The sequence below is a fragment of the Salmo salar genome, chromosome 13 (genome assembly GCF_965601325.2).
Source record: "Salmo salar chromosome 13, fSalSal1, whole genome shotgun sequence".
In the NCBI taxonomy this organism is placed as follows: domain Eukaryota; kingdom Metazoa; phylum Chordata; class Actinopteri; order Salmoniformes; family Salmonidae; genus Salmo; species Salmo salar.
This window is the reverse complement of record NC_138303.1, coordinates 15,562,316-15,706,494: the sequence shown is the minus strand read 5'-3', so window position 1 is coordinate 15,706,494 and position 144,179 is coordinate 15,562,316. Positions and strand designations below refer to the sequence as shown.

Below are 144,179 nucleotides of genomic sequence, written 5' to 3'. Positions count from 1 at the left end.
TGGAAAGTTGCATGAGAAAATTCATCACCAATATTATTTTTGTGTGACAGAGCAATACCTTACCTGAACAACCTGGCAGTGAAATCATCCACTGTGATAGTGCTATGAAGATAGAAGCACATCCTTACATTGTGCAGAGATCAAGCACCTTCAGTAATCTGCAGATTTCAATGTGACTTTACAGTACTAGAATCTTTGGTTCACATTAACCAACTGCTTGGTCATACAGCTCTGTCTGTATTACCTGGCTTGAGTCCTGGCTCATCTTGTCCACCAGTCGGTTGTAATGTGTCTGTACTGCTGGAACCTGGTGGTAGGTAGCTTTAGCCAAGTCACTGGTGAGGGGAAGAGTCTGAACGGTGTGTAGGTCACCATCTGCAACCAGACACGTGTAAAGTAGCTCTAACACTCTACGTCCTGACATGGCTGCTGAACAATGGCTGACCTGCTCATTCTCATCGCGCAGTTGTTGATACTCTGAACTAAATCCCCTAAGCACACCATCTCAAGGGTCTAACCATCTTATAGTAGAGGATTCCATAGTAATACCATATATCAAGTAATACGGTGTTATAAGCAAGTTTTCTATGGTATTGAGGGGTGGATGAGGACTCATTTCAGTGACTGTAGAACATTCTAGTAGTCTTTTACCCCCAGATATATGTTTTTTAATTAAAGTTACTAGCTATAGCGTTTAGTCATTGGTCAATGACTGGCAGTTGCTGCCATGCTATGTCGTCCTCTTACTTATGTCGTCTTTATGTAGTGTTGTGTTGTCTCCTTTGTCATGATGTGTGTTTTGTCCTATATTTTTATTTAATATATTTTTGTTTTTATTCCCAGCCCCCATCCCAGCATGAGGCCTTTTGCCTTTTGGTAGGCCGTTAATTGTAAATAAGAATTTGTTCTTAACTGACTTGCCTAGTTAAATAAAGGTTAAATAAAATAAAACTTAAAAATACAGTTGCTGGAGATCTCTTAGTTTATGCATAAGCATGGTCAATAATCTACTATCTACCTGTGAGCTGAATAATAGACAGGTTTACCTCGGATGAGGTGGGGGTTTCTTTAGTACATATCTTTAGTCCGTATCAGAAGGGCAAATATCTTTAGCTTCTAAATATCTTTAGCTTCTTCCACTAAATTCTTTATAAGTTCAGTGTTCAACACCTCCTCTGGAACCCCACTGGGACTGCTAGCCATTGCAGTTCACCTATGTTCAAGTTTTCAAAGTTCAAGAAAAACGCGTTCTCTTTCACAAACTTTTAGGGCCGGTTTCCAGGACCCAGAATAATCATATTAAGTGTACATTCTACCTTTATTATAATAAAATAATGTATCATGTACGATACCACAGGTATTGATTTCTGGCCCGGTTCAGCAGGAGCTTAACAGTTTAATTGACTTTCTCTGCTGGCTTCACTGTCTCACTTCATATACAAGAGATGGGAAAAAAATTATGAAATGTATGCATTAACTACTGTAAGTCGCTCTGGATAAGAGCGTCTGCTAAATGACTAAAATGTAAAATGTAAATGGAAGTTTACCTAATTTGGCATGGTTGTCTGTGTTACAAGTGTACGAGCTTGTGAAAAATAATTTCCCTCAGAGGAGAATTCTTTTCTGGAGTATTATCGGTGACATTTGCTCTTGTTCTAAGTATCCCCTCTTGAACTAATTTGAACATTTTCTTTAAAAGGGAAATCTGCAATTCAAACAACAGAAAGCTGTTTTGGTAAAAAATCTCATAGGGGTTGGGGCTAGAGAAATGTAACCACTCTCAAATGAATAGACAGCGCTATGGGTGCAAGGACTGATAATCCATGATGTAAAAGTATAGTTTTAACCATGTTTTGGAGCGATACAGTTTTCTTACAATTGCATTGTTTACAAACAATGGAATAAACAAGCTTATATTTTTGGTTCTGATGCGACAGTTGAACGACAGTTGAACTAAGTTCACTAATCTCACGCTTTTATAAGTTATATACTTCAAGAATCAATGAGTATACACTGAGTGAACAAAACATTAAGAACACCTGCTCTTTCCATGACATAGTGACCAGGTGAATCCAGGTGAAAGTTAGGATCCTGTCACACCCTAATCTGTTCCACCTGTCCTTGTGCTTGTCTCCACCCCCTCCAGGTGTCGCCCATCTTCCCCACTTATCCTCTGGGTATTTATACCTGTGTTTTCTGTCTGTCTGGGCCAGTTCATCTTGTTTGTCAAGCTTACCAGCGTTTGTCCTGTCAGCTCCTGTCTTTTCCCAGCCTCTCTTTTTCTCATCTTCCTGGTTTTTGACCCTTGCCTGTCCTGAACCTGCCTGCCCAACCACTCTCCCTGCCCTTGACCCTGCCTGCCGTCCTGTACCTTTGCCCCATCTGGATTTCCGACCTCTGCCTAACCCGACCGCTGTCCTGTACCTTTGCCTCTGTTGCTGTATTAAACATTGTTACTTCGACACATTCTGCATCTGGGTCTTACCTTATCCTGATAGATCCCTTATTAAATCCACTTCAATCAGTAGATGAAGGGGAGACAGGTTAAAGAAGGATTTTGAAGCCTCGAGACTGTCGAGACATGGATCGTGTGTGAATGGGCAAGACAAAAGATTTAAGTTTCTTTGAATGAGGTATGGTAGTAGGTGCAAGGCGCACTGGTTTGCATCAAGAACTGAAAACACTGCTGTGTTTCCCTTGTGTATCAAGAATGGTCCACCACCCAAAGGACATCCAGCCAACTTGACAGAACTTTGGGAAGCATAGGAGTCAACATGGGCCAGCATCCCTGTGGAAAGCTTTCAACACCTTGTACAGTCCATTCCCCAATGACCTGAAGCTGTTCTGAGGGAAAGGTTGGGGGTGCGCAACTCAAAATTAGGAAGATGTTCTTAATGTTTTGTACACTGTATATCATGTTTCATTTTAAAGTCTAAAAATGGATTTACCGATCGCAGATTGCACCTTTAAAAAAAGATTTAAGAAAAAACACAGATTAAAAGTAAAATTGACGTACAGGAGGTATAATGTGCAGGCAACACATGAAAAGCAATCCCTCTAACCCCTAGTAAAGATACCCTCTTAAAGGTCCAATGCAAACGTTTCTCTCAATAGCAAATCATTTCTGGGTAACAATTAAGTACCTTACTGTGATTGTTTCCAATTAAACGGTCAAAAATAGCGAAGGGCAATTTCTCAAGCAACATTTTTTTTTAGGACTTTCTGGGAGTGGTCTGAGTCAGGAGGGGAAAACAGAAAATTAGCCATTATTGGCAGAGAGGTTTGCAATGTTTTCTTACTGGTCTGTTAACTAATTTATCAAATGGGGATGTCACCTTTTGGTCTGAAATAATCATAGTTCTGTACATTACATTTTTCTGTCACTTTTTAAGTCTACCGAGCAGTGATGCAAATGTATTGCGGCAATAAGACTTCAGTGTCCATACACAGCTTTCCTCCCTCCGCCAATGACTCTAGCAGGCTTGTAACTGCGCATGCATGTCGCACGTGGCTTGTCGAACACCAAACTCGTCATTATGACAATGCCGCTGCTCATACACTTCATTCAAGATAGATGTACTTAGCCCTGATCTTAACAAGCTGTAAGAGCACACATTTGATTTTACAGTGAAAACCAAGTAAAACTATTAAAGAAAAAATAATAAGGGAGCAGCAATTTTCTCTGTGGTCAAAGAAGGACACTTGTGTGTTTAACTTTTCTTATTACAGTTCCACTAGTAATGTGACAGAGGGCAGTATAGGTCAGACGAGGAGTGGGTTGTCTAGCAATGCCACTCCAGCAGCCACACCTCCATCAGTGTGGTCATCATTATTGGTCCTCAGATGTCCAGCACCATGTCTTGGTCCTGCCTGTGTGGAAGCATAAATCATAAAGTGAGGACACACACACACAATCATTCAGATTGGAGAAAAAGGACATCATTCATCTGCAGAAGTACATTGTGATCACCACATCTTCACTTAATGGAAAAATGTATACTACAGTATACTTCATTTAAACTCAACTTACAGATACAATTTCTGTGAAGTTGTATAGTAATTTCTGTAAAGCTGTAAAGGAATGTGTACAGATGGGTCTGTGACTGTACATGACGTAGACCCCAAATACACCCAGGTCACTTAGACAGGTCCTGAGTTGAAGTGGCATCCTCAGCCTCAGGAGGTAGTTGTGTACAGGGCAGGGCTGAACCTTGTCCATCAGGATATAAGCCATCCTCTCAGTGCTCTGCTTCACTCCCTCAAGTACCTGACAGCTCTCGGCTCCATAGATGTGTAGAATTCCTATCCTGTAGGCAACAATGTCAGCAGACAAACCAGAGCATGACAAGGTCAGGGTCATGAGAGAAGTGAAGTAAAGAGCCGAGGTCCTCTAACCTTCCCTCTGTGGCTTCAGGACAAACTGGTCTGGTTTTACCAAAGCCATAACCATGGTCGTGTCACCTTCTGGTCCCTGTTAGGAATATTGAATAAGAAAGTTGGGGGAAAGTGCACTGCTTTGAAAGGCATTGTAAAGAAAGGAGGTCATATCTGTAAACATTGTTGAGTTTAGAATAAGGCTGTAACGTATCAAAATGTGGAAAAAGGGAAGGGGTCTGAATACTTTCCAAATGCACTGTATGTGGAAATATATGGCCAATTACATGCTTCCTAATCATTGTTATGGGAAATAGAGTGACTCGTGAATGGCACAGTGGACTAAGGCACTGCATCTCAGTGCCAGAGGCGTCACTAAAGACCCTGGTTTGATTCCAGGCTGTATCACAACCAGCCGTGATTGGGTGTCCCAAAGGGCAGCACACAATTGGCCCAGCATTGTCCTGGTTAGGGTTTGGCCGGGGTAGGGTTTGGCCGGGGTAGGCCTTCATTCTAAATAAGAATTTATTCTTAATTGACTTGTCTAGTTACATTATGTATTTTTTTAAAAGGATCCAATGAATTCACAGTTTTGTAGCTGATGAATGAGCTTTTCGCCAACAAGCTGCTAAGCGTCTGACCAGACAGTGACAGGGGAGCTGGAGCAAATGGCAGGGGTTTTACCAAGACCAGGGAGCACATGTCAGGATTCTATTGCTACAGTGCTGTCATGCCCATCATAACAACAGCCTGCTATGCCCCCCTGGCCCAACTCACACAAGCTCTTGTAAGGCTTTTACGCATTCGGGACAGCAAAGGGAAGGAAGAAAGGAAACAGAATTATGTTTCAGATCTTCTCAGACACAGCCTCTGTCTGTTGTTTTGACAACACTTCCATTTGCACATATTCTACATGTCTACCATACCATCACATATTCTACATGTCTACCATACCATCACATATTCTACATGTCTACCATACCATCACATATTCTACATGTCTACCATACCATCACATATTCGATGTCTACCATACCATCACATATTCTACATTTTTACCACACCATCACGTATTCTACATGTCTACCACACCATCACATATTCTACATGTCTCCCACACCATCACATATTCTACATGTCTCCCACACCATCACATATTCTACATGTCTACCACACCATCACATATTCTACATGTTTACCACACCATCACATATTCTACATGTTTACCACACCATCACATATTCTACATGTCTACCACACCATCACATATTCTACTTGTCTACCACACCATCACATATTCTACATGTCGACCACACCATCACATATTCGATGTCTACCACACCATCACATATTCTACATGTCTACCACACCATCACATATTCTACATGTCTACCACACCATCACATATTCTACATGTCGACCACACCATCACATATTCTATGTCTACCACACCATCACATATTCTACATGTCTACCACACCATCACATATTCTACATGTCTACCACACCATCACATATTCTACATGTCGACCACACCATCACATATTCTATATGTCTACCACACCATCACATATTCTACATGTCGACCACACCATCACATATTCTACATGTCTACCACACCATCACATATTCTACATGTCGACCACACCATCACATATTCTACATGTCTACCACACCATCACATATTCTACATGTCTACCACACCATCACATATTCTACATGTCGACCACACCATCACATATTCTATATGTCTACCACACCATCACATATTCTACATGTCTACCACACCATCACATAATCTACATGTCGACCACACCATCACATATTCTATATGTCTACCACACCATCACATATTCTACATGTCTACCACACCATCACATATTCTATATGTCTACCACACCATCACATATTCTACATGTCTCCCACACCATCACATATTCTACATGTCTACCACACCATCACATATTCTACATGTCTACCACACCATCACATATTCTACATGTCGACCACACCATCACATATTCTACATGTCTACCACACCATCACATATTCTACATGTCGACCACACCATCACATATTCTATATGTCTACCACACCATCACATATTCTACATGTCTACCACACCATCACATATTCTACATGTCTACCACACCATCACATATTCTACATGTCGACCACACCATCACATATTCTACATGTCTACCACACCATCACATATTCTACATGTTTACCACACCATCACATATTCTACATGTCGACCACACCATCATGATGCTGAACTATGAGGAAGTATTTGACATCTAGCTGTATTAGTTTCTACTTTCAACATGTTTCCAATGCCAGCCTCTTGGTGACCCCATCATGTTTCCTGCTTCTTGGTGACCCCATCATGTTTCCAATGCCAGCCTCTTGGTGACCCCATCATGTTTCCTGCTTCTTGGTGACCCTATCATGTTTCCTGCTTCTTGGTGCCCCATCATGTTTCCTGCTTCTTGGTGACCCTATCATGTTTCCTGCTTCTTGGTGACCCCATCATGTTTCCAATGCCAGCCTCTTGGTGACCCCATCATGTTTCCTGCTTCTTGGTGACCCCATCATGTTTCCAATGCCAGCCTCTTGGTGGCCCTATCATGTTTCCTGCTTATTGGTGACCCCATCATGTTTCCTGCTTCTTGGTGACCCTATCATGTTTCCTGCTTCTTGGTGACCCCATCATGTTTCCTGCTTCTTGGTGACCCTATCATGTTTCCTGCTTCTTGGTGACCCCATCATGTTTCCAATGCCAGCCTCTTGGTGACCCCATCATGTTTCCTGCTTCTTGGTGACCCCATCATGTTTCCTGCTTCTTGGTGACACCATCATGTTTCCTGTTTATTGGTGACCCTATCATGTTTCCTGCTTCTTGGTGACCCCATCATGTTTCCAATGCCAGCCTCTTGGTGACCATGTCATGTTTCCTGCTTCTTGGTGACCCCATCATGTTTGCAATGCCAGCCTCTTGGTGACCATGTCATGTTTCCTGCTTCTTGGTGACCCCATCATGTTTGCAATGCCAGCCTCTTGGTGACCCCATCATGTTTCCAATGCCAGCCTCTTGGTGACCATGTCATGTTTCCTGCTTCTTGGTGACCCCATCATGTTTCCAATGCCAGCCTCTTGGTGACCATGTCATGTTTCCTGCTTCTTGGTGACCCCATCATGTTTGCAATGCCAGCCTCTTGGTGACCCCATCATGTTTCCTGCTTCTTGGTGACCCCATCATGTTTCCTGCTTCTTGGTGGCCCCATCATGTTTCCAATGCCAGCCTCTTGGTGACCCTATCATGTTTCCTGCTTCTTGGTGACCCCATCATGTTTCCAATGCCAGCCCCTTGATGACCCCATCCTGGGCTTGATGCCCAAAACATGACAAAATAAAACTGTGTTGTTCCAAGTTTTTTGTGGGATTTAGTGTGTATCCATCTGTGCATTTCACAGATTTAAATGTTAGTGTTTAATATACAGTACCAGTCAAAAGTTTGGACTCGCCTACTCATTCAAGTGTTTTTCTTTATTTTTTCTATTTTCTACATTGTAGAATAATAGTGAAGACATCAAAACTATGAAATAACACATATGGAATCATGTAGTAACCAAAAAATCTTAAACAAATCAAAGTATATTTTATATTTGAGATTCTTCAAAGTAGCCACCCTTTTTCTTGATGACAGCTTTGCACACTCTTGGCATTCTCTCAACCGGCTTCATCAGGTAGTCACCTGGAATGCATTTAAATTAAAAGGTGTGTCTTGTTAAAAGTTCATTTGTGGAATTTCATTCCTTCTTAATGCGTTTGAGCCAATCAGTTATGTTGTGACAAGGTAGGGCTGGTATACATAAGATATCCCTATTTGGTAAAAGACCAAGTCCATATAATGGCAAGAAAAGCTCAAATGAGCAAAGAAAAAAGACAGTCTGTCATTACTTTAAATTTGAGGTTTTTGTTTCCAAGCGTCGTGTCTTTGTGAGATGCAGAGTAGGTAAACGGATGATCTCCACAGGTGTGGTTCCCACCATGAAGCATGGAGGAGGAGGTGTGATGATGTGGGGGTGCTTTGCTGGTGACACTGTCAGTGATTTATTTAGAATTCAAGGCACACTTAACCAGCATAGCTACCACAGCATTCTGCAGCGCAAAGCCATCCCATCTGGATTGCGCTCAGTGGGACTATCATTTGTTTTTCAACAGGACAATGACCAAACACATCTCCAGGCTGTGTAAGGGCTATTTGACCAAGAAGGAGAGTAATGGAGTGCTGCATCAGATGACCTGGCCTTCACAATCACCTGACCTCAACCCAATTGAGATGGTTTGGGATGAGTTGGACCGCAGAGTGAAGGAAAAGCAGCCAACAAGTGCTCAGCATATGTGGGGAATCCTTCAAGACTGTTGGAAAAGCGTTCCAAGTGAAGCTGGTTGAGAAAAGGGCAAGATTGTGCAAAGCTGTCATCAAGGCAAAGGGTGACTACTTTAAAGAATCTCAAATATAAAATATATTTTGATTTGTTTAACACTTTTTTGGTTACTACATGATTCCATATGTGTTATTTCATAGTGTTGATGTCTTCACTACTATTCTACAATGTAGAAAATAGTAAAAATAAAAACCCTTGAATGAGTCGGCGAGTCCAAACTTTTGACTGGTAATGTATGTGTATGTGTGTATTGGTGTGTGTGCGTCAATCTGCATTTTTATGAGTGTGTGTGTGTGTGTGTGTGTGTGTGTGTGTGTGTGTGTGTGTGTGTGTGTGTGTGTGTGTGTGTGTGTGCACATGTGACAACTGCCCTGATAAACAGGTGCTAGTCTATCTTGTTGGGTCTTGATAGACAGGTGATAGTCAGTCTATCTTTTGGGGTCTTGATAGACAGGTGCTAGTCTATCTTTTGGGGTCTTGATAGACAGAAGCTAGTCTATCTTTTGGGGGTCTTGATAGACTGGTGCTAGTCTATCTTGTTGGGTCTTGATAGACAGGTGATAGTCAGTCTATCTTTTGGGGTCTTGATAGACTGGTGCTAGTCTATCTTTTGGGGTCTTGATAGACTGGTGCTAGTCTATTTTGTGGGGTCTTGATAGACAGGTGCTAGTCTATCTTGTTGGGTCTTGATAGACTGGTGCTAGTCTATTTTGTGGGGTCTTGATAGACTGGTGCTAGTCTATCTTGTTGGGTCTTGATAGACAGGAGCTAGTCTATTTTGTGGGGTCTTGATAGACTGGTGCTAGTCTATTTTGTGGGGTCTTGATAGACTGGTGCTAGTCTATCTTGTTGGGTCTTGATAGACAGGAGCTAGTCTATCTTGTGGGGTCTTGATAGGCAGGAGCTAGTCTATTTTGTTGGGTCTTGATAGACTGGTGCTAGTCTATTTTGTGGGGTCTTGATAGACTGGTGCTAGTCTATTTTGTGGAGTCTTGATGGACTGGTGCTAGTCTATTTTGTGGAGTCTTGATGGACTGGTGCTAGTCTATTTTGTGGAGTCTTGATGGACAGGTGCTAGTCTATTTTGTGGGGATTGATAGACTGGTGCTAGTCTATTTTGTGGAGTCTTGATGGACTGGTGCTAGTCTATTTTGTGGGGTCTTGATAGACAGGAGCTAGTCTATCTTTTGGGGTCTTGTGTATGAGCTGCGGAAATGCTATCACACACTGGTGCTTTAATGTGGAGCTGGAATGCTGTTTATTGTTAACAGAGATTTCAAATGTAAAGATCGGAGGGAGGCACACTGCCATGGTTAGCCACACAGAGCCACTCTGTTCCATGTCTCTTATCCTCACAGCCTATAAGCATGCTCCCTGTGGCCATCGGCAGGATTTAGATAAGATGACACATTTTCTGTTCATTATGGAACTCTTCATTGAAAGAGGTGAACAAATATCATGTACATTATCACAGTGCTTTGTACATGGGCAATTCCACTGTAATGGAATTGCACTGAGATATGTCACTTAAAATGTATGCCAATAAAACCCCCATTGATTTCAAAGTTTAACAAACCATCCTTTATGCACAAGGACTATTTTTAACAATTTACACTGAACATTTTTATAAAAACACATTTACTGTAAGAACTGCAGATGCAAAGTTTGGTAACAGAATTTCGGTAAAATCTCCCTCAGTTCTCTCTGTGACTATGTTTTCCAAAAACGGTTAAATGTCTGCTCTGAATTAACATTCAAAGATGTCTGCAGAAAGAATGGGGTGTCAGCTATGACATGACACCTCTATTTTGATTATTGAACAACCATAAGAGAAGTGGATTTACACACAGTAATGGAATTTCAGTATGGGTCCCTGATCTGTACTACACAGAAATACATAATTATCCTAAATATGTACACTCTCAAAAGTACAGCACAGTAGAGCACAGAGCAGAACAGTTCAGTAGAGTATAGTCAAGTCGAGTATAGTCAAGTAGAGTATAGTTAAGTAGAGTATAGTCAAGTAGAGTATAGTTAAGTAGAGTATAGTCAAGTAGAGTATAGTTAAGTAGAGTATAGTTAAGTAGAGTATAGTCAAGTAGAGTATCTTTAAGATATTTAAATTTCTGGTAACGGAATTTCAAGGCACAAGGCAATGTTTGTTAAACTTACAGAAGGCAGAACAAATTATCCTAAACTAAATATAAGTGTTGTTTATTAGTCTGCAGGGGGCTTTACATAAACATTGTTGTGTTTGGATGTATTTCCAAGACGTTTGCTGATAAATGTTTTTTAAGACCCATTTTCCATCTGTTTGACAAGAAATGAAAGCCTTTGCTTATTCCTCATATATACCTTCATTTCTCAAAAATATACTCTTAGTTTTCATTTGACACCTAATTTGACATGCTTCTATGAACTTCTCATGTTGGTGCTTATGGGTCCTTTTACATGTCGGTGCTCATGGGTCCTTTTACATGTCGGTGCTCATGGGTCCTTTTACATGTCGGTGCTCATGGATCCTTTTACATGTCGGTGCTCATGGGTCCTTTTACATGTTGGTGCTCATGGATCCTTTTACGTGTCGGTGCTCATGGATCCTTTTTTACATGTCGGTGCTCATGGATCCTTTTTTACATGTCGGTGCTCATGGATCCTTTTTTACATGTCGGTGCTCATGGATCCTTTTACGTGTCGGTGCTCATGGATCCTTTTACATGTCGGTGCTCATGGATCCTTTTTTACATGTCGGTGCTCATGGATCCTTTTATGTGTCGGTGCTCATGGATCCTTTTACGTGTTGGTGCTCATGGGTCCTTTTACGTGTCGGTGCTCATGGATCCTTTTACATGTCGGTGCTCATGGATCCTTTTACATGTCGGTGCTCATGGATCCTTTTACATGTCGGTGCTCATGGATCCTTTTTTACATGTCGGTGCTCATGGATCCTTTTTTACATGTCGGTGCTCATGGATCCTTTTACGTGTCGGTGCTCATAGATCCTTTTACATGTTGGTGCTCATGGATCCTTTTTTACGTGTCGGTGCTCATGGATCCTTTTATGTGTCGGTGCTCATGGATCCTTTTACGTGTCAGTACTCATGGATCCTTTTACGTGTCGGTGCTCATGGGTCCTTTTACATGTCGGTGCTCATGGATCCTTCTACATGTCGGTGCTCATGGATCCTTTTACATGTCGGTGCTCATGGATCCTTTTTTACATGTCGGTGCTCATGGATCCTTTTTTACATGTCGGTGCTCATGGATCCTTTTACATGTCGGTGCTCATGGATCCTTTTACATGTCGGTGCTCATGGATCCTTTTTTACATGTCGGTGCTCATGGGTCCGTTTACGTGTCGGTGTTCATGGATCCTTTTACATGTCGGTGCTCATGGATCCTTTTTTACATGTCGGTGCTCATGGATCCTTTTTTACATGTCGGTGTTCATGGATCCTTTTTTACATGTCGGTGTTTATGGATCCTTTTACGTGTCGGTGCTCATGGATCCTTTTACATGTCAGTGTTCATGGATCCTTTTTTACATGTCGGTGCTCATGGATCCTTTTACGTGTCGGTGTTGATGGATCCTTTTACATGTCGGTGCTCATGGATCCTTTTTTACATGTAGGTGCTCATGGATCCTTTTTTACATGTCGGTGTTCATGGATCCTTTTTTACATGTCGGTGTTCATGGATCCTTTTACGTGTCGGTGCTCATGGATCCTTTTACATGTCAGTGTTCATGGATCCTTTTTTACATGTCGGTGTTCATGGATCCTTTTACGTGTCGGTGCTCATGGATCCTTTTACATGTCAGTGTTCATGGATCCTTTTTTACGTCGGTGCTCATGGATCCTTTTACATGTCGGTGTTCATGGATCCTTTTACATGTCGGTGTTCATGGATCCTTTTACATGTCGGTGTTCATGGATCTTTGCCTACATCACTAAGGAATTAACATGGTCCACACACACCCAAACAGTTGTGAAGAAGGCACGGTAGCACTTCTTCCCCTTCAGGAGGCCCTCAGATCCTCAAAAAGTTATACAACTGCACCATTAAGAGCATCTTGACTGGCTGCTTCACTGCTTGGTATGGCAACTGCTTGGCATCTGACCGCAAGGCGCTACAGATGGTAGTGCGAACAGCCCAGTACATCACTGGAGCTGAGTTTCCTGCTATCCAGGATCTCTATACCAGAAGGTGTCAGAGAAAGACCCTAAAAATTGTCAAAGACTTTAGCCGCCCAAGTCATACCATGGCCTGTTCCAAGTATCAGCACTGTAGCTAAGCAAATAGGTATGTGCTGAATATTGGTTGGCGGGAAGTCAGGCGCAGGAGAGCAGAGATGGGTGATAACAGGAGAACTTTAATATACACCCTGGCCCAAAGGCACAGGCGAGGCAGCACAAAGCACAACCACGGTAACATGAACCGGATTAAACAAAACAAACAAACCTAGGTTTGAAACAAACCTAGCGCAAGCCAGCCTGTAGCGTAACACCCTACACAAAGAACAATTCCACACACAGACATGGGGGAAACAGAGGGTAATATACATTTAGTCTGATGAGGGAATGTGAACCAGGTGTGTGGGAAAACAAGACAAAACAAATGGAAAATGAAAGGTGGAGCGGCGATGGCTAGAAGACCGGTGACGTCGACCGCCGAACGCCGCCCGAACAAGGAGAGGGACCGACTTTGGCGGAAGTCGTGACAATGTGATAGGTAACTTATTATAAAACGGTCACTATGGGAATCAAATCTTACAATTGGTGGGAACGGAGGGTTAATTTGACTTTATCATCTATTATGATGGAATAATCAATCAACATGTATTTAATGGTTGACCTCCATTTTATTTCTACAGTAGTTTTGTTTTGACTTCACAGCAGCAGCTGCAGACTGAGCTGCAGACTGAGCGTCTCTCCGCTCGGAATGTGGGATATTGGGAACAGGAGTTGTATTCTGCTCTATTTGGGGAAGCTGTACTCTGGCCTGTGCACACAATGACATTTATCTCTCCTCTTTTTGTTCTCAAGGTGGTGGACGGGCTTATCCACATAGCTTAAAATCACCCTCTGGCCTAAATAATGCAAAACACAATCAAACCCAACTGCCTTTATATGGAAAGAGATATAATACACAGTAGCATTACATTTGAGCAGTCATGGCTGAATATTGTGTTCTGTGATTAAGTCATGGTTTATTTAGTAGCTAATTACTTAATTAGTAGTGGAACAGGAACAGGTCTCCTAGATATTGAAATGGATTCATTTCTGTCTAGGGGATGCCCTGTTGGTATTGTTTAAAGTGTACATGTACTGTATAAGAGTACTGCTAGTTAACCACATCCAGACCAATGGGACCATAAAGAAATACTCTCTTCAAAGAGTTTATGTCATTACAACATGTTGTCTCTTTAAACCCTGCTTTCACTTTGGAAAAGGTTTAAAACGATTGTTTAAAAATAAACATATTTTCTGTTTTGGGGGGCTGGTATGCACACAGAGATCGGAAGTCCACAGAAGAACCGTTCACTTAGAATTTGATAGTGGAGTGTAAAGCAAATAACAAGTTCCTTAAGTGCTGATATGTTCGGAAGCACTCCAACCAACCATGTCCCCACCCCACAGACTCCCACTGGCCCAGTTCTGCACCATCTATTTTCACAAGCCTACCGTCCAACATTTGAGTCATCCCCACCTTAAATTGACATACAGCCTTGTCTGATTTTAATGTAAGCCACTTGAATGTATGCCACTTGTAGTCCGGGCAATTACTGTAATGACTTGGTGGTAAACTTTAATATGTAACATGGAACTTGGACGGGCTGTATTGCCACAACAGTCATATAGCTTATGTTTCATAGCCTGGTCCCAGATCTGTTTCATAGCCTGGTCCCAGATCTGTTTCATAGCCTGGTCCCAGATCTGTTTGCGCTTTAGCCTACTCCATTGTCATTGAGAAGGCAAAACATGTGTTGTTTTTTTTACCCCTTTTTCATGGTATTCAATTGGTAGTTACAGTCTTGTCCCATCGCTGCAAATCCCGTACGGACTCGGGAGAGAGAGAGGCGAAGGCCGAGAGCCGCGCGTCCTCCAAAACACAACCCAGCCAAGCCGCACTGCTTCTTGACACAAAACCCGCTTAACCCGTAAGCCAGCCGCACCAATGTGCCGGAGAAGAGTCGCTAGTGCGCGATGGGACAAGAACATCCCTGCCTGCCAAAACCTCCCCTAACCCGGATGACGCCGCCCCAAGGATCTCCCGGTCGCGGCCGGCTGCGACCTGGACTCGAGCCAGGATCTCTTGTGGCACAGCTAGCACTGTGATGCAGTGCCTTAGACCACCGCGCCACTCGGGAGGCTGGCGAAACACGTTTTACATGACAATTCCACAAGGAGTTGGCAAGAGAGTAGAAACAGACTGGCACCCAGACTACAACAATCACACTCACAGTCAACTTCTGAAGATCCTACCAAATGCATTGTGCAGTGCTCCAGGGACAAACTCCATGACCTTATGCACTTTCAGATTCAAGTCTGTTCCTCCATACACTAGATCCTTATGTTTTTATGGCATGGGCAGAAAATAACACTGCTGTTCCATTTGAGTTGAGTAACAACTCATTTATTTACAGTTTCATCAGGCACATCCTTTTAAATGACTATGTGCAGTTTATTAATGACAGAAAAAATGTCAGACATTGATGTAATATTCTGTAAAACAATGCCGTTTAAAAATATATACATATATATATATATATATATATATATATATATAGGTTTGGGTTAAGTTAAAAATTCAGATTGCCTTTTGTGACGCTCCATGCACAAGGTCCGAGCCAATAGGCTGTCGAGGAAGGGAACACATGGGGATGTCTGACGTAGCTCCCCTAACCCTGACCTTGAGGAGGACAATAAAAGGGACACTTTCGCACACCCGTCAAACTTTTACAGTGCGCTCAAAGGTTAGTACACCGGATGCATGCGCGTTCCATTCATTCTACAATTTATGCGTAATTACGCGATTATAACAAATTAACGCAACTCTTTACACATTGCATGCGTTGGAGTAACTTGTTGAAGGAGAACACCACATGTACCATGTTTACAAATATTAGTGAGTGATTAATAATGTAAATGATCGAACATGAATTTATGTCATCAGCTAACCATAATTTCATAAGAATAGGCGTAGTCACAGATCATGAGCATGTCTTCAACAATGTTTCCGTTACTGCGCTGTAGGTGCGCTGGTGCTTGATCTTCATCCCGAGTTGGCAACATGTTCAACTTTAATTAAATGAAAGAGTTCGGAAGGCAACTTCGTTCTCTCTCACCAGCCTCACCAAGGACAACTATGCATTTGATGGCACTGTCAGATTCAACACCAGAAATGCAACAATTTTATTTTTCAAATTCCATACATCACTTTCTATGGACTGTATCGAAGCTGACCAAGAGAATATTGACAGTTTTGCAATGTTTTTTTTTGCCACTCAGTTGTTGTATTCTAAATGCCCATTCACTCAGGTACAATACAAGTGCTAATCCCGGGTGAGAAAGAGGCTTACATCGAGGTGAAGTTTAAACAACTGGATGGTGACAAAGCCACTGTGGAGACCAAAGATGTAAGGGTTGGTAGGCTATTTGTTGCAGTTGAATACAACATAATGATGTTCATTTCTTTATTTTTACTATTTTATACATTGTAGGATAACAGTGAAGACAACACTATGAAATAACACATATGGAATCATGAAGTAAGCAAAAAAGTGTTAAACAAATCAAAATATATTTTATATTTGAGATTCTTCAAAGTAGCCACCCTTTTTCTTGATGACAGCTTTGCACACTCTTGGCATTCTCTCAACCAGCTTCAGGAGGCAGTCACCTGGAATGCATTTCAATTAACAGGTGTGCCTAGTTAATTTGTGGAATGTCTTCCCTTCTTAATGTGTTTGAGCCAATCTGTTATGTTGTGACAAGGTAAGGGTGGTATACAGAACATAGCCCTATTTGGTAAAAGACCAAGTCCATATTATGGCAAGAACAGCTCAAATAAGCAAAGAGAAATGACAGTCCATCATTACTTTAAGACATGAAGGTCAGTCAATACGGAACATTTCAAGAACTTTTAGAGTAAAAACCATCAAGCGCTATGATGAAACTTGCTCTCATGAGGACTGCCACAGGAAAGGAAGACCCAAAGTAACCTCTGCTGCAGAGGATACGTTCATTAGAGTTACCAGCCTCAGAAATTGCAGCCCAAATAAAAGCTTCACAGAGTTCAAGTAACAGACACATTTCAACATCAACTGTTCAGAGGAGACTGCGTGAATCAGGCCTTCGTGGGCGAATTGCTGCAGTAAGAAGAAGATACTTGCTTGGGCCAATAAACACAAGCAATGGAAATTAGACTGGTGGAAATCTGGCCTTTGGTATGATGACTCCAAATTTGAGATTTTTGGTTCCAACCACGTGTCTTTGTGAGATGCAGAGTAGGTGAACGGATGATCTCCGCATGTGTAGTTCCCATGTGAAGCATGGAGGTGGAGGTGTGATGGTGCTTTGCTGGTGACACTGTCAATGATATATTTAGAATTCAAGGTACACTTCACCAGCATGGCTAGCACAGCATTCTGCAGCAATATGCCATCTCATCTGGTTTGTGCTTAGTGGGATTATCATTTGTTTTTCAACAGGACAATTATCCAACACTCCTCCAGGCTGTGTAATGGCTATTTGACCAAGAAGGAGAGTGATGGAGTGCTGCATCAGATGACCAGGCCTCCACAATCACCCGACCTCAACCCAATTGAGATGGTTTGGGATGAGTTGGACCGCAGAGTGAAGGAAAAGCAGCCAACAAGTGCTCAGCATATGTGGTAACTCCTTCAAGACTGTTGGAAAAGCATACCAGGTGAAGCTGGTTGAGAGAATGCCAAGAGTGTGCAAAGCTGTCATCAAGGCAAAAGCTGGCTGCTTTGAAGAATCTCAAATTTATTTTGATTTGTTTAACACTTTTTTGGTTACTACATGATTCCATATGTGTTATTTCATAGTTTTGATGTCTTCACTATTATTCTACAATGTAGAAAATAGTAAAAATAAAGAAAAACCCTTGAATGAGTAGGTGTAGGTAATTCAGTCCAAAATAACTTTACTTTGTTCTGAAGTGCACTGTTGTCACATTTGTGACAATAGTTTGTGTTTTTTTTTATTAAAAAGATTTGCAGATCTAATAGAATCTATGTGAAATATTATCACCAAAAGTTGAAAATGCTGTGGTGCAGGAGTCCTTCGAATGAAGTGATAGATCATCCGCTACCTACTGTATTTACATTTACATTTACGTCATTTAGCAGACGCTCTTATCCAGAGCGACTTACAAATTGGTGCATTCACCTTAAGGTATCCAGTGGAACAACCACTTTACAATAGTACATAGTACATAATAGTATGAATTGACTACAGACTTGCCCAACTCTCCCTAACACTTTGGTTGTGAAGGACGATGACAATGATGAACCCTCTGAAGTATAGACATGATTTAGGACATGGTCACACTGACCACCCTCAATGAAGCCTCTGTGCTCTTCAACCTCACCAGGCGCTACAGTATGTGGATGATCTATGTGAGTCACAGTTCTGTACATAATGCCATAGACTCCTCTAGGGAGGATGAACAGGTTATTCTGAACCAGAGACTCTCCCTCTATGTGGGCGATATTCTGTTTCACAACCAAGCGCTCTCTCTCTCAACAAAGGCAAGAGGCACACGATCGTTGACAATGCCTACATTGACATGCTGTGCAGTAAGTCTACAACAATACAACCAATTCTATATAAAGATAGAAGCTGTGTCATGTTGGAATTATTTAATCTACATTTAAAGCCTAAAAATATAAATACATTCTGGTAACTGGGCCATATGTTTTCTCAATACATCGTGAGAATCAATCCATGCTTTTGGGTTAGAGTTTTATCTGTTCCGAGTTCTCCAAGTTTCCAAGCTTTTGACAGGGTTTCTCGTTGATCTTCCATACATGTTGTTGATGTCCACCAATCCCTTCGACTACCACTTTTGCTCCCAGGGTGTGACAACAGTGGAGAACGTGAATGACGAGGAGGACCACAGATGACTGCCTTTTTCTACCAATGCTCTTTCCTCCACTCTGTTTACTATGTGAAGTTTTCTCTCCTTACTCTCTGGCCTCTGACCTCTCTCTCTCTCTCTGCCTGACCCCTCCTCCGTATGCAATGGACAGTCTGGGCTTCACTCCTGAGGAGAAGTACAGTTGCTATAAAATAATGGGGTCCATCATGCACTTTGGCAACACGAAGTTCAAGAAGGTTCGGAGAGAGGAGCAAGCAGTCAGTCCGACTTCAAGTTTGATTTAACAGACTTTAGTGCATTGTTTACTCTATAATGTTAACATCCCGAGTGTCAACCTGAGCATTCCTATTCTTTAAACTGGAAAACCATACCGTTATGATAGTGTTTTTGTAAAACTATTTTGCAAACACAATGTCAATATGAAAAACCACCCAATCAGTGAAGGCTGATGGGAGGGAGCTATAGGAGGACGGGCTCATTGTAATGGCTGGAATGGAATAAATGGAACGGGGTCAAACGTGGTTTCCAAGTTGATGCATTTCATACCGTTCCATTTATTCCATTACAGCCATTACAATGAGCCCGTCCTCCTATAGATCCTCCCACCAGCCTCCTCTGCACCCTATACATATAGTTTATGCATGTGCTTTGGTCTTCAGGTGCGGATAGGCCTCCTACCTGATGGGGATCAATTCAGGTGACCTCACCAAAGGTCTGCTGCACCCTCGGGTCAAAGTGTGTAACGAGTACATCGTCAAGGGCCAGACTGTTTGCAGGGTTTAAGATCTTCGAGGTAGGCCTACACATTGCCTCTGACCAAATTCTGCATTTTATATTGTCTTTTTCCTGACTGTTTCAGCTCATAAACCTCTCCTTCTTTTCAACCCTCCTCTCTATCTCTCCATGCTCCACTCAGGTTCAACAACTTTGAGTAGCTGTGCATAAACTTCCCCAATGAGAAACTACAACAGTATTTCAACCACCACATGTTCATCCTGGAGCTGGATGAGTATAAGAGGGAGGGTATTGAGTGTACCTTCATCAACTTTGGCTTGGATCTACAAACCTGTATCAAACTCATTGAGAAGGTATGTGTCTGTTGTTTCAGCCATTCAAATAAGGGGCTAGAGCAGAGGAACTGGTACATTTTGCCTGTGAAGAGTGGTTTGATTTCTGTGTGATTTACTCTCGTTTGTTTCCTGCAGTCCATGGGCACAAAGTATACTGCCCATCCTAAAACTTTATTTATTTCTAAAACAGGAAACACTTATCTCCCTCACTAGCTTTAAGCACCAGCTGTCAGAGCAGCTCACAGATTACTGCACGTGTACATAGCCCATCTATAATTTAGCCCAAACAACTACCTCTTCTCCTACTGTATTTATTTATTTTGCTCCTTTTCACCCCATTATTTCTATTTCTACTTTGCACTTTCTTCCACTGCAAATCTACCATTCCAGTGTTTTACTTGCTATATTGTATTTACTTTGCCACCATGGCCTTTTATGCCTTTACCTCCCTTATCTCACCTCATTTGCTCACTTTGTATAAAGACTTATTTTTCTACAATATTATTGACTGTATGTTTGTTTTACTCCATGTGTAACTCTGTGTTGTTGTATGTGTCAAACTGCTTGCTTTACCTTGGCCAGGTCGCAATTATAAATGATTGTCAACTTCTCAACTTGCCTACCTGGTTAAATAAAGGTGAAATAAATAAATAAATACAAATCCTGGAGGAAGAATGCATGTTTGAAAAGGCCACTGCTGTCAGCTTTAAGACCAAGCTGTATGACAACCATGTGGGCAAGTCTCCCAACTTCATCAAGCCAAGAAACGACAAGAAACGTAAATACGAGACCCACTTTGAGCTGATGCACTACGCTGGAGTGGTAAGTGCTCCGGTCTGTTTATTTGAAACATTTGCTCCTTTTTTAACAGTTAAAACATGTAGTCTTCATGACACTTGATATTAATCAATGTTAAAGGTATTATTTCTCACCATTGACCCATCCTCTCCCGTCACCCATCTCCAGGTACCGTACAACATCAGAGGGTGGCTGGACAAAAACAGAGACCCCTTAGATGAGACAAAAGTCATCTGCTTACAGGGATCATCTAATAAACTGTGAGCATGCCTTTTAGAGAACTTAATCAGTAGCGATGCAGGTGTTGACAGTGACACAACTTTACATTTTCATATTTTAAAGTGAAACTACACTAAATAGGGAAATTAAGTCATCGTGATCTACAGTTTGACTGTTCAGCTGCTGATTCAAAAGAGTCCACAGAGAAGAGGAAGAATGGGGCCTCCTTCCAGACCGTGTCACAGCTTCACAAGGTGTGGAAGAGTGAGGTACAGCCAGGCTGGCATTACCAGAGTGTCTCTAGGTGTCAGAGATGTGTGGTTTAGTTGAGATCAGAAGGGGAGCATTTAGAGGTGCTCGTGTTTTTTTTTCCTGAGTCACGATGACCTGCCTTGAGTTGAGAGGGAAGTAGTTAAGACTTGCAGTGATGTTTAGGTAACTCAGCTCATGAACATCACTTTAAGTCTGTGCTACCTCCACTCTTTCATGCCTCTGACTGAGGACGAGGATGATGAAAGATTGACTCATTCAGTCATCTTTGTCCCAGGAGGAATGGACCCATTCCAGGTCCCTCAGCAGTTGTGGTGTAATGGAGTACTGGAGGGAATTCCGTATTTGCAGGAAGGGCTTCCCCAACCGGAAACCTCAATGCAGAGTTCAAACTACGATGGGCATAGCACCTCTGTAACACATACAGTATTCATGTAGAACTTGGAAAACACAGAGACAAAAACACGTGTACCATCTTATTATAAAAATGGCAATAATGTGAAGAATCAAGGGCTTACTTATGTGTTCCCTGCTGTGTGTGCTATCCTGTGCAGGTATCGTATCCTGAACCCCATGGCTATCCCTGAGGAATCCTTTGTGGACAGCAGGAAGGCTGTGGAGAAGCTGCTGAGATCACTGGACATTGACCACACCCAGTACAAGTTTGGAATGAATCACCAAGGTGGGTACTGTATGACTGGTACTGGTGCACCTGAATGAGTTTGGAATGAATCACCACGGTGGGTACTGTATGACTGGTACTGGTGCACCTGAATGAGTTTGGAATGAATCACCACGGTGGGTACTGTATGACTGGTACTGGTGCACCTGAATGAGTTTGGAATGAATCACCACGGTGGGTACTGTATGACTGGTACTGGTGCACCTGAATGAGTTTGGAGCTGAAGCTTAAAGCATATGGTCACTCCTCATCGGTTGTCGTAATGTTTGGGACAGACTTACTTGTCAGTATGTGTTGGGTGTCCCAACCTGCTCTCAGAGCATTTCGTATTATTCTGCACGTAGATCCAGAACAGTCCATTTAGTTATGTTACATTTATGTTACATTATGTTACATTTCGTATGGTATGTATTAATTTGTGTCCATCACCCATTTCGTATGATATGTTACGAATTACAATTCATATTACAGTGAGGGAAAAAAGTATTTCATCCCCTGCTAATTTTGTACGTTTGCCCACTGACAAAGAAATGATCAGTCTATAATTTTAATGGTAGGTTTATTTGAACAGTGAGAGACAGAATAACAACTAAAAAATCCAGAAAAACGCATGTCAAACATTTTATAAATTCATTTGCATTTTAATGAGGGAAATAAGTATTTGACCCCCTCTCAATCAGAAAGATTTCTGGCTCCCAGGTGTCTTTTATACAGGTAACGAGCTGAGATTAGGAGCACACTCTTAAAGGGAGTGTGGAATGGAAGAAACACAAAAGAACTGTCAATCTCCCTCAGCCTGGGGCTCCATGCAAGAGCTCACCTCGTGGAGTTGCAATGATCATGAGAACGGTGAGGAATCAGCCCAGAACTACATGGGAGGATCTTGTCAATGATCTCAAGGCAGCTGGGACCATAGTCACCAAGAAAACAATTGGTAACACACTACGCCGTGAAGGACTGAAATCCTGCAGCGCCCGCAAGGTCCCCCTGCTCAAGAAAGCACATATACATGCCCGTCTGAAGTTTGCCAATGACATCTGAATGATTCAGAGGACAAGTGTTGTTGTCAGATGAGACCAAAATGGAGCTCTTTGGCATCAACTCAACTCGCCGTGTTTGGAGGGGGAGGAATGCTGCCTATGACCCCAAGAACACCATCCCCACCGTCAAACATAGAGGTGGAAACATTTTGTTTTGGGGGTGTTTTTCTGCTAAGGGGACAGGACAACTTCACCGCATCAAAGGGACGATGGACGGGGCCATGTACCATCAAATCTTAGGTGAGAACATCCTTCCCTCAGCCAGAGTATTGAAAATGGGTCGTGGATGGGTATTCCAGCATGACAATGACCCAAAACACACGGCCAAGGCAACAAAGGAGTGGCTCAAGAAGAAGCACATTAAGGTCCTGGAGTGGCCTAGCCAGTCTCCAGACCTTAATCCCATAGAAAATCTGTGGAGGGAGCTGAAGGTTCGAGTTGCCAAACGTCAGCCTCGAAACCTTAACTTGGAGAAGATCTGCAAAGAGAAGTGGGACAAAATCCCTCCTGAGATGTGTGCAAACCTGGTGGCCAACTACAAAAAACATCTGACCTCTGTGATTGCCAACAAGGGTTTTGCCACCAAGTACTAAGTCATGTTTTGCAGAGGGGTCAAATACTTATTTCCCTCATTAAAATGCAAATCAATTTATAACATTTTTGACATGCGTTTTTCTGGATATTTTTGTTGTTATTCTGTCTCTCACTGTTCAAATAAACCTACCATTAAAATGATAGACTGATCATTTCTTTGTCAGTGGGCAAACGTACAAAATCAGCAGGGGATCAAATACTTTTTTCCCTCATTGTATATGTAACGAATTTGCAAAACGTACAATATGTTATGAACATTCCCACGGGGGACCAGTACGGATTTAAAAAGCATGTATGAAATGTATGCATTCACTACTGTAAGTCGCTCTGGATAAGAGCGTCTGCTAAATGACTAAAATGTAAATGTATCGCAAAACGTACGATATGTTACAAATTCTTTTTAGGTGAGGAAATAATGAAACATATGCCTGATTGATTGGGGATAATGTGTGTATCAGTAGATCTTTTTGGAAATGTGCTGTAAAGCAGTAGACTATAAAAGGTAGCTAGAATGCTTTGTCCTATGGCTTTCCACCCTTACATGTCCCTGTCATGTGTCCAATGAACTGGTCAGTCAACGGGTGGGCGTGGTCTAGATCCCTCCCGCCCCTCTTTGTTCTAAATTAGATCTGTGTGTGCCCTGCTTACCAAATATGGCTTGGCGGGCACAGGCCATTGTCTCATTTGCTTGACAATAGTGGGTGCTGGGAGAAAGCAAGCATGCTAGCCGGGGGAAGTAAATCAATAGTGAATCACTGGCAAGGCAAGGCAGGAGACACACTGTGGGTCAGGTAGAGGGCATTTTATAATGTGAAACTCCAGCCCTCTGTGAAACCAGAGGACTTAATCCCTTATTACCTGGCCAGTTATTCCAGCTATGTGGAGGCTCTGAACTCCAGGCTCCATGGACAAAGGGGGCCGGGGAGAATGGGTTATTATTAATATGGGGCTGGAGGACATGACAGGTGCTGTTGCTGCTCTTTAAGGGCCATGTGTCAACCCCTCCTGTTTTTGTAAGCGCCAGTTAGCCTGTTATAACCTCCGGGCGCTATTTCCACCAGGACCACACACACACACACAATGTAAAGCAAGCAAGTGCTGACACGCTCGCCACACACATACTTCACGCATGCCATGTACATACCGACAAACCTGGTGGCAAATACACACACTAACACACAATTTGCATATCAAACACTACTAAAAACATTTTGGGTTGGGCCTGAAATCTCAAAATACAGAGCCGTCCCAGTGGAACCGCTTCACTTGTGATCTTAATTTCTCCTCCAACATCTTGCGTCTCTCCAGACTCGTGAGTTGGCCCTGCTGCATGGCGAGGATCTCAGACAGCCTCTCATCTCTCATGGGGTGTCAGGTAGCCTAGTGGTTAGAGTGTTGGGCCAGTAACCAGCAGGTAGCCTAGTGGTTAGAGTGTTGGGCCAGTAACCAGCAGGTAGCCTAGTGGTTAGAGCGTTGGGCCAGTAACCAGCAGGTAGCCTAGTGGTTAGAGCGTTGGGCCAGTAACCAGCAGGTAGCCTAGTGGTTAGAGCGTTGGGCCAGTAACCAGCAGGTAGCCTAGTGGTTAGAGCGTTGGGCCAGTAACCAGCAGGTAGCCTAGTGGTTAGAGCGTTGGGCCAGTAACCAGCAGGTAGTCTAGTGGTTAGAGCGTTGGGCCAGTAACCAGCAGGTAGTCTAGTGGTTAGAGCGTTGGGCCAGTAACCAGCAGGTAGTCTAGTGGTTAGAGCGTTGGGCCAGTAACCAGCAGGTAGCCTAGTGGTTAGAGCGTTGGGCCAGTGACCAGCAGGTAGCCTAGTGGTTAGAGCGTTGGGCCAGTAACCAGCAGGTAGCCTAGTGGTTAAAGCGTTGGGCCAGTCACCAGCAGGTAGCCTAGTGGTTAAAGCGTTGGGCCAGTCACCAGCAGGTAGCCTAGTGGTTAGAGCGTTGGGCCTGTAACCAGCAGGTAGCCTAGTGGTTAGAGCGTTGGGCCAGTAACCAGCAGGTAGCCTAGTGGTTAGAGCGTTGGGCCAGTAACCAGCAGGTAGCCTAGTGGTTAGAGCGTTGGGCCAGTAACTGAAAGGTTTCTGGATCGAACAAGCTGACAAGGTAAAAATCTGTCATTCTGCCCCTGAACAAGGCAGTTTACCCTAGGCCGTCATTGTAAATAAGAATTGGTTCTTAACTACCTTGCCTAGTTAAATAAAATAAAAATGTTCCCTAACAGCTCTGCCCAGGAGGACACCCAACCTGGTTTCAGAGCATTTAGTTTTATTCTGTACGGAAATCCAAGTCACTCCTTTTAGTATGATATATTATGTTTGGTATGGTTACATAAGATAGATGGTTAATTAAGGCAAAAACGTGACCGTTCAATCCCAAATGTCATTCCTTTTTAAATTCAGACCTTAGTGCACACAAAACCATTCCCCTCTCTTCACCCATGTAATCTTTAATAGAGAATAATCCAGTAACACATCTGGGCGTTTACAGTGGTGAAGAGCTGGTCCTGCTTTTCTTCAAGCTCAGGCCTCTCCTGAGGAGCACCACGGCAGAGAAGGAGCTGGCCGCACTCAAGGAGGAGTTTGCTAAATTGAAGAACGTGTTTGACAAGTCAGAGGCAAAGCACAAGGGGGTGCAGGAGAGACAGGTGGCCCTGATCCAGGAGAAGAATGACCTGGCCCTACAGCTGCAACAGAATAACATCAAGGTATTACACTGTACAACAGAATAACATCAAGATATTACACTGTACAACAGGATACTGTCAAGATAAGGATCAATGAGACAAGATAAAGTAAACATGTAGAAATATGATCAGACAAGATAAATGTAGACCTAATCAGAATTGACCAGAAACAATTAGGCAATAAATCAAGATAAGAGATGCTAAGAAGATGTCTATCTCTGTGTGACCCCTGACCCCCAGGAGCAGGACAACCTGATGGATGCAGAGGACTGCTGTGACCTGCTGATCAAGGCCTGCTGTGACCTGCTGATTAAGGCCAAGGTCATAGAGCTGAAGGAAAGACTTGAGGATGAGGAGATGAACGCCGGCCTGAACGCCAAGAAACACAAGCTGGAGGACGTGTGTGCAGAGCTGAAGACAGATCTGGAGATCACCATGGTCAAGGTGGAGAAGAAGAGATGCCACAGAGAACAAGGTGAGCAGGGAGGGATTAGTCTGGGTACCAGTCTGTTTAACTACCGTTCTACTCCTTGCCCCTCCTTGTAATGCTAAACATTTTTGGCCAATGACATGGAGTGGAATGTTAGTGAAACGGACTGGTACCCAAGCTAGGGGGGGGAGGGATATATGGGTGGCTCAATGCCCGCAGATATACTTTTCAGCAGTATAGTGTAAACCTCTGATCAGTCAATTTACTGTGCTGTATATATCAGATACACTACATGGCCAAAGGTATGTGGACACGTGCTCGTTGAACATCTCATTCCAAAATCATGGGCATTAATAGAGTTGGTCCCCCTTTTGCTGTTATAACAGCCTCCACTCTTCTGGGAAGGCTTTCCACTAGATGTTGGAACATTGATGCGAGGACTTGGTTCCATTCAGCCACAAGAGAATTAGTGAGGTCACTGATGTTGGCCGATTAGACCTGGCTCACAGTCGGCGTTCCAATTCATCCCAAAGGTGTTCGATGAGGTTGAGGTCAGGGCTCTGTGCAGGCCAGTCAAGTTCTTCCACAACGATCTCAACAAATCATTTCTGTATGGACCTCGCTTTGTGCACAGGGGCATTGTCATGCTGAAACAGGAAAGGGCCTTCCCCAAACTGTTGCCATAAAGTTGGAAGCACAGAATTGTCTACAATGTAATTGTATGCTGTAGCGTTAAGATTGCCCTTCCCTGGAACTAAGGGGCGTAGCCCAAACCATGATAAACAGCCCCAGACCATTATTCCTCCTGCGCCAAACTTTACAGTTGGCACTATACAGTTGGGCAGGTAGTGTTCTCCTGGCATCTGTGAAACCCAGATTCATCCATCAGACTGTCAGATGGTGAATGTGATTCATCACTCCAGAGAACGCGTTTCCGCTGCTCCAGAGTCCAATGACTGCAAGCTTTCATATTTATACCACATTGTTTGTTCCCCCTTTCTGTCCTCAGGTGAAGAACCGGATGGAGGAGATAGACTCACCCAGAACACCTATGCTGAGCCTGACCAAGGAGAAGACGGCCCTGCAGGAGGCCCACCAGCAGCCCGAGTCCATCTTGTGTCTGACCAAGGAGAAGACGGCTCTGCAGGAGGCCCACCAGCAGCCCGAGTCCATCTTGTGTCTGACCAAGGAGAAGGCGGCTCTGCAGGAGGCCCACCAGCAGCCCGAGTCCATCTTGTGTCTGACCAAGGAGAAGACGGCTCTGCAGGAGGCCCACCAGCAGCCCGAGTCCATCTTGTGTCTGACCAAGGAGAAGACGGCCCTGCAGGAGGCCCACCAGCAGCCCGAGTCCATCTTGTGTCTGACCAAGGAGAAGGCGGCTCTGCAGGAGGCCCACCAGCAGCCCGAGTCCATCTTGTGTCTGACCAAGGAGAAGACGGCTCTGCAGGAGGCCCACCAGCAGCCCGAGTCCATCTTGTGTCTGACCAAGGAGAAGGCGGCTCTGCAGGAGGCGCACCAGCAGCCCGAGTCCATCTTGTGTCTGACCAAGGAGAAGACGGCTCTGCAGGAGGCCCACCAGCAGCCCGAGTCCATCTTGTGTCTGACCAAGGAGAAGACGGCTCTGCAGGAGGCCCACCAGCAGGCCATGACTAACCTGTTGGTCGGGGAGGATATGGTCAATATGCTGAGCAAGGCCAAGGTCAAGCTGGAGCAGCAAGTGGACGATGTTAGTAAAGGGACATGAAAAACACACTTCACCACATACAGTAGCCTAACTAGCTCCTTAGTTAAACACATAGCGTCTATCAATCATTCAAATTAAGGGTCACATGGGACAGCATGACTTTTAAGTTATTAATTTGTCAGAAAGTTAGCGGACCTCGAGAAACTAACCAAACTCACCTTTCTCTGCTTCTTGCTCTGTGTAGCAGAGTATAATTGTAGGCTAGAGGAACCAGAAGCTATGGTACCAAGATCTCCTTCAGCCAGAACACTGAAGAAACAGCTGTAGGAGAACAAGGTCAGAGGTCACACTTGGGCTAATTAAGTGGTCACCTGTATACAGTGCTTTCGTAAAGTATTCAAACCCCTTGACTTTTTCAACATTTTGTTAAGTTACAGCCCTATTCTAAAATGTATTAAATTGTCCCCCCCCCCCTCATCAATCTACACACAACACCCCATAACGACAAAGCAAAAACAATGTTTTGCTAATTTATTAAAAATATAAAACTGAAAATGTCACATTTACATAAGTATTCAGACCCTTTACTCAGTACTTTGTTGAAGCACCTTTGGCAGTGATTACATCCTAAAGTTTTCTGGGGTTTGACGCTACAAGCTTGGCACACCAGTATTTGAGGAGTTTCTACAATTTTTTTCTGCAGATCGTCTCAATCCATGTCAGGTTGGATGGGGAGCGTTGCTGCACAGCTATTTTCAGGTCTCTCCAGAGATGTTCGATCAGGTTCAACTCCTGGCTCTGGCTTGGCCACTCAAGGACATTCAGAGAGTTATCCTGAAGCCACTCCTGCATCATCTAGGCTGTGTGCTTAGGGTCATTGTCCTGTTGGAAGGTGAACCTTCAACCTAGTCTTAGGTCCTGAGCGCTCTGGAGCAGGTTTTCATCAAGGATCTCTCTGTACTTTGCTTCATTCATCTTTCACTCGATCCTGACTTGTCTCCATGTTCCAGACACTGAAAAACATCACCACAGCATGATGCTGTCACCACCATGCTTCACCGTAGGGATAGTGCAGGTTTCCTCCAAACGTGACGCTTGCTATTCAGGCCAAAGAGTTCAATCTTGGTTTCATCGGACCAGAGAATCTTGTTTCTCATGGTCTCAGAGAATTTAGGTGCCTTTTGGCAAATTCCAAGTGGGCTGTTTTGTGCCTTTTACTGAGGAGTGGCTTCTGCCTGGCCACCATCATAAAGGCCTGATTGGTGGAGTGCTGCAGAGATGGTTGTCCTTCTGGAAGGTGTTTCCATCTCCACAGAGGAACTCTAGAGCTCTGTCAGAGTGACCATCGGGTTCTCAGTCACCTCTCTGACCAAGGCCCTTCTCCCCCGATTGCTCAGTTTGGCCAGGCAGCCAGCTCTAGAAAGAGTCTTATTGGTTCCAAACTTCTTCCATTTAAGAATGATGGAGGCCACTGTGTTCTTGGGGACTTCCAATGCTGCATACATTTTTTTGGTACCCTTTCCCAGATTTGTGCCAACACAATCCTGTCTCAGAGCTCTACAGACAATTCCTTCGACCTCATGGCTTGGTTTTTACTCTGACATGCACTGTCAACTGTGGGACCTTATATAGACAGGTATGTGCCTTTCCAAATCATGTCCAATCAATTGAATTTACCAGAAGTCCATTCAAGTTCTAGAAACATCTCAAGGATGATCAATGGTAACAGGATACACCTGAGCTCAATTTCGAGTCTCATAGCAAAGGGTCTGAATACTTATGTCAATAAGGTATGTTTTCTTTGTTATAAATTTGCTAAATTGTATTAAAACCTGTTTTTGCTTTGTCGTTATGGGGTATTGTCTGTAGATTGATGAGGAAAATGTGTTTTCTTCTCAATTTTAGAATACGGCTGTAACGTAACGAAATGTAGAAAAAGTCAAGTGGTCTGAATACTTTCTGAATACACTGTATATCCAGCATTTTTGTCAAAATTGCTCAGGCTCAGTAAATTTGGTTCGGGTTCATTGATAGACAGCGATATTTAAATCTTGTTTTAAGCGGATTTAAGTCAGGACTGAGACTAAACCGCTCAACACCTCTTGGAAAGCCATTCTGGTATGTCTTTTGTATAAACATGTGTGTAATTGTCCCACAGAAAAATAAAACCTATCCCAGGGTTAGGTTTTAAGACTGAGGTGGGCTTTGCTCCTTTCATATTTATTTTCATCCTAACTCCCCAGTCCCTGCTGATGACAAGCATACCCATAACGTGATGCTGCCACCACAATACTTTAACATACAAAAATGGATCAACAACATTGCATTCACTCCATATTACTGGCCTGTATGAAAAAGTGAAAAGAAAGAAGCCTGTGTTAAAAAATTACATTGTTTGTAACAAGGCTGTTAAACACTGCAAATAAATGAACTTTTTGGCCTAAAATAAAAATGACAGGGTTGGGTCAAGTCCAGCACAACAGAGTGAAACTCTATTTACAAACATGGTGGTGGCAGCATCATGTTATGAGTAGGCTTGTCATCGGCAGGGACTGGTAAGTTTGTTAGTATCAAAATAAATATGAAAGTAACAAAGCAAGAGGAAAACCCACCTGTCTTCTGAAATGGCTTTCCAAGAAGTGTGGAGTGTTCTTGAGTGGTCTAGTCTCAGGCCTGACTTAAATCTGCATGCAGAATGAAGTGGAGACCTGCTTGTACTCCTGGATTAAACTCTGTGCTTTCAGATGACTGCAATGGGTGATAAGTGTTTGACGTGTGTTCAAATAGCAATGATTTATGATAGACTAACACAAACCAACGCCATGCTGTTAAATACTTAAAATCGCCGTTGACAGGACTGTCCATTGTCAACAATAGATTGTATAACCCACTTTACATCCATGTGTTGTAGTGAATTAAAGCACTTAAAGAGACATGAAAGATCCAAAGTTGTGTTGTTATTTATCTCATTCGCTTTACAAAGTGAAGTTACAGATACTTACCTGTGTATTAGATGACTACACGCATTCTCACACTCACTGTCTGAGAAGAGCTCAGACATAAGCCCAGTGTCACATACACATTCTGAAACAGGGACAGTCTCATATCCTCATGCCATAAGTTAAGCATCTTTCCTAACGTTACCAGTCAGGACTCCTCTGTGTTGTCGAACCCGAGACATTCATTCTTCTGGCGAGTCCATGTTCCAGAGCCTTGTGTCGACCTTGTCCTTCACCTAAATACTTTATCATTTACATGGATCATTTCTTTAAATATAGAGTCCCTTTTTAGACCACCAAAATAAAACAATTGCTTGTCCCTTAAATATCAATGTTTTGGTCCCAACTTGTATTAAATGTCCCTAAAACATTTTGACATAGTAATTACATGCCGTTAGATACAGAGTAATGTTCTTTTTCCAGTTGGTGTACTTACACATTGCGTTGACTGCACAACAAAATGTATTTAACATGCTTTATATCTGCAAACAAATTCAAATTGATTGCGTTAAAACATCTCCTTCGTGTTTGACTATTACACTAACATCAAAACAGGCATACCAGTTGTAAGTACTAACCCTGTATATGTACCCACTATATCTGCCAGTGTAATTACCATGTAAATGCAGAGTTTTGGCACCACTCAATATGAAGTTGGACCGTCGTTTTTTTTGCCAGAGTGTAGGAGGGTTTCCACTAGTTACCACAGCCACAAAGACTAAATGGGCTATATCGTAATAATTAATATAAACAAAAATGAGCATTTTAGTGCTAATTTAAGATTAGACATAAGGTTAGCAGTGTGGTTAAGGTCCGGTTTGAAATCACATTTTAAGAATAGAAATGAGAGAAATAGGTAGGGGTTATGACTTTGTGGCTGTGGTAACTAGTGACAACCGGGTACGAGAAATCATCTCCCTTCTGTTAGTGAAAGGCTGCTGATTGGCTGACTGTTTTCCCCCACAGATAAAACAGAATGGAAACTCCAGCATGTGACACACCCCAACACAGCTATACACTAGAGGAGGCTGGTGGGAGGAGCTATAGGAGGACAGGCTCATTGTAATGGCTGGATGGAATACATGGAACGGTATCAAACATATGGAAACCACGTTTGACCCAACCCATTTATTCCATTCCAGCCATTACAATGAGCTCTTCCTCCTATAGCTCCTCTCACCAGCCTCCACTGGTAGAGACGCACGCGACACAAGCATACGCATCCACTCCTACAGCCAATACTCACACACCCACTAAAGCATATCCACACACACACACAAACGCAAAAATACATACACATGCCCAAAACTGTGCACACAGTCATTCTGTACACCGATGGATCCCTGAATAACAGCTATGTGAAGAAGTGAGCGCTCAGATCTGTTCAGTCTTCAGGTGATTGAGACATTGCCTCTCCTCCTCTTTTTTCCAGGGACTAAACTTCCAGAAAGTCTCTTCCCAGATCCATGTAGGCCTCGTCGATGTAGCTGGCTATGGCACATAGTGAAGTTCGGTCTGAGTCCAACAGAACCGACACCGTCTCCTTCCAATAGGTGAAGAGGATACAGGAGCTCTGTTGCAGATAGGAGAGAGAGAGAATGGTACGAGGGGAGAGAATGGTAGGAGAGAGAGAGAGAGAATGGTACGAGGGGAGAGAATGGTAGGAGAGAGAGAGAGAATGGTACGAGGGGAGAAAATGGTAGGAGAGAGAGAGAGAATGGTACGAGGGGAGAGAATGGTAGGAGAGAGAGAGAGAATGGTACGAGGGGAGAGAATGGTAGGAGAGAGAGAGAGAATGGTACGAGGGGAGAGAATGGTAGGAGAGAGAGAGAGAATGGTACGAGGGGAGAGAATGGTAGGAGAGAGAGAGAGAATGGTACGAGGGGAGAGAATGGTAGGAGAGAGAGAGAGAATGGTACGAGGGGAGAGAATGGTAGGAGAGAGAGAGAATGGTACGAGGGGAGAGAATGGTAGGAGAGAGAGAGAATGGTACGAGGGGAGAGAATGGTAGGAGAGAGAGAGAGAGAATGATTGGAGAGTGATAGGAGAGAATGATATAGATAGGGAAAAGGGATATCTAGTCAGTTGCACAACTGAATGCATTCAACAGAAATGTGTTCTCTCATACAACAGTAAGTCAGTCAACCACAATAGGACAGAGCATGGTTTAGTGTACAGGTAACCTAATACAGAATTACCACCATAGAGTAGGCAGCATTCAAGTAATAACGGTGTGTGTGTGTGAGCGCATTGGGGAGGACACTCACGTTCTCCAGACAGGTGCTATCCTTGTCCTTGTTGAGGTAGTGGCGCTGCCAAAAGCGCAGCAGGTTGTGGAAGTTGTTGAGCAGGCAGCCGGGGTATTTCTCAGTGTACTCCTTCTCTCTCAGGGCGTTGAGGTAGAAGGACAGCTTGCCCCGTCTCCTGGCCAGCATCAATACCACCAGGCTGGTGTTCAGACAGCTCACATTCTCCTAACATTGGTAGGGCCCAGCCACCATCAAACAGAAGGGAAAGGATCACAGTCCGTTAACATGTAGATGATCCAGACAAGTGTATGTCTCAATATGAGAAACAAGAAATAGGGGAATGTAAAGTCTATGATAGATAGGATGCAATGCCATTAGTATTACAGTAAACCTGACAACAGACGATGGGATAGGGGCTTTCCTTGCCTGCGTGAGCGTCTGCACGTTGATGATGTTGACGAGTCTGAAGAGGATGGTTAGTCTGTTCTCCACGCGGACCATGTAGGACAACAGACTGCACTCTGACAGCACCTCCACAACTACAGGGCAGACACAGACAGAGACAGACAGACAGACAGTGATAGAGACAGTGACAGAGAGAGAGACAGTGACAGAGAGAGAGACAGTGACAGTGACAGAGAGAGAGACAGTGACACAGAGAGAGAGAGAGACAGTGACACAGAGAGAGAGAGACAGTGACACACAGAGAGAGAGACAGTGACACAGAGAGAGAGAGACAGTGACAGACAGAGAGAGAGAGACAGTGACAGACAGAGAGAGACAGTGACAGAGAGTTATTTAGCTATTGGATTTAGAATTATTTAATAAAATATACATTTTGGCCTTTAGAAACACATTGAATAACACATTCATAAGATGGCAACAGTCCAAAAATAAAATCATAAGTAACAAGGTCTTGACTTGTCTGTCCTATATCTAGGAGATCAGGATATATACTGCTCAAAAACATAAAGCGAACACTTAAACAACACAATGTAACTCCAAGTCAATCACACTTCTGTGAAATCAAACTGTCCACTTAGGAAGCAACACTGATTGACCATACATTTCACATGCTGTAGTGCAAATGGAATAGACAACAGGTGGAAATTATAGGCAATAAGCAAGACACCCCCAATAAAGGAGTGATTCTGCAGGTGGAGACCACAGACCACTTCTCAGTTCCTATGCTTCCTGGCTGATGTTTTGGTCACTTTTGAATGCTGGCGGTGCTTTCACTCTAGTGGTAGCATGAGATGGAGTCTACAACCCACACAAGTGGCTCAGGTAGTGCAGCTCATCCAGGATGGCACATCATTGCGAGCTGTGGCAAGAAGGTTTGCTGTGTCTGTCAGCGTAGTGTCCAGAGCATGGAGGCGCTACCAGGAGACAGGCCAGTTCATCAGGAGACGTGGAGGAGGCCGTAGGAGGGAAACAACCCAGCAGCAGGACCGCTACCTCCGCCTTTGTGCAAGGAGGAGCAGGAGGAGCACTGCCAGAGCCCTGCAAAATGACCTCCAGCAGGCCACAAATGTGCATGTGTCTGCTCAAACGGTCAGAAACAGACTCCATGAGGGTGGTATGAGGGCCCGACGTCCACAGGTGGGGGTTGTGCTTACAGCCCAACACCGTGCAGGATGTTTGGCATTTGCCAGAGAACACCAAGATTGGCAAATTCGCCACTGGCGCCCTGTGCTCTTCACAGATGAAAGCAGGTTCACACTGAGCACGTGACAGACGTGACAGAGTCTGGAGACGCCGTGGAGAATGTTCTGCTGCCTGCAACAGCCTCCAGCATGACCGGTTTGGCAGTGGGTCAGTCATGGTGCTCTCCATGTGCTCGCCAGAGGTAGCCTGACTGCCATTAGGTACCGAGATGAGATCCTCAGACCCCTTGTGAGACCATATGCTGGTGCGGTTGGCCCTGGGTTCCTCCTAATGCAAGACAATGCTAGACCTCATGTGGCTGGAGTGTGTCAGCAGTTCCTGCAAGAGGAAGGTATTGATGCTATGGACTGGCCTGCCCGTTCCCCAGACCTGAATCCAATTGAGCACATCTGGGACATCATGTCTCGCTCCATCCACCAACGCCACGTTGCACCACAGACTGTCCAGGAGTTGACGGATGCTTTAGTCCAGGTCTGGAAGGAGATCCCTCAGGAGACCATCCGCCACCTCATCAGGAGCATGCCCAGGCATTGTAGGGAGGTCATACAGGCACGTGGAGGCCACACACACTACTGAGCCACATTTTGACTTGTTTTAAGGACATTACATCAAAGTTGGATCAGCCTGTAGTGTGGTTTTCCACTTTAATTTTGAGTGTGACTCCAAATCCAGACCTCCATGGGTTGATAAATTGGATTTCCATTGATTATTTTTGTGTGATTTTGTTGTCAGCACATTCAACTACGTAAAGAAAAAAGTATTTAATAAGATTATTTCTTTCATTCAGATCTAGGATGTGTTAAGTGTTCCCTTTATTTTTTTGAGCAGTGTATATCCTGAGCATTTTTATTTTCAGCAACAAAAAAATTGCTAACATTTATAAACCTGTTTTCGCTTTGTCATTGTGGGGTATTGTGTGTAGATTGATGAGGATATAATTTTTTTTTAATCCATTTTAGAATAAGGCAGTAACGTAACAAAATGTGGAATATATTATATATATTTTCCACATTATTACGTTACTGCCTTATTCTAAAATTGATTTAAATATATATATAAAAAACTGAAAAAAACCCCCAGAAATATCTTATTTACATAAGTATTCAGACCCTTCGCAATGAGTCTCGAAATGGAGCTCAGGTGCATCCTGTTTCCATTGATCATCCTTGAGATGTTTCTACAACTTGATTGTGCAAAATCTAATTGATGGGCATGATTTGGAAAGTCACACACCTGTCTATATAAAAAGGTCCCACAGCTTACAGTACATGTCAGAGCAAAAACTAAGCCATGAGGTCGAAGGAATTGTCCGTAGAGGTCCGGGACAGAATTGTGTCGAGGCACAGATCTGGGGAAGGGTAGCAAAACTATTCTGCAGCATTGAAGGTCCCCAAGAACAGTGGCCTCCATCATTCTTAAATGGAAGAAGTTTGGAACCACCAAGACTCTTCCTAGAGCTGACCGCCCAGCCAAACTGAACAATCGGGGGAGAAGGGAGATGACCAAGAACCCAATGGTCACTATGACAGAGCTCTACAGTTCCTCTGTGGAGATGGGAGAACCTTCCAGAAGGACAACCATCTCTGGAGCACTCCACCAATCAGGCCTTTATGGTAGAGTCGCCAGAGGGAAGCCACTCCCCCATGAAAAGGCACATGACAGCCCTCTTGGAGTTTGCCAAAAGTCAGCTAAGATTCTATGGTCTGATGAAACCAAGATTGAACTATTTGAACTAAGCACACAGCCAAGACAATGCAGGAGTGGCTTCGGGACAAGTCTCTGAATGTCCTTGAGTGGCCCAGCCAGAGCCCGGACATCAACCCAATCGAACAGCTCTGGAGAGGCCTAAAAATAACTGTGCAGTGACGCTCCCCATCCAACCTGACATAGCTTGAGACTAGAGGTCGACCGATTAATCGGAATGGCCAATTAATTAGGGCCGATTTCAAGTTTTCATAACAATCAGAAATCGGTATTTTTTACCTTTATTTAACTAGGCAAGTCAGTTAAAAACACATTCTTATTTTCAATGACGGCCTAGAAACGGTGGGTTAACTGCCTTGTTCAGGGGCAGAACGACAGATTTTACCTTGTCAGCTCAGGGATTCAATCTTGCAACCTTACGGTTAACTAGTCCAACGCTCTAACCACCTTCTTTACATTGCACACCACGAGGAGCCTGCCGGTTACGCGAATGCAGTAAGAAGCCAAGGTAAGTTGCTAGCTAGCATTAAACTTATAAAAAACAATCAATCATAATCACTAGTTAACTACACATGGCTGATGATATTACTAGTTTATCTAGCCTGTCCTGCGTTGCATATAATCGCTTAGGTACACGTTGCTCCAACCATAAACATCAATGCCTTTCTTAAAATCAATACACAAGTATATATTTTTAAACCTACATATTTAGTTAATATTGCCTGCTAACATGAATTTCTTTTAACTAGGGAAAATGTGTCAATTCTCTTGCAAACAGAGTCAGGGTATATGCAGCAGTTTGGGCCGCCTGGCTCGTTGCGAACTGTGAAGACTATTTCTTCCTAACAAAGACAGCCGACTTCGCCAAACGGGAGATGATTTAACAAAAGCGTATTTGCGAAAAAAGCACAATCGTTGCACGACTGTAGCTAACCATCAATGCCTTTCTTAAAATCAATACACAGAAGTATATATTTTTAAACCTGCATATTTAGCTAAAAGAAATCCAGGTTAGCAGGCAATATTAACCAGGTGAAATTGTGTCATTTTGCGTTCATTGCACGCAGTCAGGGTACTTGCAACAGTTTGGGCCGCCTGGCTCGTTGCAAACTAATTTGCCAGAATTTTACGTAATTATGACATAACATTGAAGGTTGTGCAATGTAACAGGAATATTTAGACTTAGGGATGCCACCCGTTAGATAAAATACGGAACGGTTCCGTATTTCACTGACAGGAAAAACGTTTTGTTTTCGAGATGATAGTTTCCAGATTCAACCATATTAATGACCTAAGGCTCGTATTTCTGTGTGTTATTATGTTAGAATTAAGTCTATGATTTGATAGAGCAGTCTGACAGAGCGATGGTAGGCAGCAGCAGGCTCGTAAGCATTCATTCAAACAGCCCTTCGCAATGCATTGCGCTGTTTATGACTTCAAGCCTGTCAACTCCCAAGATTACGCTGTTGTAACCGATGTCAAATGGCTAGCTAGTTAGCCGGGTGCGCGAGGAGAGGGACGGAAGCTATACTGTTACACTGGCAATACTAAAGTGCCTATAAGAACATCCAATAGTCAAAGGTATATGAAATACAAATCGTATAGAGAGAAATAGTCCTATAATTCCTATAATAACTACAACCTAAAACATCTTGCCTGGGAATATTGAAGACTCATGTTAAAAGGAACCACCAGCTTTCATATGTTCTCATGTTCTGAGCAAGGAACTTAAACGTTAGCTTTTTACATGGCACATATTGCACTTTTACTTTCTTCTCATTTTACATTTACATTTTAGTCATTTAGCAGACGCTCTTATCCAGAGCGACTTACAGTAGTGAATGCATACATTTTTTCCCCCGTACTGGTCCCCCGTGGGAATCGAACCCACAACCCTGGCGTTGCAAACACCATGCTCTACCAACTGAGCCACACGGGACCAACACTTTGCTTTTGTATTATTTAAACCAAATTGAACATGTTTCATTATTTATTTGAGGCTAAATAGATTTTATTGATGTATTATATTAAGTTAAAATAAGTGTTCATTCAGTATTGTTGTAATTGTCATTATTACAAAATAAAAAATAATAAAAAAATAAAAATAAAAAATTCGGACGATTAATTGGTATCGGTTTTTTGGGTCCTCCAATAATCGGTATCGGTGTTGAAAAATCATAATCGGTCGACCTCTACTTGAGATGATCTGCAGAGAAAAATGGGAGAAACTCCCCAAATACAGGTGTGCCAAGTTTGTAGTGTCATACCCAAGAAGATGCTGTAATCGCTGCCATAGTTGCTTCAATAAAGTACTGAGTAAAGGGTCTGAAAACTTATGCAAATGTAATTTTTTTATTTATTTTATATATCAATTAGCAAACATTTCTAAAAAACAGTTTGTCAAGAGTGTGCAAAGCTGTCATCAAGGCAAAGGGTGGCTACTTTGAAGAATCTCAAATATAAAATATATTTTGATTTGTTTAACACCTTATTGGTTACTACATGATTCCATTGGTTATTTCAGTTTGTCTTCACTATTATTCTACAATGTAGAAAATAGTAAAAAAATATATAAAAAACATTTAATGAGTAGGTGTGTCCAAACTTTAGTCGTTTTTTGGGGTCTGTACTTTAACCATTTATATTTTTTACTTTTACTTCACTACATTCCTAAAGAAAATAATGTACTTTTTACTCCATACATTTTCTCTGACACCCAAAAGTACTTGTTACATTTTGAATGCTTGGCAGGACAGGAAAATTGTCAAATTCACATACTTGTCAAGAGAACATCCCTGGTCATCCCTACTGCCTCTGATCTGGCAGACTCACTAAACACAAATGCTTTGTTTGTAAATAATGTCAGAGTGTGCCCTATCTATCCGTAAACTTAAAAACAAGAAAATATAAGGAATGTGAAATGATTTATACTTTTGATACTTAAGGATCAAAAGTAAATGTAATTGCTAAAATATACTTAAGTATGTTTAAAACCTTTTACTCAAGTATCATTTTCTATTAGGTTATCTTTACTCAAGTATGACAATTAGGTACTTTTCCCACCACTCTGTGTGTGTATGTATGTATGTATGTATGTATGTATGTATGTATGTATGTATGTATTAAAAAAAAAACATATTTAACTCCTTTTTTAGGTTGCCACAAAACGACCTTCATACTTCCATCAACTTTTTTAAACTAGTACTGGTAACCTTCAGACAAGTCCCGTGACACTTGTGGGGGGATTGTAGAGCAAAACGGAGAACACCATAATGTTTTGAGTTAGTTTGTAACCCAAACGGTTCGGACGCTACAAACAGAAGTTGGCACATCGATGGTACCGACTTCAGATGAATCCCGACACTTGTGGGGGTCGTAGAGCAAAACGGAGACCACCACTTAGATTGACGCACCGGTGTGTGAATCGACTCTAGAGGGTTAACCCGTTTCTATAGCCACAAACGTGTTCACCGGTAGGCCTAAGACTATTTTCCATGGACATACCTCTCACATCGTCAGTCTGGCTCTCGAAGCGGTCCAGGGACAGAATTATACAGCGCACCAGCATGTTGGAGTCCACTAGAGAGCTGTTGATCTGGGTCATGAACGTCTGGAACTAACACAGGAAGCAGAAATGAAACATGTATTAAGGAAGTGAACTCTAGGGTTAAGCTAGAAAATGGTCCGCACTCCCTTTCCGTCGGTCTGATCCTCATTCAGTGCCTCTCCCATGGGCAGTGTCCTACCTTCTCCTCTGTGTTGACGTATTTGTTGAACCTCTTGAAGGAGTCGATGTTGAACTTCATGAGTTCCCCCAGCAGGTCAAAGTAACTCTGCAGCACATCCCGGGACTTACAGCCGCTGTCTATGATGCAGAACAGGATGTGCTGGAAGGACAGAGGAGAGGAATTTAATGGGAGGTTTTAAATGAAGACTTGAAGGCGATTCTATCATAGGTGTGTGTGGCTTCACTGGCTTGGCAACAGCCTCCGTACCTCCAGCAGGCCTCTCTTGAGCAGGAACACCTGGTCAGCGTAGGAGGTGGATCCTCTCAGGAAGCTCTCCACCGCCCTCGCCTGCCAGAACCTACAGACAGACGGGTTTAACACTCGTCTTCCTCTTTCTATACCTGACGACGTTTCACTCATTAACTCCTGGAGTCAACACACACACACCTGAATGAGGATTCGGCCGGTTCTTTCTTCATGACTGAAAGTAGCCGTGTCAGGAGGCCCTTTTTACCATCACAGATTAGATTTCTATATAGAAGAGAGAAAATATCCAACGCAATGGAGGATTTGTCAAATTCAGAAACACAAAATGTCCTCCATCCCTATCCCCTGCCTAACTAAGAGCCCTACCTGTCCGTGTTGACGAGAGCCTCCACCTCAGGGATGTTGGCCTTCAGAGAGATGGCACTGAGCTCATTCAGCTCCTGAGCATTCAAGAGGAGATACTTGTTCCTGAGAGAGAGGAGGAAAGACCAGACAAATGACAGAGTCACTGAACATGATGGTATCAAACTCAGTACCAGATTATATGTCTAATTCCACAGAAATACAGTTTAAATCATACTGTCTGTACTGAACTCACTCATGATGGTCGCTGAAACTCTGAAGTAGTCGTAGAAACTGGATTTTAAAGGAGATCTCCTGTGTGAGTGAGATCGAGAGAGGAAGACCAGTGAGTGCTGCAATAGAGGTGCTTAGTGTTACAGCGCCATTGAGCCCATTCCCAGAGCAGAGAGGTCTTCTTACCGGGCTGCAGTCACAGTTCTGGTTCTGGCCGTGGAGGACGTGGGTGGACGTCTGCTTTCTCCAGATCAGCTTGTCAAACAGGTTGTTGAGTCCTGGAATCAGTTTGAACTCTGCAAGCATTCTGTGAACCTGTTTACAAGGCACCATATATTTACAATCAAATGGATTCTATAACGCCCAGACCGTATACCACAAGTATGTCAAAACAGGTTTTTTTAATTGGTCTAATTTCGTTGGTAACCAGTTTATAATAGCAATAAGACACCTCAGGGTTTGTGGTATATGGCCAATATACCACGGCTAAATGCTGTATCCAGGCACTACACGTTGCATCTCATCTAAGAACAGCCCTTAGCTGTGGTATATTGGCCATATACCACCCCCACCTCAGGACTTACTGCTTAACTTTACATCAGCAGTTGTCTCAAAGTACTTAACAGACAACCAACCTAAAACCACAAAAGGCAAGGAATGCCGAGGCAGACGCACAGTGGAAAAACTTTACAATCTCAGTTACTGATTGAAGCCATTTCCTGTTGTAAACTAAAGTCCAGCTATCTGTCTTACCTGGTTCCTCTGGCGGCCTATGAGGAGCACACAGAGCACATAGAGAACCTCCACCTTGTACATGATCTCATGGACGATCTTCATGGACTGGGGCAGACTGTGCCTGAGAGGACTGGTGACCAGAGAGCTCTCGTCTGGCGACTCTGAGAAAGAAACAGCAGAGTGTATGGAAATACATTAACATTCAAGGATGCTAACTGATGAGGGGCCCAAAAAGGTGACCAAAAAAAATTGTTAAATCCAATGTACCTTGTTATTAGTTAGCTATCCAGGTAACATGACTAAACAAGGTTGTTTGAGTAGCCCTCGAGTAGTTTAGAAATATAAAATGTGTGACAATTCGAGGTAGAAAAGGGAAGAGGGTAGTTCCGGAGGTTTGGGCTAGAAACTGGTAGTTTTCAGTGATGTAAAGGCACAAGAATGACTGTCTCTGTGCTCTGGTTTTCCTCTATGGCACTCAGCCTAGTCAGACTGGCCTGCTTGTTCTTACAGAAGCTATTAAAAGATATGTATTCACTACGCTCGCTCTGTGAGCCACTCCAATAATTAAACAAATGTAACAGAAACCCCGTCACTGTCTGCACAACCCCAGCCCACCATCATGGCTAAATAACATTTTAAAACTGATGGGAGATGCACAGAAAGAACGGATGGAGAGAAGCAGCTGAGTAAACTAATGGCTGGTTAGGGGATGATGCCGTCTGCCCACAGCTGAGTAGGCTAATGGCTGGTTAGGGGATGATGCCGTCTGCCCACAGCTGAGTAAACTAATGGCTGGTTAGGGGATGATGCCGTCTACCCACAGCTGAGTAGGCTAATGGCTGGTTAGGGGATGATGCCGTCTGCCCACAGCTGAGTAGGCTAATGGCTGGTTAGGGGATGATGCCGTCTGCCCACAGCTGAGTAGGCTAATGGCTGGTTAGGGGATGATGCCGTCTGCCCACAGCTGAGTAAACTAATGGCTGGTTAGGGGATGATGCCGTCTGCCCACAGCTGAGTAAACTAATGGCTGGTTAGGGGATGATGCCGTCTGCCCACAGCTGAGTAGGCTAATGGCTGGTTAGGGGATGATGCCGTCTGCCCACAGCTGAGTAAACTAATGGCTGGTTAGGGGATGATGCCGTCTGCCCACAGCTGAGTAGGCTAATGGCTGGTTAGGGGATGATGCCGTCTGCCCACAGCTGAGTAGGCTAATGGCTGGTTAGGGGATGATGCCGTCTGCCCACAGCTGAGTAGGCTAATGGCTGGTTAGGGGATGATGCCGTCTGCCCACAGCTGAGTAAACTAATGGCTGGTTAGGGGATGATGCCGTCTGCCCACAGCTGAGTAGGCTAATGGCTGGTTAGGGGATGATGCCGTCTGCCCACAGCTGAGTAAACTAATGGCTGGTTAGGGGATGATGCCGTCTGCCCACAGCTGAGTAGGCTAATGGCTGGTTAGGGGATGATGCCGTCTGCCCACAGCTGAGTAGGCTAATGGCTGGTTAGGGGATGATGCCGTCTGCCCACAGCTGAGTAGGCTAATGGCTGGTTAGGGGATGATGCCGTCTGCCCACAGCTGAGTAAACTAATGGCTGGTTAGGGGATGATGCCGTCTGCCCACAGCTGAGTAGGCTAATGGCTGGTTAGGGGATGATGCCGTCTACCCACAGCTGAGTAGGCTAATGGCTGGTTAGGGGATGATGCCGTCTGCCCACAGCTGAGTAGGCTAATGGCTGGTTAGGGGATGATGCCGTCTGCCCACAGCTGAGTAGGCTAATGGCTGGTTAGGGGATGATGCCGTCTGCCCACAGCTGAGTAGGCTAATGGCTGGTTAGGGGATGATGCCGTCTGCCCACAGCTGAGTAGGCTAATGGCTGGTTAGGGGATGATGCCGTCTGCCCACAGCTGAGTAGGCTAATGGCTGGTTAGGGGATGTGGCTGGCTGCTCAAACATTGGATGATGAAGCACTCATTCTGATATGACATATCTGACATCACTCTGAACTCTGATCATCTATTTGTAGAACGCGTAGGGATGTATTCTGTTACATTTATCTCTTATTCTTATCTGTATTTTTTTTTAAACTGCACTGTTGGTTAGGGGCTCGTAAGTAAGCATTTCACTGTAAGCATTTCACCTGTTGTATTCGGCGCATGTGACTAATAAAATTAGATTTTGATTTGATTTTTGCTCAGCCATTCATTTCGATATGAGAAACATATCAAATCAAATGTTTTGTTGTCACATGCGCAGAGTACAACAGGTGTAGACATTACAGTGAAATGCTTAGTTACAAGCACTTAACCAACAATGTAGTTCAAGAAATAGATTTAGAAAATATTTACTAAATAAACTAAAGTAAAAAAAATACAAAATAACAATAACGAGGCTATATATAGGGGTACAGGGGTACCGGTACAGAGTCAACGTGTGGGGTACAGGTTAGTCGAGGTAATTTATACATGTAGGTAGAAGTGAAGTGACTATGCATAGATAATAAACAGTAAACAATAAACAGAGTAGCAGCAGTGTAAAAACAAATGGGGGGGGGGGGGGGGGTCAATGTAAATAGTCCGGTGGCCACTTGATTAATTGTTCAGCAGTCTTATGGATTGGGGGTAGAAGCTGTTGAGGAGCCTTTTGGTCCTAGACGTGGCGCTCCGATACCACTTGCCGTGCGGTATCAGAGAGAACAGTCTATGACACCATTATTATACACCGGTTAGTGATCACACAGGAGATCTGTTTGTGCCTTTCTTTTATAGCCCAATGGGTGATACACTCTGCACTTTGTCAGATTATTATTTTTTATTTTTTTACAGATCTACACATTCACTTTGAAATCAAAACGGCCAAAAGTGACACGTTTACATCCCTGAAGATTATGACATCACGTGACTGTAAAGTGGGTCACATTCTGAACCGTATTACTGATGTAAGAAAACAGTGAACAACGGTCCGTTATACCGTCAGTATATCTCAGATGACTGGAGCATGGCATGTGTGTGAAGGAGAGTGCATGTATTATCTACTGGTCTGACCTGTGCTGCTCTGCTCGGCATCCTCTGTGGCCATTTGCATAAGAGCGTCCAGCACCAGGGCGTTGTCCAGCAAGGTGTACCAGTCTTGAAGCTCCAGTAGCAGGCTGGATGCCCCCGAGGCCTCAGACACCTTCCTGGTAGCCAGCTTACACAGCCGCTCAATGAAGCCCGGGATGTTCAGCAGGGCCACTGATGCACACAGGGGTTAAATCAAAAAAGAATCCCATGAATGACTGACAATTAAGTCCATCTCAGCTCGCGTGCCACATCAGGATTTCCAAACTCAACAGAGGACATCGCAGATTGTTTTTAGGACTGATTTGTTTGTCAAAACAAAGGGCAGTTATTTGAAACTATATATGTCCATCTAGTTGTAGACGTTCAAGTGTGGTCTTCAGTGTTCCTTTAAGACAAAATAATAATTCCCCCCCAAAAAACGTGACTGAGAACTTTAACCCCTGAGCACAGAGAGAGAACAGATTTTGAATTTGAATGAATTTACTGTTTCCCATTAAAGTGGCAATCAGCAGTCAAAACAATAACAAAGCGTACTCCCCCGTCACTGTTTCACTAAAAAGCTGCAGCATGGGGCTGGAGAAATGCAACCACTCTAAAATTCATCAACAGAGCTATGGATGCAAGGACTGGCCATCCTTGATATCAAAATTATACTTAGTTTACAAACATTGGAGTAAAACAATCTTATATTTTGGGTTCTGATGGGGTACGAAGTTGAACTAAGCTTATGAGGCATTTATAAGTTATATTCTCAAATAATCAATAGGTATATATCATTAATCATTAAGTCCAAAAATGGATGTAGCTACTGCAGATTGCCCCTTTGAGTCCTAAGGAAACATTGAGAAGTACAAATCCATCATTTTTTTTATCTCATTCATCGCTGAGCAATAGAGGGACAAGTAATTTGCAAGGATTTCTTCATTAAATACTAGTCATATGAAGCATCATTCTATGTGACAACACCTTCCATTCTCTCTCCCTGGTCTGATGGTGAGAGCTGTCTTACCCTGGTTGACTTCAGAGTGGGAAGGGCAGATGTTGGTCTTCTGCTGGGCGTTTTTAGCCAGCAGTGTGTGCTTGTCATCGTTGCCCAGGTCCGGCTCAGTGATGGTGACTGACAGGATGCGGCAGAAGTTGGCCAGCTGCTGCTGGTTGAAGCTCTGGACCAGACTGGGCAGGTTGGGGATGCCCTCCAGCTGGATCATCTCCTGGAGCATAAAGATGAAGGTACACGTACGTTATTGGAGTCATTCCACTTCAAACTGGCAGAGGAAAAATTATTCTGGAATGCTTCTTATCTGTTTCTAACTACAGAAACCATTTCATCCAAAATGGTGGGTGTCATGGCTTGCTGAAATGACATGGGACAACTCATTAACATTTTGGTGAATCTTTTGGCCATTTAGGTTCAGTTTGATTTGATCAAAGTTCAGCAAATTTGAATGACCTGTAGTAACTGCAAATTTGTAAGGACTGACATAGTGATAGTATGCATTTTGAAGCCATCCTTACCTTCCTGACCCCAAGAATGTCCTCAATCAATGTGGCTGTTTGCAAAAATGTCTTCTTGTTTGACATGAGCGTAAACAAAAACATGACAAAGTCATCTCGTGATGCCAGGCTTTTAGTGACTCCTTCCATCTGAAAGTGAGGGAAAGCTCATGATTAACCTTCCCTGACTAAAAGAAAGGAAACAGGGTGGACATCATCCTCTGTGAGACAGTGTGAAAGGAAAACTCCACCCAAAAACAATTTTTTGGTATTTGTTTCATTAATCCATTGTTGACATAGTCCCAAAATGTTTTGCTTGTCAGCAATCAAGTTTTCAAGATATGTAAGTTTCCTATGATGCAGCGTTTGGCATCATATGATGCAAAGTGCATCATACGGGGAGGATTTCTGTATTTCTGATTTTCTTACATGCATTCAAACACTTTATCTAAGGCATTGATACTTACACATATACAACAATTGTACAGAACACTTAAACAATCCTTGACGAGGTCATCACTCACTGTAATGAGAACATATGTTAGAATATATATTGAAGGAATGAAAAAATTGGTTCCTCACATTTGCAAAACTATGACATAGGAATGTAATATGGCTTACTTTTAGGGAAATTGGTCTGCGTGGTGAGGGTGGGTCTCATCAGAATCTCCACTAGTAACTGAGGACAAAGGAGAAATTAAAACCCTGACACAGCAAATATGGTCACTGACAAGACCGTTGGCTCTATATGCCTCTGTTTCAACATGTTGGAGACTCACATCAACGCCGCCAAAGAGGTCAAAGGTGTATGTGTTGGGAGAGGTGGACTCCTGTGCTGTTCTCCTGTCCTCTGTCACAAACGACATTGCCTCCATGGAGAGACAAGATGCCACTTCCTACCACACCATAGAGAGAACACAAACACGTCATGAACAACATCGGTCAGCTCAGCAACAATTACCATCACAGCAACCACGAGGAAAACAAGCATGAAACAGTCGCCTGTAAAGAGGGGCTTTACAGCGCCAACGAGGTCAGGGAAGAGTAATTATTGCACCTTGATAATGGAGTGGATCTGGGAGAGATCACTGTTGAGGTGACTGCTGTCATACAGTCTCTGCAGCATCACTGGAATCCCATGCCACTTGGCCTGTTGGTCCCTCTCTTGAAGAAGGGCCTCAGACATCTGAGGACAAGGAGGGAACACCATAGGAACAAGAAAATGTCAAGGATAGGGAAAATGCAGCACATAAATAAGCGATACCCCTCTGAGTGTATATTAGACAGACAAGATATACACACACGAGTCATTGCCCTAATTTGAGGGGCTATACCAGTTGATGTTTAAAATGTGATGGCTGTAGCCAGGAGGGTTTGCTGTGACACCTTTTCCAGTGATCAGTAAGGAAGCTAGCGGACATGGTGAAGGAAGTTTATTTTACTTCATTCACCATGGAGTGGAGTTCAGTCCGCTACAAGGAAGCCAGCCATCTTAGTGAACTAGATAACGTAGTAGCTAGCATATTAACGAGTTAGCTAGCTAATAAAATGACTACCTACATACACTTCCACTACATCAGCTAGCCGTTTGCACAGCACACCGAGTATACGTAACTAGCTATCAACCTAGCTAGCTAGGTTTTCTCCGTCCCAAACCCTCATAATTTCAGCTTTTAGAAAGGATTTCTAAACGTGTATTTTTACCTCTGTGCCTCGACTAAGTCCACCGCCACTGATTTGTCCATGTCTGATCCTTGTAAGTATGTTTTTATTACTATTTCTTCGGGTCCGAGAGGGCCCGAGTCGCTCTGTTGTCGCCATACTTCTTCCTCTTTTGCTTGTCTAAACAGGAAGTTATGGCCCGTCGACGGCAGAGTTCGCACAGACCACCTAATGGTGTGCTATAGCAACTACAATTATCTAACGACAAATCCTAATTATTCCAGAAAAATGTTGTGGGTGCCGTATTTTTATGGTAGGTGGAAGAAGTTGAAACTTTTAAATTGTTAGTCTAGTGTTGAAAAATTTAGATTACTGTGGTAGTACAAGTACTAGTGACTATTATTTGTTGTAGTGGATAGTAGCCGTTAGTGGAAAAGTTACAGTGGAAGTAAATAGTGAATGCAGTGATAGTGAAATAGCCAAATGACTGTAGCCCAGTGGTAGTATAGTATTAGTAGTAGCTAGTTATTGCAATATTTATTGTTATAAGTACACCTATAGTGAAGTAATAATTTGGGTTAGCTTATGATGTGTGGGTGTGGGATTGTTATACTGGGTTAGTTTAGTGAGTGTGGGATTGTTATACTGGGTTAGTTTAGTGAGTGTGGGATTGTTATACTGGGTTAGTTTAGTGAGTGTGGGATTGTTATACTGGGTTAGTTTAGTGAGTGTGGGATTGTTATACTGGGTTAGTTTAGTGAGTGTGGGATTGTTATACTGGGTTAGTTTAGTGAGTGTGGGATTGTTATACTGGGTTAGTTTAGTGAGTATGGGATTTATTTTAGAACGCATTTAATGTTTTGAAAGATAATGACCCACCGAAGCAGGGCGGGTGGGCAGTGAACGCTTTGTTACATCAAATCAAATGTATTTATATAGCCCTTCTTACATCAGCTGATATCTCAAAGTGCTGTACAGAAACCCAGCCTAAAACCCCAAACAGCAAGCAATGCAGGTGTAGAAGCACAGTGGCTAGGAAAAACTCCCTAGAAAGGCCAAAACCTAGGAAGAAACCTAGAGAGGATCCAGGCTATGAGGGGTGGCCAGTCCTCTTCTGGCTGTGCCGGGTGGAGATTATAACAGCACATGGCCAAGATGTTCAAATGTTCATAAATGACCAGCATGGTCAAATAATAATAATCATAGTCGTTGTCGAGGCTGCAACAAGTCAGTAACACAAGAGTAAGTGTCAGTTGGCTTTTTCATAGCCGATCTTTGAGAGTATCTCTATCGCTCCTGCTGTCTCCAGAGAGTTGAAAACAGCAGGTCTGGGACAGGTAGCACGTCCGGTGAACAGGTCAGGGTTCCAGCAGGTCTGGTACAGCAGGTCTGGGACAGGTAGCACGTCTGGTGAACAGGTCAGGGTTCCATAGCCGCAGGCAGAACAGTTGGAACTGGAGCAGCAGCATGGCCAGGTGGACTGGGGACAGCAAGGAGTCATCAAGCCAGGTAGTCCTGAGGCATGGTCCTAGGGCTCAGGTCCTCCGAGAGAGAGAAAGAAAGAGAGAATTAGAGAGAGCATATTTAAATTCACACAGGACACCGGAAAAGACAAGAGAAATACTCCAGATGTGACAGACTGACCCTAGCCCCCCGACACATAAACTACTGCAGCATAAATACTGGAGGCTGAGACAGGAGGGGTCAGGAGACACTGTGGCCCCATCCGATGAAACCCCCGGACAGGGCCAAACAGGTGGGATATAACCCCACCCACTTTTCCAAAGCACAGCCCCCACACCACTGGAGGGATATCTCCAACCACCAACTTACCATCCCGAGACAAGGCCGAGTATAGCCCACAAAGATCTCCGCCACGGCACAAACCAAGGGGGGGCGCCAACCCAGACAGGAAGACCACGTCAGTGACTCAATCCACTCAAGTGACGCACCCCTCCCAGGGACGGCATGGAAGAACACCAGTAAGCCAGTGACTCAGCCCCTGTAATAGGGGTAGAGGCAGAGAATCCCAGACATGAAAATGTCTCTATGTTTGCGGTTTATCCCTGACTACAGTCTCACAAAACAATACAAATGTTGTCATTATAATAATTTCTTCAAGCACATAAGTGTAGTTGCCGATGTTGAAAGAGAGGGAGGGTGTTGGTAAGCTGTTAAATGGTACGCTGTTGAAAAGTGACACTTTATGTGGTAGCATTGCCTTAAAATTGTTTAACTTGGGTAAAACGTTACGGGTAGTCTTCCACAAGTTATTTGTTTCTGGCCATTTTGAGCCTGTGATCAAACCCACAAATGCTGATGCTCCAGATACTCAACTAGTCTAAATAATCAATTAGACTTTTAAAATGATAAACTTGGATTAGCTAACACAACATGCCATTGGAACACAGGAGTGATGGTTGCTGATAATGGGCCTCTGTACGCCTATGTAGATATCCCATTACAAATGTGTGTTCCCTGGAGCCCACAGCTTTCCATCATCATCGCGGCGTAATGGCCTGAAACCATAAGATTTGTCTAATCTGGTCCTTGGGCAGTTGGTAAAACTTAATTTGGTGGTCTTTTCTCCTACTATTGTTCAAACAAAACGGTATGCAGCAGCTTTTCAGCATCTTAAAAGAAGGATTAGTTAGCTAGTTGAAGAAAAGGCCGTTGGAATCATCTCTTTGGCTGATAATAGTAATTTACACACACACTTTTGCTATGTCATGACTTACCTGGACCACCTATTGAGATGTGCCTTTTGTTAAGTAAATCTGCTGTTAATTGAGGTGAAAATCAGACTGATATGCCACTTTAAAGCCAAACTTTTCAGGAATGGAGGAAGCATGGTGATGGCATGCTGAAGTTGGCAAGCCAGTAGGGTTTGTGGAGCTTGTGATGAGCCATACTCCTTAGTTTGTGAATACCATCAAAGACAGGGCCACCAACAAAACATGTTGACAATGGAGCAAATGAATCCTGTGACATTTTCACATGCAAACAGCACTTGATTTATGTGATCCATGTGTAGTTGTTAAGTGATGACTCAGTCAGCACACTGATTGGTGTGTGCACATATAACAGTGTAGGTTCCGTCCCAACCTGGGCTCGAACCAGGGACCCTTGCATACATCAACAACTGACACCCACGAAGCATCGTTACCCATCGCGCCACAAAAGCCACGGCCTTTGCAACGCAAGGGGAAACCCTACTTCAAGTCTCAGAGCGAGTGACGTCGGTGATTGAAACGCTATTAGCGCGCACCACCGCTAACTAACTAGCCATTTCACATCGGTTACACACACCCACACTATAATTTTTTAACAACAGAGGCACTGAACAATTAGGCCCAACATCAGGCCCAGAAAAATCCATGCAAGATGGAAAGGGGTTAACAACTTTCATGTTCTGAAAGATGAGGAAACAGAGGTAGATTACTAATATACACTGGCTTTCAGAAAGGATTCACACCTCTTGACTTTTTACACATATTGTGTTACAGCCTGAATTTAAAATTGATCAAATTTAGATTTTGTCACTGGCCTACAAACAATACCCCATAATGTCAAAATGGAATTATGTTTTTAGAAATGTTTGCACATTTATTGAAAATTAAATACAGAAATATCTGATTTACATAATTATTCACACCCTGAGTCAATGCATGTTAGAATCACCTTTTGCAGCGATTACAGCTGTGAGTCTCTCTGGGTAAGTCTCTAAGAGCTTTGCACACCTGGATTGTACAATATTTGCACATTATTCTTAAAATAATTCTTCATGCTCTGTCAAGTTGGTTGTTGATCATTGCTAGACAGCCATTTTCAAGCTTTGCCATAGATTTACAAGCTGATTTAAGTCAAAACTGTAACTAAGCCACTCAAGAACATTTAATGCCGTCTTGGTAAGCAACTCCAGTGTATATTTGGACTCCAGTATACATTTGATGGTTTTAATGTCCTGTTGAAAGGTGAATTTGTCTCCCAGTGTCTGTTGGAAAGCAGACTAAACCAGATTTTCCTCTAGGATTTTGCCTATGCTTAGCTCTAGTCCGTTTCTTTTTATCGTCCAACGTATGCACGGAATTGTATGCATAGATTGGCTTGAACGAAATGGTAGCAGAAGGTGAATGTTGAACTTTTTGTTCCACAGATTTTGCGCGAATATACTGTAGGTGTGATGAAGGCATTATTTTACTTAATAAAATGTTTACTCCTTTACTTATTTAGGCTTTCCATAACAAAGGGCTTTAATACTTATTGTCTCAAGACATTTCAGTTTTTCATATGTAATTAATTTGTAAAAATGTCTAAACATAATTCCACTTTGACATTATGGGGTATTGTGTGCAGGCCAGTGACACAAAATCTCAATGTAATAAATGTTAAATTCAGGCTGTAACAACCAAATGTGGAAAGTCAAGCGGTGTGAAAACTTTCTGAAGGCACCTGTAGCGTACCATCTCCAGCTCTGTAAAACTGTTGTCCTTTGTACATTGTTGATCAATGTAAAGACATGAATTACGCACAGCAACCTAAGCATTAAGAACCGATGTATTTGATAACAGCTAAATACACTGATTCAATTATTAACAAATGCAACAACAACACACAAAACGGATAATGTGGAAGTAAATTGAATAGGCACGGCGCGTGTGTAGAGTGTGTCACTGACGTCTCCGCCAACCTGCTGACCTACGCATTTCCCCCAGCAGGTGGCGATACAAGACAAGATACAGTAGTAAATAAAGGTACGCCAAATACTTACCACTTCATGTGTGAAATGTATTTGGTTGTTTATGCGTTTGGTTATTCATTCTCTGATTTGTGAAAAATCAACACATCAACAAAATAGTTTCCCCATATTTTACTGAATGCAACATTTTAATGTAGAATAGTTAAACAAAATAAAAAATACATTTCCACCCACCCAAAAACATCAGGAAACTCGATATTAACATTATATATACTACAGTGCATTGTTTCAGCTGATGAAACCTCATAAGATAATATTTTACATAACTTTGAGATGCTCTTTACCACTACCTCAACTTTCTGCTGTCTCTGCCACACCATCGTGCTTTCCACTGCACCTTGACCATTTCCTGTGCCAAAGTCAAGACTGTGATGCGGAGGAGAACAAGCAACAGCTAAAAGGTGTTAATGTTCAGGACAGGAAACGCATAAATCAAACAGACTAATTCTTATACCTCACAGTTCCTTAATTGTTTTCAAGGTAGCGTACTTCAACAAAACCAACCAAACAGTCTGTTTATTGATGATACGGGATCACTTTCATAAGGCTGTATATCTCACTTTCAAACTACTTTCTGTTAAGTCTAGCAAAGTCTGCCTCCAGGATCTAAATATTTATTCTGGTCATGAATCCAAGCAAAGATTGGCCTCAGCTGCTTGGCAATGTAATGTTGAGCACTCTACAACCATAGCTTTGAGAAACATGGTTCTCTGCAGTGGTTGAGTTGTGATTTCCAGTTCCCCTAACAACATTCCTTTAATGAGATCCATTGGGTTCATGGCCAGAATGTCTGGTCCTCAGGATTGCCTCAGCTTTAATGAGCAGCTTGATGTGAAGCTCTCCATCTTATGGTCTGTTTTAGTCTGAGTATCTCCCTGTCGTTATGATGCCAGATCCATGCTCAGCTGTCCCATTTGTGGCTGGAGCCTTTGCAGTCCTCTGTCATGAAGCGGTAGGATTTGATGGCCTCCTTCAATCCCTCGCTCACCAGGGAATCCTCATTGTCCTTGCCAAAAATCATGGAGCTGCAGACAGACAGAGAAACCCCATTAATGAGGAAATGCTGACAAAGAATATGTACTAAACAAAAATATAAACGCAACATGTAAAGTGTTGGGTCCATGTTTCATGAGCTGAAATATAATATCTCAGAAATGTTCCATACGCACAAAAAGCTTTTTTCTTAAAAATGTTGAGCACAAATTTGTTTACATCCCTGTTAGTGAGCATTTCTCATTTGCCAAGATAATATATCCACCTGACAGGTGTGGCATATCAAGAAGCTGAATAAACAGCATGATCATTACACTAAAATGTGCAGATTTATCACACAGCACAATGCCGCAGATGTCTCAAGTTTTAAGGGAATGTGCAATTGACATGCGGACTGCAGACATTTCCACCAGAGCTGTTGCCAGATAATTGAATGTTAATTTCTCTACCATAAGCCGCCTCCAACATAATTTTAGAGAATTTGGCAGTATGTCCAATCGGCCTCACAACCGCAGACCACGTGTAAACACGCCAGCCCAGGACCTCCACACCCGAGTTATTCACCTGCGGGATTGTCTGAGACCAGCCAACTGAGGAGTATTTCTGTCTGTAATAAAGCTCTTGTATGGGGAAAAACACATTCTGATTGGCTGAGCCTGGCTCCCAAATGGCTGTGCTCTTGCCCACTCATGTGAAATCCATAGATTATGGCCTAATAAATTGATTTCAATTGACTGATTTCCTTATATGAACTGTAACTCAGTAAAATCATTGAAATTGTCACATGTTGCGTTTATATTTTTGTTCAGTATAAGATTTGACAGACATGGATACACAGAGACTGGCAACATATTACTGTACCACAACAGTAAATGACCTCACCTGTCCATATCTTTCCAGTTGAGGGTGGGCTTCCTGACAGCCATGGGGAGTGGGCCAGTAACCACAGGAACGTTGTTGGACCCCTGGATGAAGCAGGGCTCCCCTAGCAGGCAGCATAGCCCATCACGGACCTCTGGAAGGAGATATCAATCAGTCTGTTACAACTCAGCCTTAACATGAATACTACAATTTAATGACTGAAGATGCTTTAAGTGTCCCCAGCTTTAACCAACTGCCACTTGTGCAAAAGGTTCAAATGCGTGGGTTGGACACAAAGGGGCTTGAAAAGATGTTACTACAGCTTTCAGTATTTTCTACACCACTGTAAATGCTTTAAAGCACCTGACCTGAGTAGTGGTCCACCAGAGCTCTGAGGTTGGGGAAGGTGAGGCAGGGGGAGATGTAGAGCCAGCCATTCTCCAGTTGTTGGATCCGGTAGTGTTTGACTGAGAGACGATCCTGGTCACTGCTCTTACGCACTGACAGGGAGGTGGCACCTAGAGCGGACAGTGTAGGACCATACTTCAGTCACAACCTTTTATCACTTCAGGTTGATCAATGACATTTTTAAGATTGTTTCCCTGTTCTTGTTAGCGTTTGATAATGTGTAGCCTGGAGTGTGAACTGAACTGACCAGGGTGGGTCTCACTCTCCCGGACCAGAAAAGAGCCAGCCTGGTTGTAGGGCAGAAACAGGAGCTCCTCAGCCTTCTCTCGGCTGAGACCCTCATACTGCCACCTAGACCAAGAGCATAGAGATAGTCAGTCAGAAATAGACAGAGCCATGTAAATAGAGATTCCAAAGGGGAATAGAGTCAGACGGATCAGCGGACTCACCTGTGGTACACCTTGGCTGTGTAGTTGCTGGGGATGTAGCTCTCATTGCCTGTGGCAGAGGATCTCACCTTCCACCACTCCCCCTCGCTATATAGACATGCACATTCACAGAAACACAAGAGATACACAAGTTATTACAGGAAAAACACACATCACAGTAGTAGTAATTATGGTAGTTGTATGTAGAGGCTATGGTTTCTTACTCTGAAAGCACGTTGAGTCTCTCTCCAGCTTTGATGCGGCAGTGTGCTGAGTGACCAGTGGGATAGTTATACAGGGCCACTACCATATACTTGCTGCTCTCTGTAGACAGAACAGATACATGAAAGATTAGTGTCAGTCTACTATGAGAACCTCAAACCATGACAATGCAGTATTTTCATGCTGAGAAAAAAGCAGAAAAAGCAACAACAAAAAAAGCATGCATACGATAAAATCTCTTTGTACTTGTATGTTTGTACTTCACACTTTGAACGTGAGTAGTCACGGTTAGGGAAGACACTTCCAAGTGAAGAAAATTAGATGATCATCAGTCTTTCTGAGCTAAATTATTGATGTGATCTTCATCAACTAACATCTTGAGGAATTCAATGTCACCTGGTTCACACCATTTCTAGAGGGTGACTAGAGGGAGTCCAGCCACAGATAGAACAATGAGATAGATATTTCACCGGATGTATAAATGTGAAGTGTGTTTCCACTCATTACCAAATGTGGTAGTGAGAGGAAGCCATGTGGCCGGCAGTGGGAGAAGAAGGAAACGAGATGGACTTTGGCCGACATTCGGTACATTTTCCCACCGATGAAACATTTGATCTCAATACAGTTCTGTTCCCAAATCTAAAACCTGTTACGAACAGAGTGGACTACGTTTGTAGACTTTACACTTTACCAAAGTAAAAAAAAAAGTGTGTTGTTTAGAAGGAGTGCAAAGGCAAATTGAGTTATTGCACAAGCTCATTTCTCTCCTCTGGTGGTTCAACAGAAGACCAGGACTGTTTTTTTCCCCTCTTTCTTGCACACCAACTATGGTCATATTTAACAAAGAGGCATCTAAACATCTGGGGCATCACCACACCATGGATGCATAGGAACGGCATCACCACACCATGGATACATAGGAACGGCATCACCACACCATGGATGCATGGGAACAGCATCACCACACCATGGATACATAGCAACAGCATCACCACACCATGGATACATAGGAACAGCATCACCACACCATGGATGCATAGGAACAGCATCACCACACCATGGATGCATAGGAACGGCATCACTACACCATGGATGCATAGCAACAGCATCACCACACCATGGATGCATGGGAACAGCATCACCACACCATGGATGCATAGGAACAGCATCGCCACACCATGGATGCATGGAAACAGCATCACCACACCATGGATGCATAGGAACAGCATCACCACACCATGGATGCATGGGAACAGCATCACCACACCATGGATGCATGGAAACAGCATCACCACACCATGGATGCATAGGAACAGCATCGCCACACCATGGATGCATGGAAACAGCATCACCACACCATGGATGCATAGGAACGGCATCACCACACCATGGATGCATAGGAACAGCATCACCACACCATGGATGCATGGGAACAGCATCACCACACCATGGATGCATAGGAACGGCATCACCACACCATGGATGCATAGGAACAGCATCACCACACCATGGATGCATAGCAACAGCATCACCACACCATGGATGCATGGGAACAGCATCACCACACCATGGATGCATGGGAACAGCATCACCACACCATGGATGCAGGAACATTAACAAAAACAATTCCGCATTATGTTGGTCACATTGATTTGATCTGAATGTTGAAATCAAATCGTATTTGTCACTTGTGCTGAATACAACAGGTGTAGACCTTACAGTGAAATGCTTACTTACAAGCCCTTAACCAACAATGCATTTTTAAGAAGAAATAAGTTAAGTAAAAATGCAGATTATCCAATGATTGTCCTTAAACATAAATAGACCTGGCTGTTGTGCACTCTTCCAATTCCCTATAGGTTTCAGTCAAAACAATCCCAGGACGATTGACATCTGAGGACATTGCCCATCAGAGAGAGGCTAGTACTGGCCTGTTTCCCAGAGTTCTGTGCTGTGCTCAGACCGAGATGGGAGGGCAGGCCTTACCCAGTATGACTGACTCAGCGGGCTCTTCCTGGCCCAGCAAGGCTGCCTGAGTGGTGGATCCCCGACGCTCTTTACTGGGCCCACTGCCCATGGCGATGTGGAGCTCTTATGGGTCACCAGAGGACTCTGTGGGTTAGAGGGAATCACAGCTATTAATTAATAGCCAATTATTTCCAAAATGCTATATCCACCAATTTCTCACTTGTTTTTTTTATCAGAAATGTTTGCATGTGTGTGTAAAATAGTACTCTTCTCAGATTTTTTTATTAATAGATACTAGATGTGTTTTTTGTTGTTGCAATACACTATATATCCATTGTTAAGCTAGAATGGAATGTTTGTATCCTGTATATTTGACTGTGATATGTGGATGCCTCACCTAGCTATCTTAAGTTGAATGCACTTACTGTAAGTCGCTCTGACTAACAGCATCTGCTGAATGACTAGAATGTCAAATGTAAATGTTTTATATATAGATCTCATATTACTGTATTGAATTTTTTTTTTTAAATGACGTCACAGATGTATTTTGTGAAGTTTTTTTCAAAAAAAATAAACTTTAGTTATTTGTTACATTTGACTGTGTAAAACCTGGCAGTAATACTTATTGCTCTGATAATGAGGTGGATATATAGCATTTTGCAAAAAAAACATGATTGTCTCTCTGAAATTAAGCCATCAAGTGATAGATTTTAAACAAATATGTTTGTCATTGAACAACTCTGTGCCATGATTAGAAAAAAAACAAAAATCTTTTTCATAACTTCTTTCAAACATTTAAACCTAATTTACTAACATTTCTGATATACAGAGCATTCGGAAAGTATTCAGATCCCTTGACTATTTCCACATTTAGTTACATGACAGCCTTATTCTAATACAGATGTAATCATTTTTTCCCCCTCATCAATCTGGGTGGGGTTATATCCTGCCTGTTTGGCCCTGTCCGGGGGTTTCATCGGATGGGGCCACAGTGTCTCCTGACCCCTCCTGTCTCAGCCTCCAGTATTTATGCTGCAGTAGTTTATGTGTCGGGGGGCTAGGGTCACTCTGTTACATCTGGAGTATTTCTCTTGTCTTATCCGGTGTCCTGTGTGAATTTAAATATGCTCTCTCTAATTCTCTCTTTCTTTCTTTCTCTCGGAGGACCTGAGCCCTAGGACCATGCCTCAGGACTACCTGGCATGATGACTCCTTGCTGTCCCCAGTCCACCTGGCCGTGCTGCTGCTCCAGTTTCAACTGTTCTGCCTGCGGCTATGGAATCCTGACCTGTTCACCGGACGTGCTTGTTGCACCCTCGACAACTACTATGATTATTATTATTTGACCATGCTGGTCATTTATTTAACATTTTAACATCTTGACCATGTTCTGTTATAATATCCACCCGGCACAGCCAGAAGAGGACTGGCCACCCCTCATAGCCTGATTCCTCTCTAGGTTTCTTCCTAGGTTTTTGGCCTTTCTAGGGAGTTTTTCCTAGGGAGTTTTTCCTAGCCACCGTGCTTCTTTCACATGCATTGCTTGCTGTTTGGGGTTTTAGGCTGGGTTTCTGTACAGCACTTTGAGATATCAGCTGATGTACGAAGGGCTATATAAATACATTTGATTTGATTTTGATTTGATTTGAATCTACAGACAATACCCCATAATGATGAAGCATAAACAGTTTTTGGGAATTTTTTTCAAATGTTTAACGAAACAAAAAAACTGAAATATCACATTTACATAAGTATTCAGACCCTTTAATCAGTACTTTGTTGAAGCACCTTTGGCAGTGATTACATCCTCAAGTCTTCTTGGGTATGAGGCTACAAGCTTGGCACACCTGTATTTGGGGAGCTTTTCCCATTCTTCTCTGCAGATCCTCTCAAGCTCTGTCAGGTCGGACGGGGAGCGTCGCTGCACAGCTATTTTCAGGTTTCTCCAGAGATATTCGATAGGGTTCAAGTCCAGTCTCTGGCTGAACCACTCAAGGACATTCAGAGATTTGTCCCAAAGCCACTCATGCGTTGTCTTGGCTGTGTGCTTAGAGTCGTTGTCCTGTTGGAAGGTGAACCTTCACCCCAGTTTGAGGTCCTGAACACTCTGGAGCAGGTTTTCATCATCTGTACTTTGCTCCGTTCATCTTTCCCTCGATCCTGACTTGTCTCCCAGTCCCTGCTGCTGAAAAACATCCCCATAGCATGATGCTGCCACCACCATGCTTCACCATAGGGATGGTGCAAGGGTTCCTCCAGATGTGGCGTTTGGCATTCAGGCCAAAGAGTTCAATCTTGGTTTCATCAGACAAGAGCATCTTGTTTCTCATGGTCTGAATCCTTTAGGTGCCTTTTGACAAACTCCAAGCGGGCTGTCACGTGCCTTTTACTGAGGAGTGGCTTCCGTCTGGCCACTCTACCAGAAATGCTTGATTGGTGGAGTGCTCCAGAGATGGTTGTCCTTCTGGAAGATTTTCTCATATCCACAGAGGAACTCAGGAGCTCTGTCAGAGTGACCATCGGGTTCTTGCTCAACTCCCTGCCCAAGGCCCTTCTCACCTGATTGCTCAGTTTGGCCAGGCAGACAGCTCTAAGAAGAGTATTGGTGGTTCCAAACTTCTTCTATTTAAGAATGATGGAGCCCACTGTGTTCTTGGGGACCTTCAATGCTCCGGAAATGTTTTGGTACCCTTCCCCAGATCTGTGCCTCGACGCAATCCTGTCTCGGAGCTCTACGGACAATTCCTTCGACCTCATGGCTTGGTTTTTGCTCTGATATGCACTGTCAACTCTGGGACCTTATATAGACAGGTGTGTGCCTTTCCAAATCATGTCCAATCAACTGAATTTACCACAGGTTGTAGAAACATCTCAAGGATGATCAATGGAAACCTGAGCTCAGTTTTATGTCTCATAGCAAAGGGTCTGAATACTTAAGTAAATAAGGTATTTATGTTTTAAATTTTTAATACATTTGCGAACATTTCTAAAAGCCTGTTTTCGCTTTGTCATTATGGGGTATTGTGTGAGGATATTTTTTGTTGTTGTTGTATTAATCAATTTTAGAATAAGGCTGTAATGTAACAAAATGTGGAAAATGTCAAGGGGCCTGAATTCCTTCCAAATGCACTGTATAGCATTTTGGAATTCAACTCTTCATATGGGTAGAGACATGTTTTCTATGCATACTGTTGCATCAATCACAATTCACTGTAACTTATTACAGGTAATATATATCAAAACAAACAATGTGAAGGGAATTTAAAATAGCCCTGCCTTTTTTTATTTTATTTATTGCCAGGTAGCTAGTCAGTCCCACCTCAAACAAAAGGAGGGAGGAAGTTGAAAACCACTCTTCTGAACACTCTTTAGTTTCCAACCACACTCTTGTTTTTACACATGGGTTGCTGGTTGTCGAGGTGCTGTTGGCATGGAAAATAATTGGCTTTCGACTGAATAAATAACAGTGTTAGACCACATAATAGAACACTCTCTATTCAATGGTCACCAACGTTTTGAGATCACTTTTTGAGTCAAAATGCAAGCCGAGATCTACAGCTCAGATCTTTTTTAAACACTAGCCTATGCAACATTAACCAATTAAAAACAGTACTGTAGCATTGAGGTTCGTGCAGTAAGCTATAGGCCCAATACATTATCACCGCATATTGGCTTTGCTTGAATTGCCCTGACAAAGCATTGTTGTTTGGGCCATTTAAAAAAAAAAAAAAAAATCTAAATTTGAGGTAGGCCATATGATCAGACTGGCAATAGTTCTGTTGTTGTATTACTGGTGAAGCACAGCTGAGTGAGCATACATTTAAATAATTCGCTTTTTATTTTTATTTTACTGGGCTGATGGTGTCTGCATCTGATGGTCAGTCTCAGCAGAGGGAGAGAGCAGCAGAGTGAGGGTCCACCTCTCAACATCCCTCCGTTCTCCCTTTCCTCCACTGACACTGACCAAAAAGGGACACCTTCTTCCAGCTGATGGGGAAACTCGAGTCGCACTGCATTATTTAATGCAAAAATTCTCATGCACAAGTTCTTACTCCTATGAACAGAGAAAGTGAAATATTCCTGCTGCACTGCTTGTTGTAGAGCTGAGTGGAAATAGGAAGAACACACATTTCACAGCTTATAAAAGTGTTGAATACAAAGTGTTGACAGTGCTGAGTAAGAACTTAAACTCAACTCACTGGGCTCCCGAGTGGTGCAGCGTCTCTGACACTGCATCTCGGTGCAAGAGGCATCACTACAGTCCCTGGTTCGAATCCAGGCTGAATCACATCCGGCCTTGATTGGGAGTCCCATAGGGTGACGCACAATTGACCCACGGTCACCGGGGTAGGCCGTCATTGTAAATAAGAATTTGTTCTTAACTGACTTAGCGGGTTAAATAAAAACAGCATCTCTTTGCTGTATTCCTTGACAGTTTCTCTCTAGTGATGGTTTTAAACATTTTGAAATCTCACAGTATCAATTTTTCTGTTGCTTTCTTTTTATGCCTTCTAAATTACTCCAGACACCGTAATCTGAACCATCCGATTGGCGATCGTGATGGACCGGTTGGGGACCACTTCTCTAATTGATGTAAACAACAATGCTCTAATGTGCAACTAGTTGAAGTGTCATGCATTGGTGATTTGCACAAACACACGTGACAAATATGACATTTCATCGCAACCTTCTGCTCCACAGGAACCATGGAGGATAGGTACATTAGTTCGCAGCAATACACTGATGCAGAAACCACCGCATAAAATGAAAAGTTTTGTGTGGTAATTTGCAACATGTTTTACTGTAAAGTAAGGCATGAGATCTCAAGCATCCTTACAGATTCCGGGTGGGTGTTTCTGAACACTGGAGTCAAATATAAAAGTGGCAGGATATCATTGAGTAGAAAATAAATGCTGTCTTTTTGTGAACACCTTTCTACCCCGGTGTGTGTGTGTCTAATTTTGACAATGGTAGACACAAAAATAGATGATAATTTCAGAAATAGTCATGAAATATATAGGCATGAAATATTTATAAATATCTTCCCTCAATGCTTTGTAATATGACACGTAGCATAATCATTGAGAAAATTGCCACCTGTTTAGCCAGATGGCACCACAGGGTCATGGTGATGGACAGATAGAAAAACAGGCCCCATATAGTATAAGGGACTAAAATAACCTGCTCTCTAATGTTCCATTATAACAGAGAACAGATGACCATTATCAACCACAGTAGTCAGTCTGCCAACCAGGGGTCAGGAAACACACGAGAGGTAATATAATAATAACAATATGGAATATATAACATCTCATTCCAAAATCATGGGCATTAATATGGAGTTGGTCCCCCCCCCCCTTTCTGCTATTACAGCCTCCACTCTTCTGGCTTTCCGCTAGATGTTGGAACATTGCTGCAGGGACTTGTTTCCATTCAGCCACAAGAGCGTTAGTGAGGTCGGGCACTGATGTTGGGCGATTAGGCCTGGCTCACAGTCGGCATTCCAATTCATCCCAAAGGTGTTCGATGGGGTTGAGGTCAAGGCTCCGTGCAGTCCAGTCAAGTTCTTCCAAACCATTTCTGTTTGGACCTCGCTTTGTGCACGGGGTCATTGTCATGCTGAAACAGGAAAGGGCCTTCCCCAAACTGTTGTCACAAAGTTGGAAGCACAGAATCATCTAGAATGTCATTGTATGCTGTAGCATTAAGATTTCCCTTCACTGGAACTTAGAGGCCTAGCCCGAACCATGAAAAACAGCCCCAGACCATTATCCCTCCTCCACCAAACTTTACAGTTGGCACTATGCATTTGGGCAGGTAGCGTTCTCCTGGCATCCGCCAAACCCAGATTCGTCCATCGGACTGCCAAATGGTGAAGCGTGATTCATCACTCCAGAGAATACGTTTTCACTGCTCCAGAGTCCAATGGCGGTGTTTCCACTTCGCAATAACAGCACTTACAGTTGACCGGGGCAGTTCTACCAGGGCAGAAATTTGACGAACTGAATTGTTGGAAAGATGGCATCCTATGACGGTGCCACATTGAAAGTCACTGCCAATGTTTGTCTATAGAGATTGCATGGCTGTGTGCTCAATATTATACACCTGTCAGCAACAGGTGTGGCTGAAATAGCCGAATCCACTCATTTGAAGGGGTGTCCACATACTTTCGTATATATAGTGTGACATTTAGCAGACGCTGTAATCCAGAGGTGTAGACCTGGCTGGACACCAAGCTACAGTATTCATTTAAGCATTTAGCGGGGCAAATTTTTGTTCTTGTAAGATCAGTTTGTCCTATACACTGAGTGTACAAAACATTAAGAACACCTGCTTTTTCCATGACATAGACTGACCAGGTGAATACAGGTGAAAACTATGATCCCTTATTGATATCACTTGTTAAATCCTCTTCAATCAGTGTAGATGAAGGGGAGGAGACAGGTCAAAGAAGGAATTTTAAGCTTTGAAACAATTGAGATATGGATTGTGTATGTGTACCATTCCGAATGTGGATAGACAAGACAAAAGATTTAAGTGCCTTTGAACGGGGTATGGTAGTAGGTGCAAGGCGCAACGTTTTGTGTCAAAAACTGCAACGCAGCCGGGTTTTTCACGCTCAACAGTTTCCTGTGTGTATCAAGAATGGTCCACCACCCAAAGGACATCCAGCCAACTTGACACAACTGTGGGAGGCATTGGAGTCAACATGGGCCAGCATCCCTGTGGAACGCCTTTCGACACCTTGTAGAGTCCATGCCCCGACGAATAGATGCTATTCTGAGTGTATATTTACTTGACCTTTGTTTTCTTCATTAAAACAAAAAAGTATACTTTTAATATTTTAAATCTGGGTTGGATAAAAAAAAACTTTTACATGTACAGTAGTCAGATCGATTAGACAATTGTCAGCTCAAAAATATTTTTATACTCACAGCATTTCCCTGTTGTGGCACTGGTGAACGTCAGTCTTCTGATGCTGTGGTGTGAGTTGGTGTCAGAGCTGTAGAGTACCACAGTAGACTAGCACAAGGACTGGGGTGCGGCCCAGAGGGCAGAAGAGTCCAGTGGGTCTGGGAGTTGCACGCTGCTGGTAGTCTTCACATGTGGAACGAGCGTAGGATGTGTGTATGAGAGTCTGTGTGAGACTTCTTTAGGCTCTAATGAAGACAGAGTGTTCTCCTTTTGTGTTCCAAGAGGAAAGGAGCCAGCGGTGGTAGGTAGAGGCTCTGTACGTGTAGCAGAGCAGAGTGATCTATAGTACATCTGAGTGGAGAGATGTGACAGGAGGGCTTTTTTTTATATTCACCTCACACACTGTTTCCTGTTTCAATGAGGCCTGAAACTTTTACACACCACAATTCAGACTTCAGAGTGAAGGGAGGGAAATGGAGAAGAGTGAGGGAAGACAAAGAAAAAGTGATGCACAAAGAGAAAGGAAGAAAGATTTTGTTCAACAATATCTACTGAACACGGGGACTGTAGTAATTGGAACAGACAGACCTTTGACATCAGTGACTTGATCAATGAGTCATCAGCTGTAGCAATGAGATGCAATTGGTCTGTGCAAATGTTCTGTTTTGCAGCATCTGCATGAGCGGTGGCATACATACACTGGTGTGATGTGAGGTCACAATGGTTTTTCCCCAGAATAGAGCTTCGTATTCTTTGTCATTCAGGTAAATGCTGTTGATTGGGTAAAAGTGTTGAGCAATTATTTTTCTCTTCATAACCCTTTTGTACTCATTATCAAGAGATATGGGCTCACGGTTCTGCATACCCACATTAATACCCACACTGATTTGTGCAATCAATCCATTTGTGCAGTTAAACTACTGAACCCTCTGAAGTAACTGCATTATACCAGTAGCCAGGGCCGGCCCTAGCCTTTTGGGGGCCCTAAACAAGATTTTTTTTTACTGGCACCGCATCTTGATGGTGTAGAGAAAAATGTATGTTTTAAATTGAATTTCCTGTAATTCTACCCATTTTGCCATGGGGGAGAGATACATTTTTTTTGCAGTTTTACAAAGCAAATCCTGCAATTATACCCATTTTGCCATGCGGTGTAGAGAAATGTTTGCAATTTTAAAACTAATTTCCTGGCATTCTACACATTTTGCCATGACTTATGCCATGTTAATATAATATGAGTGAGAGTGACTAGCATTTTCTCATGGCAAAATGTTAACAAAAGCATGAGATGAGCTATAAAACAGCAAAATAAGGATCTGCCTCATGACAAAATGTGTACAGTAGCATTATAAAGCTGCACATTTTACTCTGCACTATGGCAAAATGCAGCACCAACTCTCCAGAGGTTGTTGCCCCGGGGCCCCAAATGTGGTAGTCCGGTCTGGCACGTGCCCAGTCATTCGGCCATGATTACTACAAGTTTAGATCAGTGGAGGCTCTTCAGTGGAGGAAGGGGAGGACTATCCTCCTTAGTGAATTTGATAAAAATAAAAAGTGAAACATTAAAGTTAATATTTTTAGATAAAACTATACTAAATATGTTTGTTACCAAAAATGTATTAAAACACACTGTTTTGCAATGAAGGTCTATAGTAGCCTCAACAGCATTCTGTAGAGTAGCACCATGGTGTAGCAGGAGGACAGCTAGCTTCTGTCCTCCTCTGGGTACATTGACTTCAATACAAAACCTCGGAGGCTCATGGTTCTCACCCCTTCCATAGACTAACACAGTAATTATGACATCTTCCAGACGACGTCCTCTAGCCTATCAGAGCTCTTGCAACATGAACTGACATGTTGTCCACCCAATCAAAGGATCAGACAATGAATCTAGCACTGAAAGCATAAGCTACAGCTAGCTAGCACTGCAGTGCATAGAATGTGGTAGTTGACTCAAAGAGCGTGAAATACAATAGTTGAACAGTTTTGAACAAATTAACTTCTTCCAAAATTAAGAAGCAAGAGAGAGCTAGCTATATTTCTTCGATTTTTTGTCCCCATTTTCCCTCACTTAGCTAGTGTCCAATGCAGCTAGCTAGTTTAGCCTACTCAAACACCCAGCTCAAACAGAGGGATGCTATTTTAGCTAGCTGGCTATTGCTATCCAATACTGGAACTCTTCCAAGGCAAGGTAAGCTTTTGGCTTTATTAATTCATTGCCTCTGGGGCCCGCCGGTGTAACTGCTAAACTGCTTGCCGCTGACTACACGGTTCTGCATGGTTGTAGCGGGTTTACTAACACCTTAGTTCTAGTAGCTATGCCTATGTTAACTATGACGTGACAATGATGTAGGCTGTGTGTAGCAGTTAGCAGTCATGATATGAAGGTTTAGCTTGGAAAGTTTTTTTCCCGCTTGGTCACAGACAGCTGATGTGTTCTGCACTGAAGTCCACAAGCAAGGGAAGCATGCGAGAGGAGAGTGGATAGATGCGAGAAGGAATTCTATATACAAACGAGCTGTTTGTGTGTGTCTGGTATGACAGTAAAATGTGTTTGCGTGTGTCTGGTATGACAGTAAAATGTGTTTGCGTGTGTCTGGTATGACAGTAAAATGTGTTTGCGTGTGTCTGGTATGACAGTAAAATGTGTTTGTGTGTGTCTGGTATGACAGTAAAATGTGTTTGCATGTGACCAGGTGGATATTCATTGCGTTGATTTGAGTATCATGTAGTAGATATTCATTGCGTTGATTTGAGTATCATGTAGTAGCCTGAACCTATCTATCGATGTTACATTGAGCTGGGTGAATGGAATATGAATGAGAGTCATCCAATATACTGGAATAGAAATAAGGCGAAAAATGATCATCCTCCCTCATCTTAAACGGCACTGACCGCCACTGGTTTAGATAGTTGGCTAGATAAACATACCAATCCAAATATTGTTAGCGGACATGACTAATTGAGTGTGTCAGTGACTGACATAGAAAGAGAAACTGCTGATGCAGAACCGAATAACAATAATACATGTATACCATTTGGCTGACATTTTTATCCAAAACAACTTAGTCATGGGTGCATCCATTATACGCATGGATGGTCCCAGGTATCAAAGTCACTACCCTGACGTTACAAGCACCATGCTCTAACCAACTGAGCTACAAAGGACCACTATTATAATCAGGCTAGTTTACCAAGTAAGAAAACATAGACATGCCAATGACAGAAGGATAAGATGAAAAGTCCAGTTATGTACAGCTTCTAGCTTTATTTTATGATCAGTACAAATTGATATAGTCAGCACAGTATGACTTACAGCACCCCGTATACTATGCGGACAGAGTACAGCACCCCGTATACTATGCGGACAGAGTACAATGCATCATCACCACTTGCTCACCCAAGCTGTAGTACAATCAGAGAGAAATTCAGGAAAACCACCAACTAATAACATTATAATAACTAACTATATCAAAACATTTATTACACAATCCACAGTCCCTCAGGCATCTGACCCGTTGCTGTTTTCACCCCGTCTTTATTTCATCAGCAGGGAAAACATACATTGCTTCCAGATGGTAGAAAATTGTAAATGAATATATATTTGAGTTTTATTTTATGAAAGAGGCAGTAATGTTATCTGTACCTCGATTCACACACAGTTACTCACCTCTGAGCTGGGGCTCGTTCAGGTACTCTCCGCATTTGACTTGAATTTTCAATAAACTACAGTAAAATGTTCCCACTGGTCGAATCAACGTTGTTTCCACATTTCAATGAAATGACGTTGAACCAACATGGAATACACACTGAACTGACGTCTGTACCCAGCGGGTTGGTTCTTTACTTTGCCCGTCAATAATAAATGTGGGGGGGGGGGGGATCAAAAACCCAGGGCCTGCCATTTCAAATAACTCACTTGAAAAATAAAATATCAAACAAGGCAACTATTTCTAGACACATCTAGACAAAAGCAATTCTACAGACACGTTCATTACGGTTCATCTACTAGTGGGTCAATCTGTCAGATATTCTTGGTATAAAGGTACAGAGTAGGAGCAAGTTTATCACACCGTATTGCAATCCAGGAAAGCAAAGGTAGTTTTTTCATAAATCACAAGATAAAAACAACAATAAAAAAAGAATAAAGAAAAAAATGGTGTGTCATGAGACTGACTAAGGAATGGACCAATAAGGAGGGGTGGTGTGAGTTGATCTGATCTCACCAGTTAGCAAGGTGAGGAAGACCCCAGGGGGAGACAGAAAGAGGGGCAACATTACTCCGTATAGAGTACTTTACAAGAGAAAACTCCTGATGCCTTTCCATCTGTTATCTTTAAACTGACACACTGACCCAAAATAGTTATAAATACAAATATATCTCATATCTCAAGGATTTAAAAAAAACAACCTCTTCCTCTTTTAATGGGGAGAGCTGGTAGACAGCGAAAGGAAAACCAGACAAGCAGCATCGTCCGCCTGCTTACTGACTTTCAGGTTGCCGTACCACAGCAGTCATGCACAGACAGGCATGATAGACAGACAACAACAGGAAATGGTGAGAGAACACAGCAGAGAACCTGACTGCTTCGGTCTTCATAAATTATCTTTCAGAACACGTTTCAAACGCCCCCTCGGGATTCCAATCCTCTCTGACCTTGAGCTTGGGAAAGGAAAAAGAGAGGGAGGGAGAGAGAGAGGAAGGTGGTGGTTTTCTGGGCAGGGTTCTTTAACAGGAAACCTCCATGGTCTGTGGCCTGGCCTGTTCGACACCCGGGCCGGCGGCAGTGGCGCCCTCTAGCTGTGTGTGGGTGCGGCTGCGACTCCCCTCCACAGAGCCCATGCTGGAAGTAGAGTGGGTACGAGAACGCACCAGGCGGGTCATACTGGCCGTGGGCACTACAGACGAGAGAGAGAGGAGAACATTTAGGTTAAGAAGTCACATATGAGGATATTTGCTTAGTGTGTGTTGAATGTTTTGTGGGAGGGGTAGTTTGCTTTAAAGAATGTGGCTAGGGGTAGGATGCTGGGGCCTCATTTATAACCGTTGTGTGAATTTTACACTAAATATCTGCGTGAGCCATTTCTGAAAACACTGCACACATATGGAAAAATGTAGATGTATAAACCGAAATATGCTACACTGCCCGTGAATTCTGAAACATTGTTTACTCTGATAAAAAACGGCAGTAGGCCTACATACAGTGGAAGCCCACACACTTCAATGCAAAAGATGTTCCATTCTACTGTACGTTATAAACCCTCCCTGTCGGATACATAGAGCCGAAACCAGAAGTTATAATATCCTATCTAACAGGCCCAGTTAAATGAGAGATGTGCGCGGTAATTTGTTGTATGGCTACTTCAGGAATATGAGCTCATCACGGCCAGAAGACGTGCAATTGGTTATGATACATGTATTATGTTTATAGATTGTCTAGGCTACTGGAGAAATGTTGCATTACAGTATTCAAAAACAGCCTACAAAGGTCAATGGAAAAGGTGAACTGTCTGTTCTACCATAAAACTGCGCTTTGGATCGCAGAGAGCAAAATACTTTAAATATCAATAACTTACCTATTTACTACTGTGAAGTGGGTCTAATTAAATGAGAACTGGGACGAATGGTAGCCTTTACTAAACTGTTGTTGGCCTGTAGGCTATTTTGTGGGTATGAAACCATCAGTCAGAAAAGGTGATTTCTAATTATTTTACAATGCAAAGATAAAATCGATTCTCTTCTCACTAACAGCAAATAATTGCATCTTATTATATTTAGTTACCTGTTTTTTTAGTTATGTATAAGTCATCATACAGTATATCCCCCATTGGCACAAGGCTACTTTTGCCTTCTTGCAATGCAATACTTCAACCACTAGAAAGTGTGTGTACTCATGGTCTGAAGTTTACAGGAGGATAAGCACATTCTCACATCAAGTTCAGTTTTTATAAATGTTTTGGGGCATATTCTGTGCATACGCAATGTTTGTAAATGAGACCCCAGGTAATCATACCACAATCATTATTGCATCAACATTCCCAATTTAAGATGGGGTGGACTGCAGCCCAGGGAGAATAATGACATCTAAAACAGCTAATAACCTGATCACCTTGTAGTGTTCAGCTCATGCTAGCTACACTGCCTTCTAGTCAGGGTCCAGGAGATTGATATCAGCGAAGCAGGAATACTGGAAATTTCACCGTATTTCAGAAAGTACTGTATGTACAGTCAAAAGCTTTAGACACACCTACTCATTCAAGGGTTTTTCTTTAGTTTTACTATTTTCTACATTGTAGGATAACAGTGAAGACATCAAAACTATGAAATAACACATAATGGAATCATCTAATAACCAAAAAAAAGTGTTAAACAAATCAAAATATATTTTATATTTGAGATTCTTTAAATAGCCAGCCTTTGCCTTGATGACAGCTTTGCACACTCTTGGCATTCTCTCAACCTTCATGTCTTAAAGTAATGATGGATTGCCGTTTCTCTTTGCTTACTGTTCTTGCCATAATATGGACTTGGTCTTTTACCAAATAGGGCTGTCTTCTGTATACCCCCCTACCTTGTCACAACACAACTGACTGGCTCAAATGCATTAAGAAAGAAATTCCACAAATTAACTTTTAACAAGGCACATCTGTTAATGGATACCTCATGAAGCTGGTGGAGAGAATGCCAAGAGTGTGCAAAGCTGTCATCAAGGCAAAGGGTGGCTACTTTGAAGAATCTCAAAAATAAAATATATTTGGATTTGCTTAACCCTTTTTTGCTTATTACATGATTCCATATGTGGGCTCCAGAGTGGCGCAGTGGCCTAAGGCACTGCATCTCAGTGCTAGAGGCGGCACTACAGACCCTGGTTCGATTCCAGGCTGTATCACAACTGGCCGTGATTGGGAGTCCCATAGGGCGGCGCACAATTGGCCCAGTGTTGTCCGTCATTGTAAATAAGATTCTGTTCTTAACTGACTTGCCTAGTTAAATAAAGGTTAAATTCAATAAATACATGTGTTATTTCATAGCTTTATGTCTTCACTAATATTCTACAATGTAAAAAATTATGAAAAACCCTGGAATGAGTAGGTGTGTCCAAACTTCTGACTGGTACTGTATATGCATCTCATTAAAGTGGTTGGGGTCTGAAATGCCTGAGCAGAATCCCTCACTGTGTTCATTATTCTCCCATAAAGAAAAAGAGATTGCCTGATCAGGTCAAGTTCCAATTCATTTTTACTGTTGGAGAAAAAATGAATAAACAGGAAAGGCCAATATGGTTATGCAGCATGCACAAGAGATTTGAGGGCCATTTGTTCAGAAGAGAAAAAGAACAAAGACAAGAACAGACAAACATAAGACAACCATGTTAGCTGATAGACATCACATAAAACCACACATTTAGAGAGACAAAGGTATCTTTAAAAAATAATAAAGTTGACCTTCAAATCTCAGACTTGAGAGGATGGCTAAAAAGTGACTACCAGCGATGGGCAAACAGGGTTGGGAGGATAGCGTACTGTAGGTAGAGAGGGCAGGCTGGCGCAGCCAAGGCTGCTACCTATGGTCCTGGTACCTGATTCACTGCTTACGTGGCTAAGCAGTACATGAGGGACTGTTAGCATTGACGGACAGGCAGAAAGGAAGGAGGGAAGAAATAAAGGAGGGGTACAGAGAGACTGTCAGATTAATGCTCCGTCTTCACAAAAGATCTGAAAAGAAACAAAGATTGTGTCCTACAGCTGTACCTAGGACAGACTTGAAGCAGCACTGTGTACAGTTCATTCTAGCACTATCTACTGTTACATGTATTTTCAGGAAATATCTGACAGTTGTGAAAATAGCCAGAAGGCTTTCTTACTGTTCTGTCAATCTAAAGGGAATGTCACCTGTGGCCCTGAGATTACCTGAAGAGAACTTTGAGCCAAGATGTGCTTCATGAGTACATTGCCTGATCCAGTCGAGTTAGTTTAATGTGTCCCCCCCCCCCCCCCCCCCCCGACTGCAATCATTTCCCCACTGAACTACAGTCTTCCCTGCTAAAGTAACCATTCAAACAACATTCAAGCAGGGCCTCAAAGAGCACTTGACTGTTCAGTAAAGCTGGCCATTATGCACACAAATCCACAGAACGATAAATTGACAGAATTATCACAATAACCATAAATAGAACGATACATTTATAAACATTCATGTACACTTGTTAGCCTACTTTTATAATTACCATACTATTAGCACTACTACTTTGAATGTTGTTACTATCAATTGTACCGTTAGCCCATATTAGCAGACTTATTTCCCTTAAACTTCACATTTCTCTAGTAAGCTACTTATTGGGATTATCGGTGTCAGTAAAATGGATGTGGTACGGTCGGTGTCGATCATTTTCAGTTTATCGTCCCAGCTCTACTGCTCATCTATTCACACTCAAACCAATCTCCTGCTAGCTTAGTGCTTTCCTTTCAACACAACGCTGAGCTACTGGGATGAGCCACCTGACAGAAGGCGCAGCCTGAACGCTACAGAGTTACAAACCTCCTACAGTATGCCACAATGATGTGTTTGTGAAAGCTCACAATGTCCTCAACGGTTTCAATGTTTAGGTATTCTCAGAAAGGGGAGGTACTTTCTGAAACGTGCTATTGCTTGGTGTGGGCGAAGAGCATAATGTGTGTGATGTGAAAGCTAAGACGGCGAGGAAACCACCATACTTAACACCTCAACAGAGACAGGGTTCACAAGAAAAACAACATAAAGGAGGGCTATGAGGGTTTGATGAGTGAAAATTGTTTTTCAAGCTATACTGTATTCCATTGAAAATTCTAGTTCATTTCAATAACAAGGATGGGTATCCAGAATAACTCTTCAAGCAGGAAAACAGACCTCCAAGAGGTGGAAGAATGAGGAGGTTTGGGCCGCTTGGAGTGCCTCTGTAGTCACTCGCTGCAGACAAAACATCAAGGGTCACCCTCAGAGGGTAGGATTTGGAATAAGGCAACGACAAATCTTCCTTCCCACAGTGCTGTGCGGAGGCAGCATGGTTCTCTGAGGCCCTGCTCTCCTGACTTTACCCTCCAGCAGCACCATGTGAGTGCTGTGTGGAGGCAGCGTGGTTCTCTGAGGCCCTGCTCTCCTGACTTTACCCTCCAGCAGCACCATGTGAGTGCTGTGCGGAGGCAGCGTGGTTCTCTGAGGCCCTGCTCTCCTGACTTTACCCTCCAGCAGCACCATGTGAGTGCTGTGTGGAGGCAGCGTGGTTCTCTGAGGCCCTGCTCTCCTGACTTTACCCTCCAGCAGCACCATGTGAGTGTCCCTGCAGAAGCAGAACAAACCCAAGCAGCACATTTCCAGCAGAGCAGAGCACAACAGGCTGGCCAGGCGGCTCAGGGCTCACGGGATTCCAGACAGGTCCCCAGGGCAGGGGTTCAGGGCTCACAGCATTCCAGACAGGTCCCCAGGGCAGGGGTTCAGGGCTCACAGCATTCCAGACAGGTCCCCAGGGCAGGGGGGCAGGCCATGCTGTGGGGCTTAAGAGCAGCCTTTAATGAGAACACTAATCTGCCACTGACATTACCATACCTGGAGAACCACTGGAGCCTCAGTCAGCCCTCACTGGAAGGGTGAGGACCAGGGGAGGGTAGGTGAAGGCCAGGGGAGATGGGGAGAGGGCCAGGGGTAAGGATGGTGAGGGCAAGCCAGGCGAGGGGTGGAAGGGGGTGCAGGGTTTTGCCAGTGAGGTTTACACAGGTACAGAAGGCTTCATGTTCAGGTGAAGATTCCAGAGGGAGAACAAAAAAAACTAATTGAGACTATTGTCATAATCAAGCAGCTTTTACTCTGACCTCACTGTAACACCTTCCATTTTCCACTCTGTGAGCTAGCAACTCAAACCTTTAAAAATGTTTATAGGAACAAAATAAACATTTTGAAGCGCAAAAATATAAATAAAAATAAATAGAGAGATTCAAGTGTCTCAAAATGATCAAAGACAGCCAATGGAATTGGGCCGTTCTAAGATACAGTGCCCAATACGTGGTCCGTTTCTAATAGGATTATCATTCAACAAGCCTGATCAGCTCTCAGCAGGCCTAAATGAACCACAGCGTTAAAAGGGTAGGTCTGTAAACACCCTCCCTGTTTAGGGCACTGCATCTTAAGACCTGGGGGAAGGAACCATTCTCAGGTGTGTGTTTACAGATCATCCCACACACTAAGGTATATTACATTGCCAAAAGTAGGTGGACACGTGCTCGTCGAACATCTTATTCCAAATTCATGGGCATTAATATGGAGTTGTTCCTCCCTTTGCTGATATAACAGCCTCCACTCTTCTGGGAAGGCTTTCCACTAGATGTTGGAACATTGCTGCGGGGACTTGCTTCCATTCAGCCACAAGAGCATTAGTGAGGTCATTAGTGATGTTGGGCGATTAGGCCTGGCTCGCAGTCAGCGTTCCAAAGGTGTCCGATGGGGTTGAGATCAGGGCTCTGTGCATGCCAGTCAAGTTCTTTCACACCGATCTCGACAAACCATTTTTGTATGGACTTCGCTTTGTGCACAGGGGCATTGTCATGCTGAAACAGGAAAGGGCCTTCCCCAAACTGTTGACCCAAAGTTGGAAGCACAGAATCGTCATAACAGGGTTCCCCAACTGGCAGCCCGTGGGCGGAATTTGGCGCTCTGTGTTTTTATTTGACTCCCAAGTTTTCTGGTGTAGAATTTTCGTTGTTGGACATAAAATACTGTAAAAACACCAGGAAATCGTCTCCAAATGATATTAATTTAAAAAAAAAAATCTGTTTCCAAGTATTCCCAAGCACAATAGCGAGACACGTGGTCGTACACAAAAAGTAAGCAAGGTTTGAAATGATTGTTTTAGTCAAATATATATGTTTGATCTTCTTGCGGTCAATTTACAGTCTACAAATGATTAGTAATTATGTTCCGGTCCCCCGACCATCCGCTCAATAAATAAAATCGGCCCACGGCTGGATCTAGTTTATGATCCCTGGTCTAATTGTTATTGTAAGCTGTAGCATTAAGATTTCCCTTCACTGGAACTAAGGGGCCTAGCCTGAACCATGAAAAACAGCCCCAGACCATTATTCCTCCTCCACCAAACTTCACAGTTTGCACTACACATTTAGGTAGGTAGTGTTCTCCTGGTTCTCCTGCCAAACCCAGACTCATCCATCGGACTGCCAGATGGTGAAGCGTGATTCATCACGCCAGAGAACGCGTTTCCACTGCTCCAGAGTCCAATGGTGGTGAACTTTACACCACTCCAGCCGATGCTTGGCATTGCGCATGGTGATCTTAGGCTTGTGTGCAGCTGCTTGGCCATGGAAACCCATTTCATGAAGCTCCTGACAAACAGTTCTTGTGCTGATGTTGCTTCCAGAGGCAGATTGGAACTCTCTAGTTAGTGTTGCAACTGAAGAGACGATTTTTACACGCTACCTGCTTCAGCACTCGGCGGATCCGTTCTGTGAGCTTGTGTGGCCTACCACTTTGCGTCTGAGCCGTTGTTGCTCCTAAACTTTTCCACTTCACAATAACAGCACTTACAGTTGACCAGGGCAGCTCTAGCAGGACAGAAATGTGACGAACTGACTTGTTAGAAAGGTGGCATCCTTTGACGTCCCACATTGAAGATCACTGAGGTCTTCAGTGCGGGCAATTCTACTCTTTGTCTATGGAGATTGCATGGCGGTGTACTCGATTTTATACACTTGTCAGCAACGTGTGTGGCTTAAATAGCCAAATACGCTAATTTGAAGGGGTGTCCACATATTTTTGGCAATGTAGTGTATGTTCAAGGGAAGACCATGCTGCATGTAATTTATTTACTCAGCATCACACTACTTACACCCGTTGTTAAGAGTCACTGCAAACAAACAGGAAACAAGGTTAGTTTGAGGTTAGTTCCCTCGTCAGTTACCAGTAATGGTTTGTATGCTTATGCAACAATTGGCTGTCAGAAACGTCATCCTTGGACATCCAGTACATGTTGTTTTGTAGATACTGGGGTTCTGCTCTATTCTTGTGCTACATGAATTCTACATTAGCCTTAGTTTAGGGCACAAATGCGTGTGTGGCTGGTAGCCTAACGGTTAAGACCGTTGGGCCAGTAACCAAAAGGTCGCTGGTTCGAATCCCTGAGCCGACTAGGTGACAAATCTGTCGATGTGACCTTGAGCATGGCACTTAACTGTAAGTCTGTATAAGAGTGTCTTCTGTGTGTGATGCCCACATGGGAAGGGTTGCTGCCTGAAAGGGTTGTGTTCTATAGGATATCAGTTGGACTGAGGTCTCATTCTGAGATAGAGGTGGACTTCAGTAAACAGGACATGGAACAGACTGAGACAACCAGGACATGAAAAAAAAACAAGTCTGACACCAGAGACGACTGAAGGAGAAGGAAACAATGATAGAGGATTGTAAAGAGCAGTACTCACTGTAACCCATTCCCTGGACAAAGTATTTGAAGGCCTCCGCGAGTTTACCCGGCTGTAAGACACAAACAGAAAACGCATCCGTTAAACGGAGCCATTTGAAATAAAACTGAATTAAGTAACAGTTGACATTGCTAAATGGCATATATTAATCAGACGTGTTTATCCAAAGCGACTTACAGTAATGCATACATTTTACGTACGGGTGGTGCCGGGAATCAAACTCGCGGTCCTGGCATTGCAAGCGCCATTCTCTAACCAACTGAGTTACAGAGGACCACTTAAGTGTAGTTTAAGCTAAACACAAAACTAGTTCATGACTCACCTGGATGACCTGAGGAAGCCCGCCACAGTCTTGCATCTATAGGGAAGTAACCAGAGCATGACCAGAGTGGAGAATCTCACAGACAGGACCATGCCGTTAGTCAAAACACCTTAACATTCACTGGCCTATGAACACATGGAAGAATGCTGAACCTGCTGTACGTACCATTCAGATCATGTGCATTACTAAAGAGCAGAACAGCAGGGACCACATAGCAGTACCACTCCTATTTCTAACAACAAAAGAGTAACTGAACGCACCTTAAGAAGGGTTGTTTTGGTTGGATTTAACCTCGAGTTGCACTCAACCTGTAAACAAGAAAAGAAGATGAGATACAACAGCAGTTTAGACAGGGTTCTGGCCCCTCCTATTCAGAAAGGTTAGTGACCTCAACCCCCGTCTCTATAGACCGAACACGCTGTCCATGAGGGGGGTGGATACTTTGTATTGGAATCAGACCCTCTGGCTTATTCGCTACTGTGTTGCCATGGAGATAAAGTGGGCACCCACCACTGCATCGACTGCCGGGGACGTGTCACCAACCACCAGCAGAGAAGTGCATCTGGACGGAGAGACAGGAGGGACAACCGGTTAAGGGCTGTTCTTAACGCACGACGCAACGCGGAGTGCCTGGACACAGCTCTCAGCCGTGGTATATTGGTCAGATACCACAAACCCCCGAGGTGCCTTATTGCTATTAGAAACTGGTTACTAACGTAATTAGAGCAGTAAAAATACATGTTTTTTTCATACCTGTGGTATATGGTCTGATATACCACAGTTGTCAGCCAATCAGCATTCAGGGCTCGAACCAGCCAGTTTATAAAAAACAACTCACATACAGTCCATAGGCAATAAGACGGAGCTGAAGTAACACAGTCTGCAGCATGTTTACGTACGTCAGTGTGTTCACCGTGTCGTCAGTCAGACCGGTGACAGGCCTCTCAATCTCCAAGTCCCGACGGCTGTCATAACAAATAGATCAACCAATCAACCCATCTAGAATTTCTACCCAAAATGTACAGCCAGTTACTCTTGGGGTTCTATGTACAGTACTGTACCTGTTGTAGGCATTGCAGAAGAGGGCCAGGTTTTCCTGGTTGATATCCTGGGCGATGTGCAGCCGATACGTCTGGGTGATCTCCTGGTTGTCAGACAGCTCATCCTGAGGGGGCAAAGAGTTCACTTTCAACCACCCACAGTATTCAGCCAGTATGCTCTGCCCCTGGACAGGGCTATCGAGACCTTTCGAACTGACTCGCCAAAAACTGATCCTTAACTAAACCATGAACTTATTCTGTAATTAAATATCCGTTTGCACGTCAGAAAAGTCTGCATAGCCCTCTCCCTCTGTCCCATCCCAGGCTCCCACCCCTCCAGACAGCCCTCTGACTCACATCACTGAAGTGGTGGGCCATCACTATGTCCACCAGGTTGCTGGTCCAGCCGGACATCTAAAACAAAGAACAAATCATTATGTTCCAACGTGCCAATCTAGTATGACTCTAAAATGCACAGAGTTAGCATAGTAATGTGTGTGTGTGAGCACGTTCTTACCTTGGAGGCAGCCCAGTCCATCCAGCCCTTTGCACAGGGGTCCACATTGATGAGGACCAGACCTTCGACCAGGGCCGGCTCATTGAGCTGAAGAGAGGATAGGGGGTTACTCTACTGACCGTACTGTGCGGAACATAGAGGACCAAAGGAGTCACAGACAGGGCCCAGCAGCAGAGGAAGCAGGGCAGCACACAAATGTAGGGTTAAGTGCCACAGACAGACGTTTCGGGGATTCGAACCAACGACCTCTCGGTTACTGGTCCAACGGTTTTAACCGCTAGGCTACCTGCCGCACGCTCCCACCCACGCTCACACACTAGTGCTGAGTGATTAACAGACATTTAGTTTGTTATTAAACAACTAATTGACCGACATGGTTCAATTACTTGAATTCCATCTACCGTAATTTCCGGACTATTAAGCGCACCTGAATATAAGCCGCACCCACTGAATTAAAAAAATGTATATTATTTTCAACATAAATAAGCCGCACAAGTCTATAAGCCGCAGGTGCCTACCGGTACATTGAAACAAATGAACTTTACACAGGCTTTAACGAAACACGGCTTGTAACAAAAATAAATAGGCCGCGTCATTGTTTAAGCCACGACGTTCAAAGCGTGGGAAAAAAGTTGCGGCTTATAGTCCGGAAATTACGGTACACTGAACAAAAATATAAATTAAACGGAACAATTTCACTGGGTTACAGTTCATAAGGAAATCAGTCAATTGAAACATATTCATTAGACCCTAATCTATGAATTTCACATGACCAGGCAGGGGGAGCAGCCATGGGTGGACCTGGGAGGGAGGGCATAGGCTCACCCACTGGGGATCCAGGCCCAGCCAATCAGAATGAGTTTTTCCGTACAAATGGGCTTCATTACAGAGAGAAATACTCCTCAGTTTCATCAGCTGTCCAGGTGGCTGGTCTCAGACGATCCCACATATGAAAAAGCCAGATGTGGAGGTCTTGGGATGGTGTGATTGCACATGGTCTGAGGTTGTGAGGCCAGTTGTACGTTCTGCCATTTTCTATAAAACGACGTTGGAGGTGGTTTATGGTAGAGAAATGTACATTAAATTATCTGGCAACAGCTATGGTGGACATTCCTGCTGCCAGCATGCCAATTGCATGCCTCCTCAAAAAACTTAAGACATCTTTGGCATTGTCTTGTGACAACCACATAATTTAGAGTGGCCTTTTACTGTCCCCAGCACAAGGTGCATCTGTGTAATGACCATGCTGTTTAATCAGCTTCTTGATATGCCACACCTGTCAGGTGGATGGATTATATTGGCAAAGGAGAAATGCTCACTAACAGGGATGTAAACAAATTTCTGCCCAAAAACTGGAGAGAACTAAGCTTTTTGGAATCGTATGGAAAATTCTGGGATCTTTTATTTCAGCTCATGAAACACTTTATATGTTGCGTTTATATTTTTATTCAGCATCATTTATTTTTGTGAGCCCAACGCGCCGTTTCTCTACAGAGAAATCTAATCATTCATGAGAGAAATCAAGTCAAGAACTATATGGGACGCTGCGCTGTGGTAATTAACTGTAACAACCATATTATTCCATTGCGTCTGTTTTTTCTGGCTCGGACCGAGATGGATACACTTTTACACCGGCTACATTAGGTTAGATACACACAGACCGCATGAGAGAGGAATGTACACAACAAGAGAGGGAAAGAGAGCGTTTGTGAAAGTATGCCTGATCTATGTTGAAGACATAGTAAAATGATTTGGTTAGTGGAGATGTCGATAGAGACTGCTCTGTTCATCCTTGTTCAGCCCAGTTATTATTGAAGACAGAGGACTTACTGAGTAGTGCAGATGCAAGCAGATACCATAGATTTCCAATCATTACACTAGCTAGCACTGTCTCGTGAAACTACCTCGAACTTCCTTCATACTGGACAGAGCCTTAAAAATGGCATCCACACGTTCAATTGACTCTGGGGAAGTAGATAATTGTCATCATTGCCAAAATCTCGAATTATCCCTTTAAGACCTCTGTCTTAACAAATGATCCTGTTATATGCTTGGAAAGAAGCAGGTGCTGTGGGTGAGCAGGAGTTCAGGTGATAAATGGAGGACTAGGAGGAATGGGGACTTACAGCCAGTCTGGACAGGATGTAGGCTCCAGCTCCAACTCCAATCCCAATCACACTGTTCACCCTGGGGAGAGAAAAATAGAAGCCTCAATGAAGACGAGACAACAATTACAGTCATTAAACGACAGTGTAAGAGGTAGTTATGGAAACCATAGACAATATAGGGTTCTATATCTATGATGGAAACACTGCAGGAGAACTTACTTCAGCTGAGTCATGACAGACGGAAGCATCTCAGACAACTCATCCATGGTAGGGTACTGGTACCTGGGAGGGACAAACAGACAGATAGGTTTGTAGGGTACTGGTACCTGGGACAGACAGACATATAGGTTTGTAGGGTACTGGTACCTGGGAGGGACAAACAGACATATAGGTTTGTAGGGTACTGGTACCTGGGACAGACAGACATATAGGTTTGTAGGGTACTGGTACCTGGGACAGACAGACATATAGGTTTGTACGGTACTGGTACCTGGGAGGGACAAACAGACATATAGGTTTGTAGGGTACTGGTACCTGGGACAGACAGACATATAGGTTTGTAGGGTACTGGTACCTGGGACAGACAGACATATAGGTTTGTAGGGTACTGGTACCTGGGAGGGACAAACAGACATATAGGTTTGTAGGGTACTGGTACCTGGGACAGACAGACAGATAGGTTTGTAGGGTACTGGTACCTGGGACAGACAGACATATAGGTTTGTAGGGTACTGGTACCTGGGAGGGACAGACAGACATATAGGTTTGTAGGGTACTGGTACCTGGGACAAACAGACATATAGGTTTGTAGGGTACTGGTACCTGGGACAGACAGACAGACATAGGTTTGTAGGGTACTGGTACCTGGGAGGGACAGACAGACATATAGGTTTGTAGGGTACTGGTACCTGGGACAGACAGACATATAGGTTTGTAGGGTACTGGTACCTGGGAGGGACAAACAGACATATAGGTTTGTAGGGTACTGGTAGCTGGGACAGACAGACATATAGGTTTGTAGGGTACTGGTACCTGGGAGGGACAGACAGACATATAGGTTTGTAGGGTACTGGTACCTGGGACAGACAGACATATAGGTTTGTAGGGTACTGGTACCTGGGAGGGACAAACAGACATATAGGTTTGTAGGGTACTGGTACCTGGGACAGACAGACAGATAGGTTTGTAGGGTACTGGTACCTGGGAGGGACAAACAGACATATAGGTTTGTAGGGTACTGGTACCTGGGACAGACAGACAGATAGGTTTGTAGGGTACTGGTACCTGGGACAGACAGACATATAGGTTTGTAGGGTACTGGTACCTGGGACAGACAGACATATAGGTTTGTAGGGTACTGGTACCTGGGAGGGACAGACAGACATATAGGTTTGTAGGGTACTGGTACCTGGGACAGACAGACAGATAGGTTTGTAGGGTACTGGTACCTGGGACAGACAGACATATAGGTTTGTAGGGTACTGGTACCTGGGAGGGACAAACAGACATATAGGTTTGTAGGGTACTGGTACCTGGGACAGACAGACAGATAGGTTTGTAGGGTACTGGTACCTGGGACAAACAGACAGATAGGTTTGTAGGGTACTGGTACCTGGGAGGAACAAACAGACATAGATTTGTAGGGTACTGGTACCTGGGAGGGACAGACATATAGGTTTGTAGGGTACTGGTACCTGGGAGGGACAAACAGACATATAGGTTTGTAGGGTACTGATACCTGGGACAGACAGACATATAGGTTTGTAGGGTACTGGTACCTGGGAGGGACAGACAGACATATAGGTTTGTAGGGTACTGGTACCTGGGAGGGACAGACAGACATATAGGTTTGTAGGGTACTGGTACCTGGGACAAACAGACATATAGGTTTGTAGGGTACTGGTACTTGGGACAGACAGACATATAGGTTTGTAGGGTACTGGTACCTGGGACAGACAGATAGACATATAGGTTTGTAGGGTACTGGTACCTGGGACAGACAGACATATAGGTTTGTAGGGTACTGGTACCTGGGACAAACAGACATATAGGTTTGTAGGGTACTGGTACCTGGGACAGACAGACATATAGGTTTGTAGGGTACTGGTACGTGGGACAGACAGACATATAGGTTTGTAGGGTACTGGTACCTGGGACAAACAGACATATAGGTTTGTAGGGTACTGGTACCTGGGACAGACAGACATATAGGTTTGTAGGGTACTGGTACCTGGGACAGACAGACAGATAAGTTTGTAGGGTACTGGTACCTGGGACAGACAGACATATAGGTTTGTAGGGTACTGGTACCTGGGACAGACAGACAGATAGGTTTGTAGGGTACTGGTACCTGGGAGGGACAGACATATAGGTTTGTAGGGTACTGGTACTTGGGACAGACAGACAGATAGGTTTGTAGGGTACTGGTACCTGGGAGGGACAAACAGACAGATAGGTTTGTAGGGTACTGGTACCTGGGACAGACAGACATATAGGTTTGTAGGGTACTGGTACCTGGGAGGGACAAACAGACATATAGGTTTGTAGGGTACTGGTACCTGGGACAGACAGACAGATAGGTTTGTAGGGTACTGGTACCTGGGAGGGACAAACAGACATATAGGTTTGTAGGGTACTGGTACCTGGGACAGACAGACATATAGGTTTGTAGGGTACTGGTACCTGGGAGGGACAAACAGACATATAGGTTTGTAGGGTACTGGTACCTGGGACAAACAGACATATAGGTTTGTAGGGTACTGGTACCTGGGACAGACAGACATATAGGTTTGTAGGGTACTGGTACCTGGGACAAACAGACATATAGGTTTGTAGGGTACTGGTACCTGGGACAAACAGACATATAGGTTTGTAGGGTACTGGTAGCTGGGACAGACAGACATATAGGTTTGTAGGGTACTGGTACCTGGGAGGGACAGACATATAGGTTTGTAGGGTACTGGTACCTGGGACAGACAGACATATAGGTTTGTAGGGTACTGGTACCTGGGAGGGACAAACAGACATATGGGTTTGTAGGGTACTGGTACCTGGGAGGGACAAACAGACATATAGGTTTGTAGGGTACTGGTACCTGGGACAGACAGACATATAGGTTTGTAGGGTACTGGTACCTGGGACAGACAGACATATAGGTTTGTAGGGTACTGGTACCTGGGACAGACAGACAGACATAGGTTTGTAGGGTACTGGTACCTGGGACAGACAGACATATAGGTTTGTAGGGTACTGGTACCTGGGAGGGACAAACAGACATATAGGTTTGTAGGGTACTGGTACCTGGGACAGACAGACATATAGGTTTGTAGGGTACTGGTACCTGGGACAGACAGACAGATAGGTTTGTAGGGTACTGGTACCTGGGAGGGACAAACAGACATATAGGTTTGTAGGGTACTGGTACCTGGGACAGACAGACATATAGGTTTGTAGGGTACTGGTACCTGGGACAGACAGACAGATAGGTTTGTAGGGTACTGGTACCTGGGAGGGACAAACAGACATATAGGTTTGTAGGGTACTGCTACCTGGGACAGACAGACATATAGGTTTGTAGGGTACTGGTACCTGGGACAGACAGACAGATAGGTTTGTAGGGTACTGGTACCTGGGACAAACAGACATATAGGTTTGTAGGGTACTGGTACCTGGGACAGACAGACATATAGGTTTGTAGGGTACTGGTACCTGGGAGGGACAAACAGACATATAGGTTTGTAGGGTACTGGTACCTGGGACAGACAGACATATAGGTTTGTAGGGTACTGGTACCTGGGACAGACAGACATATAGGTTTGTAGGGTACTGGTACCTGGGAGGGACAGACAGACATATAGGTTTGTAGGGTACTGGTACCTGGGACAGACAGACATATAGGTTTGTAGGGTACTGGTACCTGGGAGGGACAGACAGACATATAGGTTTGTAGGGTACTGGTACCTGGGACAGACAGACAGATAGGTTTGTAGGGTACTGGTACCTGGGACAGACAGACATATAGGTTTGTAGGGTACTGGTACCTGGGAGGGACAGACAGACATATAGGTTTGTAGGGTACTGGTACCTGGGAGGGACAGACAGACATATAGGTTTGTAGGGTACTGGTACCTGGGACAAACAGACATATAGGTTTGTAGGGTACTGGTACCTGGGACAGACAGACATATAGGTTTGTAGGGTACTGGTACCTGGGACAGACAGACATATAGGTTTGTAGGGTACTGGTACCTGGGACAGACAGACAGATAGGTTTGTAGGGTACTGGTACCTGGGACAAACAGACATATAGGTTTGTAGGGTACTGGTACCTGGGACAGACAGACAGATAGGTTTGTAGGGTACTGGTACCTGGGAGGGACAGACAGACATATAGGTTTGTAGGGTACTGGTACCTGGGAGGGACAGACAGACATATAGGTTTGTAGGGTACTGGTACCTGGGACAGACAGACAGATAGGTTTGTAGGGTACTGGTACCTGGGACAGACAGACATATAGGTTTGTAGGGTACTGGTACCTGGGACAGACAGACAGACATATAGGTTTGTAGGGTACTGGTACCTGGGACAGACAGACAGACATATAGGTTTGTAGGGTACTGGTACCTGGGACAGACAGACATATAGACAGATAGGTTTGTAGGATACTGGTACCTGGGACAGACAGACAGCGGTAGGACCAGGATCGCTGAGGTACAATAGGTCTGCCTTGGTGAGGTAACTGGCACTAGTTATTGAAACAGACTCTTTCTGTTTAGTTTTTTAAAATGGACTGATGACCAGGGACACTACAAGACACCTGGAGCAGCACACCCTCCTATCAAGTTGATGAAAGTCCAAAGCCAGACACCTATTCTATCCAGACACCATGTCATGTTCTGGCCAGCCGTCTGACTCCTGGTCTGAAACGGTCCTTTCACTCACACAGAGGAAGGGGAGGTGGGGCCAGGGGAGGCAGGGGGCCAGGGGAGGCGGGGCCAGGGGAGGCAGGGGGCCAGGGGAGGCAGGGGGCCAGGGGAGGCAGGGGAGGCAGGGGGCCAGGGGAGGCGGGGCCAGGGGAGGCGGGGCCAGGGGAGGCAGGGGGGGGGCATATGAAGGAGGTGCAGCCAGAGGACCTCATGGTTCACTCTGGCTCTGATGACATAGTCACCATTTATTCAGGTCTACAATATCAATCATGACTGTGTTGATACTTGTGGTGATATTATTACATGATGACTTGATGAGTGAACTGGTCTCTTACCCTGTGGGGAATGGGGGAGCACCCTCCTGCTGTCCTGGGGCGTCCACATGGACCACAGCAAAGTGTGATGTGATCTCCTGCATGTCCTCAAAGTTGAACAGTGTGTTGAAACAGGACTTATCTGCAGGGGGGAGAGAGACCAGGCACTGTTTAAAGTCACCTCATTTATGGGTCCTACTCAAATTGACATGTAACAAAAATGACAACACAATGTAATATTGAGCAAGTCAATAAATCCCACCTCATACCAGTAATCACCCAAGAAATATACTGAAACACTCAGTGTTGTTTTACAATGAGGCAGCCAACTGGTGGAGCAATCCAGTCTGACATACTGGCTCATATCCCCAATGCTCAAGGATTTCTACCTTCAACCCTCCAGTTTCTTACATCTCTACAGCGACAACTGTTCTAATGACAATTCACCTGTGATAATATGCATGTTAGGGGTGTTTGGAGAGATTTCAAAGCCTAGCTAGGCCAATGAGAGTCTGAATGTGTGTGTGTGTGTGTACACTCACGGTTGAGACCAATGTCATGGTAGGTGAGGATGACTGGTCTGTTGCCCTTGGGGGTGCCCCTCATCGTCACGTGCAGAACACCATGGGGGGTCTCGATGTCATGCTCCTGAAACACAAGACAGCATGGTCTGGGTCATGGCCGGCAGTGTCTGTAGCTTAGAGCCAGCCTTTTAGTGCCAGTCAGTCATAGCACTATACAGGTGCAGATTTGAGAAAAAAACATGTATTCATTATTTATTCATACACCGAGTAGCAGACATCCTCGCTGAGGAAGTGATTTTCAAAGTGTCAGTAGGAGAGGGAAAATCACTTCCTCAGTTAGCGAGGCTAAGTGTCAGGAGAGGGAAAATCACTTCCTCAGTTAGCGAGGCTAAGTGTCAGGAGAGGGAAAATCACTTCCTCAGTTAGCGAGGCTAAGTGTCAGGAGAGGGAAAATCACTTCCTCAGTTAGCGAGGCTAAGTGTCAGGAGAGGGAAAATCACTTCCTCAGTTAGCGAGGCTAAGTGTCAGGAGAGAGAAAATCACTTCCTCAGTTAGCGAGGCTAAGTGTCAGGAGAGAGAAAATCACTTCCTCAGTTAGCGAGGCTAAGTGTCAGGAGAGAGAAAATCACTTCCTCAGTTAGCGAGGCTAAGTGTCAGGAGAGAGAAAATCACTTCCTCAGTTAGCGAGGCTAAGTGTCAGGAGAGAGAAAATCACTTCCTCAGTTAGCGAGGCTAAGTGTCAGGAGAGAGAAAATCTCTTCCTCAGTTAGCGAGGCTAAGTGTCAGGAGAGAGAAAATAATTTCAGGACGTGCAGGTCATACAGTAGTACTGATGAAAACTGGGTCCTCTTTAGCAGGTAGCCCAGAGGATGACCTAGAATGAAAACTGACTGGCTGGATCATCATGACCCATATCTCTATGGTTACAATGACTGCTGCGTGTGAGCGGCATGGCTAATGTCAGGAGGTGCTGTCGGCACCACAGCAGACGCATATGTGCACACTGTAGTCTCACGCCACACACACACACACACGTAACGCAGATGTGTGGATAAGTAGAGGGCCCACTACCTGTCCGTCTCACAGATAACATCTGACGTCTGGCTAATCTAATTCTGTGGGGATGGGAATCTCTGTCCGTCCACAGATAACATCTGAAGCCCTTAGGCCTGACGCTAATTCAACATTAAATGTCATTTAACAGGTCACAGCTTCAAATCAAATGGTATTAGTCACATGCCAATACAACAGGTGTCGACCTTACAGTGAAATGCTTACTTACAAGCCCTAACCAACAGTGCACTTCCCAAAGATATGGACAAGAATAAGAGATAAAAGTAACAAGTAATTAAAGAGCAGCAGTTAAAAATAACAATATATACAGGGGGGTGCCGGTACAGAGACAATATGCGGGGGCACCGGTTAGCTGAGGTAGGATGTACATGTAGGTAGAGTTCTTCTTCCACATATGCCGTTTATTCAACACAGGAACACATCAACATCAAAAAGTTCATGAAGACAATGCATATAGAGGTGTAATACAATCATATAGTTTACTAGTAAGCACAGTGCTACTACAGCCTAGTGTGAGGCAGGTTTCTGTCTGGTAGCAATAATGGCGTGGTGATCATTTAGTTTTAGCGAGTAAACCAATATACAAGCAGAGACCCAAATATAGGAACACTACTAAAGGCATGTGGCTATGTCAGTGTTCCGCTTCCGTCCATTGGTGCAGCTGAACCACAGAGACGGTGGTTCGAGGGCCGTACTGCGTCAGAGATCTAAACTGAATGGAAGGACGCCACGCTGAGACATGAGGCCCTCTCAACAACTGTTCAGAATCAGCCACGTCACCAGAACATTGAGCAACACTCAACACAATGGGGTCTGGGAGGGGGTAGGTTTGAGATTAGGCTAAACCAGTCTGTTCAGCCATGTCTGCAAAAAGCAAATACAATAGCTATACAACACAATATGGATTGTAGTTGTTGAACCCCGGCCTGTATAAACACCTCCCTCAGCTGCGCTGACACCTGGAGTCACACTCCTATCTGGGTGAGGAGGAGTATAAATAGAAGCTGTGGTTGAAGGGCTTGGCTGTGTGAAAGGTTGTGTTTGTGAGAGATGGAGGATACATGTGAGGTGCCTTCAGCCTGGTCCCTCATACAGACACCTGTAACCATGTTGAACATGACGACTCTGATCAAAGAGGCTTCAGTAGACAAGGATTGCCACATAAAAACAAAGAGAAATAGATTTTGTAGCCTGGGGCTTTTATCTACCAGATGAAATGGAAGCCTGAGAGAAAGACAAAAAGCAACATTGCTTTTTCTTCTGAAACGTCAATGACCTCAAATAGCTTCCGAGTCAATGGTGGCCTTGACCAAACAAAACAAAGCACTCGATGCTTTGAAAACAGCAGCCGTCCCAATAACTGTTTCATGTATTCCTGGCACGAGGTTGAGCGGCTGTGCACTGCTGATATCTGGCTTGTCACAATGGAGGGGTCATGTGATGAGGAGAGGGGATCTGCTGCAGCAGTATCCTGAGAAGAACAGGCTGTTACATCTAGATCAGGGGTCATGTGATGAGGAGAGGGGATCTGCTGCAGCAGTATCCTGAGAAGAACAGGCTGTTACATCTAGATCAGGGGTCATGTGATGAGGAGAGGGGATCTGCTGCAGCAGTATCCTGAGAAGAACAGGCTGTTACATCTAGATCAGGGGTCAGGTGATGAGGAGAGGGGATCTGCTGCAGCAGTATCCTGAGAAGAACAGGCTGTTACATCTAGATCAGGGGTCATGTGATGAGGAGAGGGGATCTGCTGCAGCAGTATCCTGAGAAGAACAGGCTGTTACATCTAGATCAGGGGTCATGTGATGAGGAGAGGGGATCTGCTGCAGCAGTATCCTGAGAAGAACAGGCTGTTACATCTAGATCAGGGGTCAGGTGATGAGGAGAGGGGATCTGCTGCAGCAGTATCCTGAGAAGAATGGGCTTTTTTTGTAAAAAATGTACTTAAAAAATGTGATCGTGTCTCAATGTAATCAAGGCATGAAATTATTGTTATTTTCAGTCACACTTTGTTTGGATAGTCCAGATAGTATGATCATCTACAGATGGACTATCAACAAATTATCTGTTGACAAGCAACTGCTTGCTAAGGTTACGGTTAGGTTTAGAATAAGGGTTAGGATTTAGGTTAGGGTTAAGATAAGGGTTAAGAGAGAGCTAGGGTTAGTAGATAGATGGACTATTCAAATAAAGTGTTAACTTATCTTCAAATATAACCTATTTTTTGGCTTAGTTGTGGCCAATTTGCAGTGTACTAATTAGAATTATGTTCCGGCCACCCAACTATCCACGCAGACAGAAATCGTTCCACGTCTGAATATAGTTGCCTACCCCTTAGTGATGGGGGGAAAATTGATACAGTCATATAATTGGATATTATTTTTGATGATATATTGTATCATTTTGACAATATCTTTGCGCTAGTTGGCGGTACCTCTAGTAAAAACTCATGTTTTTCCTTCATAGATTGATCTCTAGTTTTTAAATAGGGAGCCAGTTTGTTTTCAGCACTTTCATTTCCATGACAGATCAACACACGTTTTCTTATGGCTCTCTTGTCCCTCTGCAGCAGACATATCGTGAGCAATATGTTCGGAGCCATCGAATCACAAAATCGAGTTGCAATACATATAGAATAATACTGGTAATTCCCAGCCCTACTACCTACCCTTGGTCGAGATCGTGTCATTCAGAGAGCACTGCAAGTTTGGACCCATTTCTCAAAGGGGAATGTGGATCTGAGGCGGCATTTGAGGGGGTTTGAGGTGTAAACAATAGCCATACTATTTTTGTTTTGATGAAAGCCTAAAATTCACCCCCTCTGAATGACAACAAAGACAAACCGAGAGGAGGCACTTTAATACGGAACAAGTTAAAGAGAAAAGCTCAACACTATCGGTTACCACGACAACACGGACCCTGCTTTTCCATATTATAAAGAGAAAAGCAACATGTCAATCATCATGTTGGTGGTGTTGTTTTGTAGAGCCACTTTATGCTAAACGAGGCAGCAGGAGAGGCAGGTGTTCTGATAAACATTCAAGAGTTTTCCACCACCATTACCAGCAACCTTATTGACCAACTCCCAGAATACTCTGGAACCTTTGGAAACCATCCTATTGAAACCTATTATTCAGCCAAGGGCATCGCCGAAGGACAGTTTGCATTTACGAGGTTTCAACTGTTACAAAGATGTTTAAAGATCTTGACAAACGGAAAGGAACACGATTGGATCCCAGCTAGATTCCTAAGTGATGCTGCTGTTCCTATTGGACGTCATGTAGAAACACACATCAGTCTTTCCATTCAACACGGAAAGGTAGCACAAGAGTTTAAACCTGCAAGAGCTGTTCCTTTATACAAGAAAGGAAGCCAAGTTGAACAAGGGAACTACAGACCAGTGTCAATCTTCAGTGTGTTGTCAAGTGTTTTAGAATGTGCACTCCATGAACAGATCCTAAAGTACACTGATGACCATAACATTGTATATGACCTTCAGTCCGGGTTTTAGACGATCCTATTCTACTGACACTTGTTTGCTATACTTGACAGATTTTATCAAGCATGAAATTGAATTCACACAAAGGGCAACTTCTGTGCGATGGTCATGCTTGACATACAAAAAGCATTTGATACTGTGAACCATGATATTTAGTTCTACCAACTGAACATAATTGGTTTGGCAACAGCTCCTTATTATGGGTGATGTCATACCTAATTGATAGGATTCAAAGGGTGGATGTGGGCAGGACACCGTCTGACGCTAAGGAGATAAACTGTGGTGTAACCCTGGGGAGCATTTTGGGGTCTTCGATTTGTTACTCTACCTAAATGACATGGACTCTGCCTGTTCATGCCCTCTGTTCCTGTATGTGGCTGATGCTGCCCACTTGGTTTCACATTAGGAAAAGGAGACCATTGAAAAGAACCTAAGCAGCCAACTGACCAAAGTCAGTAAGAGGTTATCCGACAACAAACAAGTCTCTGCATTTAGGGAAGACAGAATGTATCCTGTTTGGTTCCAAACACAAAGTGAGAAACTCTTCCAACTTCTCAGTCAAGTGTAATGGTGTAGAGATGAAGGAAAAATGCTCTGGGATGTGAACTAGACCAACACATGACAGGTGAACTCATGGCTCTGAAGGTCATTTGGAAGGTTCACTCCAGGAAAAAGTTCCTGACAAGGGAGGCCAAGTTCCTGGATACAGAGACTATGAGGACCCCGGCAACATCTCTGATACAGTGCCACTATGACTATGCTTGTATCTCATTGTTCAATGCCATAACCCTAAAATCTGAAGGACAAACTTCAAAACAGACCAAAACAAATGAATGAGAATTATTCTCAAGCTCAGCCCTAGGATACACATTGATCCTAATCATTTCAGGAACATTAACTGGCTTCCAGTTGATCTGAAACTGTAGAAGGTTTTTTAAAAGTTATACATGACCTTACCCCCAGTTACCTGTCTGGTTATTTTAACTTCATGAGAGACTCTCATAGCCATCACACCAGAATCCGTGTTGTTACTATCAGACCGCTGAGCTCTGTCCTTAAAACCTGTTGGGGCTAGGGGGCAGTATTGAGAATTTTGAAAAAAATATGTGCCCATTTTTAACTGCCACCTACACCAACTCAGAAGCTAGGATATGCATATTATTACCAGATTTGGATAGAAAACACTCTGAATTTTCTAAAACTGTTTGAATGGTGTCTGTAAGTATAACAAAACTCATATGGCAGGCAAAAACCTGAGAAAACCTGAGAGAAAAAAATAATTTTGTGGCTGTACTATTTTTTTTAATCATTGTTTAATAGATACCACAGTGAGAAAGGATTCATTTCGCAACTCCTACGGCTTCCACTAGATGTCAGCGATCTTTATAAAGTTGTTTGAAGCGTCTATGATCAACAGAGACCGGATGACAAGGAAGGGAAGTTGACCTCCCTGGGATGTCGTCACTTCATTATTGGCTGCACCTGCGCAATCATGTGATGCGATACATTTTTCAAATACGTTTTTCAAGACACAGGAGAGGTCGGGTTGAAACATTACTGATGTTTCACGTTAAAAATGGCTCTAAAGATTGATGCTAAACAACGTTTGACATGTTTGAACGAACATAAATAGATTATTTTTTTAACTTTTCGCCGTGACTCCCCCCGCGCTACTTTTTAGTAGCCTACCGAAGCACTAACAACTTGGAGTTATTTGGACATCGATTATGAACTTTGTTGAAAGAAACCACATTTGTTGTGGACATGGGATTCCTGGAAGTGCCAATGGATGAAGATAATCAAAGGTAAGGGATTATTGACAATAGTAATTTTGATATTACATGGTTACAAGATGGTGCTAACCTGTATAGCCTAGCCTATTGTTCTTAGCACAGCACCCGGTTTATTGCAAATTGTGATTTCCCAGTAAAGTTATTTTGAAATCTGGCAATGCAGTAGCATTTACGAAATGTTAAACTATGAATATTTGAATGACAATATTATAATTTACCAATGTTTTCGAATAGTAATTTTGTAATTTGTAACGTTGTTCACCGGAAACATTTCAGAGAAGAAAAAAATCTGAATTTCACCGCTACTGTAAAATGCTGTTTTTGGATATAAATATGAACTTGATGGAACAAAAAATGCATGTATTGTATAACATAATGTCCTAGGAGTGTCATCTGATGGAGATTGACAAAGGTTAGTGCATAATTTTAGCTGGTTTCTGCTTTTGGTGACGCCTGACCTTGAATTGAAAATGGATGTTTGTACTTTTGTGGCTATGTACTGTCCTAACATAATCTAACTTTATGCTTTTGCCGTAAAGCCTCTTTGAAAATCGAACAATGTGGTTAGATTAAGGAGATGTTTATCTTTTAAATTGTGTAAAATAGTTGATTGTTTGAGAAATTGAAATTATTAGATTTTTGATGTTTTGAATTTCCAGCCTTGCTAGCAATCCCGTCTCAGGGTTCATTGCTAACCTGTAGCCCCAACAGGTGCACTGGTGCAGAGGAACGGAATGGTGTACCAAACCATATCAAAACCATCCTTACGCTAGGGAGGTTTAACAAATGGTTCATGGACAAAATGCTTTAAAAACGGCATAGGCTTAAAGAAAGTATAATTGTTTCAATTAACGTTACTTGGTAATCTATTTTATTCCTTTTATGGTTTTTCCTCCCCATTGAGATGAATTTGAGAAGCATTTTGTTTTCATGTTATAATCGTGTATATTTTGTTTTCATGTATTTTCATGAGGACCACAATAGAATACGTTTAAACTTTTAGTGTCTTCCTCAATGATTTTAATGGCATTGTACTGTATCCATGTGTGGTTGTAATGTGTTTGAAATTGTCAAACAAACAAAAAATTAACAAATAAAAAATAAAATCTCCCAGTAACCTGGAGCAAAAGAGACAGAGGGAGGAGAGATGGATAACCTAAACCATTGTGTGGTAGGAGTCTGTGTTTTAGTCTAGGTAGGACCACACCACCACTGAACGCAGTGAAGGAAGTGAAGGAAGTGCAGGAACCAGTCAGGTCCAGTCCACACAGTGGAACCAGGCAGTGACTCAGCAAGCAGAGCGTCCATTTAAAAACTACATCTGGTCCCAGCTGGTGGTTAGGCTAATCTCTCCCTCTCTCACACAGACATGCTGCATGAAACACACACAGGACTGGAAAACAAGCGGTGTCATATTCGATCTCTGCAACCACAGGGAATGCAGAGATGGAGGACTTCATCTTTAAGGAGAGAGGAGACTTTCCCTTTTCCTCAAAACCCCACCCCCCCAAGACTAAACCCCACCCCCCCAGACTAAACCCCACCCCCCCAAGACTAAACCCCACCCCCCCAAGACTAAACCCCACCCCCCCAAGACTAAACCCCACCCCCATGCGTCTTGTCACACCCTTCACACCACTAGATGGGGTAAACAATGCAGTCTCTGTACTCTCCCACCTTCGCAATGCCTTCCACTTGGTAGACGCCTGTCACATTTCCCTCAGTCTGATTGATATTCTCAAGGCCCCTGACTGTGACAAACCCTTTACCTGCCTGGTGTATTGATATACTGACGACACTGTTCATTCACCTTTCGCTGGATCGGCATCAGTAAGAGGGTGCATAAAACACACACACACACACACACACACACACACACACACACACACACACACACACACACACACACGCACACACACGCACACACACGCACACACACACACACACACACAGACCCCGAGAGAGACAGAGACAAAGACAGATGCATTATTTCTTTGTCACGAACACAACATAGTCACACTCACTAGCACAAATATGCGCAGCAGGTTTTTTTTTTCCTCAGTCATACGCTCACCCACATCACCACACAGCCTAACACCCCCCCTTCCCATGCCATAGAGATCACACCCCTGAGAAACAACCCAGAGATATCAAACACACTGCTGCTCAGGGTCAGAGCTCAAGCAACAGGCAGGCCACTGAGGGTGACTGGCGATGGTATCAGCAATAAACACAACCCCACACAATCTAACAGACAGTCTCACTCACCACCACAGCAATGGCCGAACAGGCAATGGCAATCTGGTTGAGGTCCATAACGGCTGTCATTTTGTCAGCCAGAGAAAGGAGAGAAGAGCGCTGTCTGTCCCTGTGTCGTCTGTGAAAGGGGCGGTAGTGGCGGAGAGATGACGGCGGCGAGGGGGCAGCGACAGAACGGAGAGGAGAGCCCACAAGGAACCACTGAATTCTTTCGATAGCAGCAGCTGGTTCCATCAAAAGATGGGAGGAGAATGTGTGTGAGAGGGGGAGGGAGAGAGGAAGAGAGACTGAGGGAGTGGAGAGGCGGTGTGAATGGGAGCTCGAGAGAGACGTGGAGGAAGAAGGGGGAGGGAGTGGGGGAGTGCGTTTCTTGCTAGGTATGCACAAAGCTCTCAGGGTCGTCTGGGCACTCAGTAGCACTTTGTAATTGCATTTAGAAGGTCAGGTGGGCCAGTAGGTTGAACAAATTCTACCATGTCACCCCGCTCCTCTAAAAACTCCACCGGCTTCCAGTCAAAACTCGCATCCACTACAAGACCATGGTACTTGCCTACGGAGCAACAAGATAAACTTCCCCTCCCTACCTTCAGGCTTTGTTTATTTTTTATTGCACCTTTATTTAAGCAGGTAGGCCAGTTGAGAACAAGTTCTCATTTACAACTGCGACCTGGCCAAGATAAAGCAAAGCAGTGCGACAAAAACAACAGAGTTACACATGAGATAAACAAACGTACAGTCAATAACACAATAGAAAAATCGATATACAGTGTGTGCAAATGTATTACGATTAGGGAGGTAAGGCAATAAATAGGCCATAGTGGCGAAATAATTACAATTTACCATTAACACGAGTGATAGATGTGCAAATGATGATGTGCAAGTACAGATACTGGGGTGCAAAAGAGCAAAACATTTTTATGGGGATGAGGTAGTTGGTTGGGCTATTTACAGATGGGCTGTGTACAGGTACAGTGATCGGTAAGCTGCTCTGACAGCTGATGCTTATAATTAGTGAGGGAGATATAAGACTCCAGCTTCAGTGATTTTTGCAATTCGTTCCAGTCATTGGCAGCACAGTACTGGAAGGAGAGGCAGCCAAAGGAGGTATTGGCTTTGGGGATGACCAGTGAAATATACCTGCTGGAGCGCGTCCTACGGGTGGGTGATGCTATGGAGACCAGTGAGCTGAGATAAGGCGGGGCTTTACCTAGCAAAGACTTATAGATGACCTGGAGCCAGTGGGTTTGGCGACGAATATGTAGCGAGGGCCAGCCAACAAGAGCATACAGGTCGCAGTGGTGGGTTGTATATGGGGCTTTAATGACAAATCGGATGGCATTGTGATAGACTGCATCCAATTTGCTGAGTAGAGTGTTGGAGGCTATTTTGTAAATGACATCGCTGAAGTCAAGGAGCGGTAGGATAGTCAGTTTTACGAAGATATGTTTGGCGGCATGAGTGAAGGAGGCGATATAGGAAGCCGATTCTAGATGTAATTTTGGATTGGAGATGCTTAATGTGAATCTGGAAGGAGAGTTTACAGTCTAACCAGACACCTAGGTATTTATAGTTGTCCACATATTCTAAGTCAGAACCGTCCAGAGTAGTGATGCTAGTCGGGCGGGCGGGTGCGGGCAGCAATCGGTTGAAGAGCATGCATTTAGTTTTACTAGCATTTAAGAGCAGGCTACAGTGCATTCGGAAAGAATTCAGACCCTTTGACTTTTTCCACATTTTGTTACGTTACAGCCTTATTCTAAAATGCATTAAATAGTTTTTTCCCCCTTCATCAATGTACACATAATACCACATAATGACAAAGCAAAAACAGGTTTAGATTTTTTTGCAAATTGATTACAAATTAAATATTGAAATATCACATTTACATAAGCATTTCAGACCCTTTACTCAGTACTTTGTTGAAGCACCTTTGGCAGCGATTACAGCACCTAGTCTTCGTAGGTATGACGCTACAAGCTTGGCACACCTGTATTTGGGGAGTTTCTCCCATTCTTCTCTGCAGATCCTCTCAAGCTCTGTTAGGTTGGATGGGGAACGTCACTGCACAGCTATTTTTCCTCTCCAGAGATGTTTGATTAGGTTCATGTCCGGGCTCTGGCTGGGCCACACAAGGACATTCAGAGACTTGTCCCGAAGCCACTCCTGCATTGTCTTAGGGTCATTTTCCTATTGGAAGGCGAACCTTCAACCCAGTCTGAGGTCCTGAGCGTTCTGGAGCAGGTTTTCATCAAGGACCTCTTTGTACTTTGCTCCGATCATCTTTCCCTCGATCCTGACTATTCTCCTAGTCCCTGCCGCTGAAAAACATCCCAACAGCATGATGTTGCCACCACGCTTCACCATAAGGATGGTGCCAGGTTTCATACAGACATGACACTTGGCATTCAGGCCAAAGAGTTCAATCTTTGTTTCATCAGACCAGAGAATCTTGTTTCTCACGGTCCATCCTTCAGGGGCCTTTTAGCAAACTCCAAGCGGGCTGTCATGTGCCTTTTACTGAGGAGTGGCTGTCGTCTGGCCACTCTACTATAAAGCCCTGATTGGTGGAGTGCTGCAGAGATGGTTGTCCTTCTGGAAGGTTCTCCCATCTCCACAGAGGAACTCTGGAGCTCTGTCAAGAGTGACCATCGGGTTCTTGGTCACCTCCCTGACAAAGAACCTTCTCCCCGGATTGCTCAGTTTGGCTGGGCGGCCAGCTCTAGGAAGAGTCTTGGTGGTTCCAAACGTCTTCCGTTTAAGAATGATGGAGGCCACTGTGTTCTTGGGGACCTTCAATGCTGCAAACATTTTCTGGTACCCTTCCCCAGATCTGTGCCTCGACACAATCCTGTCTCAGAGCTCGAGGAACAATTCTTTCGAACCTCATGGCTTTGTTTTTGCACTGACATGCACTATCAACTGTGGGCCCTGATAACATGTCCAAATAATTTAATTTATCACAGGTGGACTCCAATCAAGTTATAGGAACATCTCAAGGATGATCAATGGAAACAGGAAACAGAATGCACCTTAATTTAGTCTCATACAAAAGTGTCTGAATATTTATGTAAATACGTTATTTTATTTTTAATACATTTGCAAATTTGTCAGAAAACCTGTTTTCGCTTTGTCATTATGGGCTATTGTGTGTAGATTGTTATTATTATTATTTTTTTCCCCCTCATCATTCTTTTTTAGAATAAGGCTGTTGCAAAAGGGAAGGAGTCTGAATACTTTCCTAATGCACCGGATGCTCAAACCTTACACCCCATCCTGAGTACTCCGTTCTGCCACATCTGGTCTCTTGGCCCTCCCACTCAGCAAAGTCCAAGCTCTTCGCTGTCCTGGCACCCCAATGGTGGTACCAGCTTCCCTCTGAAGCTAGGACAGCAGAGTCCCTGCCCATCTTCCGAAAACATCTGAAACCCTAACTCTTCAATGAGTATCTTAAATAAAGCCTTTTGTGAATTAAACACTCACACTTTACTTTCCTCACCCCTTACTAGCACTGACTTTGCTGATCAATTATCCCTCAAAGTAGCTTACTATGACTGATATGTGGTTGTCCCACCTAGCTATCTTAAGATGAACGTACTAACTGTAAGTCGCTCTGGGTAAGAGTGTCTGCTAAATGACTAACATGTAAGTGCCAATGGGAGAGGGGTGAGGAGGGCTGAAAGAGTGTGAGGAAAAGGGGAGTGAATCAGCGTCAGGGGAAGAACACTAATGGTTGGATCGGAGGAGGATCAGTAACATACCTGTGGATTGGCTGATACAGAACACCTGACTAAAATATTAGGTTTAGGCATGATATGGTAATAGCCTCACATAGACGTCTAATCCAGTCCATAGAGTTCTTAGAAAATGGCGTGTTGGTGGTTGATTTGGAATTGGGCATTAGCGTGTCATGTGCATACCATCCGTTTCTTTTAGGAGGTCTGGCTGCCCCCTCTAAAATGCTTTCGTACACATGTTGATTTTGTCCACCCACACCAGACGCAGGTTGAAATATCAAAACGAACTCTGAACCAACTATATTAATTTGGGGACAGGTTGAAAAGAATTAAACATTTATAGCAATTTAGCTGGCTAGCTTGCTGTTGCTAGCTAATTTGTCCTGGGATATAAACATTGGGTTGTTATTTTACCTGAAATGCACAAGGTCCTCTACTCTGACAATTCATGCACAGATAAAAGGGTAAACCAAGTTTGTTTCTAGTAATCTCTCCTCCTTCAGGCTTCTTCTTCGGACTTTATATGGCGGTTGGCAACCAACTTTAAGGTGCATTACCAACACTAACTGGAGCGTGGACCTCCGTTCATCTTTCAATCACCCACATGGGTATATGCTCCTAAAAACCAATGAGATGGGAGAGACGGGACTTGCAGCACGTCAAGCTTCACAAATAGAACCAAGTTCTATTTTAGCACCTGGCTACGCAGACGCTCGTTGACGCGCGGGAGAAGCGTGGGTACAATGATTGAGTAACATGTATGTGCACACGACGCAACTGGTGTGGTCAACATGTAAGGAGCCTGGCCTGGGTTTAATCCTCAGTCTGTTCATTGGGAACAATCTTTATGCTCTGCCTCCCTGGCCTGCTGTGTGCAGCACCAGCACTGAGACAGATGGAGCATTGGCATGAATTGGGTTGGGGGGGGGTTAACTGCAGATATGGGATGTCAAGAAGACAATATGGCTTTTCAGCCAGGGCTAGCCAGCCAGCTCTCTGGACCCTGTCTGTAATGTCCACTCAGTTTCTCTGTCAGAGGGCAATCCAGCCAGAGGGTAGCACCAGCAATGTCTGTGGCCCATTGTTCCTTCATGTTGCCGTCTTTCAGCAATAAGACAACGGCTACAGCACAGTACTGCAACATAACACAGCCTACAACATAAGGTATTCATTGAAAGGTAAGAACTAGCTCTCCTCGGTCTCCAGTTAAGCTACTATACATTGTGATGGCAGTCCATTTCAGAACCAGTTTGCACTAAAAGTTTGATTTAGCCATTGGCTCTGGATGAGGATGATATAAGTGCCAGACGCACCAGTTTGAGTGTTTCAAGAACTGCAACGCTGCTGGGTTTTTTCACGCTCAACAGTTTCCCGTGTGTATCAAGAATGGTCCAAAGGACATTCATCCAACTTGACAGAACGCTGGGAAGTATTGGGAGTCAACATGGGCCAGCTCCCCTGTGGAAGGCTTTTTACTCCTTGTAGAGTCCATGCCCGACGACATCAGGCTGTTCTGAGGGCAAAGGGGGGGGGCAACTCAATATTAGGAAGGTGTTCCCAATGTTTGGTATAGTCAGTGTACACACACAGAGACACTGTGGCAGAAACACTGTAGATCTGCTAAGACGAGTACACAATGGATTTGGAGGTCAGGATTAGGGCCGATTCAGGACAGGGAAAGCAGCCCAAAACTACGCTCCAAACTGGGTCAGTGCTATTGTTGCTACCTCTGCCCAACCCTGGGATCCTCGGCTCAACCCTAGGATCCCCGGCTGCCATGGCCACTCTGGCCTGCAGCAGGCTAATCTCCTCCATTCTGGAGACAAACCCAAATTAGAGCAAGTTCCTGGGGTTAGAATGACCAAAACCTGGCTAATTGAGGTAAAGTGGCATACCTGGAATTACACAACAAATGTTAGATAACACTTTGTTTCCAAGTTTTTAACCATTTACTCCTACCCCGGACGGCCATGCTGGGATATAAATATCTCTACCATATGGCTCCAATAACGACTTCATCAGAATAAATCAGTCTCTCGGCAGGCAGCTTCCCAACATCTATCGGCAGGCAGGATTTAGGACCCTGCCCTTCAGCAGCGCGCGCCCCAGTCTAGTCAGCATGTTAGAGGGGGCAGCGAGACCTCCAACAAAGCCCATGCATCCTAAAGGAAATGGATGGTATGCACATGACACGCTAATGCCCAATTCCAAATCAACCACCAACACGCCATTTTCTAAGAACTCTATGGACTGGATTAGACGTCTATGTGAGGCTATTACCATATCATGCCTAAACCTAATATTTTAGTCAGGTGTTCTGTATCAGCCAATCCACAGGTAGTTTACTGATCCTCCTCCAATCCAACCATTAGTGTTCTTCCCGACACTGATTCACTCCCCTTTTCCTCACACTCTTTCAGCCCTCCTCACCCCTCTCCCATTTGTATTTACATGTTAGTCATTTAGCAGACACTCTTACCCAGAGCGACTTAGTTAGTGCGTTCATTTTAAGATAGCTAGCTCATCTAGGTCACATGGCACCAGGGGAGACAGCATGGCCGACCTACAGTATAGGGAAAACACTGAGTGGACATGATAGGCAAGGTTGCTGTCAGCACTGTATCGTTTAATCCCAGGCCATCTGCCACTCAAAATCACTCGTCCCGATGCAGGCTCACTGGCTGCTGTGATGCCCTATGCAGAAAACAGGCAGCCCACATGACAGGCCAGGATGGAGGATAGTTTGGTGTCGAGCCGTCACATCAATCACATCAAATCAGTAGGAAAAACGTATGTACTCACTACTGCAAGTCGCTCTGGATAAGAGTGTCTGCTAAATGACTAACATGAAACCAAGCACCAGATAATAATGGCCTAAACCAGTCCAGTCAGGGACACCATTATCAAACCAAAGCACACTTTTCATTAGCCTGGAGAACCTCCCTGATCGGACACATGCTATCCAGTCGGCGAACATTCATGTAAGTCCTCAAGATGAGTGAGGCTAAAGCAAATACATGTTGAGTTCAGCTCTGTCAACAATAGTTCTTTATATCAATGGAAGGTTTTGCAATAATTCTATAACCATGTTCCCTGAGGGTGACTTGGAGATTCACACGTGTGCTCATGATGCCCTCTTCTGGAGGCACTGCTGCTTTTAGGTACAGTAATGAAACTCCATTTCCCCTCAACCACTTGGATGGAAAAAGAACATCCTCTATGTGCTTTGTAAAGAATAGAGTTGATGGGATTGCCATGACAACCATGCCTCTCTCTTTTTTGTGACAAAAGATAAAATGGTGAATGGTCCATTAGCCTAGGCACAACTGAGTCCACCCTAATGTTCACTATCATAACCACAACTCAGTCCACCCTAATGTTCTCCTTAGTGTCCACTATCATAACCACAACTGAGTCCACCCTAATGTTCACTATCATAACCACAACTCAGTCCACCCTAATGTTCTCCATAGTGTCCACTATCATAACCACAACTCAGTCCACCCTAATGTCCTCCATAGTGTCCACTATCATAACCACAACTCAGTCCACCCTAATGTTCTCCATAGTGTCCACTATCATAACCACAACTCAGTCCACCCTAATGTTCTCCATAGTGTCCACTATCATAACCACAACTCAGTCCACCCTAATGTTCACTATCATAACCACAACTCAGTCCACCCTAATGTTCTCCATAGTGTCCACTATCATAACCACAACTCAGTCCACCCTAATGTTCACTATCATAACCACAACTCAGTCCACCCTAATGTTCTCCTTAGTGTCCACTATCATAACCACAACTGAGTCCACCCTAATGTTCACTATCATAACCACAACTCAGTCCACCCTAATGTTCTCCATAGTGTCCACTATCATAACCACAACTCAGTCCACCCTAATGTTCTCCATAGTGTCCACCCTAATGTTCACCATAGTGTCCACTATCATAACCACAACTCAGTCCACCCTAATGTTCTCCAGTGTCCACTATCATAACCACAACTCAGTCCACCCTAATGTTCTCCATAGTGTCCACTATCATAACCACAACTCAGTCCACCCTAATGTTCTCCATAGTGTCCACTATCATAACCACAACTCAGTCCACCCTAATGTTCTCCATAGTGTCCACTATCATAACCACAACTCAGTCCACCCTAATGTCCTCCATAGTGTCCACTATCATAACCACAACTCAGTCCACCCTAATGTTCTCCATAGTGTCCACTATCATAACCACAACTCAGTCCACCCTAATGTTCTCCATAGTGTCCACTATCATAACCACAACTCAGTCCACCCTAATGTTCTCCATAGTGTCCACCCTAATGTTCACCATAGTGTCCACTATCATAACCACAACTCAGTCCACCCTAATGTTCTCCAGTGTCCACTATCATAACCACAACTCAGTCCACCCTAATGTTCTCCATAGTGTCCACTATCATAACCACAACTCAGTCCACCCTAATGTTCTCCATAGTGTCCACTATCATAACCACAACTCAGTCCACCCTAATGTTCTCCATAGTGTCCACTATCATAACCACAACTCAGTCCACCCTAATGTCCTCCATAGTGTCCACTATCATAACCACAACTCAGTCCACCCTAATGTTCTCCATAGTGTCCACTATCATAACCACAACTCAGTCCACCCTAATGTTCTCCATAGTGTCCACTATCATAACCACAACTCAGTCCACCCTAATGTCCTCCATAGTGTCCACTATCATAACCACAACTCAGTCCACCCTAATGTTCACTATCATAACCACAACTCAGTCCACCCTAATGTTCTCCATAGTGTCCACTATCATAACCACAACTCAGTCCACCCTAATGTTCTCCATAGTGTCCACTATCATAACCACAACTCAGTCCACCCTAATGTTCTCCATAGTGTCCACTATCATAACCACAACTCAGTCCACCCTAATGTTCTCCATAGTGTCCACTATCATAACCACAACTCAGTCCACCCTAATGTTCTCCATAGTGTCCACTATCATAACCACAACTCAGTCCACCCTAATGTTCTCCATAGTGTCCACTATCATAACCACAACTCAGTCCACCCTAATGTTCTCCATAGTGTCCACTATCATAACCACAACTCAGTCCACCCTAATGTTCTCCATAGTGTCCACTATCATAACCACAACTCAGTCCACCCTAATGTCCTCCATAGTGTCCACTATCATAACCACAACTCAGTCCACCCTAATGTTCTCCATAGTGTCCACTATCATAACCACAACTCAGTCCACCCTAATGTTCTCCATAGTGTCCACTATCATAACCACAACTCAGTCCACCCTAATGTCCTCCATAGTGTCCACTATCATAACCACAACTCAGTCCACCCTAATGTTCACTATCATAACCACAACTCAGTCCACCCTAATGTTCTCCATAGTGTCCACTATCATAACCACAACTCAGTCCACCCTAATGTTCTCCATAGTGTCCACTATCATAACCACAACTCAGTCCACCCTAATGTTCTCCATAGTGTCCACTATCATAACCACAACTCAGTCCACCCTAATGTTCTCCATAGTGTCCACTATCATAACCACAACTCAGTCCACCCTAATGTTCTCCATAGTGTCCACTATCATAACCACAACTCAGTCCACCCTAATGTTCTCCATAGTGTCCACTATCATAACCACAACTCAGTCCACCCTAATGTTCTCCATAGTGTCCACTATCATAACCACAACTCAGTCCACCCTAATGTTCTCCATAGTGTCCACTATCATAACCACAACTCAGTCCACCCTAATGTTCTCCATAGTGTCCACTATCATAACCACAACTCAGTCCACCCTAATGTTCTCCATAGTGTCCACTATCATAACCACAACTCAGTCCACCCTAATGTTCTCCATAGTGTCCACCCTAATGTTCACCATAGTGTCCACTATCATAACCACAACTCAGTCCACCCTAATGTTCTCCATAGTGTCCACCCTAATGTTCTCCATAGTGTCCACTATCATAACCACAACTCAGTCCACCCTAATGTTCTCCATAGTGTCCACTATCATAACCACAACTCAGTCCACCCTAATGTTCTCCATAGTGTCCACTATCATAACCACAACTCAGTCCACCCTAATGTCCTCCATAGTGTCCACTATCATAACCACAACTCAGTCCACCCTAATGTTCTCCATAGTGTCCACTATCATAACCACAACTCAGTCCACCCTAATGTTCTCCATAGTGTCCACCCTAATGTTCTCCATAGTGTCCACCCTAATGTTCTCCATAGTGTCCACCCTAATGTTCTCCATAGTGCACCTTGAAAAGCAAACAGAACACACACTGGGAACACTGTCCACCATTCCCTCCTACTACACCAACATTCCTCCTAGGGCTGGGCGATATGGACCAAAAGTCATATCCCGATATATTTAGGCTGAATATCGATATAAGATATATATCCCAATATTTTTCCCGCAAAGTGAGAGCAAATGTTCAGTCAAAGTCAAAGCCAGATATGACATGTCTCAAGTAGTTTTATTGAAACCGGCTATTTCAGTGAACAGTTGAAAAATCAAATGAATAAATAATAAAAACAGGGCTCTTCACCTGGTTCAGATTAAATGCTCAGCTGTTCAAATAACAATAACATGTAAACATAAATACTGTATAACAACAGGAGTACCTTTTTGGAAATCAAAGCTCCATAAGGTGCCTGACTTCAGTTTACATTTGTGGCAGTGCTTCTCGTGCAAAGTAGTTGCGACTGAGAAGCTCATATCTCGGGTCCATAGTTTTCAGTAGCTTTTTGAATCCGACTTGTTCCACAGTTGCAACTGGGACCATATCTTTAGCAATGTGATAGGACACTGCTTTAGTTATAGTACACCACTTGCCAATTTTCTTTTCATAAGGCACACTGCGGGAAAATGAAGTTTGCAGTGAGCTTTGTTTCGGGGCTGGAGCTTTTTCGGGTTGTCGACGGCTTGCGGCTGGGGCTTCTGCAGCGCGCAGTTTCACACACTCTTCGTATTGCAGTTTGTGCCACTGTTTTAGGTGGTGAAAAAGATTTGTTGTGCTTCCACCCCTGGCTGTAACTTTTTTATGGCACTGCCTACATATAACGTGATTTTGTTGCTCATCTGATACTTTGCATCCGAACCATCTCCAAATTACTGAGCCAATGCTTTTTCTTTTACTAACCAATTCCTCCTCAAAACGCTCCGCAGACGCTGTTGCTTCCTCCATGTTTGTTGAAGCGTCTGTTACTGCCCCTCCCCCCTCTGTGCATGAAAGAGGAGGCGTGGGGAGCAGCGCAGAGAGCTCCTGGTCTGCAGCTTGCTTGGAGCAAGGATCAAAGCGCAAATTTGAACTAAATCGATATATGCGAAATGGTCTAATTTCATATCACATTTAAAATATAGCGATATATTTTTTATATCGATATATCGCCCAGCCCTAATTCCTCCAATCGATTTCTGACTCATAACCAACAGGGACAGGAGACCAAACTGAGTGACAAAGTACAGCAACCTTTTCCAACCCCTTCAAAACAGTAATAAGGCTCGGAAAATACTGTGACACATTCTGGGAGTAGGAGAAGAGCAGGTGGATTGGCCAACATAATGATTCATACCATGACAACCATCTTTAATGATGTCACCCCTCCATGCCCCTCATCAATAGTCATCATGTGCTGCCATGAGGGGGGAGGGCGCCGTGCTGCCATGAGGGGGGAGGGCGCCGTGCTGCCATGAGGGGGGAGGGCGCCGTGCTGCCTGCCGCGTCTGCCTGCGTCTACCCGCCCGCCCGCGTCTGCCTGCTTGCGCGAGCGCCTGTCTGTCTGTCTGTCTGTCTGTCTGTCTGTCTGTCTGCCTGCCTGCCTGTCTGTCTGTCTGCCTGCCCCCACCCGCGTCCCTTTCTGTCTGCGTGTCTGAAACTGTCAAGATGAGGTAAACCTGGTGCTTCCTAAGCCCGCTGAGACACAGGATGTTAATTAAGGAAGAAAAGCACTGAAGGACTGGAAGAGAGTCATTAAGGGAATCAGATGCAGCAAGGCTTCTCTCAAGGCTCCTGCAGGCGGCTGGGTTGCATGTATTGCATTGTAAAGCCTCAGGGTTGTTTGGATTCAGTGAATACATCCACACTCAGTCTAATAACAGCAATCTACTACACATCAACCCAGAGGACACGAGGCTGTGCTCATCACATACATCGCCCACGCCCCGCCACAAGCAGTCGATTGGCCAATCAATCACCATAGAGATGTGTCCAACAGGGTCACAGGAGAGGAGTGTGTGTGTGTGTGTGTGTGTGTGTGTGTGTCTTTTAGGCTGACTGTATAGAGGAACCGTGACGACGCGCCCCAGGGAGAAGGAACCGTGACGACGCGCCACAGGGAGAAGGAACCGTGACGACGCGCCCCAGGGAGAAGGAACCGTGACGACGCGCCCCAGGGAGAAGGAACCGTGACGACGCGCCACAGGGAGAAGGAACCGTGACGACGCGTCACAGGGAGAAGGAACCGTGACGACGCGCCACAGGGAGAAGTTACCATTTAGTGTTTATACAACACATGTTAGTGCATCGACTCGTATCGCATAGATTCGTTCCTCTAATCAAACCGAATCATTTCAAACTAAAATGTATGGTTCCTTTATGGTATCAGAGCCCATGTATCTACATGCGTATCAAATCATCTTGAAAGGAAAACATGCACATCCCCACAGACTGACCATCCTATTGTGGGTAGACCTAAAGCTGCAACGATCTCACAGACTGACCATCCTATTGTGGGTAGACCTAAAGCTGCAACGATCTCACAGACTGACCATCCTATTGTGGGTAGGCCTAAAGCTGCAACGATCTCACAGACTGACCATCCTATTGTGGGTAGACCTAAAGCTGCAACGATCTCACAGACTGACCATCCTATTGTGGGTAGACCTAAAGCTGCAACGATCTCACAGACTGACCATCCTATTGTGGGTAGACCTAAAGCTGCAACGATCTCACAGACTGACCATCCTATTGTGAATAGGCCTAAAGCTGCAACGATCTCACAGACTGACCATCCTATTGTGGGTAGACCTAAAGCTGCAACGATCTCACAGACTGACCATCCTATTGTGGGTAGACCTAAAGCTGCAACGATCTCACAGACTGACCATCCTATTGTGGGTAGACCTAAAGCTGCAACGATCTCACAGACTGACCATCCTATTGTGGGTAGACCTAAAGCTGCAACGATCTCACAGACTGACCATCCTATTGTGGGTAGGCCTAAAGCTGCAACGATCTCACAGACTGACCATCCTATTGTGGGTAGGCCTAAAGCTGCAACGATCTCACAGACTGACCATCCTATTGTGGGTAGGCCTAAAGCTGCAACGATCTCACAGACTGACCATCCTATTGTGGGTAGACCTAAAGCTGCAACGATCTCACAGACTGACCATCCTATTGTGGGTAGACCTAAAGCTGCAACGATCTCACAGACTGACCATCCTATTGTGAATAGGCCTAAAGGGCCGTCCACACCAATGACAACAAAAAATAAAAATAAATATATTTCTAATTTAAGTGAACAGGAGCGTTAACTGATAACTACAAAAGCGTGGAGAACGATAACGAGAGCTATTGTTTGTATCACTTTCAGAGCAATGTTTTCCCTGTCCCTTCGACTATAAAACTTTGACAACCAATCAAAAATGTGTTCTATAGAAGTGTTCTTGGTTGTAGGTGCGCGATGCTGCTTGGAGTGGTGAGAAGGCAGAGCACACGGTAAACTTGCCTGGATAACTGGTCATGTGTGAGCATATTGGTGGGTGGCCACTTTAATTATAGGACGACTTGGGAGAATGATGATCCACCACAAACAGAGCATGAGAAGGTCATATTTTCCGATGGTAGGCCTATCTGTTAACGCCGATACATCCTGACAAAATACACACTATGACTGGCCTGCTAATGTGCCTTTCTGGACCTTGTAAACTATCGACAATAGACCCAAAACTATTCCAAATGGTTGCCTAATCAGGAATAGACTAGATTATTATTGCCGGAATGAAACATGCATTCAAAACGCAGGGATTCTTTAGCGGTTACGGAAATTGCATTTTCACTGAAGTTTACAGCCTACACTGAAAATCTTTACTCACTAGAATTTTTTTTTTTTTTAAATGCATTATTGCATTGTGTTGTTATAGTAGGGTGACCAGACGTCCCCGTTTTCCGGGGACAGTTCCCGTTTTTGGTGGCCTGTCCCAGGCTGGAGTCCCCGGAAATGTCCCCGTTTGTAACTGTGCGTTAAAAACAGACCGCAAAGTGAAATATTTTACTTGGCAAGAAAGAGCTGGCAGCAGAGCCTACCGGCTGACGTCTCAATTATTAGATAGATAGATAGATAGATAGATAGATAGATAGATAGATAGATAGATAGATAGATAGATAGATAGATAGATAGATAGATCTATAAGGTTTTAAATAGGTTATGCTAGCTAACGTTAGCTGTGTAGACTAAGTTAGCTAGCTAAGTTCCTCCCCTGCCAGGAGTTCATGGAGAAGCTGGCCAAAGACAGAGCAATCCTGAAGAAGATACATTCTTCTGAGAAATATACAGATTAGGTTGGTATAAGTATATTATGTAGTTACCAATCTGATCAGCGTCTTATTTCATTATTATGTTAAGTATTTCACATATACTATTGTCTGTTTTCTCAATTTTGCTCATGTTCTCTTCTGCTCTTATTCTACCAGGACCACTGAATGGCTGTTCAGACCGGACTGTTCTGTCTTGTCTGTAGTGTTTCTGTAATATAGTTGTTTTCTCTGTCTATCACAGTGAGCCTGTTAGACTAAATACATGAAACCGGAATTGTCCCCTTTTTCATTTCATAGATAATATAACATTGGATATTTTAATTATATATTGACCGCCGAACTGGAAATGTCCCCGGTTTTCATTTCAGAAATCTGGTCACCTTATGTTATAGCCTAGGTATGATCATTTTCTTGTCCCTAAAATGCTGGAGCGCAGCCTGGGGAGCATACTATCCTAGGCTACCTGTTATTTCATAATCTGATCAAAATATATATTTTACTGTGTAAATTCATTGAGTAGGCTATAGGCTATTCACTGCAGTGTTAGGCTTAAAATGTAGCTAATGAATGATGGGTTGCATACGTTTCTAACTTAGACTACACATATCTAGACTGTCTTCACAGTTCTCTTTGCGCTTTTGCAGACAGCAGTTTGTTGACATGGCTACGCTAGTTGTCATAGTAACGATGGGTGTGTGTGTGCAGTGGTGTAGGCTGATTGTGCTTCCCATCACTCAGACGTTATGTAGCAAGCTAAGGTGACAACAATACCCGCAATGGACATTTACCAGTTGCTTTGAATGTTCAAAATCATAGTTTAAGAACACTTAAAGCCACAAAGGATAAGATGATTCAACTTTCAAAACGAGTCCTTTTTGGCCACAGCAGTCCACTAGCTAGCTAGGTATCTGTTTAGCTTTCTAGCACATTCACTAATTTGTCTGTAAACAATTACCAAGCTAGTTAGCTACCACATGTTCTTGTCAAACTGTCAACAGAGTAGCTAGCAAGAAACAAGATGTGCCAAATAACAGTCTGAAACCACTTGAGGGCAAATCAGATTTGACTGTTCAGACAAGTCACATGGCCAGGGATCAGATTTGTATCTGATTTCAAACCACCTATGAAGGTGGTTTGAAACGTGACTTGAAATACCCGATTCCATGTGCTTTTTGGCTGTTCAGACTGGAAGAAAAATAATTGGATTTGAGTCACTTCATACTGCCAATGTGAACACTGCTTAAGAGACGTTTGACTCACCTGACAGTCAAAGTCCTGGAAGTTACGCCCATTCTGCTGAGGGAAGAGAAGAAAAATGAGACGTATTTAAGTCATAAACAAGTATTATATATATTTTTTGATTGACCGGGATCCGAAGCTCCTCATTATCCCTCAGACATTCTGCTCCAAGGCCTGCAGAAGAGTCTGTAGAGCCACAGGTGTCACCAGGAGGCAGCAGAGGGCAACAAGAGCCATCTCAGATCAATGTGTGGAGTAAATTACCTCTAGTGGTTGATGCCAGGGCCTGCCTCTCTCTCGCTCTGTGTCTCTGTGCTCCCAGCAATGTGGAGGACCCCCTGGGTTCTCTGTGTGTCATTACTGTCCTCATACTGAGCCCTCCACCCACCCTCATCATTAGCAGTAATGTACTGCTGGAGCGGAGAGTGGAGGCACTGAGCAGATGTCGCTGAGGAGCTAAAACAGGATCATTACTGCAGATAAGACTTTTAATAAAAAAAAATTTAACCTTTATTTAACTAGGCAAGCCAGTTAAGAACAAATTCTTATTTACAATGACAGCCTAGGAACACTGGGTTAACTGCCTTGTTCAGGGGCAGAACGACAGATTTTCACCTTGTCAGCTCGGGGATCCAATCCAGCAACCTTTCGGTTACTGGCCCAACGCTCTAACTACTAGGCTACCTGCTGGTTACTGGCCCAATGCTCTAACCACTAGGCTACCTGCTGGTTACTGGCCCAACGCTCTAACCACTAGGCTACCTGCTGGTTACTGGCCCAATGCTCTAACCACTAGGCTACCTGCTGGTACTAATCCAACGCTCTAACCACTAGGCTACCTGCTGGTTACTGGCCCAATACTCTAACCACTAGGCTACCTGCTGGTTACTAGTCCAACGCTCTAACCACTAGGCTACCTGCTGGTTACTAGTCCAACGCTCTAACCACTAGGCTACCTGCTGGTTACTGGCCCAACGCTCTAACCACTAGGCTACCTGCTGGTTACTAGTCCAACGCTCTAACCACTAGGCTACCTGCTGGTTACTGGCCCAACGCTCTAACCACTAGGCTACCTGCTGGTTACTAGTCCAACGCTCTAACCACTAGGCTACCTGCTGGTTACTGGCCCAACGCTCTAACCACCCGGTCTACCTGCTGGTTACTGGTCCAACGCTCTAACCACTAGGCTACCTGCTGGTTACTGGCCCAACGCTCTAATCACTAGGCTACCTGCTGGTTACTGGCCCAACACTCTAACCACTAGGCTACCTGCTGGTTACTGGCCCAATGCTCTAACCACTAGGCTACCTGCTGGTTACTAGTCCAACGCTCTAACCACTAGGCTACCTGCTGGTTACTGGCCCAACGCTCTAACCACTAGGCTACCTGCTGGTTACTAGCCCAACGCTCTAACCACTAGGCTACCTGCTGGTTACTGGCCCAACGCTCTAACCACTAGGCTACCTGCTGGTTACTGGCCCAACGCTCTAACCACTAGGCTACCTGCTGGTTACTGGCCCAACGCTCTAACCACTAGGCTACCTGCTGGTTACTGGCCCAACACTCTAACCACTAGGCTACCTGCTGGTTACTGGCCCAACACTCTAACCACTAGGCTACCTGCTGGTTACTGGCCCAACACTCTAACCACTAGGCTACCTGCTGGTTACTGGCCCAACACTCTAACCACTAGGCTACCTGCCGCCCTTTACATGGGCAGAACACACAGGCACATTCCCTACTACAGTCAGTCATACCCTTTCAATCTAACGAGGCAGGGTCAAGGGGTTTATGGTGGTTCAAGTGCCTCAGCCACCCACCATAGTGAGCAAAGTGGGACACTGTTTTGAAACTCAAATGGCTGATTCACTGCAATATCAAAAACACAGCTCACTAAGCAAGCCCTCTTCCTGACAATGTAGACAACCTTACATCAGCTCCCAGTATCTGATAGCTACCAATATAGTCACATCTAATCTGCCATCACATCTAATAACATCTCATTTCAATCTAATTTCATATCAGCCTCTCCTCTTCCCCAGTGCATGACTTCGGCAGGAGCTCACCGGAGTGGAGTACCTACACCTCAAATGATCTACTGCTGGAGCTGCTGCACCTAAATATAAACAGTACCGGCACCCAAAATGTGTACCGGCACCTATTTCCAGTCCAAGTCTAGCACTGCTCTCCCCTATAGCACTTCCACACTGCAGCACCTCCAGCCCCACCACCACCTACCCCAGCCAGTCTCGTTTCCCAGGGTAACTAGCAGCAGCACCCTGGGGCATGGCAGGAAAATTGATCAAATGTAAATAAAAGGAATCGATCTATGCGGAGAGTGCAGACTGACTGAAGGGCAGAGCTGTGCAGTGCTAAGCTGATCAGCCCAGGCCAGTGACCGCTAAACCTATTGGTGGGAGTAAAGGAGTGGGTTTATTCTTCCTGTCCACTCACCTTATCTGTGAGCAGGGGCTTGATCTCAGTCAGCTGCACGTCCTGGAGCTCGTCCATCTCAACTTAGGTCTGACAGCTGTCAATCACACCTGAGGGAGACAGAAGTGTTTCAGTCTTCTTCACAGGAAGCTGTAGTAAGCTACTACTACTACCACCAACAACTTATTTCCCTGACTTCAACTCCCTGAGTGATATCCTGTATCCTGCCAGCATGAATAAGTCTGAGGATAGAAGACTCAAAAACAGAGATCAGGAGAAACCAAGAGAGAAACAGTGGCTCCGTTGCCATGGACACCGAGTGTCCTCTTAACATTGCTCACTAGATAGAAACAGGATGCTGTAGTGGTAGATTAGGATGTGTGGACTGGAGCTCTGTTACCCACAGAAAGGGAGCAGAACTGGGGAGCAGAACTGGGAAGAGAGAGAACAGGATTAGAGAGCAGGAAGAATCCTGTTAACCAGAGATGGAGAGCACTAGAAATGAGGACATGAATAAGTAATGACATGGAGAGGGAGCATTGATGTAGTAGTACTGACACCATCTAACGTCTGGCTGGAAATTGTCAGTATAATAACTGCTACACTATTTTATGACAAATCCATTTCCAATGGAAATGAGATTCAATCGCAGTAGTAGCCTAGCTACTCAAGTTGTCAGAACCCCTAAATGGATACTAGTATGACTGTTTTCAGCCATTCACTGGCAGACATTTTCCACTGAACACTAACAGTGCACCAAAATAATTCCTATATTATTGCACACTGAGGGTGCAATAAGAAAAGGAAAATAAATAGTGTGTCGTGTGCATTTGAGCATGTCAACAACGAGCCTCATCTCCCTCCCCATGAGGTGTCAGAGGGGACAGTCCCTTATCCTGTCGCAGTAGGGGACCATGTGACCGAGTGTGTGGCCAACGTCTAAACGCTACAGTGGTGGTGAAATGAGCCAGAAGAGAACCAACAAGACAAGGATCTAGCAAACGGCCCCAGGATCACATGCGGTGGATATCATCCTGACTGTCATGATGAATGTCCCCTGGTTTATTGAACGCTCCTCTCTCTCTCTCTCTCAGTGCTGCCATGTCTTTTTAGTGAACGTTGCCAAGTCTGTCCCTGTTCTAAATCTAATTATATGTGATGTAGGATGAAGACTTCACAGCATGCCTGTGTCTCACACCGTCTCGCACACATAATCTGGAAGGCATTTCTTAGACAGAAAACAAAGGGATTTGAAAGTGTGGGCTGAAAATAGAATGCATCTTTAATGCGCACATTGATGAAGAGATTTTTCAGCAGAGAAGTCAACAGAGCCTACCACTCAAATGTCTCTTTCTATAGTATTGATTCAATTACAAACAGGCAGGAAAACCAAACCTGTGAAGCCCACTAACAGGAAGCTATAAGTGGACGGAGGGCAAAGCAACATCTCCGTACAATCTCTCTCAATTAAAACTAGATCAGCCAAGCATAGTGGAGACTGGAGGGGAGGTATTATTCCGGGAGAGGGGATGGATCCAACACCTTCAGTGTGACAAAGCTGAAAGGGGGACAAACAAAGCCAAGAGAAAACCTGTAGTGGCTGATGATGGTTGCGCTTGCTGACCCAGGAGATGATTGTTACCATAACTCTGCCTGCAGCTTACCTGCCTGCACTACTGATGGATCACTGGAGATGTCCTGAACGAAGCAGCCATTATTTATCCCACCATGTTAGATCAGCTCAATGACTAAGCTAAGGGATTTGCTTTCAGGAAGAGTCAAATGAAGTCGATGGCAGCCAAGGACAAAGACATTACATTCCCCCCCGTAAGACAATGCTTTCTTTCTCTTCTTTCAAACTCATTGCGAGTTATTTTCGCTGCTGTATTTAACGTTCAGCAAACGAGAGCAAGCTTGCGTCCATCTTCAAAGCATCTATTCTAGTCTAGCTTTTCCTGGGAGAGCAGTTTCATTGTGCAATAGAACACTGCAGAGGCTATAGCTAAATTAGAATCGTATGCATATTAAACCCTAATTCATTAGCTAAATATAAGGCTAATACTGCATTGAATGTATTGCCTGAAAGAGGGAGGCTAGGACATCTACCTTGAACTGGATTATCTATTATGGATGCAATTTGAATGGAATTTCTGGAGAGAGAAAGACAATGTGCTCGTGTGTGGACTGATTTAACCTCATCAGTCCCGAGACCGCAGCAAGAAAACAAAAACACTGTGGCTTTCCATTTAGTTACATGTCCAGCCCTTATATTTAGCCTCAAAATTAAGTGTCATAATTTTTTTTTGTTGGTCAGGACTACCAGGTCTACAAAAATTTGACAAAGTTGCATTCATAAGTTTTATTGACAAAACATCAAACTAGTCAGCCAGTGAGTTTGGCGTTTGTAACAGTCACTATGTGAGCTTATTATTCCCTATGATCTTCATTGTAGAATTAACCTTACCTTCTAATGATTTGTGTAGCTTGCGAGTGTCACAGAGCAAAACATATGAGAGTCTCAGCTTTTCATGGATAGCTTTTAATATAGTTTGTAGCGAAAACCATTCGGACTCTACAAATGTTTTTGTAGGATCCGCCCTTGTCTTACAAGCCCTACCAGCCGGCTAACGTTACATTAGCAGTGAATGAGTATGCCAGTTGCTATCAACACCTAGCTTCCAGCTACATTAAATGTAAACCAAAGTTTTGGAAATGTATAACGGAATCTAAACAAACATCAAAGAATGTTAGCTATATTCAGTATGGATGCACGATATATCGGTGAACATATTAGGTAAAAATGCTGTGTGCATCGAGCAGCCAACAAGTCGAGCAGTCATTTGAAAGAATAAGAACATTTCAGCGAGAAAGGAGAAATTCATTAAAGCCAAGATAATGGAATTCATTGCCCTTGACAATCAACCGTTCTCTGTCGTGGGTGATGTTGGCTTTCGCCGACTGGTCCAACACCAGTACACACTACCAAGTGCACTATTTTTTCCAGATGTTGACCTACCGGAGTTACACAGTAACAGCGTCACTGCTATTAGCTTCACAACATACTATGGAACACTGTTTGGGTCTTTGCGTGTCAAAAGATATACACGTCAAATAACACTATTCGACAATAACACTATTCGACAATAACACTATTCGACTTGTTAAATAAGCTTTTAATTTGACACGTCAAATAACACAGTTCTATTATAGAATGTTGTGTATTCTTAATTTGCACGTGCAAGCCAAGCACCACTACTATCAGTAGCACTGTCAAAACTGTACAAAAAAAAGTCTGAAAACAAGCAAACACTGGCCACGAACGATGTGTTTACAATACTGCGTTGGTAATAAAGCATTATTTGTTCGACCGCAACTTCTGGGGTAGCTAGCTTTAGCTTGGGACCTAACTACAGTGGTTCCTCCTTTAAAAGCTGCGAGCTTGCACCGCAGGACTTGGAGGTACCCAGCGTCACGGCTTCATTGCTCCAGACCACGACAAGGGGGAGTTAGAGCACTCATTATACATTTGGGTCCCAAGGGTTTTATATGACCAATCATATCGAGTGGTTCCAATGATGAATTTGACACGAACCACCCGTCCCTGGGGGAAGATGGCTGACAAATCATTACGGTGGAACCAAATGTAAGTAGTTATAACGTCATCACGAGTCAAGCAAAAAAAATGTACAATTGAGAGGAATATGTTAGTTAATGTAGAGACAAACGTTTGTACATATTTTTGTCATAAAGTTAATTTACAAAAATCGCTATTTAGCAATTTCGCTGACTAGCTAACATTAACCAGCTAGCTAGCGTTATGACAGGAGAATGAAGTTATAATTCGTGTTGTTTAATTTTTTAGGGACTCCTGAGAAAACCAGCAAACCAGGCTGTCATCTTGTGAAACAGTGGATGTAAAGAATCTAGCTAGCTAAAGCATTTACTGCAAATTGAAAGTACAATTGTGTAAGCTTGCCTTGCAATGCAGCTGAAGTAACTTAGCTAACTATTTACTTGCTTATTGTGTAGTAGAGGATAAAAATAACTGTATGCCTATGGATGTGTAGCTAGCTACAGTATGTAGCCGATCTGTGTATGGACCCTAAAACGTTTGGTATGAATATTAGTTCAGATCTATCTATGAACCTCAGCTATCATAGTTGTTGTATCAACTTCAAGTCTGAATGGCATTAAATTAAGCCTATGGATAGAGTAGAATATAATAACTTTATTGTGCCAAGGATGCAAGTCCTATATACACACGTACTGTAGTTATTACCACGCATGAGATTCTCACATTGTAGCCTGTACTTTGAATATGTTCACTGATCATGTACTCTTTCTGGCAAATAAAGGTGTGGTTCAGGTATAAATCTCTGAGACATTCCTTTTCAGTCATATCAAACTCCATTATTTGAATGATGCTGTGTCTGCATGTATGTATTACAATTATACACTTCAACAGTGTTTACCACTCCTGCTCCTGGGACATTAATGATTACACATTGTAACTATGCAATAGACAAGAAACATGATTTAAGTAACGCTGATTTGTAATTCCTATACACAGAAAAACAAATATAAATACCTAACTCCCTGCATTAATCTGAGGACACAGGATAGTATTTCAATGAGATACTTCATTTCAACCAGTGGAGAATGTGAAACGCTTTATTGAAATAAGTTCTTTATCCAGGTGTTATAAATACATAATACATGCATTATAATTATGATAATTGTAATACATTATAAATACAAGTTCATTCTGTACTTCAATGCACATATGGTGTGCATTATAAAACGAGGAAGAAAGACGAGGTGGGGAGAGAGGTGTAAAAGACAAAGGGAAAGAGGTAAGAACAGCGGCAGACAGCATATGATTAATGAATTACAGTGCTACCCTAATATTCTCTCAGTTCATCACAATTGAGGTTTCTCCTAACCAGCCTTGGGCCCCCATTTGGCCCGAAGGTTGAGGTGGCTGACTGGACTGGCTTCCTCTCTCACATCAAAACATACCTGCAGACGAGAGAGATGGATAGAGGGAGAGCATGATTAAGCCTTGCTTTTTTTTTTATTTTAACAAGGTCAGTCATCATAATCATCAGGAGGTGAAATGCAAAACTGACCTTGGATCATTTACTCTGGGACTACTACATCCCTGTCTGTATTTCAATGTAAAGCATCTCTTTAATAATACTTCCTGTTGACCCGACCAAGTGACCTCTCACCTATGATCATGCTGTGCCCTCTGTCAGCCAGTTCAGATACAGGAGGGGTTCACCAAAACAGCTGGTCTAACCTAGAGGATTTAGGGAGCAGGGGGAGAGGGATGGACATGTCATTTTCAGGATACGTCAATACAGCACATAAAGCTTAACACCAGACTGGTATTGTGGTTGTTCATTAGGTGATGGGAAATATGCAATGATACCTGCACCATCTACACTCTGCAAAGACTTGCTAACTCTACGTGAAAGACAGTGTTCTTTCATCCTTCTGTAAAAGAAAACTAACCGTTACACCGTCATGAAATATGATTATATATCGACTATGAAACAAATATGACATGGCCTGCTTATGAGTTGCCATGAAAGAAAAAAGTTAGATGAATTCGACTGGCGAGAACAGGCGTTCGTAGCTAAATGACTTTGGTTAGCTTTAGAATAATAATTGAATGATTTATCATTCTATGGTATGTATGTATGTAATATAGTAGAATGTTATGAACCGACACTGAATCGTATGAGTTAACTACTAGCTATGTAAAAGTTGGATGGAAGAATGCCCAGTGCTGCTTACCCGAGATGCCATCATCACACAGTCCTTCTTCGTAGCTGTCCGCTTAGACTTCCTTTGTGTCAGAAAAAAGTTGCTTTCAGAACAATTATTTGATTGAAAGTAAAAGTTTTGCTCTTGACAAAAAAAGACAAATGTACCTCCATAGCATAACAATTTGCCTGTGAATAACCACACTTTCATACAAATGTACAGAATTCTTGACGCACAACCAAAGATGCTGCCATATCCTGCCAGTCCACAAGCGAGCCACTCAGGCGCAGAATGATGACGCTTGGAAGAGGGAAAGGAACACCACAATTTGTTGCAAGTTGGGTAGGGGGGCTAATAGCTGAACAATAGACTATTCAACCTTTACTAAAGAATAGTCTAATAGCCGAGCTAGGTGTCAAACCCCCCCTCCTATCATAGACCAGATTTGCCCTAACGACCAAGGGGTAGCTTGCTACTCAATGTAATAAAGTAATGACTTTTCAAATAAGTTACCTTACACGTTATGTTGGCTGACAATTTGTTCTTTTGTCCTTATGAACCACATAGCATATCATTACAGCAGTATGTACCAGTATGTTAGCCATCTACCTAACGTTAGAAGTTATACATCAAACTTGACAGTATATTAACTATAGGCTATTGACTTGATTATTGACTTACTTACTGACTTGATTATTTAAGTCATTCTTAGCTTAGCTACATGGCATAGTCGTTGTGTGTTCTCAATGGACATTCGGGTGCTTCTGTAAATTCGCTCTGGCTATCTACACCGATTTCAGAGCACTCTCATCTAGAGTGCAGAATAATGCATTTACGAGCGCTCAACACCGGTTGAATATGGCCGGTGTCAGTAAACATCCAGCAGCACAGTCACCAACGCTCTGGTTAACACGAAAACTGCCTAACCTGCTCTGCTAGGGCGAGTAAAATGGTCAGAGTGGTCTCATTTGTGTCTGGAAGTAGCTAGCAAGCCAACGTTAGCTTGGGTGATTAGCTGCCGTTGTAAGGCCAAAACGCTCAAATCAACTCTACTCCTCGGCTCGAACGTCCAGTGTCGTCCGGGTTTGGCTGGGGTAGGCCGGCATTATAAATAAGAATTTGTTCTTACCCGACTTGCCTAGTTAAATAAAAATGTTTTTAAAAGGGTGGCCAACCATCCTGCAGGAGAGCCTTAAAAGGGACAGTGTTGTTTTTTTGAGACATATATGCAAAGCAGCCAATAGGCAGAGTGTAGCCTACAATATTGTCCGATTGTCTATGTTAAAAAAAATATTGTAATGCATTTTATTTTGTAAAGTGGTTCCTTGCAGTGACCTGAGCTTTTGGACAAGCAAAATAATACTTGTCTGAAAAAAAAAGTTACTCAAGCCTTAGTAGGGAGGGTCACAGCCAGGGCTATGGGGGGGGGGGGAAGACAGGTGAGGATCCAGTGCAGCCAGACAGTGGTACTGTAATAGAGGCCTTTCCCTTACAGTCCTCAGATCTGCCTAGACAGTGTTCTGCCCAGCACTGAGTATAGTAGACTAGTTCATGTATCCTAGATCAGAGGAATCATCAGCCAGCATTCTTTAGCAAGACTAAAGACATTATATATGGATCCCCAATCACTTTCTGTAATGAGAGAGATACAGACATGCAGCGATGGAGATACACATACAGCGATACAGAGAAACAGACATGCAGAGAAATCTGATTAGTCTTATTGAGAGACATAGATCATGGCAACTCCTAACCCGATTTCTTAGACAGAGAGCCATGGCCCAGCTCCCCCAATTCCCCCCACCCACCCAGCGCAACATCTGCCCGAACGAAACCTAAGTTGCCATGGTGACCAATCTTCGTCATCACGTGCGAGAAGAGATATCATTGGTTATCCCCATTCCCCAACCACACAATGAAAATATTAAGGACCTGCCTGTATTAATCGAAAAAGGGAAATGAAGATTAACCGAAATGATAAAAGATGGGATGGAAAAACGAGAGAAGCAAATACAAGATATATACACTGAGTGTACAAAATGTTAAGAACATCTGCTCTTTCCATGACAGACTGACCAGGTGACATCTGTTATCCCTTATTGATGTCACTTGATGAAATCCACTTCAAAAATCAGTGTAGATGAAGGGGAAGAGAGAGGTTAAAGAAGGATTTTTAACCCTTGAAACATTTGAGATATGGATTGTGTATGTGTGGCATTGAGGGCGAGACAAAAGATTTAAGTGCCTTTGAACGGGGTTTGGTAGTAGGTGCCAGGCACACCGGTTTGTGTCAAGAACTGCAACGCTGCTGCATTCTTCACCCTAAACAGTTCCCGTGTGTATCAAGAATGGTCCACCATCCAAAGGATGTCCATCCAACTTGACACAACCTTGGGAAGCATTGGAGTCAACGTTGACCAGCATCCCTGTGGAACCCTTTCAGCGGGGGGTGCAACTCAATATTAGGAAGACGTCCTTAAATGTTTTGTACACTCAGTGTAGGTGGCAGTGTATTTGTATTTATTATGGATCCCCATTAGCTGCTGCCTACTCTTCCTGGGGTCCAGCAACATGAAGGCAGTTATAGTTTTTTAAACATTACAATACATTAAGTGTGTGCCCTCAGGCACGTACTCTACTACCACATATCTTCAACACAAAATCCATGTGTACGTGTGTGTATAGTGCGTATGTTATCATGTGTGTGTATGCCTGAGTCTTTGCCTATGTGTTGCTTCACAGTCCCCGCTGTTCCATAAGGTGTATTTAAAAATGTTAAATCTAATTTTACTGCTTGCATGAGATACTTGCTGTGGAATAGAGTTCCGTGTAGTCATGGCTCTATGTAGTACTGTGCGCCTCTCATGGTCTGTTCTGGACTTGGGGACTGTGAAGAGACTTCTGGTGGCATGTCTTGTGGGGTACACATGAGTGTCGGATCTGTGTGCCAGTAGTTCAGACAGACAGCTCTGTGCATTCAACATGTCAATACCCCTTACAAAGACAAGCAGTGATGAAGTCAATCTCTCCTCCACTTTGAGCCAGGAGAGATTGACATGCATATTACTCATGTTAGCGCTCTGTCTACATCCAAGGGCCAGTCGCGCTGCCCTGTTCTGAGCCAATTGCAATTTTCTTAAGTCCCTCTGTGGCACCTGACCACACGACTGAACAGTAGTCCAGGTGCAACAAACCTAGGACATGCCTAGGACATGCCTTGTTGATAGTGCTGTTAACATCTTTGGGATACCTCCCCTTCTCTCAATTTCCACCTGAAGACATACCCTAACCTAACTGTCTGTAGCTCAGGCCCAGAAGCAAGAATATGCGTATTCTTGATATCATTTGAAAGGAAACACCCTGAAGTTTGTTGAAATGTGAATTGAATGTAGGATTATATAACACCATAGATCTGGTAGAAGAAAATACAAGGAAATAAACATACGTTTTCTGTTTTTTTATTGTTGTTGCATCATCTTTCAACTGAACAAGAACAGCTAAACATTCAGATATGATGCTGGGGATAATTTTGATGCAGAACATAAGAGGGCAACAGTATTTGAAAAAAGTTTCAGAAAGATATCGATAGGAATGAGTGAGCTACATGACATTGAGCATGTAGTCACCCAGGTGTCCCACAAGTTGGCCAAATGTACCCAAGTGGCCGAATTGGTACAGTGATACATTTTGAAGTAAATAACTATATACAAAACACTAAAATGCTATTCTTAACACCCCCCCCCCAAAAAAATAATAACAAGGGTCACTATTTACACACATTCAATGTATAATGTACAATATTGTGAAGACCCTCAGTCCTCTACACAATATTGTGCTGCTGGTGCCATGGCCCATAGCAGTCTCTTTCTGCTGTAAAGCAGTGGGTTACTGAACAAGTGGTGCAGGTGATGGGGCATTTCCTGTGACAAAGGGCACAACGACGCCTCCACACTGTGCCCTTTTTGCCCTGAGGCACATTCATGCCTGCAGAGATGAATCTGGGCAGGTGAACACCACTGGTTGGAGCAGAAGGGACAGAGGTAGAGGGGACAGAAGGTGCTGCAGTGGACTTCCTGTAGCAAGCAAGCTCCTGGATGAGCAGCTCTCGGAAGGCTAGCTGTGAGATGGGGGGGCTGTCCACAGATCTCAGCCATTTCCTTCTGGACGATGAAGGCATTCACCACAGCAATGTCAATGAAATGATAATGAAATGCTACAAGACATTTTTCTGTCTTGTGGAGAACATTGTAGTAACCTATCAGCGCGTCTGACAGGTCCACACCTCCCATGACCTTGTTGTAATCCTTTATGGCTGCAGGAATGGAGACATTTTGTGGTCGTCCATGCCCCAGTAGCGCCCCTCACACGCCTGACGACATGATCGCCACTGAAGGACTTGTGGATAGTGGTGCACATGACCACCTCTCTGGTATCCATCCACTTCACAAAGAGCAGGCCATCTTGGCGAATCCATCTCATGGAACCCCGCTCAGCCCGCTTAGGCATGTCATTCACCTTGGTTTTCGGAAAGCCCACTCTGTTGGTCCGAATGGTGCCACAAGCCCACACATCCAGCTTCCTCAGGTCTGTGAACAGGGTAGGGCTTGTGTAGAAGTTGTCCACAAACAGTTTGTAGCCCTTCCCCAGCAGTTGAAAATCGAATAACTCCATAACGGAATCATAACTGAGTCCCTTACCGGTCACAAAACTGCTCTTCCCCTCAAACAAAAAAGTTGCACGTGTATGCACCTGCAGAATCAGCCAAAACAAACAGTTTGTATCCCCATTTAGTTGGTTTGTTACGCATGTATTGTTTTAGGCCTATTCTGGCCTTTGAGGCTACCATCCTCTCATCGATGGAAAGGTTCTGGGCGGCTGAAAATAGGTCTTGCAGGCCTCAACCACACTGTGGTAGAGAGGTTTTATTTTGCAGAGCCTATCAAACCTTGCTGTGCCTCGCTTCTTCTCGTTGTCCTCATCAACTTCTGGGTCACTGATATGAAGCGCCCGTGAGATTGTCAGAAACCTTTTGCATGACATGACAGTGGAGGGGAAAGGCAGTTGATAGAGGGGAGCAGTTTTCCAGTAGTGTTTCAGCTTCAGAAGACCCATGTAAATGACCATTGACAGGTAACAAAAAAGATCTGACATGGAGATGGGCTTCCATCCCTCTTTCTTGCCTGCTTCTTAGCACTATACTTAGTGTTCAACACCAGGGAAAAAAGTTGCATGGGGCTGTACTTTGAGGTCATGTCCAGGTGAGGTCCTGGTGGCCTTTTCGGTCTGAATATTGGAGGTGGTGGCGCCACATCCTCCTCCAGCACAGAGTGCCAACGACCCTCCTCCTCTCTGATTTCTCTCTTCCCCACCTCCGCTTCTTTGTCACTGACTTCACACCTGGCCGGGCGGGGGTAGGTGTGGGGGCGGGGGTAGGTGTGGAGCCGGTGACAGCAGGGGTCCGGCTAGATGAACCAGCTCCTGTGGGGGATGGGCACCTCCCAATCAGAATTGGAGGGACTGTGAAATAAAGACAGACTATATAGAGTAGGGAACCCAATCACTATGGTGAGGTGCTGTTCCATTCCATGTTTAGATCAAATTCATGTAAAAAAATATCTAATATATACAGACAGACACACAGACACCCACCCACAATGTAGAGCCATGTGTACTTCACACATTTCATTACTGATATATCAAATAAAATACAAATATCTCCAAAACAACTCAAATGAATAATATTTGATATTATTAATTTCAAACAACGGCATGAGGGGTACTTACCAGTCCAAAATTGCATCCTCTCTGTGCAAAAACATTTCCTCAAATTGGGAGTCCAAACTTGTCTCACAATCTGACTCATCTTCAAGTAACTCAGTGTCTCTTTCTCTATCAATTTTGTCAATAATATCGTGTAGATCTGTATACCTGGACTTTGCCTTTGATTTTCCAGATTCACTCGCCATAATTCTTTCGATAAATTAGCGGAAAATGATCGACTCAATACTGCTAAGCGCAAACAACGTGGCTCCTTCAGGTAGAAATTTCAATGGAGAATGGCTGTGTTACGCTCAACTTTCGTTCAAGAGCTGGTCTTCCCGGATATAACCATTAGATATTGCCGTTTACCTCAGCTCATTGGCTATCTACCAAGTTAGATTTCAAGACGATCAGTGGTCATTGGGCCGAAATACAGTCAATCAACGAAGTACTGGTCATATCATTGGCGCGCAATGAGGTCATTGTTTGGTGTGTTCAAATCAGTTCCTTTCGGTCAATACGTCCCGCAAAAATAACCATCATGTATGGTTGTGTTACTAACAAAAAGAGAATTGCAATGAAAACAACCATGACTAGATAAACATACGTTTAGTGTGAGTAATTACATCGAATGTTTCGTCGAAAGTTGAAGGAGACGGAATTAATGACATGCCGTTTACAAAATGTTTTGTGTTATGCTATAAAAATGGATTTTATCGAACAAAACGACCATTTATTGTGAAGATTGGACCTTTTGTATTGCCAAAAGAAGAAGATCTTCAAAGGTAATTTATTAATTTATTGTTATTTCTGACTTTCGTGACGCTAATGCTTGGTTGGAAAATGCTAGTAATACTTGTGTGTGCGGGGCGCTGTCCTCAGATTATCGCATGGTATGCTTTCGCAGTAAAGCCTTTTTGAAATCTGACACAGCGGTTGGATTAACAATAAGTTCAGCTTTTAAATGATGTAAGATACATGTATTTACAAGAATGTTTAATATTACGAATGGTGTATTTAGAATTTTTGCGCTCTGCAATTTCACCGGATGTTAGCCAGGTGGGACGTTAGTAGCCTAGACAGGTTAAGAATGCAGAGCAGCGCTTTATTATGGACAGACTTCTCCCCATCCTAGCAACTGTTGTATGGATATGTTTTGACCATGACAGTTTACAATCCAGGGTTAGTCCTAGTAGTTTAGTCTCCTCAACTTGCTCAATTACCACATTCATTACAAGATTTAGTTGAGGTTTAGAGTTTAGTGGATGCTTTGTCCCAAATACAATGCTTTTAGTTTTTGAAATATTTAGGACTAACTTATTCCTTGCCACCCATTCTGAAACAAACTGCAGCTCTTCGTTAAGTGCTGCAGTCATTTCAGTCCCTGTGGTAGCTGACGTGTATAGTGTTGAGTCATCCGCATGGATAGACACACTGGCTTTACTCAAAGGCGTGTTGTTAGTAAATATTGAAAAATGGGGCCTAGACAGCTGCCCTGCGGAATTCCTGATTTTACCTGGATTTTGTTGGAGAGGTTTCCATTAACCTCTTGGGGCTAGGTGGGACGCTAGCGTGCCACCTGTGGTGCACTCCATCAACAGCAGGTGCATTTCAAGAGCGGCAAATTTGAATCCAAATAAATGTCAAAATTCAAATTTTTCAAAAATACAACTATGTTACACCATTTGAAAGATAAACATCTCCTTAATCTAACCACGTTTTACGATTTCAAAAAGGTTTTACGGCGAAAGCATAAATTTAGAGTATGTTAGGACAGTACATTTACAAGAGTTGTGTGTAATGTTTTGTCAAGTCAAAGACAGGGTCACCAAAACCATAAAACCAGCTAAAATGATACACTAACCTTTTACAATCTCCATCAGATGACACTCCTAGGACATTATGTTAGACAATGCATGCATTTTTAGTTCTATCAAGTTCATATTTATATACAAAAACAGCGTTTTACTATGGCATTGATGTTGAGGAAATCGTTTCCCTCCAATAACCGGCAGTCAAGTCAGCGTCACAAATTAAATAATTAAAATTAGAAAACATTGGTAAAATATTATATTGTCATTTAAAGAATTATAGATTTACATCTTTTGAACGCAATCAACTTGCCAGATTTAAAAATAACCTTACTGGGAAATCACACTTTGCAATAATCTGAGCACTGTGCCCAGAAAAATACGCGTTGCGATACAGACTAGACGTCATGTTGGGGAGATCTAAAATCGAAAATACTATGTAAATAATCCATTACCTTTGATTCTCTTCATCAGATGTCACTTCCAGGTATCACAGGTCCATAACGAATGTAGTTTTGTTCAAAAAAGCTCATCATTTATGTCCAAAAATCTCCGTCTCGTTAGCACATGATGTAAGCCAGCCGGACTTCTCGTCATGAACGAGGGGAAAAAATATATTTCCGTTCGTTCAAACATGTCAAACGTTGTATAGCATAAATCATTAGGGCCTTTTTTAACCAGAACATGAATAATATTCAAGGTGGACGAATGCATAGCCTTTTATAACGTATTGGAACGAGGGTACCCAACATGAAGTAGCGCGCCAGGTGTCTAATGGGACATCACCGTTCCATGGCTCTTGTTCGGTCAGATCTCCCTCCAGAAGACTCAAAACACTTTGTAAAGGCTGGTGACATCTAGTGGAAGCAATAGGAAGTGCCAAAATATTCCTAAACCCCTGTGTTTTTCAATGGGATAGGTTTAAAGTCAATACAACACATCAGGTATCCACTTCCTGTCAGAAAATGTCTCAGGGTTTTGCCTGCCAAATGAGTTCTGTTATACTCACAGACACCATTCAAACAGTTTTGGAAACTTTAGAGTGTTTTCTATCCATATATAATAAGTATATGCATATTCTAGTTACTGGGTAGGATTAGTAACCAGATTAAATCGGGTACATTTTTTTTATCCAGACGTGCAAATGCTGCCCCCTAGACCCAACAGGTTAAAGAACACGCTCTGTGTTCTGTTAGACATGTAACTCTTTATCCAGAATATAGCAGGAGGTGTTAAGCCATAACACATATGTTTGTCCAGCAACAGACTATGATCGATAATGTCAAAAGCCGCACTGAAATCTAACAAAGCAGCCCCCAATCTTGTTGGCGGCTGAGGGGAGGACGACTCATAATAATGCCTGGAATGGAGTAAATGGAATGGCATCAGATACCATGTGTTTGATACCATTCCACTCAAGCCATTACCACAAGCCCGTCCTCCCCAATTAAGGTGCCACCAACCTCCTATGATAGATGGAGGAAGAGGGCAAGTAATGTGGAGCAGGTGGTTGTAGCTCTGGGAGCAGCGCGGCTCTGGGATGCGGCTGGAGTAATCTGGGAGCCTAATCACAGGGCTGATGGTCTCTGTCACACTGCCCTGCAGGCCTGGGCAGCAGACAACCCACAGGGGAAACAGAGTCAGGGAGCGGTGGAGGGACAGCACCACTCTGGCCATGCTAGTGGGTAATTACCTCCCTTCACTGGACCCAGCATGTGCAGTCAAAGCCCATAAGAACTTCTCTCCTGGACCACTGGCAGTCTGCATCTGTGCTTAGAATAACAAATAAACTGTGACAGAGGGGCCCAGGGGACAGTACAGGCTCAGGTTTCAGATCCTTGGGTCACTGGACCGGGTCCCCTAACCCCCAAAAATGTTCAGCAGTCTGGGCATTTGTCAGACCAGTCTGACTGTTCCATTGCACATTTGGGGTAAGTTTGTGGCACACTATGCCAAAAACACAAGGGAATAAAGATGGGCTGCCAATAACTAGTCCAGCTGGCAGTCTGTCTAGCTGCCACTGCATGACTGGCAACAGATGCAAGCACCAGAGCCCCTGCGGTTAGGGCATCACAGATTTACACTAACTTTTTTCATTTCCTAATCCTTAGAGCATCTTCCATTGACATCATTATAAAATGCTGGCAGGGGGTTATCATATGTACGTCTTCCCTGTCACCTCCTGAGTTAACGGTTCAATTCAAACCAACTGCAATTCACTCATTGTCTTACGTCAGGTGACGTCACTCCTACATGACACTTTGCTCTCTGGTGTCTGATCCAGACAGACTAAGGAAACACACAGGCCATTTACTGATTAACGTAACTACACACACACACACACACCTCCATGAGAATTATTTTGACACCGCTGAGCCATTTATTCACAACCTGGTTAACACTCTTCAATTGCTTCCCACTTCATGCTTTGTCCACATTTTAGCCTAGATAATGAGACCTCACAGTAGGGGTGTGAACGTTTAAACGAAATTGGGATTGTTAACCTTCAAGGGAAAAAAATCCTGAACCGAAAAACTGTTTTTTTAAATGTCACAGTGCAGTTATCACAAAACTACCACTAACAGGTTCCGATCATCATTATCATAAAAAGGAAACATTTAAATTGAAGAAAATACCTAACGCAACAATGCTGTAACGTTAGGAGATATGCATCTTTCACATGATTTGCCACGGTTATAAAGCGTCATCGTTGTTCACAGTTGGAAAAATGGCAGAGTGAGAAAGGGAAGCGAAGTCCTGTATGGCCAATTGACAATACTTTGAGTAGTTAAATGAGAAGGTGGTGAAACGTTAGGAGGTGGAAATGAGCTACAGAGGCAGTACAGGTTCAATGCTTAACCATCTGAAAGGGAGGCACGGTGAGACCCAACCAGAGAGGCGAGGAGGGACGGAGTGAGAAAATCACAGCGGTGATTACAGAAAAGATTGCAGTTGACATGCAGCCATTGTCAATGGTAGAAGATGTTGGCTTCAATGCCTAATGGCATATCTAGAACCAGACTACAAGATGCCATGTAAAAAAAAAAGTGTGATGGTCTGGATTGAGAAATTGTATAATGATTGCTCTACAAGTACGAAGCGCAAGCTATCAAACACCATAAGTGGCGTTAACATATTGTTGATGTATATGAACACGCTGTCATACATCACTGCAGCGAGCCATCACACTGATGAGGAGTGGGATATGAAGTCCCATGTACTGACCTGAGAACATGGGGGAGGCACACAGCAGAGAACCTAAAAACCGGCATGACCTACCATGGTTGCTGAGTGGGTGGGGGACAGCAATAAGGTGAGCACCGTCTGGTAGCCTGGACTGAGGTACATTGAACTGAATCACCTATCGGTTATACGCAGGACCATATCTGTTTTGTGAAATTCACCTCATTTCTCTTTTTCTTTAAACTATGAAATAAAAAAATGTGCAGTTTAAAGTTTAAGACTTTTTTAAATTTTATTTCTCACGTTTACCTTAGAGTATCGAAACAGATTTCACAACACCAGATTTAGTCCTAGTGTGCCACGTACTTCTTGGCAAAAAAATGAATAAATTGTTCCATGTTGGAAGCTGTCTGGGCGGAGAGAAAACACAATGGTCATACACACACCAGGCTACAAACAGATCAGTGAGTGTGAAACAGCCAGGTGACCGCCGTTCCGTCTGTCAACCACAACTACTTAAACAGTGTAAGGCCTAATATGATACCCACACTGGCACTATACTGTATTAAAGATGCATGGAGGCCAGGGGGGGAGAGAGAGTGATGACAAAGCCCGGGGATCTCTCTAGGCTCATTTACACACACACACCGAGTCTCAGCTGTGTGTGTGGGTGGTTTCCATTAGCGTCACACTGTACGGAGGGGAAGAGACTAACAAAGGGAACCTAATTCAACCCCTTTGTCTTTGAGTTTATTTTAAAAAAGGAGGACTGAACTGTCATTCCACAGATGCAGCAGGTCCATGGGTATAATTGCAGGGCTGGAATGTGGAGGAGACAGAAACTCTGATGCTACACAAGTGTATCACATGTAATATTCAACAGCCTCTCTGCAGCAGGATCAAATCAAATTGTATTTGTCACATAAAATACATGTAGACTAACAGTGAAATGCTTCCTCACGGGCCCTTCCCAACACAGAGAGGAAAATAATACACAATGAGTAACGACAACTTGGCTATATACCCGGGGTACCAGTACCGAGCCGATGTGCAGGGGTACAAGGTAATTGAGGTAGATATGTGCATATAGGTAAGTGACTAGGCAACAGGATAGATACAAATAGTAGCAGCAGAGTATGTGAGGAGTCAAAAGAGTTAGTGCAAAAAGGATCAATGCAGATAGTCCGGGTAGTTATTTAGCAGTCCTATGGCTTGGGGTTAGAAGCTGTTCAGGGTCCTGTTGGTTCCAGACTTGCTGCATCAGTACCGCCTGCTGTGCGGTAGCAGAGAGAACAGTCTATGACTTGGGTGGCTGGAGTCTGAACATTTTTACGGCCTTCTTCTAACACCATCTGCTATAGAGGTTCTGGATGGCAGGGAGCTCGGCCCCAGTGATTTACTGGGCCATACGTACTACCCTCTGTAGCGCCTTGCGGTCAGATGCCAAGCAGTTACCATACCACGCCGTGATGCAGCCCGTCAAGATGCTCTCAATGGTGCAGCTGTAGAACTTTTTCAGGATCCATGCCGAGTCTTTTCAGCCTCCTGAGGGGGAAGAGACAAGTGGTAGGCCTGACCGTCATGCCTTCTTCACGACTGTGTTGGTGTGTGTGGACCATGATCATTCCTTAGTGACGTGGACACTGGGAACTTGAAGCTCTTGACCAACTCCACCGCAGCTCAGACGATGCGGGTCAAATTCCCAGTGTCCACGTCACTAAGGAATGATGAAAGGGGCGTGCGCATAGTCGTTGGCGGTCAGGCCTACCACTTGTCTCATCAGCAAACTTTAAAGGTTTTGGAGTCGTGCGCGTTCACGCAGTCGTGGGTGAACATGGAGTACAGGAGGGGACTAAGTACGCACCCCGAGTTGTGTTGAGGGTCTGTGTGGTGGATGTGTTGCTGCCTACCCTCACCACCTGGGGGCGGCCCGTCAGGAAGTCCAGGATCCAGTTGTTCAGTCCCATGTTCCTGAGCTTAGTGATGAGCTTGGAGCTGAGCTGTAGTCAATGAACAGCATTCTCACACAAGTGGTCCTCTTGTCCAGGTTGGAGAGGGCAGTGTGGAGAGTAGAGATTGCGTCATCTGTGGATCAGTTGGGGTAGTGTGTGAATTGGAGTGGGTCCAGGGTGTCTGGAATGATGGTGTTGAGCCATGACCAGCCTTTCAAAGCATGTCATGGCTAAAGATGTGAGTTCTACGGGGAGATAGTCATTTAGACAGGTTACCTTGGCATTCTTGGGTATAGGGACTATAAGCTCACGTCACTCCAACAAGCTCAAGGTCACCAACTCCATCCATGTATCTCACAAACCCACACTAAAGTGACTAAACTAACATTCAGGTTTCTTTTATTCCAGTGCAGCCCCCAAGGTCTGGCTCTCCTCTGGCACTGGTTTCACAGGGATCCACCTGTGGAGAGCTGCCAGGTCAGGCGTCGGTGTCTCCTGCTGATGGTCAGCTAATGGAGAGAGTATGGGCGCCAGCCAGAATGCTAGGAGAATAAGGTTGGCAGGCTGAGCACTGCAAAGTGACTCACCCGTGACTCGTCTCCATTACATATTGCGGTTGGTATTCAAGACACAACGGAGCAGATGAGGGTGACATCTGCTTCCAAAGAGAGAAGAGCTGGGGGGGGGGGGGGGGGGGGGGGGAAATGGAGACACTAGCTTTGTTAGGAGAATAGTTCATTCCGGGCAATACAGTAAGGAGAGGGAGAGTAGCCTGGCTAGGGGACCGTGACCAAGCAGCCAGGACAGGCCACAGGAGAGGTAATAAGGCTATCCAAACGGCAAGCAAAAACCTCTGACAGAATATTCTTTGAGCCGTTGGGCTGGGTAACGAGCATTTGATGTTAGCTCCTTCCTTTGCGCTGCTTTTGTATTCCCCACCCTCTCTACCTGAGTAACTGTGCTTACTAATACACAGCCAAGAGACCTGTTCCTCCTGGGTAATACTCAGCCAAGTTTGTGATTTAGTAAGGAAAAAATATCTAAATATAGATATCAAATTACCATGCTCAGCCTAGATTACATGTGGGTATATTTTAAACGTTTCAGATATTATTTTTTTATTTCACCTTTATTTTAGCAGGGAGTCCCATAGAGACCGATATCTATTTTACAAAGGTGCCCTGCATATAGGCCGACAAAATATCAGGGAGTAGCCAGCGCTTTCCCTGTTCTGTGAGACAACACCCGCTCAAACCAGTCTTGTTTGGGTAGCCTAATTGGTAATGCCACTGCGCAGCTCTTTACCAGGCATCTCTGCAGTGCTGCTGCTCGGACAGTGACGGTCATGGAATTTTGTATGACGGTAAATGACTACGAGCTCCGTGATAACCATTCGAATAGCAACAACAAATCATTTACACTCACATATTCTCCTTTCCTGACCACATGTGCTGCCATAGAAATAGAATGAATAGATCGGGAGTCCCCATTCAAGTCAATGACGGCATAATGGGTGGACTGGCGGCCGTAGCGAGTGTACACTTAGGAGCAAAGCAGGAAGTAAAAGCAGGAAGTGTACCCATCAATATGTGCTGTGATTTGTTGATTCAACTCAACTGACATTAGAAAAACTACATTCCATTGCATGAGCCATATCAGCTAACATCATTTGAATGAGCATTCAACATTACCATGGACATTATGGCATCACAATACCAGGCAGTCATTGTGAGTGTAACCATAGCTGTGTTCAAATACTCATTAAGTATACAGTATGTAAGTATGGGTATCTACTACATACTATTACTTCATTTTAGTATACTGTAAACAAACGGTATCGTTTCAGTTGAGCATACTAGTCGCCTGTCTGCCAGAAGTTGATACTCTTGCTAGCATAACTAATGACTAGCTAGACATTTTACGATTTCGGGTGTTTGTAAATTCAATCTGGAGTGCCAGAGTGCGCTCTGTGCGTTCGTAAATCCAGAGCATTGTCAGATTGTCCGTTCGTAAATTCAGAGCTTTTTGCTGTCGGAGCGCATACTGGGCTAACGTTGGCTAGCTACTTCCAGACACAAATGAGAGAACACCCCACTCTGACCAATGTATCCACCCTAGCAGAGCTGGTTAGGCTGCTTTCATGTTATCCAAAGCGCTGGTGACTAACTGTGCTGCTGGCAACAATTTAATCAATATTTATTTTGCCGACGTTTACAGACACCAGCCATATTCAACCAGGTGTTGAGCGTTTGTAAATTCATCAGTTATTCTGCGCTCTGGCACACAGACGAGAGTGCTCTGAAATCGGTGTAGATAGCCAAAATTAACAACGACTAAACCATTTAGCTAAGAATGACGTGAATAATAAAAGTTGGGTAGTTAGTTAGATAGCATATAATTAATATACTGCCTGGCAAGTTTGATGTATTAGTAGCCAACTAACGTTAGGTAACCAGCTAACATACCGGCGGTACATACTGCTGTAATGATATGCGGTTCGTAAGGATAACGTAGCTAACAAATTGTCAGCCAACATTACTTTATTACATTGCTCAACATTTGTCGTAATTAGTTAAATCAATGGATTTGTATCCGCTCTCGTCGGACTTTGGCTGCATATTTTCCACCATTTTTTCAAATCTGAAAACGTTGTGAAGCCACGCCCATTTTCTGAAGAATTGCATTATGGGCCCTAAAAGCACAAATTGTGTCTACTGCGTGTATACTTCATATTTTGGAGAATTTAGTATGACATCTGGGAACTTTTGGCATACTAAATATATCCATACTATGGCCAATAAGCATACTACATACTCAATTTACATAACAAATAGTATGGTTAGTATGAGTATACGAACACAGCTCATGAGTTTACCAGTCAAATCGGCAGGGTTAGAGGTTCTAAGCCCATTCTATTCATTGTTTGCTACAACACCTTTCTTGTTTCAGCAAGGGAAAACAAAGTTATTACGTTGCTAAGAGTCCATGTTGTCACAGAAACAGACTCAACCGCACGAATGCCTGGCCGTCCGGTCTTCAGTCGGCTGTTCGTAAATAAATGCTTATGGCGGTTATTTTACTTTCATGACGGTCTACATCACAGCTGTCAAACTCATTCCACCGAGGGCCGAGTGTCTGCTAGCATTTTTAATACGCCAGCTAGCGCCCATCCACACAGTAGCTGATGCACAATCATAAAAGATGTTGGAACTTTAGGATGACAACCTCAACTGTGTAACGTACAATTTCACGTGGTCCTTGAGTGTAATATTGAGGTTGGTTGCTGTCATTACATTGCTTAATCACAATGATCTAAATTACAGACATCAACCAACCCCCTAGCAGTTATTAACAGGACAAAAACAATCGAATAAACCAAAACCACATTGAATGGAACTCGGGGCCCAGGGGATCCAATGTTCACCATTGTTTACATAAAGTACTGGTGCCTTCTTCCCCTCCCCTCCAGCAGAGCTTGGCAAAGACCTCCCCAGGGACAGCCACAGAAATAGAACCAAGGATGGAGAGAACTGTTCCGGGGGGGGGGGGCATCATCTCTTGCCATTGCCAACAGAACTCACCTGTCTTGGGAAGAACGTAAATTCCACAGTTCCTTTATAGCAATTTCCAAGCAGTACGGTACATTATAAAAAGTACATATCGATTAACACAGTTTAAAAAGTACATAAATCCAATGGCTGCAGATTACGTACAGGGACGAAGCACAATTCAACCCTCAATGTTAGTCTCTGGTCTCCGTCTGAACACAACGCCATAATTTGTGTGTAGGTTTACTGTAGGGTTGCAGAGGCCATCTGGACTCCTAAACAGCTGTCACTAATCTCACGGTTTTGCTGGTATTTGTTTGTATTTTTAATCTCTGTATTTTTTGGAATCTAGGTTAGCAGCACGAATACACAATCAAAGGGACATTTTACTGGGGGATAGCTATGTTTAAAAGGGCATGGTTCTTCTGCCAAGGACTTGCTTCTCTCTAACTAGACATTGACAGTCCATCTCCCTAAATCCCTTTCCCTGTGTTCTGATTCTTAATGTGAAATCATTCAAGGGAATAGGTTAACAGTATCACACTAACTATACATACACACCCAATAACTAACGCTTTGGGGTGACTAGTTAGCATCTCAAGTCCTGGCTAGCTAACTTTAGCTAGAATTGCACCAAAGACATGCTACTCTTCCAACCACTCTCTGCTGGTCCAATGGTCGTTAACTAGCCAAGTTAAACAGTAACGTTTAGCTATTAAAACATGTGAAAATGTTATCAAATCAAATTAATTATAAGGATTACGCTAGGCTTCATAGATAACTAGTTTAATCAATTAACGTTGAACTAGCTAGCTACAATTAGTTAACTACCGTTAGCAGCTCGCTAACGTTGTCTAGCTAAGAACAACGCACTTTACCAAACCTTTGCTTTGGCTAAGAAAATCAGCAACTGCCATACAAATGTCTTAGCTACACACTCTTTACATCCGAGAATGTACCTTTTGCACCATGTTACTCACCCGTTGATTTCTGATTAAATAATGGAAATAGCAGTGGGACTGGCTGTCTCGTAGTGCTCGAACCGCTTGATACCAACAACGTACCACCTGAAACCACCACCACGCTGATCTGACACACTAAAGGCGGACCCTTCAACGTGTAAATGGGGGCCAACTCGAAGGCATTTCCATTCACCGACCCCAGAGGATGGCCAGAGTGAGTATGTTCCGAGAGTAACACAATGTACAGGCAACACGTAATTTAGATAAATACAAATGTTTATTTTCTTGCATGGAAATCTTAAATAATTATTTCTTAAACAAAAAATCTCAGTCCTCTCATGATAAAATCGAATATATTAAAAAAAACATACATTGATAAGTCTGCCGCTGCCAACATACAGCTGAAATATAAAATATTATTAACCATTGAAACAAACAGTAAGGGAAAATAAGTCATTCTGAAATGGGTCACATCAAACGTCAATTTGCTAGAGGGGTCACTACAGACCCTGGTTTGATTCCAGGCTGTATTACAACCGACCGTGATTGGGAGTCCCATAGGGCGGCGCACAATTGGCCCAGCATCATTAGGGTTTTGCCGAGGTAGGCCATCATTGTAAATTAGAATTTGTTCTTAACGGACTTTTCTAGTTAAATAAATAAATGATTAGAATGTGCAATAATTTGACATTTCTGGTTAAATGGCTGTTCATTAAAATGTTGGAAGTTAGCTTAATGAGAGTAGTTGATGCGTTTACTAAAACAGCTAAAACTCACCAGTAGTGAGCGGGTGGAGCGAGGTGAGCAAAGCAGTGAAACCAACAGACAGCGTGAACATCGTTGCGAATATAACTTACCGACTGCGCTCGGTAGCTAGCAAGATTTGATAGATCTCTGGTACTTCAAATTAATGTATCCATGTCAGTTATGCTTAGTATCTACATGGCTAATACCATCAGTAGTAAGCTAATGTTGCTAGCAACTTGGGGAATAATAATTAAATGCACCTTTTGTGCTGAAGTATAAAGTATTATTAACCATTGAAACAAACAGTAAGTGAAAACAAATAATTCTGAAATGGGTCAGGTCAAAGTCACATGTCAATTTGGGGCTCCAGAGTGGTACAGTGGTCTAAGGCACTGCATCTCAGTGCTAGAGGCGTCACTACAGACCCTGGTTTGATTCCAGGCTGTATCACAACCGGCCGTGATTGGGAGCCCCATAGGGCGGCGCACAATTGGCCCAGGGTCGTTAGGGTTTGGCCGGGGTAGGCCATTATTGTAAATTCGAATTTGTTCTTAACTGACTTGCCTAGTTAAATAAAATACCCATTTCACATGCAAAGATTAAGAAAATGCACAATAGAAAGAAACCAAAGTAATATTCCTGATATGGTACAAGGAAACGCAGAGGTATGCGCTTTAATTCCAATATAAAAATCTGGGTGGCACTACCATAGGGGACTCCAGAGCCTTCTGACTACACACTGTGGGGCCATATGCTGGGCTGGCTCCATCTGCTTTTCCCCACTGCTCTCCAGTCCACACATATACGCACACACACATCCTCTAGTTTTACCCACCAGAGAAGGATACACAGGCAATGTACTGCGTATATCAGTACTAAATATACTGTGACACAGTCCTATACTCTATGGACTACGTGCTATACATACCATTACTTTACTGATTAAAAGATGCAATTAAAAAAATGATAAATTAAATTCTGAATCACAATATATAAAAGGATAAGAGCACAGTGCCCGCATGGAAAAACATGAAATAAGAACAAAAAAACAAAACAAACATCACAACTAAATATTTCAATCAAAGAGAAATATCTTAACAGAGTATTACAATTCACAAAATATACAGTTTGTTTGCAAAAGCATTAATATTGGAAATGTCCTCTAAATAACTTTGTATACTATACTACTTCAATATCTATGAGGAAAGAAACATTTGTTATTAAAAAGGACAATATAAAGATACCATCTATTCTCAAGAACATTCTGAACATTCAAAAGACAGGACAATATTTGCAAATATTTCCCCTCCCTTTAAAAATGACTTGTTTTTTTTGTATGACTTTTTGGATAGTCCATCTGTAGATGGTCTACAGACTATCAGTAACATTTCAACTAACCATCTACTAACCCTACCCCTAGCTCTAACACTAACCTTAGCAAGCAGTTGCTTATCAACAGATGGCCATACTATCTGTAGAGTATCTACAGATGGAAAATCCTGACTATCCAAATAAAGTGTGACCCTTATTTCTTATGATCTTAAAACATCATTATTAAGCCATTTGTTTCCAAATGCATTTCATTCAAACATTAATCAAAAATATGCGTTTGAAACATATGTAATCCTATGTGCTTACATTGAACAAACGTGTAATGTTATACAAACATTTAATAGAACTGTAGAAAAAAAGATGAAGCCTACAGCGGTCTACATTTGAACCTTATTTGAACCTTTCAGCAAAACCATCCAATCAAAAAGCACTGTTGGATATAGATTATTTATGTTAGAAAAACAAAGTATTAGCCATGTTTTAAATTGAATGGCAAGAACTACATTATTAGGAGGGGTTGACTTACAATCAAAAACCTAAGTTTCATGTGCATGTATGGCTTTTAAGTTTTATGTGTGCTTGTTTTTTAAAATGGTTGAATTAATAAACTAAACGTGTTGAACATGGTTATGTTCTGTTCTTATTTTTCTTGCATTTCAGAAAAGCAGCCTGTCCTATCCACTCTGCATCACCGTGGCAGGAATGCAGGTTGCCAGACATTTCATATTGTTGATTCTCGAATCGTCAGTAGTAGCAGGTGTCTCAGTCAGGAATCCCCTGTTAACGTCTCTGTCCCTGTAACCCACACACAGGGTTGGAGACTGTAGGTTACTTTCAAAAATGTAATCCGTTACAGTTACCTGTCCACAATTGTAATCAGTTACGTAACTTTTGGATTATCCAAACTCATTATCAATCTGATTACTTTCAGTTACTTTTGGACAGAAGACAGAAAAGGATCCATCAAATGCATTTGGTGTGTCATCATAGTGGTCTCTGACATCCGGTCAGACTTGCTCAGTTGGAACAAACTTAAACTTGCGCCTTTTTAAAAATGCTGAATTGAATGTCATTAAGAAAACTGAAAGGTGTCATAATGTATTTTTTCCTGATTTTAAAAGTAATCCAAGAAGTAATGTAGTTTTTCAAAAGTATCTGTAATCTGATTACAATAGTTTTGTTGGTATAATAACGGATTAATGACAGTTTGTGTTACTCCCCTACCATGCTCACACATCATTTGTACTGTAGCCTTGCTTGCTGCGCCCTGCTCCAGCCAGGTCTCTGTGGTGAAGTACTGAACTCAGTGGCACACTCATGTGTTGGAGGAGCAGAGGGACATCTGATGCACGGTGCCCAGGTCTGTGACCATCTGTCTGATGCGATGTTTGAGCTGAGGCAATCGGGTCAACGGGTCAGGAGGTTCCAGTTCCCCTGTGTAGTCCAGCCTACTCTCCAACACTGCAGAGGGATAGGAGGAGGAAGATCAGCAGGAGGAGGAAGAGCAGGAAGAGCAGGAGGGGGAGAGAAAGGGGAGAGACCGAGTGAGGACGACATGGCAAGAATAAATAATAGTTCCATCATACTTACATCCAAGTAAAAATGTATCTTCCTTCAACTGGATCATTTAAATATATCTCTATAATGAATAATCTCTGTGCCACATAGGGTCTGATGACTGTGGTATGGAACAGACATTGGTATAGGTGGCAGGTAGTCTAGTGGTTAAGAGTGTTGGGTCTGATAACAGTGGTAAGGGCAGCAGGTAGTCTAGTGGTTAAGAGTGTTAGGTCTGATGACAGTGGTAAGGGCAGCAGGTAGTCTAGTGGTTAAGAGTGTTAGGTCTGATGACAGTGGTAAGGGCAGCAGGTAGTCTAGTGGTTAAGAGTGTTAGGTCTGATGACAGTGGTAAGGGCAGCAGGTAGTCTAGTGGTTAAGAGTGTTAGGTCTGATGACAGTGGTAAGGGCAGCAGGTAGTCTAGTGGTTAAGAGTGTTAGGTCTGATGACAGTGGTAAGGGCAGCAGGTAGTCTAGTGGTTAAGAGTGTTAGGTCTGATGACAGTGGTAAGGGCAGCAGGTAGTCTAGTGGTTAAGAGTGTTAGGTCTGATGACAGTGGTAAGGGCAGCAGGTAGTCTAGTGGTTAAGAGTGTTAGGTCTGATGACAGTGGTAAGGGCAGCAGGTAGTCTAGTGGTTAATAGTGTTAGGTCTGATGACAGTGGTAAGGGCAGCAGGTAGTCTAGTGGTTAAGAGTGTTAGGTCTGATGACAGTGGTAAGGGCAGCAGGTAGTCTAGTGGTTAAGAGTGTTAGGTCTGATAACAGTGGTAAGGCCAGCAGGTAGTCTAGTGGTTAAGAGTGTTAGGTCTGATAACAGTGGTAAGGGCAGCAGGTAGTCTAGTGGTTAAGAGTGTTAGGTCTGATAACAGTGGTAAGGGCAGCAGGTAGTCTAGTGGTTAAGAGTGTTAGGTCTGATAACAGTGGTAAGGGCAGCAGGTAGTCTAGTGGTTAAGAGTGTTAGGTCTGATAACAGTGGTAAGGGCAGCAGGTAGGTTAGTGGTTAAGAGTGTTAGGTCTGATGACAGTGGTAAGGGCAGCAGGTAGTCTAGTGGTTAAGAGTGTTAGGTCTGATAACAGTGGTAAGGGCAGCAGGTAGTCTAGTGGTTAAGAGTGTTAGGTCTGATAACAGTGGTAAGGGCAGCAGGTAGTCTAGTGGTTAAGAGTGTTAGGTCTGATAACAGTGGTAAGGGCAGCAGGTAGTCTAGTGGTTAAGAGTGTTAGGTCTGATGACAGTGGTAAGGGCAGCAGGTAGTCTAGTGGTTAAGAGTGTTAGGTCTGATGACAGTGGTAAGGGCAGCAGGTAGTCTAGTGGTTAAGAGTGTTAGGTCTGATAACAGTGGTAAGGGCAGCAGGTAGTCTAGTGGTTAAGAGTGTTAGGTCTGATAACAGTGGTAAGGGCAGCAGGTAGTCTAGTGGTTAAGAGTGTTAGGTCTGATAACAGTGGTAAGGGCAGCAGGTAGTCTAGTGGTTAAGAGTGTTAGGTCTGATGACAGTGGTAAGGGCAGCAGGTAGTCTAGTGGTTAAGAGTGTTAGGTCTGATGACAGTGGTAAGGGCAGCAGGTAGTCTAGTGGTTAAGAGTGTTAGGTCTGATAACAGTGGTAAGGGCAGCAGGTAGTCTAGTGGTTAAGAGTGTTAGGTCTGATAACAGTGGTAAGGGCAGCAGGTAGTCTAGTGGTTAAGAGTGTTAGGTCTGATGACAGTGGTAAGGGCAGCAGGTAGTCTAGTGGTTAATTAAGAGTGTTAGGTCTGATGACAGTGGTAAGGGCAGCAGGTAGTCTAGTGGTTAAGAGTGTTAGGTCTGATAACAGTGGTAAGGGCAGCAGGTAGTCTAGTGGTTAAGAGTGTTAGGTCTGATGACAGTGGTAAGGGCAGCAGGTAGTCTAGTGGTTAAGAGTGTTAGGTCTGATAACAGTGGTAAGGGCAGCAGGTAGTCTAGTGGTTAAGAGTGTTAGGTCTGATAACAGTGGTAAGGGCAGCAGGTAGTCTAGTGGTTAAGAGTGTTAGGTCTGATGACAGTGGTAAGGGCAGCAGGTAGTCTAGTGGTTAAGAGTGTTAGGTCTGATGACAGTGGTAAGGGCAGCAGGTAGTCTAGTGGTTAATAGTGTTAGGTCTGATGACAGTGGTAAGGGCAGCAGGTAGTCTAGTGGTTAAGAGTGTTAGGTCTGATAACAGTGGTAAGGGCAGCAGGTAGTCTAGTGGTTAAGAGTGTTAGGTCTGATAACAGTGGTAAGGGCAGCAGGTAGTCTAGTGGTTAAGAGTGTTAGGTCTGATGACAGTGGTAAGGGCAGCAGGTAGTCTAGTGGTTAAGAGTGTTAGGTCTGATAACAGTGGTAAGGGCAGCAGGTAGTCTAGTGGTTAAGAGTGTTAGGTCTGATAACAGTGGTAAGGGCAGCAGGTAGTCTAGTGGTTAAGAGTGTTAGGTCTGATGACAGTGGTAAGGGCAGCAGGTAGTCTAGTGGTTAAGAGTGTTAGGTCTGATAACAGTGGTAAGGGCAGCAGGTAGTCTAGTGGTTAAGAGTGTTAGGTCTGATAACAGTGGTAAGGGCAGCAGGTAGTCTAGTGGTTAAGAGTGTTAGGTCTGATAACAGTGGTAAGGGCAGCAGGTAGTCTAGTGGTTAAGAGTGTTAGGTCTGATAACAGTGGTAAGGGCAGCAGGTAGTCTAGTGGTTAAGAGTGTTAGGTCTGATGACAGTGGTAAGGGCAGCAGGTAGTCTAGTGGTTAAGAGTGTTAGGTCTGATGACAGTGGTAAGGGCAGCAGGTAGTCTAGTGGTTAAGAGTGTTAGGTCTGATGACAGTGGTAAGGGCAGCAGGTAGTCTAGTGGTTAAGAGTGTTAGGTCTGATGACAGTGGTAAGGACAGCAGGTAGTCTAGTGGTTAAGAGTGTTAGGTCTGATAACAGTGGTAAGGGCAGCAGGTAGTCTAGTGGTTAAGAGTGTTAGGTCTGATGACAGTGGTAAGGGCAGCAGGTAGTCTAGTGGTTAAGAGTGTTAGGTCTGATAACAGTGGTAAGGGCAGCAGGTAGGTTAGTGGTTAAGAGTGTTAGGTCTGATAACAGTGGTAAGGGCAGCAGGTAGTCTAGTGGTTAAGAGTGTTAGGTCTGATAACAGTGGTAAGGGCAGCAGGTAGTCTAGTGGTTAAGAGTGTTAGGTCTGATGACAGTGGTAAGGGCAGCAGGTAGTCTAGTGGTTAAGAGTGTTAGGTCTGATAACAGTGGTAAGGGCAGCAGGTAGTCTAGTGGTTAAAAGTGTTAGGTCTGATGACAGTGGTAAGGGCAGCAGGTAGTCTAGTGGTTAAGAGTGTTAGGTCTGATAACAGTGGTAAGGGCAGCAGGTAGGTTAGTGGTTAAGTGTGTTAGGTCTGATGACAGTGGTAAGGGCAGCAGGTAGTCTAGTGGTTAAGAGTGTTAGGTCTGATGACAGTGGTAAGGGCAGCAGGTAGTCTAGTGGTTAATAGTGTTAGGTCTGATAACAGTGGTAAGGGCAGCAGGTAGTCTAGTGGTTAAGAGTGTTAGGTCTGATAACAGTGGTAAGGGCAGCAGGTATTCTAGTGGTTAATAGTGTTAGGTCTGATAACAGTGGTAAGGACA

General features: G+C 43.6%; 4 protein-coding genes and 2 pseudogenes across 7 annotated transcripts; 2 read left to right on the top strand and 4 right to left on the bottom strand.

Annotated features, from left to right (window-relative positions):
* The window catches only part of LOC123726129 (glutathione synthetase-like), a 4,301-nt pseudogene extending 3,877 nt beyond the window's left edge, over nt 1–424 (bottom strand).
* Nucleotides 425–20,704: 20,280 nt separating this feature from the next.
* Nucleotides 20,705–27,174, top strand: LOC106566487 (myosin-7-like; annotated as a pseudogene). Its single transcript, XR_014379924.1, has 6 exons — nt 20,705–20,848; nt 20,993–21,084; nt 21,868–21,995; nt 26,117–26,333; nt 26,553–26,787; nt 27,160–27,174. The product of XR_014379924.1 is annotated as a myosin-7-like (transcript).
* LOC145860022 (uncharacterized) lies at nt 26,653–31,366 on the top strand. The gene is made up of 3 exons (XM_082959857.1): nt 26,653–26,787; nt 27,752–28,468; nt 28,671–31,366. The coding sequence occupies exons 2-3, from the start codon at nt 27,764–27,766 to the stop codon at nt 28,689–28,691; spliced, it is 726 nt and encodes a 241-aa protein (XP_082815983.1). The 5' UTR covers nt 26,653–26,787; nt 27,752–27,763; the 3' UTR covers nt 28,692–31,366.
* Nucleotides 31,364–48,803, bottom strand: LOC106566478 (short transient receptor potential channel 4-associated protein). Its single transcript, XM_014134547.3, has 19 exons — nt 48,610–48,803; nt 47,963–48,091; nt 47,685–47,801; nt 47,527–47,584; nt 47,373–47,428; nt 46,927–47,055; nt 46,421–46,622; nt 45,394–45,582; nt 42,371–42,513; nt 41,804–41,932; nt 41,640–41,698; nt 41,408–41,509; nt 41,222–41,305; nt 41,042–41,132; nt 40,793–40,933; nt 40,551–40,662; nt 34,101–34,213; nt 33,693–33,899; nt 31,364–32,998 (listed from the first exon to the last, which is right to left on the bottom strand). The coding sequence occupies exons 1-19, from the start codon at nt 48,724–48,726 to the stop codon at nt 32,861–32,863; spliced, it is 2,316 nt and encodes a 771-aa protein (XP_013990022.2). The 5' UTR covers nt 48,727–48,803; the 3' UTR covers nt 31,364–32,860.
* A 5,278-nt stretch (nt 48,804–54,081) lies between these two features.
* LOC106566480 (src-like-adapter 2) lies at nt 54,082–65,662 on the bottom strand. Its single transcript, XM_014134552.3, has 8 exons — nt 65,142–65,662; nt 58,225–58,350; nt 56,241–56,340; nt 56,038–56,124; nt 55,836–55,939; nt 55,549–55,698; nt 55,202–55,334; nt 54,082–54,351 (listed from the first exon to the last, which is right to left on the bottom strand). The coding sequence occupies exons 2-8, from the start codon at nt 58,313–58,315 to the stop codon at nt 54,228–54,230; spliced, it is 789 nt and encodes a 262-aa protein (XP_013990027.1). The 5' UTR covers nt 58,316–58,350; nt 65,142–65,662; the 3' UTR covers nt 54,082–54,227.
* A 2,702-nt stretch (nt 65,663–68,364) lies between these two features.
* On the bottom strand, nt 68,365–137,102 carry LOC106566479 (protein NDRG3). Of its 3 annotated transcripts, none has more exons than XM_014134550.3 (16): nt 136,974–137,102; nt 113,989–114,077; nt 111,556–111,591; nt 87,353–87,458; nt 86,832–86,952; nt 81,790–81,852; nt 81,589–81,649; nt 79,463–79,549; nt 79,303–79,359; nt 78,967–79,070; nt 78,805–78,870; nt 78,416–78,467; nt 78,166–78,213; nt 77,906–77,941; nt 77,584–77,635; nt 68,365–70,020 (listed from the first exon to the last, which is right to left on the bottom strand). In XM_014134550.3, the coding sequence occupies exons 2-16, from the start codon at nt 114,043–114,045 to the stop codon at nt 69,851–69,853; spliced, it is 1,116 nt and encodes a 371-aa protein (XP_013990025.2). In that variant the 5' UTR covers nt 114,046–114,077; nt 136,974–137,102; the 3' UTR covers nt 68,365–69,850. The 3 variants fall into 3 exon arrangements, with proteins under 3 accessions (XP_013990025.2, XP_082815982.1, XP_013990024.3); XM_082959856.1 differs by having other exon boundaries at nt 69,629–70,020; nt 111,556–111,588; XM_014134549.3 differs by lacking the exons at nt 111,556–111,591; nt 113,989–114,077; nt 136,974–137,102 and adding an exon at nt 95,969–96,223 and having other exon boundaries at nt 69,629–70,020.
* Nucleotides 137,103–144,179: the final 7,077 nt, after the last annotated feature.

Excerpts from the sequence above, each read along its gene's own strand:
- LOC145860022 (XM_082959857.1), top strand. The coding sequence starts at position 27,764 with ATGGAGGAGATAGACTCACCCAGAACACCTATGCTGAGCCTGACCAAG. Across the intron at positions 28,469-28,670 it reads TGGAGCAGCAAGTGGACGAT|CAGAGTATAATTGTAGGCTA; the intron begins GTTAGTAAAGGG and ends TGCTCTGTGTAG.
- LOC106566478 (XM_014134547.3), bottom strand. The coding sequence starts at position 48,726 with ATGGCGACAACAGAGCGACTCGGGCCCTCTCGGACCCGAAGAAATAGT. Across the intron at positions 41,933-42,370 it reads TAGGCCGCCAGAGGAACCAG|GTTCACAGAATGCTTGCAGA; the intron begins GTAAGACAGATA and ends CCTTGTAAACAG. Across the intron at positions 33,900-34,100 it reads ACGTGCAGACGCTCACGCAG|GAGAATGTGAGCTGTCTGAA; the intron begins GCAAGGAAAGCC and ends TACCAATGTTAG.
- LOC106566480 (XM_014134552.3), bottom strand. The coding sequence starts at position 58,315 with ATGGGCAGTGGGCCCAGTAAAGAGCGTCGGGGATCCACCACTCAGGCA. Across the intron at positions 56,341-58,224 it reads CGCTGAGTCAGTCATACTGG|AGAGCAGCAAGTATATGGTA; the intron begins GTAAGGCCTGCC and ends TTCTGTCTACAG. Across the intron at positions 54,352-55,201 it reads AACTGGAAAGATATGGACAG|CTCCATGATTTTTGGCAAGG; the intron begins GTGAGGTCATTT and ends GTCTGTCTGCAG.
- LOC106566479 (XM_014134549.3), bottom strand. The coding sequence starts at position 96,193 with ATGGAACCAGCTGCTGCTATCGAAAGAATTCAGTGGTTCCTTGTGGGC. Across the intron at positions 86,953-87,352 it reads CCATGACATTGGTCTCAACC|ATAAGTCCTGTTTCAACACA; the intron begins GTGAGTGTACAC and ends TCCCCCCTGCAG. Across the intron at positions 81,853-86,831 it reads GCTCCCCCATTCCCCACAGG|GTACCAGTACCCTACCATGG; the intron begins GTAAGAGACCAG and ends TGTCCCTCCCAG.